Source organism: Cetorhinus maximus, chromosome 1 (genome assembly GCF_964194155.1).
Source record: "Cetorhinus maximus chromosome 1, sCetMax3.hap1.1, whole genome shotgun sequence".
Taxonomy (NCBI): Eukaryota; Metazoa; Chordata; class Chondrichthyes; order Lamniformes; family Cetorhinidae; genus Cetorhinus; species Cetorhinus maximus.
In genome coordinates, this window is record NC_135879.1 from 68,325,927 (window position 1) to 68,450,773 (window position 124,847).

The 124,847-nt window shown below is 42.7% G+C and overlaps 2 protein-coding genes across 6 annotated transcripts; one reads left to right on the plus strand and one right to left on the minus strand.

The window, feature by feature from the left end:
• Window positions 1-20,123: 20,123 nt before the first annotated feature.
• lyar (Ly1 antibody reactive homolog (mouse)) lies at window positions 20,124-49,968 on the minus strand. 3 transcript variants are annotated; one of them, XM_078542011.1, is made up of 10 exons: window positions 47,270-47,434; window positions 46,250-46,331; window positions 43,742-43,908; window positions 41,108-41,222; window positions 38,736-38,843; window positions 37,475-37,558; window positions 34,176-34,569; window positions 29,913-29,990; window positions 22,198-22,283; window positions 20,124-21,944 (listed from the first exon to the last, which is right to left on the minus strand). In XM_078542011.1, exons 3-10 carry the CDS (start codon window positions 43,861-43,863, stop codon window positions 21,807-21,809), a joined length of 1,125 nt encoding a protein of 374 aa, XP_078398137.1. In that variant the 5' UTR covers window positions 43,864-43,908; window positions 46,250-46,331; window positions 47,270-47,434; the 3' UTR covers window positions 20,124-21,806. The 3 variants fall into 3 exon arrangements, with proteins under 3 accessions (XP_078398137.1, XP_078398118.1, XP_078398127.1); XM_078541992.1 differs by lacking the exons at window positions 46,250-46,331; window positions 47,270-47,434 and adding an exon at window positions 49,816-49,968; XM_078542001.1 differs by lacking the exons at window positions 46,250-46,331; window positions 47,270-47,434 and adding an exon at window positions 45,109-45,322.
• zbtb49 (zinc finger and BTB domain containing 49) lies at window positions 49,948-74,914 on the plus strand. Of its 3 annotated transcripts, none has more exons than XM_078541972.1 (8): window positions 49,948-50,089; window positions 54,743-54,911; window positions 55,736-56,916; window positions 66,727-66,773; window positions 67,718-67,791; window positions 69,054-69,136; window positions 72,182-72,343; window positions 74,076-74,914. In XM_078541972.1, exons 2-8 carry the CDS (start codon window positions 54,754-54,756, stop codon window positions 74,765-74,767), a joined length of 2,397 nt encoding a protein of 798 aa, XP_078398098.1. In that variant the 5' UTR covers window positions 49,948-50,089; window positions 54,743-54,753; the 3' UTR covers window positions 74,768-74,914. The 3 variants fall into 3 exon arrangements, with proteins under 3 accessions (XP_078398098.1, XP_078398090.1, XP_078398106.1); XM_078541964.1 differs by lacking the exon at window positions 49,948-50,089 and adding an exon at window positions 50,148-50,279; XM_078541980.1 differs by lacking the exon at window positions 49,948-50,089 and adding an exon at window positions 52,060-53,565.
• Window positions 74,915-124,847: the final 49,933 nt, after the last annotated feature.

The following is a 124,847-nucleotide window of genomic DNA, read 5'->3' on the forward strand; positions in this document are numbered from 1 at the left end:
TAACAAAATGAAGTACCTCACACTTCTCTGTGTTGAAATTAATTTGTCAATTAAATGCCATTCTGCAAGTTTATTAATGTATTAGTGTCTTCCTGTAATTTATTGCAATCCTCAACATGGACAATCCTCCTTAATTTTGTGTCATTCCATGCAAATTTATAAATGTTGTTTCTGTTTTCAAAGTCTAAATTGTTAATATAAATTGTGACCGCCAGTGGTCTCAGCACTGATCCTTGTGGTACTCCATTTTACACCTTCTGCTACTCAGATTGGCTACATTTTATGTTTACTTTCTGGCTTGGATCTGTACGCATAACCTATTGTGCGCTACCTTGTTGAAGGCCTATTGAGAATCCAAGATCAATTACATCTATTAAATTACTCTTGTATACTCTCTGTTAACTCCTCAAAGATTCCAGTGAAGTTAGTCAAGCAAGACTTTTGAAATCTGTGTTGACTATCCATTTTAATAAGTTGGGGTTCTAGGTGTTTTTTCTATTTGCTCCTTTAGTAGTGATTCCTACCACAGATGTGAAGCTGGCTGGTCTATAGTTCCTTGGACGTGTTCCATCTCCCTTCTTAAAATATAGATATGTTAGCTATCTGCCAGTCCTCTGGTTCTAAACAGTTTTCTAGAAAATTATTAAATGTGCGTAAAATTGCCTCTGCTAGCTCTTCTTTAGATTCTTTAAAAGACGCCATTGGAATCTGGCCAACTCATGGGTTTTGGCCTCCGAGTTTGATTAGCTTATTTAATATTTCTCCTCTATTTTAAATGCAGTTCTATCATTTCTAATCTTACCTTCGATGTCATTCCCACCTGATCCATCTCCTTGCTAGGTACTGAGGCAATGTAATTATTTAATATTTCAGCCATTTTTCTGTTGTTGCCTATGATTTTATCCTGTCCAACCCTTAGTGGCCCGATTCCCATCTTGATTTTACTTATGTGCCTGTAGAATGTTGTACTATTTTATGTTCCTTGATAATTTAGTTTCATAGTTCCTCTTTACCTTCCCAATTGTTTTTCAACTTCTGTCCTAATCTCTTCCTGTACTCTATTGTCTATGCTTTCCCCTTCTGCCCATGTAGTTGGTGTATGCGTTTCTCCTTACCCTCAATTTTTCCCTTATTTCTGGTCATGGTTAACTCTTAAAATTACACTGACTGTGCCTTTTCTGTGGCACCTGGGTCAAATCCAGTTTATACTGAAGTTACAAAAGTCTCATCATTACTGACTACATGAAATACATTTGGATAATCTCAATGTACTTCCTGGTGGCTGAAAACTCATGGTGCAAAACTATCAATTGCTCAGCATAAATTAAAATTATATTGGCAATATCACATAGAACAGGCAGAGGATAATAATGACGAGTGAAGCACATTTCATTCCAATACACTTCTTACCATAAGTTTAGTCAAACCATAAATATTTAGTATCAGTATTAATGCTCTTAAAATGTACCCTTTTCTGTCTTGTGGATGGGGAAAATGGCATCATGCAAGTTCACTTAAGTTGCACATCATATGACACTTATTGCCTGATAGAGGAAGAAGACAACTGTTGATGAAGAGTCCTCAGGCAGAATTGGTTGCCAAATATTCTTCATGTTAACCAAATTGCATTTTATAAGGCTGCCTTTTACAGGGCGGGGGTGTACTGCTCACCCCCCAGAAGAAAAGTCAGTCTGACTTTAAATAAGCCCATCCCCACAATGATAACATACTGTGGGTGACCAGAACAAGCTGAGGGTCAGACTTCTGCTCCTCAGTGGAAGGAAGTTCTGCCCTCGAGAGCTATCAACAAGTCTGATTGGCTGGCATCTCTAACAGTCTCAGCAGCACCAGAACTCAACTCTGCAAGCAGCCCCATGAAGATCAAAGATGGACACCGGACAACTTAGGTTAAGCCCTAGGCTTTTTGGATGGGGATGGATCAGGCACCCTAGGGGGGATGGGGGAAGGGATTTTGGAGGCCAGACAGGGAGGCACATTATGGGAGGGGAGGTGACCCCAATGCACACAGGGCACCACCACTCCCCCTCCCCCACAAAGATGTACACCACTTTCCTTCCCGCCTTTTCACCAACTTGGGTGAAGAAAAACAGCCTTCCCCATTCTCGTCTGCCTTCCACTGCCCAACGTATTGTGGTAGTCGAGGTGGACTGAGCGCCTGAAGTGGGCAATTATCAGCTACTTAAAGGGCCTCAAAACACCTAAAGGCAGGTGGACTAGTGTGCGTCTTACCCACCCACTGTATGATGGGGACTGGGTCAGGGGTGAGGAAGGTAGTGGACTATCCACCCTACACATTTTACATGTGCCCCCCGACCCTGCTGAAAACATGCCCACTGGATGGCTGTAAAATTCAGCCCATAATCTTCATTTCTGATTGCAGCTGAAGTCATCAAATATTCTTCTGGTAGGTTTGTTTATACGAGTGATTTTTTAAACTGGTAGAATGATGAACTATAATACAAGATAAATGCAGTCTTAGATAAATTGCCAAGTTACTTCCATCAGCACTAATGACATTCACTACTTCAAAATGACTTTCTGCTTTGGATAAGGATTTTAATCAATCATCAAAATATTTATTTACTGTTGTAAGTACTTTTAAATTACTTTACACAAGAAAGAAATTTTAATAATATCAAACTATTCTTTCATAATAGCCCTATCTTTTGATTAAGAACTGCGATTTTAATGAGTAAAGTAGATGCTATAATCTTTAAGTTTACTCCATATATGGTATTCCTGAAACTGTTAGCTGTCGGTTTAATTTTTATGATATTCCTCCTAACTCTCCTCCCCTTTCCCAAAGGTATTGACTTTTAATAAACGTGTATAGATTTAATCAGAGTTATCTAGCCATTTGATAGAAAATTATTAATAGATAGTTACTTAAGAAAACGAGTAACAGACGTAATTTAGTGCATTCTACAATCCAATGCTAAGGAGAATTATGAACTATAGCAATGACTAGAGTCTGAGATTAGGAATAAGTGAGGTTACTTTAAAAGTAATTCCTCATACAGCTGCTGAATTAACTGCTTTCAATAGCCAGTCTATCAAATAGCTCAAATCTACATTTGTTACTAACAATTTTCAGAGCTGAAACAAGCTCATCCTCCAAAACTAAAACCAAGTCAGTAAGATTCCGCCTAATGACTTTATTGTTCCAAAGCTTGTATTCAGTGGTCTCTTCCTAGCACTTGGCTCAACAGATGAAATCCATATCTTTTAGGTATCATCAGGTAGTTTACAGGGCGTTTTCCCCAACAAATCTCAATGTCAACCCTTTGTGCAATTTTACAGGGCACTGCTCCTACCATAATCAGCGTATATGACTCTGGTTAAATTTGTTTGTGGCATTTATTTAGCTTGTTATGAGCCATAATGGATTTAAGTAGTGAATTTAAGGACAATATATCCTGCAAAGCTATCATTTCATGTAGATTTTAAAGAAAAGCATGTTAATTTCACACATGCCAATTTAGAAAACTCAGTAAAGCAGATGTACAATAATCAATGCTCCTTGCCATCCATCACGTTATTGTGGATAACTTCATTGATATCATACCTCTGACTGAAAATTGCCTTATGGATGGCAACACTGTCACTTACTGAAGCCTCCCAGCATGGCTATAATTTTCACCAGCTGCACCATCTTTTCCCCCATCTCTGGCATTATCCATTTGGAGCATCTCACCTAGTTTTACTCCCTTATCTCTCCTCTAAAATCTTCATTCTGTAATACCTCCTACAACCCCAGTGGATTGCATCTCCGCAAGACATCCTACTTCACCTTCTGCACTTGAGCAACTTGCACCATTGATGATTTCAATCTCCATCTCAAATTAACTTGCCCACGTTTTTTCTCTGATTTCACTGTTCTGCTGTTCTCCCCAAATCTCCCTTCATATAAACTTTCCTACTCGTATTCACAACAATACTTTCAAACTTGTATTCTCCTGTGGTTTGTCTATTCAAGGTCTCGATCAGAGACAAGGTCAAGGCCACGGCCTTGTATCCCTCACCCACATCCACCATCCAATCCCCCTTCCTTTTGTCCATGACTTAACCGACGGCCACTGCCAGAATCACAGCTGACCCAAAATGGTCCAGAGGAACTCAGCGAGTTGCCTCAGGAGACCAGACAGACACTTGCAGCTCACCAGAATTATTCACAAGGCTCGAAAATCAATTTCAAATAAAATTTGGTGATCACATTTCTGGTACTCCCTGTGAGTGGGTCAACAATTTTTGGCCCAAAAATGAGCCTAAACGAACTTCTCTCCTAATCTCAATTTCACCAATGGTGTGGGCAGGCACTTCAGTGCCCTACATAATACACACAATATGCAATAAATCTAATCTATTGACAAAAAAGCGTTCAGATGGGTTTTAGCTAAGAATCATAAACATCAAGAAAAAGCATGCATTTTATTTTACTTTCATCAATTATTTTGACCTCATGGATGTATGTCCATGGATTTATTTAAATTATGGGTTCAGTTACACCATTTATCAGTATAAGAGGCTGCAGTGGGGAAAATGGCATAAACCCAGGAAGTTTGCTATCACCTTTGACTGAACCAGGAGTTGGTGGGTGCAGGCAATATACAAATTTTATATGGTTTCAGCAAGGGTATTGGTGGAGCAACGCAAAAAGTTCAAATAAATTATGGAGCAGTGTAAATAATAGCATACTCATGCCAAAATCTCTTGCAACCTTTATCTTACTGTGGATGGATCACTACAATGGTGCAAATCTCTAGGAAGCTCTGCATTTATCTGGAATTAACTATACCAATGTGTCTTTCTTCTAAACTAGTTAAGAATGGAAGGACAATAACATGCGTTAGGAGATAGTTTAAGCAAGTTATATTTGTATTTGTGGGTGATAAGAATGAGTTTTAGCTTTAATGTTTAAATCCATTTGTATTTCTGTATCTGTGTGTTAAGAAAAGATCAAATTGAGTTTCAGTTTCATTTTAAAAGGTGCCTACATTTCTAATGAGAGTTTTACAACTGTTGCTGAAAGTGTAAAATGGCCTGGAAAAGTCAATAACCAGAACACTGATTTATAAGTGGTTGTCAGTGCTAATACACAAAATACAGCAGTTGGAATCCAGGCAAGTGGACAGTTTTCAAAAGACCATCCAAAACCTGTAAAATGAGTGGAATGATATAGTTCATGGGTTATGTAGAAGAGTTGAAATGAACTATGAAACTCCACAAGGGGAACATAATTGACATTACACAAAAATAAGTGGAAAGACCTGTTTGAAATGGGATCTGGAGAAACAACAATATCATAAGAAGTTCAAAGATCAAACCAAGCAGGAGTAGAAAACCCTTTTGTGTGAACTTAAAAAGCATCTCAATAACATCCTTGAAACAGCAAAAAAAAGACTTCGACCAGAGAAGAAATGATATGTTAATGCACAAAAATGCCATTTTGACTTTGCTAAGTCGAAATGAGAATTTACCACATCTGAGTTCGAAAAATGAGCTTGAGGATGGAATTACACCTACAGCTAATGAAAAGGATGATTGGGCTAGAGACTTAAATGAAACATTCTTTGCTGAGTTAAAGACTGGGAATAAGAGGAAAGAAGAAACATAAGAGTTGAATTATGATACTATGATGTGCCTATTCCACTAATCCTGTTACATTTATTGACTATAAGTACATTTTTGTAATTGTACAATATGGTGTAATTGTGAAAGGAGATGAAAAAATTATTTGTATAGTATGTAATAAGCTATTGTTCTAGGTTTATGATGTTAGGTTGTGTGAGGTGGATGTAAGGCTATTGTAAAGAACCCTTCACTGTTGTGAAGCTTTCTTTCCTCCAAAGGGAAAGGTGTTAGGAAATAGAGATAGTTCAGTTAAGTTATATTTGTATTTGTGGGTGTTAGGAATGAGTTTTCACTTCAATGTTTAAGTTTGATTTGTATTTCTATATCTGTGTTAAAAAAAGGTCAAATTAAGTTTTAGTTTCACTTTAAAAGGTGCCTACATTTCTAATGAGAGTTCTACGACCGTTGCAGCTAAGAGTAGAGAAACTCGGCTGTTGTCTAGCAACAGGGATCCAGAGAGGCAGGTCCCTCCCACAGACACAAGAAACTAAAAACAGCAGTTTGATTTGTAAGCTGTTTGACTTCAGTTGGTTTTGAAAGTAGCTGCCAGGAGAGACTGGAACAAAGGGAACTGATAGCCAGTCCCAAGCTAAAGAAAATACCCAAAATCCAGGGGAGTGGAACAGAAGAAAGTCCCAAGCAGACCTTCTAGTCAAAGGAAGGACAGGAACTTGGAAAAGGTCCTGTTAAGTGAAGTTAAGAGTGAGGGGCAGAAAAAGGCTCTATGCTTCAAGCTTAAAGAGAAGCTTGTGAGAAGCCAAAAGATCCAAAGAGACAACTGAAGGTCTATAACTCTTTGCTTTTTTTATGGGCATGTGAAGCATTGGTGTACTGTTGACAGCTGAGCCTGTGAGAGAGTATGCATGGAAGGCAGCTTGAATGTATGGTGACCCAGGGAGAGGAACATTGGAAGGAGAGTTCAAAGCCCTGAAGGTGAACCTTTGCAGAAGGTGTCAAAGAGAAAGTCGGTTTGGGAGGAGATTCCAAGGCAAGGTCTTGGAGAATGGAAATTGGAAACCCTTGTATGAAAGATGGAGTGCAGTAGGGCTGGCTGGCTCACGGTGTGACAAGTCTCTGGGGGGAGTTGAGGAGAGATCCATAGCATTTGGTTGAGGTGGCATCTGTAACTTGGTTTCGGAGTGTGGTGTGCCTGACTACAGGTCACCAATTGGTTTACATGGACTGTGTACTTACTGGGCACATTAGAGTATGAGATACTTGTGCTACCCTTACAAATCCGTATATATCTGTAAAGGTATAGTGGTAGGTGAAGGAGTGTTGTAATATAGTTTATCTTTTCTTGTTTAAAAAATGTTTTATGCTTATGTTAAAAGTTCCTTAGCTGACTCCAATGACTCTGTCCAGTAGCCCCTCTCCACGTATCTAAGCAAACAAATTAAAAGTTAGGATCTATCAAGCTGGGTTTCACTCTGGGATCAGGCTTGTCCAGTGGTAACATCAAGCTGGGACCATAACATTACATACTTTCCATCTTGGGGTAAAACTCCTGCTTTTAAAAAAAAAGGGGCAAGTCAATAGTAATAGTCCTATCTAAATGATTTATGTTCATGCATCATCAAAACGTGCTGAATCTCAGGTTCACGCAGTCCAAGTGCAGTTAAGATTTCAAAATCAAAGTTTGACAAACACCGAGATGTCTCCACTTACCGTGCTCATATATTACGCAGTATTTCTGAGACACCACTCCCACACCCGCCCTTCTTTTTCAATTGCATAAACAGTTCATAGATTGGACACAATACAATGGATTCCTCTGTATCACAAGTATGTCGCTTTGATAAATTGGGGAAAATAACTTGTCTCTTTCAATTTTCTTCCCCTTCCCCTCTCGAAGTGCTTATTCATGCTGGTACTCAAATAATCCTCACTCAATTGCTCATTCCTCATGTGTTAACCTAATCAACAAATACGGGCTAATCAGAAATGCAGAGCAATATAAGCAAGGCTGATTCTGTCCTCACTTTTAGATGTAGGTACTGCCAAATAAGATTACTAGATAAAAAGCAGGCTCAATTTTGAAGTTTATAACTAGTAAATTTTTACCTGCCATTTCAAAACTGTAATTTATCTTCAATGTTGCTTTTAATAACTATTATCAGATCTCTCAGGAGCTCAGGGTTAGTCAGAAGATTCATTGTCTTATAATAATAGACCTGTTCGTGATTTGTAAGGGTTACATTAAGGCCAGTGATTTACAATGACTGAAATAAAGTCAAAATCAATTATTGTTAAATGGCATTCTATGGTTATTACTGGTGCTTTGAAGGCTGAGTCCATTATTCAGGGAAGACTGCAAGTGAACGGCTTATATCTCAGATAGCCTTGTGCTACTCAGGGATTTGATTGCCTGTAAATGGGACAGGGGTGTGGACACCTGCCTCATCAACCTGGACTAGGAGAAGGTCTTTGACAGAGTATCGCACACCCACATGATGGATGTGCTCTCAAAAATGGAGTTTGGAGAGGGAATCCGCAGTTGGATCCAAATGCTCTACACAAACATCATTAGTACAGTTTCAATCAATGGGTGGGAATCAAAGTTTTCCAATTAAATCTGAAGTCAAGCAGGGCAGCCCTCGCCCCCCCTGTCCTATTCGTGTTGACGCAGAATTCTTTGCTGAGTTCATCAGGAAGAATTCGGGCATAGAGGAATGACAATCCCAGGCAGTGGAGACATTCAGGTCAAAACTTCCCTGTACATGGACGATGTCACCATCTACTGCTCGGATCTGCTGTTGGTAGGAGCAAGTAGCTATGGTCAAACAAAAACTGGGCATGTAGGAACGATACTGCCTCTCCATTGAAGTTAAGAGCCTGGTCATCAGTTGTGAGGCACACTCAAGTATTGCTGTACGTGGCACAGGCCTGGTACATTCCTCTCTCCTGTGCTGTGATCACCTGCTTCATCTTCCGCTTTATCTGGACGTCAAAAATGGACCGTGTTCATAGAGACACACTGGACAAACCTCTACAGGGGGGAAAAAAAACATGCCCAACATCGCCCTCATCCTGATGATCACCTTTGTGTGTGGCTGCATCAGGCCGTGTATAGACCCTTGGTTCGCAAACACTAAGTGTCACTATGTGCTGAGGTTCTACCTGTCCCCGGTGTTGTGAAGGATGGGTCTGGCTATGCTGCCACAGAACGCTCCAAGTAGTTGGGCCGTATCATACCACCTGTCCCTCATGGAAAAGTTTATGCAAAAATACACCTTTGACCACAAGTCCATCAGGCAGTGGTCTGCATGCAACATCCTAGAGGCCCTGTGGTAAAAGGAGATGGTGGATCCTGTCGGATGGTTCCGTGAGCAGACTGTCAGTCATTTGGCAGAATGCCTCATTGCCAGAACTTTTAAACAAGCACCAAGACATAGCATGGCTGGTGATGAGGAAGGCCCTCCCTGTCAAATAGAAACATAGAAAATAGCAGGAGTAGGCCATTCGGCCCTTCGAGCCTGCTCCGCCATTCATTACGATCATGGCTGATCATCCAACTCAATAGCCTGCTCCCGCTTTCTCCCCATATCCTTTGATTCCTTTCGCCCCAAGAGCTATATATAACTCCTTCTTGAAAACATACAATGATTTGGCCTCAACTACTTCCTGTGGTAGCGAATTCCACAGGCTCACCACTCTCTGGGTGAAGAAATTTCTCCTCATCTGAGTCCTAAATGGTCAACCCCGTATCCTCAGACTGTGACCCCTGGTTCTGGACTCTCCCACCATCTGGAAGATCCTACCTGCATCTACCCTGTCTAGTCCTGTTAGAATTTTATATGTTTCTATGAGATCCCCCCCCTCATTCTTCTGAACTCCAGCGAATATAATCCTAACTGACTCAATCTCTCCTCATATGTCAGTCCCGCCATCCCAGGAATCAGTCTGGTAAACCTTCGCTGCACTCCCTCTATAGCAAGAACATCCTTCCTCAGATAAGGAGACCAAAACTGCACACAATATTCCAGGTGTGGTCTCACCACTCTCTGGGTGAAGAAATTTCTCCTCATCTCAGTCCTAAATGGTGTACCTCATACCCTCAGACTGTGACCCTGGTTCCACCTCCCCCCACCCCCTCCTCCACCGCTCCACCATCTGGAACATCCTTCCTGCAGCTACCCTGACTAGATCCTTCCTGCACGCCAGGAGTCTCACCCCCTCTGCATGTTGCCCTTGAGGTGGCTGTGGTGGGGAAGATATTGTTGTCCACCTCCTTGTGGAATGTGCCTTTGCAAAGAAGGTCTGGAGAGAGATGCAGTGGTTTTTGTCAAGGTTCATCCCAAGTTGCTCCATGGCGCAAGACTCTGTGCTCTATGGGCTGTTCCCAGGGACACACACCGAGAGAAACATCAACTGCAGCTGGAGGATCATCAACTCGATGAAAGACGCTCTTTGGTCTGCTCAAAACATGTTGGTCTTTCAATGCAAAGAGTTGTCCTTGACCGAGAGTTGCAGACTGGCACATTACAAGGTCCAGGATTATGTGCTGAGGGATGCACTAAAGCTTGGGGCAGCCGCTGCAGAGGTGCAATGGGAAAGGTCACTGTCTAAGACCTTTCAGCCAAAGTGCACCAGGGGGCTAGAAATTGTATAGACCCCTCGGGCTGTATTGTACATTGAATGTGTACAGTGAATATGATATGTACCACAATTGTATTGAAGCACCTCAGAGTGCATCATGATCTATGTAGAAAATTTGAACATCGTTATGCTGTGATGGCCATTTGAAATGTTTTGTAATACTCTTAGATATTTTATGAATATATTTTTGCAAAAAAATGCATTTGTGTGTGGTGGTGAGAAACCTGATTCTGGGTGTAAGGTAGACACACACACACACTCACTCTCTTACTCCCACTACCCACCACTCTCACCTCTCATTCAAAATCCTTGTTCTCTATAATGATGATAAAAACTTTCTCAAAGATATTTTCACTGCTTTCCTCCCTCAGCCTCTGTGCTGAACGACTTTGCAATCTCAGCAATTTCAACTTCAATTCATCATGTTCTCTCTCCTCCGGGTTCACTACCCTTTCATCCTCCAATAATCTCTTCCTCCAAAATGATTTACAAAATTGAGTGGCATGGACAGAGTAGATAGTCAGAAACTTTTTCCCAGGGTGGAAGAGTCAATTACAAGGGGACATAGATTTAAGGTGAGAGGAGAAAATTATAGAGATGTGCGGGGCAAGTTTTTTACGCAGAGGGTAGTGAGTGTCTGGAATTCACTGCCAGAGGAGGTGGTGGAAGCAGGTACGATAGTGGTGTTTAAGAGGCAGCTTGACAAATACATGAATAGGATGGGAATAAAGGGATACGAACCCCGGAAGCGCAAAATGTTTTAGTTGACGGGCAATATGATCAGCGCAGGCTTGGAGGGCCAAAGGGCCTGTTCCTGTGCTGTACTTTTCTTTGTTCTTTGTCCATATAAACTTCCCATTCCACATTCACAGCCATTCCCTTGACCTTACCATCTCATCACTTTCTTATATCACTCTCCACTCACATTCCCCTTTCATGCCCCGACCCAACCTCCTTCTGTACTTGACCATGAAGAAAACTATTGCCCGATTCATTTACAATTGCATTTTCAAAACCCCAATTAACCTTTGGCTCCCCATTTGCCACATATCGCAGCAACTGATTTGCTCAGCCGCATCCCCATCTCCACCTTTTGATGCCTCAGTTCCTAGTAAAACTAATATTTTCTCCCATGGCTGTTCCTCCTGGTACCATCCTCCACTCCCTTAAGACACAAAGTTGAAAGGATACAGTGGAGAATTCCCGTTTCCTCCAACTTCACCACCACCAATAAGTGTGAGGAGCTCATTGATTTCTTTATTTCTAATATCAAGACCATCTTATTAGCTGTCTCTCCCACTACCCTCCTTTCTACTAGCTCACCTGGCCAAATTTCTTCTAAAGCTTCCCCCTGTCCTAGCCTTGCATCTTTCCTTAGTTTCTCTCTCATCTCCCCATATGCCCGCTGAGCTTATCTTGTCCATGAGACCCACCTCCAGTTCTTTCAATCTTATTCCCACTAAACTGCTGACTGCCCAATTTTCCTTCCAGGCTCCATGTTAGCTGATATTGTTAACAGTTGTCCCTCTTCAGCTTTGTCCCTCTCTCTTTTAAATCTGCCACCATTGCCCTGCTGCCTTTAGCTCCTACCTCCCTTTCCTTACCAAAGTCCCTGAATATGTTGTCACCTCCCAAACCTGTGCCCATTTTTCCTAAAACTCCATGTTTGAATCTCTCTGATCAGGTTTCTATTCCTGTCACAGTACTGAAAAGGATCTTTAGTCACAAATTACATCCAATATGAAAGTTCAGAGGTCTACTAGGCTAATAAAGGAATGGGCAGGTTGTCTTATAAGGAAATATTGGACAGGTTAGGCTTGTATCCACTGGAGTTTAGAAGAGTAAGAGGCAACTTGATTGAAGCATACAAGATCATGAGGGGTCTTGACAGGGTGGTTGCAGAGAGGATGTTTCCTCTTGTGGGAAAATCTAAAACTAGGGGTCACTGTTTAAAAATAAGGGGTCGCCCATTTAAGACAGAGATGAGGAGAATTTTTTTCTCTCAGAGGGTAGTGAGTCTTTGGAACTCTCTTCCTCAAAAGGCGGGGGAAGCAGAGTCTTTGAATATTTTTAAGGCAGAGCTAGGTAGATTCTTGATTAACAAGGGGGTGAAAGGCTTTCGGGGGTAGGTAAAAATGTGGGGTTGAGGTTACAATCAGATAAGTCATGAGCTTATTGAATGGCGGAGCAGGCTCGAAGGGCCGAGTGGCCTACTGCTCCTAAATCGTATGATTGTGACAAAAGTAAACAATCCCCCATTTTCCTGTCTACAACCTTTGACATGGTTGGCCACACCATCATACTCCTCCAACCCCTCTCTACTGTCATCCAGCTGGGGCAGGTGAGGGAGCTGCATTGACCTGGTTTCATTCTTATCTATTTAATGGTAGCCAGAGTATCACCTGCAATGGCTTCCCTTCCCACTCACACACTATTAACTCTACCGTCTTCCAAGGATCCACCCTTGGCCCCCATGTATTTCTCATCTACATGCTGCCCTCGGTGACATCATCGAAAGCACAGTGTATATTGATGACATCCAGTTCTATCTTACCACCATCTCTCTTAACTCCTTCACTGTCTCTAAATTGTCAGATTGCTTATGTGACACCCAGTAAGTATGGGAGTTTACTCCAATTAAATATTGGGAAGACTAAAGCCATTGTTTTCGGTGTCCACTCCAAACTTCATTCTCTAGCTACCAATTCCTCCCATTCCCTGACACTTGTTTGAGGTTGAGCCAGATGGTTCACAAACTTGGTGTCATATTCGATGCCAAAGTGAGCTCCTGACCACATATTTGCACCATCACTAAGAATGCCTATTTTTACCTCCTTAACATTGCCAGACTTTGGTCCTGTCTCAGCTCATTAACTACTGAAATCCTCACTCATGCCATTGTTACCCCTAGACTTGATTATCCCATTGTATTCCTGGCTGATATCTCACATTCTACTGTTTAAACTTGAGGTCACCCCAAAACTTGTTGGTGTCTTAACTTGGACTAAGTCCGATTCGCCCATCATCCCTGTGCTCGCTGACTTACATTGGCGCCTGGGTCAAGCACCACCTTCATTTTAAGATTCTCATCCTTGTTTTCAAATCCATCCATGTCCTTGTTCCTCCCTATCTCTAACCTCCTCCAGCCCCACAACCCTCAGATATCTGCGCTCATCTAATTCTGGCCTTTTGAGCATCTCTGGTTTTAATTTTTCCACCATTGGTGGCCATGCCTGGGCCCTAAGCTCTGGAATTTCCTGTCCATCCCTCTCTAACTCTTGAAAACGGACTCGGGCTGTTTAGAAAAACCCATTAAAGACAATCATCTTAGAGAAATGTGAATGACCATATATTCTGCCCAATTCACAAAACACAATCACCTGTGTTTTCAACATCAAGCTAAAGGGGCGCCGATGACTGATGACATCCCAGACAGACCATAAATGAAGCTTGGCATAGACCTCTTCACACTCTTTGGAACTGACTATCATGTCACCATTGACTGTTATGGGCAGGATTTTCCAGCCCCAAACACCAATACCATCTGTGGTCCCACCAACAGTCAGTGGACTTTTGGCTGGGCCGCTGCAACCCTGCAGCGGGTCTGGCCACAGAACAGCCAGAAAATCCCGGCCTATGAGTTAGACAAGCTGACGTCACCGTCCACTAGTGAGATCACAGAATGCCTGAAAGCACGCTTGAGTTGTTATGGCATTCTTGACATTATGACGACCAAAAACAGCCCACAGTTTATGAGTGAAGAATTCAGGTACTTTGTAAATGATTGGGAAATTCAGCACTACATATCATCTCCACACTTCTCAAGTCAAATGGAAAGGCTGAGACAGCAGTGAAAACTACCAAAGGGATTATCAAAAAAATCAAGTACATCCAGCACAGATGTGTACAAGGCAATCTTAGAGAGAAGAAACACACCTACTGAAGGCATGGAAAGTAGTCCAGTTCAGCGACTGTCATGTCACAGCCAAAATACTCTTCCAATAGCTAAAATACTACTGAAGCCAGGAGCAGTAGGAGTTACTGACAAAATCAAAGTGAAATGGCAGAACACCAGATTTCACTTTGGTAAAGCTGCCAAATCATTGCTAGAGCTCAGAATTGGAAAGCTGGTCAGAATGCAAACATTTAACATTTTCAACAAAGGTCAGCCCACTTGGCAACTTTACACCGAAGTAGAGAAGTTTTCACTTCGATCGTACACGGTGAAAATGAATGATCAGATATTGTCGTAACCGCAGACATATATGTGGAATTGGAGAAGCTGGTCTTCACAGCAGACAGATGAGGAAGATGTGATTGCACAAGGAATTAAACGACCATCAGCCCCAGAGATCAACCATTCCCCAGCATGTCCTCTTGAATTTTAACACTATCCTCCTCATGGTTCATAATACTAGTTTCATATCATCTGCAAATTTTGAAACTGTGCCTTGTACACAAAGGCCTAGATCATTAATATATATCAGGAAGAGCAGAGGTCCTAACACCGATCCTTGGGGAACTCCACTATTAATCCTTCCTCCAGTGAGAAAAAATGTTCACCACTACTGTTTCCTGTCACTCTGCCAATTTTGTATCCATGTCGCTGCTATCCCTTTTGTTCCATGAGCTCTAACTTTGTTCATAAGTCTGTTGTGCTGCACTATATCAAATGTCTTTTGGAAGTCCATGAACACCACAGCAACGGCATTGCCCTCATCAACCCTATTACCTCACCAAAAATTCAAGTGAGTTAGTTAAACACGATTTTCACTTAACAAATTCACGTTGGCTTTCCTCAATTAACCCACAATTGCCCAAATTACTAATGTTGTCCTTAATTATTGTTTCTAAAATCTTCCCACCACCGAGGTTAAACTGACTGGCCTGTAATTGCTGGGCTTATCTTTAGGTCCTTTTTTGAACAAAGGTGTAACATTTGCAACTGTCCAGTCCTCTGCTAACACCCCTGAGCCTAAGGAAGAGTGGAAAATTACGGCCAGTGTCTGCAATTTCCACTCTCACTTCCTTCAGTATCCTTGATGCATCTTATCTGCTCCTGGTGCCTTATCAACTTATCACTCGCAGAAGAATGTAATTACAATTGTTCCCTATTTTCCAATCCTACCAGACTTAAAGACCACACTTGCCTCTTTCTGTGCAACACCATGGTAAATTGATGCATGTGTGCCTGCATTTTTCTGAGAGAATAAAATAACATTGGAAGAATTGCATAGCTGAAATTTATAGAACGTATATAGAATTGAAGAAAAAAATTACAAAACAAGTTCATAACTTGGCATGTGTGGCTAAATTTGTATAAGAGATCAGTTAATTTTCCACTTGATCCCTTGAGAAATTGTCTAATTTGAAACAGTTTCGGAAACTTCGATGAAACCACTGCTGTGAGGAATATAATTGTTTAAGTCATTTTGTTTGGAAAGGATAAGAGAAAAATAGAAAGTCAGAGGGTAAGGTAGTGAGGATAAGGAAGAGAGAAGAAAAAGAGGGCAAGAAAAGGAACTAAGGTGAGGGAGAAGAAAGGGAACATGAGAACAGGAGTAGACCATTCAGCCCCAGTATTAAATCATAGTGGAGCTGTATCTTAATTTCATTTACTCTACTTTATTTCACTTCATATTCCTATAGGGCAAGATGGAACTATGCAGATAAAAACTCCCTTTTATCCCTGCAGTACACCAAGGTCTGGTAGCACAGCTGGATGCAAAATTCAGCATTAAAAAAAGGTTCAGATTCAATTCTCCATACATGTGGAGAAACTGCACAGTGATCACCATACTGTTTTCTAATGTTCCTGCCTGTTTGGTGATGTTGAAGCTGGGACTTCAGTTTCATGCATCAAGACAGGTTAAATACCTCTAAAGGACTCCAGCTATTGTAGGTTAACTTTTCTCTGTCACTAAATTTTCTATCCAATTGCTCAGTTCTCAATTGATTGGACAACAGAAAAGCTCATGTAACAGTGGATGCTCCAAACCTAAAATATTAATCTCATTTATTTCTTCGACGCTGACAGATGTGGCACTGTTTAATAAAGAGCTTATTTCTCTTCTGCTACCTGGTTTTCAAAAGGGCAATTAAACTTTACAACACAGTTTTTCTGTGTCTTTGATTGGCCAGTTGAATAGCTAAGACCCCAGTTGGAATGTCAAATGAACAGTATAGAATTAATGGAGAAAATACAACAAGGATTTACAAGGATGATACCAGAACTGAGAGGGTACAACTAACAGGAGAGAATGAACAGGTAGCGGATCCTAAAAGACTGCGGTGACCCGATAGAGCTTTACAATTATGGAAGGGTCCCATTAGATAGTTAAGGAGAAGGTGTTTCCAATTGTGGGGGAGTCCTTAGCTAAGGGTCATAAACATTAGATAATAAGAAATCCATTAGGAATTCAAGAGAATTTTCTTTGATCAGAGAATGGCAAGAATATGAAACCGTCCTGGAGTGGTTGAGATGAACAGCATTGATGCAATTAAAGGGGCAGATAGACAAGGACATGGGGGAGAATGGGATATGATATGATGGGATGAAGTAAAGTGGGAGGAGCCTCATGTGAAGCAAAAGGATCGACGTATGTCTGCTGGGTTAAATGGCCTATTTCTGTGCTGTAAATTCTATGTAGTACTTCCTTTTAAAAATACATTTCCTCAATTTGACATTCAACGGCATTAAAATTACTGAATCCTCCACCATCAACATCCTGTGGGTTATCACTGACCAGCAACTTAACTGGGCCAGCTATATAAATACTGTGGCTGCACAAGCAGGTCAGAGGCTGGGAATTCTTCAGAGAGTATTTCTCCTCCTGATGTCCAAAGCCTGTCCACCATCTGCAAGGCACAAGTTAGGAGTGTAATGGAACACTTTCCACTTGACTAGATGAGTGCTGCTCCCATAACACAAGAAGCTCAACACCATCTAGGATAAAGCAGCCCACTTGATTGGCAACACATTCACCACCTTCAACATTCACTCCCTGCACCATTGGTACACAGCGACTGCAGTGGTTACCATCTACAAGATGCACTGCAGCAGCTCATTTGACAGCACCTTCCAAATCACAAGCTCTACCACCTAGAAGAACAAGGACACAAGCACGTGGGAACACAATCACTGGCAAGTTCACTTCTAAGTCACACACTACCCTGAATTTGAAGTATATTGCTGCTCCCTTACTGCCTCTGGGTTAAAATCCTGGAACTCCCTTCCTAACAGCATTGTGGGAGGACCTACACCACATGAACTGTAGCAGTTTAAGAAGGTGGCCCACCACCATCTTTTCAAGGGCAATTAAGGATGAGCAACAAAAGCTGGCCTTACCAGTGATGCTCACACCCAATGAACGAATTATAAAGTAAAAGTCATTTGGAAGAGCTTCTGCACTAGTTCAGATGCCAAACTATTTTCAAAAAAATACTCCAACCCAAATTTCACCACCACCGCCCCTCCCCCATCTCACCAAAGATACAATGGTTCAGATTTTGCATCATGAATAAGTGCTCACCGTTATTATGGAGCAAATTAGATAGCAGCTTTTCAAGTCTGCACATGCTTCTGAGTTTCCCTGCTTCATAGGCTGTGCTAAACTGTACCGTGGCATTAAAATCCATGTAAGGGGGTAAAGGGTGAGGGAGGGAAGGCGGGGATGGAGTTGCTGCATTAAGCCACTGGTTACACACTAGTGTAGGTTAAGGCTAATATATTCAGATGTAGATGAATTTTTAACACTATGCTAAGTCATAATTACTGCCAAATAACCTCACTGGCCCAGAAAATTTAATTGTACAAGTGCAGAATCAAATTAGTATTGGAGACTAAAAAGAAATGAAAATTTTTTCCAAATTAAAAGTTAATATTCCATCTCTTTGTCCTAACATTGTTTCCCTCTCTCTGTCTCTCTCTCTTTACATTACAATGATTTAAATCTAATTTACACTACCCGGTTTAGATTCTACAGGCCAAAATTTCAAACAGCTACAGAAGTGGGACCAGAGGCAGACAGGCCCATCATTTCCTGGCACCAGCCTGAATGCCTCTGGGCCATTGTTGAATATGCCAGATCAGGGTTGAGGGAATGGCTGCCTGCCTGCTGAAATTGAAACATGGCTGAGGGATGGAGGTGCCCTTGTAGCAGCAGATGATGGGGGCAGGGAGCTGCACTCCAGCCTACAATTTAACCCCATGCCCCAACCCAGCAATTGCAATTGGCAAAGGGCCACAGCTGTGGGCACTGGTCTCCTCCACAAGGCAAGTCTGGCTGTGCCTGGGCTCTTCAGAATGTTAAATTTTGAAAAAGTCTACAGAGGGCACTTCAAGGTGGAGGTGCCCTCTTTTTTCCTACCTGCGCCAGCAGCACCCATTGCTGAGCTTTCCAACTTAACTGGACAGCAAGGAAGCACACTGGTCACCAACTGAATGGCCAGGAAATGCACCCAATGTCAGGGTCCCAAATGCAAAACAAAAAGTCAGCCCTGTGTGTCTCAGTTAGGAATCTTCAATCTCACTGATTGAACAGCTATGCTGTTTGCTTGCCCTCTTCTCACACACCACAGATCCCCTCTAAAGGGTACCATGCTGGAAATGATCTTCAAATACCGCAAATTGCAGCCTGATGAACAGTAAGTGTCATTCCTTCACAAAATTCAGGCCAATTTATTTCAAATTAAAAGCAACAAGTCATTAAAATGTTCTGTGGAATGCAATTAAGTGGCTTGGTCTCAATGTTTCCTTTCATCTCTTCAAATCAATTAAGCACCATTGGTAAATCAAAAATATAAGCACAGGGTGCATTTTACTCACGATAGTGTTGTGAAGATGAAAGATATAGGATAAAATTATTCAAATTTAGGATTTGTTCATTTGTAGTGAAAGACAAAGTACAGACTTCTTTCAGGCAGCTTGATCAGATGTGTCAGGAATTTCTGCAGTGCAGCTCCCTCTCCACTGTCATAACTTCACCGGATGAGTGGTAGAAATGTTAATGTGCACAAACACCTTCTTAAGGCGATGGAGTAGGAGTGAAATTCCAAGAAAACTAATGCTCAGATTATTTCTATCCATAATACCAATGATGAATACCTATTTTCGTTGGTAATCAGGGAAACTATGTATAATGATGACTGGCTTTATTTTAGTTCAAACCCCCTTCCAGGATCTTACTAATGTCAGATAGAGTGAATATACTATTCTCCCTCTCCTGCTGCCTCCAAATGAAATGGTACGATGCCAATATTCAAATACCACACATATTTGGGATGTGATTTTCAACTGCTGATCACACTGTTTGAGATGTCCAATAGCTGAAAATTTCAGGGCAACAGTGGCAATTGAATGTCCCAGGCTCACTTGATGCTTGCAGCCTGTAAATGAGTGCACAGCAATCCTTCCCAGAAACAGGTAGGAGCTTGCTTGCATATGCAAATCTTGGCCCTTTGCAATTTTCAAGTTAAAATGGAACGCTTACCAGGCAGTCTCCACCCATTAGTAAAAGGCAGCAAGTACCCTAACCAACGGTTCTTAAATATACCATTGGAGATCACTCTAGAACATTTTTGGGGGAAATTTTATGGGGCCCAGAGTGTCTTCTGGTGTACCTCCCTTCAGCGAGTTATCTGCTAGCGCTCAAGTACTGGGTAGATCACTGATGACATTCAAATAATGTACAAGCCTGAAAATGGCTTGGGCCTTCCACTGAATCCCTCAGACAGGCACATGGCTGACTTTGTGCCCATTTTGGGCACATTCAAATCCCACTCCTACTCCACCTTGGTACTTTCCAATAAAAACAAATCTGGTGCAATGGTCACCAGTCCCATGTTGTTGACACATTTAGCAACCAGCAGGATCCTTCTGACAATCATGATTCATTTAATTATAGCATTGTTAATTTATTTAAGAGTACCCTAAATAGTTTCCTTAGTTTACTCTAAAATTCTGTTATTTTACATACAATAAACATGTTCTGTATTATTAGGTACAGGCTCCGAATGCTATAGAGCCAAGCCAGCATCTTACTAAGGTAAGATCTTTGTTTGTAACATAATATATATACACCATACCTTATAACAAGAAAATTTCTGTCAATATTTCACTGATTCATTGAAACTTAATATTCCTAATCCTGCAGCAAATGAGAACGTGACTCTCAAGCATTCATGAGTCAAAAAATGAAACAACCAATTAAACTACTCAAAAAACTTTTCACAGTCCTTTTCGGCTGCAAAACATCAGAATCCATTCACTGAGAAGTCCATCAATTATATCAAAATGTAGAAACTGAACAAAGCCACTCTGTTTTGTCCACCATTTTTCCTTTCTCCGAAACTCAAAAGGTCAGTTGCGAAAACACCTTGTGGAAGGCCAAAGCTGAGATGGCGGAGCTATATATAGGAGACCTAAATTAAAAAGTGACAACGGGAAAACAAGGAGCAGAAGAGGCTCTGGGATGGAATATATTGTAGCTCACGTGCTCAGCCTAATAATAGTGATGAACTGACTGAAGATAGACTCCAATTGGGAAATATCCTGTTCCAATATTCCGCTCCAGTGCTGCATGCTGCAGATTGAGGAAAGATTATACGGACAAGCACTCCTGTTCCGAGCTAGCTTTTGCAACGTGGCTGCTCAATTTTTAAAATATATTTTTGTCAGAAGGTACAGTTAATGGCTTTGCACCACCTTAAGCGACTGGCAACATAATGGTTAAGGTAATGGAGTTGTCACTATTTTTCTCCAATTGATTTGACACTTCATGACAAAAACATTAATTCAGTCCAAGTGGTGTTGAATCAAAGGTTGAATTGTTTCAACATATTGCAAAGTCTGACATTCAAATGTACTAGAGGCCAGAAGAGAGGCAATGCATCTGACCTTATTTTATTACATTATATGTAAAATAACTAAATAAAGTAACCTTTTTCAATATTGAACAGGGGAATACAAAATAAACTTTGAATGTGGGTATTATTTCTATTATAGATAAAAATTTCATTCTGTTCTGACATTACTATATCCATATCTTAAAATCACAGCTACTGTATACATATTTTTAAAGCCACAATAAACCCTTAACTGTTTTAGTGTGGAGAACATTGACATTAGTCAATAAAGGAAAAAGGTAAGAAAACATTTGGATTCTATGATAGGAAAAACAGAGATTGAAGCATTGTTCTGTAAATTGAGCGTAGATGGGTTCCACGGCTTTCTTGATTTGTATCTATCCTGCGATCACATCACAACTTCTAAATATTTAATTTAAATGTGAGTAATTTCATTTTAAATTCAAAGTTGTGAAAGAGTCAAATTCTTCCAGCACATGTGAAAATAGTTCATTTTATTAAATAATCGGGCACCTCTAAGCCATGGTGAAGTATTAGCTGTCACCCAACTCAATGCTGAAATTTCAGCTTTAGATATAAAAGCAATACATTCTGAAAGACAATTGTAGAGAAAGAGACAGAATAACCTCATTTTCTGTCTAGATGGTCCAGTCCTTTGTCACCTACAGTTCAACAGTCAAGTCATAATATTATTTTACAAGTTTCACTTTATCTTTCAGCACTTTAAATTTGGGGTTAGAGCTTATCTTCTTGTAAAAAACTGCCAGGAGTTCCACTTCAGATTTGTAGTTACTATCGCCATTCTCAGCGTAGTACTGGGATAGAACCTGCAAGAATTTGAATACATGTCAAGCAAGACTGTTACAAAGGGTAATTAGTATTATATTACATCCTGGGTAAAATAACTATCTAAATCAAATAACCTTTTTCAATATTCAGAGGAATACAAAATAAGCTTCGAATGCAGGAATTATTTCTATTATTGATAGAAGTTTCATTCTGTTTTGACAATATTACTATATCCATATCTTAACGTCACAGCTACCGTATACACATTTGCAAAGCCACAATAAACCTTACCTTTTTCCTTAATTTTTTAATAGAAATTTCCTGCTCTGGAGACTGCTGTAGAACAATCTTGATCATTCTTTTCCAGCTGAATTTTCCTTAAACAAATAGTTCATTAAGTATAAGATATAAACTTCAGAATTGGAAAATAAAGGCAAGTGGATTAAACAGAACTCACAATGCATTATCGTCCAGTTTTTGAACTCACTTGGTTCCAAATATACAACAGAACTCTAAGGTGAGTTAGTTATAAGCATTCAAAAAAGATCAACACTTTCTGTAAATATACAAATACACCATATTATATTTGCCAATAGCAAACAGTACTTCAAAGTATTGTTTTAAAAAATGGAGAATAAATATGGACCTTGTTTAACCCATAAAAGGAGGAATTTTTACATCCAGTCTCAGTGGTAGCACTCTTGAGTAAGTCAGCAGGTTGTGGGTTCAAGTCCCAACCCGAGACTTAAGTATATAATCCAAACTTCAATGCAGTACTCAGAGAGTGCTATACTCCGAGGTGTTATCTTTTGAGTCAGACAGTAAACCAATATCCCAATCTGGTGAACGTATTTGAAGAAGAGGAGTTCTCCCTAGTGTCCTGATCAATAGTTGGCTCTTAGCCAACATCATTAATACAGGTTATCTGGTCACTTAACTCTACTACTTGTGGGATCTTGCTTGTGCAATTTGGCTCCTGCGTTTGTTTATAATGTAGTAGTTAGCTACACTTCAGGAGCATGTAAAATGTTTTGGGAAGCACCGAGGTTGTGAAAGGTGCTATATAAATGGGATAGCTCATATCATTTTTCTAAATGTTGAGAAACTCGAAACAGTAAATGAGCAGAGAGATTTTGGGGTCCAACTAAGAAGATAGTGCATAAGTACAAAAAATAATGAAACAGATGAATGGAATGTTGGCCTTTATCTCAAAGGAACTAGAATACAATGAGGTGAAAGTTACCTTACTGCTGACCAGAGCTCTGGTTAGACCTCATCTGGAGCACTGAGTTCAGTTCATGGCACTGCATCACAGAAAAAGACTTGGCCTTGGAGGGGTACAGCATAAATTCACTAGAATGATACTGGCGCTAAAAGGAGGACAGGTTGTACTGACCAATATTCCTTTGTGTATAGGTAATTAAGTGATAATCCAACTGAAATGATTAAGATGATTAAAGGATTTGGTGGGGTCTGTAAAGATAAACTATTTCCTCCGATGGAAGAGTTCAGAACAAGGGACATAACCTTAAAATGAGAAGGTGGCTGTTCAGGAGTTACATTGAAAAACAAAGGTATTAAGGGACATGGAGTTAAGACACAGGGGAACTATAATCTAACTGAGTGTTGGAACAGTCTTGAGGGCTAAATGGCAAACTCCTGTTCCTATGTAAGTTCTCTCTTTTGATTATGGATATTGAATATCAAAGCTTATTGGAGAAAATGTCTCACTAGTTGCATGCTATTAATATAAAATAGGGACAATACTTTACCAGTTATACAATATTTTTGATGTAAACGATTGCAGGTATATTTTCAATACACAATTTTCTCATTGCATGTTAAGGGTTGAGTGCTGTATCCTAGTGATTACCACAAAAACACTGGACAGTACGATATAAAAAAACAAAGGTTGGTTAATTTAAGCATATAAAAAGCTGAGGCTAAAAAATTATACACAGCCTTGTTATTTTTTCCTCAATGCTAGTCGATTTCCAATTACATTGCTCATAAGGAGTAAAGGTCAATTTTAGCATTCAGGTGAAGCCAGGTTAGAAAGGAGAAAACTAGATTAGAGAATGATACCAATAATTATTTTATAAGTTTTTAATTTTGTCTTTTTTTTATATATTATAAAGTCCTATTCCACATTCATGATGGAAACTGCAAATTTAAAGTTATTATACTGTAATTGCGCTTAATTCTTCAGTCTGCATGTATCTCCTGTTAACGCCGTTATTATGCCTAATTCCAGTGGTGGCACTCATGAGTTTGACATATTAGATTTATTGTGCACAGTTAGGTTGTAAAGATTTTTTTCCTACAAAGTTGTTGGTAGAGACAGCAACAGTGTATCTGGGACAATAAGATCTAAAGATTGAGAATCAAAGTGAGAAAGGACAGAAGGGCAGTCTCCAATCAAGAATGAGAAATAAATGAAGGAAAGAAGGATTGATTGAGAGAGAAGAGAGACTGAAAGGAAAAAAGGAAGAAAAAGTTGTTAAAAATGAATTTTTAAAATCTCCGAAAACCATTCACAACTTTAAAGGATGAGATTCTGCACTTAATTGTTCACTTTCTTGGCACAAGACATTGATCAGCAATCATCAACAAAAATCACATTGTTAAAAGGTACATTTGTTAATTATAAAAACAAAAAGCTAAAAGCTACTGCGGATGCTGGAAATCCAAAACAAAACAAAAACAGAATTACCTGGAAAAACTCAGCAAGTCTGGCAGCATCGGCGGAGAAGAAATCAGTTAACGTTTCGAGCCCTCATGGCCCTTCGGCAGAACTGCAGCATAGTTTCAGCAAGGGAGAAATATAAATTGGTTTAAGGTTTGGGGGGGCGGGGGGAAACACATTGAGGGTGTGGTGTGAGCAGATAATCAAAGGATGTCACAGACAAAAGGGTCAAAGAGGTGTTGAAGGTGGTGGTCTTTGTCTGAGAAAAGTGCTAATTAAGAATGGAAAACAGGATATTCAAAGTACAGCTCTAGTGGGGGTGGGGTGGAAAGACTAAAGGTTTTAGTTTTAGATTTAAAAATAATGGAAATAGGTGGGGAAAGAAGAATCTATATAAATTATTGAAAAAAAAGCGGGTGGGGGGGGAAAAAGAAACGGGGTGGGGATGGGGGGAGGGGGAGTTTAAGATCTAAAGTTGTTGAATTCAATATTCAGCCCAGAGGGCTGTAAAGTGCCTAGTCGGAAGATGAGGTGCTGTTCCTCCAGTTTGCGTTGGGCTTCACTGGAACAATGCAGCAAGCCAAGGACAGACATGTTGGCAAGAGAACAGGGTGGAGTGTTAAAATGGCAAGCAACAGGGAGGTTTGGGTCTTTCTTGCGGACAGACCGCAGGTGTTCCGCAAAACGGTCGCCCAGTTTGCGTTTGGTCTCTCCAATGTAGAGGAGGCCACATTGGGAGCAACGAATGCAGTAGACTAAGTTAGGGGAAATGCAAGTGAAATGCTGCTTCACTTGAAAGGAGTGTTTGGGCCCTTGGACGGTGAGGAGAGAGGAAGTGAAGGGGCAGGTGTTGCATCTTCTGCGTGGGCATGGGGAGGTGCCATAAGTGGGGGTTGAGGAGTAGGGGGTGATGGAGGAGTGGACCAGGGTGTCCCGGAGGGAACGATCCCTACGGAATGCCATCAAGGGGGGTGAAGGGAAGATGTGTTTGGTGTTGGCATCATGCTGGAGTTGGCGGAAATGGCGGAGGATGATCCTTTGAATGCGGAGGCTGGTGGGGTGATAAGTGAGGACAAGGGGGACCCTATCATGTTTCTGGGAAGGAGGAGAAGGCGTGAGGGAGGATGCGCGGGATATGGGCCGGACACGGTTGAGGGCCCTGTCACCGACCGTGGATGGAAAACCTCGGTTAAGGAAGAAGGAGGACATGTCAGAGGAGCTGTTTTTGAAGGTAGCGTCATCAGAACAGATGCGACGGAGGTGAAGGAACTGAGAGAATGGGATGGAGTCTTTACAGGAAGCGGGGTGTGAGGAGCTGTAGTCGAGGTAGCTGTGGGAGTCGGTAGGCTTGTAATGGATATTGGTGGACAGTCTATCATCAGAAATTGAGACAGAGAGGTCAAGGAAGGGAAGAGAAGTGTCAGAGATGGACCATGTGAAGATGATGGAGGGGTGGAGATTGGAAGCAAAATTAATAAATTTTTCCAGGTCCCGACGAGAGCATGAAGCAGCACCGAAATAATCATCGATGTACCGGAGAAAGAGTTGTGGGAGGGGGCCGGAGTAGGACTGGAACAAGGAATGTTCCACATACCCCATAAAGAGACAGGCATAGCTGGGGCCCATGCGGGTACCCATAGCCACACCTTTTATTTGGAGGAAGTGAGAGGAGTTAAAGGAGAAATTGTTCAGTGTGAGAACAAGTTCAGCCAGACGGAGGAGAGTAGTGGTGGATGGGGATTGTTCGGGCCTCTGTTCAAGGAAGAAGCTAAGGGCCCTCAGACCATCCTGGTGGGGGATGGAGGTGTAGAGGGATTGGACATCCATGGTGAAGAGGAAGCGGTTGGGGCCAGGGAACTGGAAATTGTTGATGTGACATGAGGTGTCAGAGGAATCACGGATGTAGGTGGGAAGGGACTGGACAAGGGGAGAGAGAAGGGAGTCAAGATAACGAGAAATGAGTTCCGTGGGGCAGGAACAGGCTGACACGATCGGTCTGCCAGGACAGTTCTGTTTGTGGATTTTGGGTAGGAGGTAGAAGCGGGCCGTCCGAGGTTGGGCGACTATCAAGTTGGAAGCTGTGGGAGGAAGATCTCCAGAGGAGATGAGGTCAGTGGCAGTCCTGGAAACAATGGCTTGATGTTCCGTGGTGGGGTCATGGTCCAGGGAGAGGTTTTTGTTAATTACTAGATTTAACTTTGCAGTGAGTTTAATGGACAATTAAAGCAACTTCATGGAAACCAGGGGGAGGTAACAGCAGAGCAGTGCAAAAATTCAGCAACTGAAGAAAACATGAGAAATAGGAGCAGGAGAAGACCATACAGCCTGCCAAGTCTGCTCCACCATTCAATACGATTAAGGCTGATCTTGGGCTTCGACTGCACCTTCCTGCCTGCTTCCCTTATTCCTAGATTCTGAGATACCAAAAATCTGTCCACCTCAGCCTTAAATATACTCAATGATGGCAAATCTACAACCTGCTGGGGTAGAGAATTTCAAAGATTCACAACCATGTAAATTGAAAAAATTTCTCGTCTTAATCGTAAATGATCAGCCCCTTATCCTGAAACTGTGCCTCAATCTTCTAGATTCCCCAGTCAGGGAAATAACATCTCAGTATCCACCCTGTAAAGCCATTTAATAATCTTGAATGCTTCAATGAGATGGCCTCTCATTCTTCTAAACTCCAGAGAATAGAGACCCTCACAATGACTGGCTATTCACAGGGTATCTTTTCCTCACTACAAAGGTGCTGGACAACGTGTACATAAATGCCAGTGTGCACCATTCAGACACAATTATTTTTTTCAGAAAAATCTGGAAGGACAAGCTTTCTAAGTGGACATAAGATTTAGAAATGAAAAAGTTAACAGGAGATACATGCAGACTGAAGAATTTTAATATTAGGTTGTGGGGGTGGTGGGAGCAAAGTTGGAAGAGGAGGGACACAGGGTTAAGTTCCAAAATGAAGACACGGAGTTGTGTCAGTTTAACGTCCCTCATCCAAACCCCCCCTCTTATTGTTTCTTCCTCAAATCTGATTCCTCCTTCTCCTTGTGGGAAGTTTGTGTGTACACACTGGGATAACTTGATGAAGGGGTGTGAGGAGACACAGCGAGGTACAACACAATTTACTAAGCAGATGATCTTTTTCCATGGGCAAGGTGGAATTTAAAAAAGTGGCTCGGGAGGCAAGTTGCTAAGTGGGGTAAAGATGGGGGTCATTAGATGATGCTGTTTAGTGGTCGGAAGGGCTTCTGGCAAGTAGGGGATGATTGCAGCTGGGGATTGGTCGCAATTTGGGTTCGGGATAGGGAGAGATTGGCAGGGAGGATATGTTGCTCAATAAGGAATGTCTTTTATGCAGTTTCTCAATTTTAAAAGGCTTCTCTCTAAGAAGAGAGAAAATCACTACATTTTTACACTACTGCTGTTTATATAATTAATCACAGGACATTAGCAAGTGTGGATTTCAGCAGTGTCACGGACATGTAATCTAGAAGATTGAGGCACAGTTTCAGGATGAGGGGCCGATCATTTAGGATTGAGATGAGAAATATGTTGCAGATTTTAAGGGCATTTAAAAGGCACATGTCTGTTTTCAAACCTTTACATTGAGTTTAAAAGCCTTTTTCAAAATGGAAGTGTGGACAGACAACATGGCACCTTCTGCTGTTTATTCAAACCTGCTCAGACTCGTATCTCTAGAGCTGGCATAAAGAGTTATTAAACTCTTCCAAGGATGTCCATTGAATTCTAAAAGGTGTGAAAAACCCTTTTATTTCCAAGGGAACAGGAGACAGGAAGGGGCTTCAAAGGACTTCAACATAACTAACGTCTTTGTCTGGGGGACAGTGCTTCATTGAAGTTAACATAGCAGCCATTTTAAGTTTTGGAACCATATAAAGTCTGTGAGAGAACAGCCATTTTGCATGCAGAACCCCCAGGAAGAACTCTTAGAGACAACAGCATTGAGTGTCCTTGGCCATGAGAAGACAAAGGCGAAGGTATTAACAAATCAACCACTTTTCTGCTGAGAGTGTCCAGGGAACTTACAAGTACAGTAACTGCAGAATTAGTGAGGAATAGGAGACCTTTTCTCTCTCCCAAAAACCTGCTGAGTCCACCTGAAAAAGACAAACCTCTGAATGGCCATCATAGCTGCTAAACCAAACCAAGTTTCAACCCCTTCACTTCAGAAAAGAATTCAAGCAACTGGCCCGCAACAATATCCCACAGAGGCTGATTTTAAATCTCATCTTTAAGCATATTTTTATCTTTACCTACTTTTAATCTTTGTATCTGCATTTTAGTTAATAACTTTATCACTTTTACCTAAGTAATTTTCAGCAGTAGTTTTTGTAATAAACTCGCCTTCATCTTGTTCAGCAGAACTTGTCTGCTGGGTTATTTTTAAATTGAACCACTCAAATTAAAAGGGGGGTACATATAAACTCTTAGCTCATGGGCCACTTTAAGGAAACATCTTTTACTTGGTCATGACAATTGGGGTCCCATGTCCAGGATTTGTACCCATTGCAAAATGAGCCAAAGCCAAATTTGTACTATAAGCCTGGATTTAATCCGTTGTGAAAAGAGTCAAATTTTGAACTGCAAAGAAATTGGAAGTAGAAGGGAAACACCAAATTGTTTAAAACCAAACCAGAAGCTACAGCAACAAGCTTTGTTTGATGTGAAGTCAGGAGAAGATGCATTGTGTGCTAGCTAAATAGGGGCATAATACTGGACTGCAGGCAGCACAGTGACACAATATCATGAGAGGTTGTGACCGGAGCAACATGCCATTCAGATTAATTATGTTTCTTGTAGCACTGTGCATTAGCACATATTGAGGTGACTGCTTTTCAGAGCTAATTTCGAGTGGACAAATAATTGCTCAGTGGATCAGAAGAAACACCCCAGTGCCAGTGACAGAGGTTGGTGTGGGGGCTGGATGTGGAGGATACAGAGGAGAATAGCTTAACCTTTTAATGCAACAGGGAGATTTCAGGCTGAAGGCTTTAATTTTACATTGCCCGAAGAAATTAACAAATTGCCAATAAAACAAAGCCAAAGAGCAGGTTAAGCAGAAATGCGAGTAGAGCGCTGGAAATTTTTGAGAGTTTGCCACTAAGCCGCCGAGCAGCCAAATTGTGTAATTATAACACGACACATATATAAAGAAAAATTCTAAATGTTGATATCGGAAATAATGTGGAAGAAAGTTTCTCACGGGATAAGAAGCCTGAACAGGAAGTCATGTAATGTAGACAGAAAGTCTAGTAAGTAGTAAGATTTTTAATGTACTAGAGATAAATACCTTGCTTTTTCTCATTATCTTCTTCCACTTCCTTGGTTTCTGGAATTTCAACTTTCTGTTGTTTAGGGTTGGGTTCATCTGTTTGATGTGCAAGAAGAGTATCAATCAATCAATCTTTTTTGCATAGGAAGACAATGGTTAGCCAGGATTAAGATGCATACTTACCCACGAAGCTACATAGATCAATACTAATAGTTAAAGTTAGCAAGACTGGAGAGGAAAAGACCCTCTACACCATTTGCTTGTATCCAATTCAAAATAAACAGTTCCTTTTTCTTTCCCAAAAGGGAAAAAAAATGCCTATTAGTATAATTTGGCATTGTAATAAAATACACAATATTGCATAGATTTCCAACCTTCAAAACACAGGCGTACATCAATCCCAGCTACAGCTTCCTCTGAAACTCTACTCTAGTTCATGTGCAGCAGTGGGAAATGATCAGGGGAGAGTTTGTTTGCCTGCAAGGTCCCTCCAGCAGAGAACTATGCATGGAGAGGACAGGTGCTTGCTAATTATCATCAGTACAACCTTAGAGTGGAGATATTATCTAAAATAGACACATTGACCAGAATCTTCCAGACTTACAAAAACCTTAGGTGTTGGACCATTTCCGGATCCTGACTCTGCTGGCGTCTCCAATTCGAGCACCATTTTATAGGAGGCAACCAATTAACAGGCCACCTCTGTGTTCGTTAACCAATTAGGGACGGTGGGAGGGTTCTAGAACTGAGAGCTGGAAGTCAAGTGGCTCATTTTAACGGTGCCCGGCAGCCTATAAAGTGTGGCTGCAGGCAGAGTGTCCCTATCGACTGTGGACAGTGAGAGAAAGAAGCAGAACAGAGAGCTGGTGTACAAGGATATCCAAGGTTTATGACTCCGCCTTGGAGATAATGCTGCAGATGGTGAGGGCCTACAAGCATATCTTGCTCCCCGAGACAGCGGGAAGGAAGCCAGCCACTGTAGCAAAGCAGGCATGGCTGGTGGTGGTGCAGGATCCATTTCCTGAAACAATTCAATGACCTATCGAGGTCTGGGAAAGTGAGTAGCATGAAATCCAGAGGCGGCACACTTGAAGGATTGAAAAGCGCAGCAACCCTCTGCACTGCAAAGCTTCAGTGCAAACAAGTCCCACTAATAATGAGGCTTGTGTGCACAGGTCCCCTCCGTGACCAACAGAAGCATTCCTACCATGGCCACTCATGGAAGATGCAAGAATGGCACCAGAACATTAATGGTTTGAGAAGCTTTACATGGTGCACTATAGATGCAGATGTGAGCCCTTTCATTCATGGCATCTTGTTCTTCACTTTGCAGGAGAAAAGAGCACACAACACCTGGCAGAGGAGGCACATCCACCCTTAGTCCTAATGCAGGTGGAAGAGGCAGCCCTGGAGATTGGCAATGTCTCAACAGGGCATGGGGTGCGTCAGAGAGGGGTGAAAGCCTGATGTTTGAAACCATGCTACAGGCTTGGAACAGCTAGCTCATTTTACTTTTGTATCCATATTTTCTCAATTGAAAAGTAGCTTGAAGTGTGAAGTAGCCACTGAGGGATGCAAGCTTCACTAACTGACATCTTCTCTAAACCACAGGGCCAATGCTGGAGAAAGAGCAAGAGGCGGCAGTGCTGGTCTCAGAGGACGAGCAGCGCATTGAAGATGCACTATCACAGGTGTCAAGCATTCCCTCTACCAGCGCAGATACACACACATAGGTCATGTGTCGAACAGTTGGTACATGGCGAGGAGTATGTCACGTCACATGTGAGCAGCAGCAGGTAATAGTGGAAGATGTGGATAGTCTCCAAAGGATGGAGAACTGCAGCAGCCATGCTCAGCTCGCCGGAGATGTTGAGCCTTGGGGATCATGCACAAACCAGGTATTTGTGGACTAGCAAGAGGAGATAGGTGGATACCTGGCAGAGTTCCTGGAAGCTGTGTATGCCCTTTGGCGGAAAATTGAGGAATCATACATGTCACAAGTGCCGCCATCTTTCAGTTATATGAGTGCATGAGTACCTCCATTGAAAGAGCCGCCAGCTTTATGGAGACTCAAATACACCCACCCAACGAGCAGATGCAGGAACAACACAGTGGCATCCACAATATGACTGCAATGCTCAGCAGCACTGTTCATTCCATAGCATTGATGGCCCAGAGGTAAATGGATGTGCAGCCACGCACTTTCCCATTCCTGGTTAGTAGGCACATGCAGCTGTATTCTGAAAGGCTAGAGGCAGGCCTCCTGGTAATGAGGGGGCATCCTCAGATCACTCCTGGTAAGCTGTTAGCTCCTCTGACAGAGAAACACACTGAGACCTGCCCCCATGGCCAAGGCTGCCCCTGCACAGATACAGGTGGGGCAGTCAGTGGAAGGGTCTTACCCAGAGGGTGACAGCCACAGGCATCTCCTTTGCCAGAGCAGGAAAAAGGGCAGTTTGCATCCACTTTGGCCTCAGCCACAGGGGGAGCACAACGCAAAAGCACACAGAAAAGAATAGAGAAATTTCAGTAGCACCACTATGAGACAACTGGGTGAATTTCTTTATGGCTCTTAAATTCATAAACTTCATTTGAACAAAGCCAGTTATGTGGGCAACCTGATGCATGTCATGTGTTTCATGGTGGTCCATTGTATACATACGCATACTCAGCAATGGCCTGGACGGCACGGAATGTTGTGGGGCAAAGTCCTGGCGTGGGAGGGTTGATGGGTAGGTAAAACATCTATGGAGGAGAAATGCCTGTGGTCAAGGATTGATGAAAGCACTTACTTCTGGTCTCACACGGGCCACACTGATACCATTGCAATACACCCACCCAACGAGCAGATGCAGCAATAGCCCCTTCTCAAGTGAATCTTGCAGAGATGAGAGTGATGGCTTACCTGCTGGCATGAACAGTTGAAGAATGTGAAACTGCCTCAGGAAGTATACATCATGGTAGTCGCCAGGGCAATTTGCATACAGCCGGATGAATCTCGGTGGTTGCATATGAACTGCGCCCTCAAGGGAGTTGAAGCCCTTCTTTTGACAAATGTCCCTGGCTGCTCTGATCACGCTTTAATGATCACGTGGGTGCACAGTCTCCCATCCTCTGCACCTGATGGAATCCTGACATTGAGGCAAATCCTACAACCCCCTGGCCACACTGTGGCAAATGCTGTGCAGCCAGATGCCCTCACACATAGGGCATCTGTTAACTGTGTGGTGCAACTATGGGCAGCTGATTATAAAATTATTCACTTGTCTGCAAACAAGGCCTGGAACAAGCGTACACATAAAAATTTAGCCGGACTGTCACTTTTTCTGGCCATATGTCCATGACCACTTGCGCAAGAGGTACAGCCATCAATGACAGTGTTGCTCCAATGGGGTCGAGAAAGTCGATCCTTTTCTAAATTTACCCTCTTCTGACTCCTACCCCTCGGTCACTGCCTCTGCTGCACTCTCCTGCATGTAGCTGGATGTGTTGCTCGCCCTGTCGCCGCTCCACCATGGTCTGAGCACTGAATAAGTGGACCCCATGTCCAGGCGCATCCTTCAACACACAAGAGGTGTGCAGATCAGATGCACTTGCAGTTTATGCTGGTGCAATGCCACCCAAAGTGAGAACCACTGACACTTGGTATATTACCTATCTCAGAATGATGATTCCACAATGTCAGCTCTCGAGTTATGCAAGGGATCATTCTTGCTGCCTTCTCCCTTTATACTGCTGACCTTACTGAATGTCAACGTCAATAGGCAGTCGATTGCCACTGTTGTGCAGCCATCTCAGCAAAGTTGCCGAGCTGCTGACAGTGTGGACCCTGTGAGCCATTTGTAAAATCTCACTCAAGTGCAAAATACCTTAACTGGCTACCTGCCACTACTGGAAAAAGCACACAGAAGTTGGAGCACGTCAGGGAACTGACCCAACACTCTGCATTCTAACTTTTCATGCTCCCTCCTCCTCCAAAGGGTTGGAAAAATTGGCCCTGAATTTTCATGGGGTTTTCCCCAGTATCCTGCTTCAGTCTGGATGGGACTTTTGGTGAGATGGTGTAAATAGCAGTTTACAGTTTTCAAAGGCACCTCTCTGGGATTTTTCCTAAAACCACTGAAGAACTCCAGCAGAAATTCAACTGACTTTTCTAAATGCCAAAAGACACTGATTACAAATTGAAATTGAAAGGGTTTCCACCATGCAAGTAATGCTGATAATAGATCATCTGGGTTTCTCCAAGTATTTCAATGAAGAACCAAAACACTAACTACCCACCTTCGCTGGATGTTTTCTGTTTACGCTTCTTGCTCTTTTTGCCATGTAAATTTTCACTGTCTTGTTGCTCATAGCCCTTTGCTTGATTGCCATTTTCCTCTACTGCATGGGCTTCATCTTTATGCTGCTTTTTAAGTTTTTTCTTCCTTTTCCCTTCCAGATGACTTGTTTTGGAATCTGGTTCACACTTTAAAGAATTTTCACCATCCTTTGAGTTCAAGTGTTTCTTCTCTTTTTTGGATTTTTTTTGCTTTTTTTCTTTTCTTTCCAGTTTTTTTATTTCCTTCTCTTCATTTTCTACTACCGGTGCCTGATCCTGGTTTGCTTCTACTGATTCTGATGGGTCTACACCACTCTGAATGTGTTTCTGCTTTGGTTGCTGGTTGTTTTTATCCTTAGCAAAACAAATTTAATGTATTTATATATTATACCACAAGATTAATGTACATTATAGAATTATAAAAATTATACAGCTAAACATAGGTTTTACATTTTCTGTGCCATATGCATATTCCTACTGCATTGCAAAGTAAACTTCTTGATCTTCTCTGCAGCATAGCAACAGTAGACCATTTTTCTATTGATCTTACTTTTAAAAATTTCTAATAACCCAGAATCCGTAACCCTTTGTGGGAGCAAATACCAGATTTCCACTATCCTTTGTGTGAACAAACTGTTTCCTGATCTCACTCATAAACGACCCAGCTGTAATATTACCATTCTGCTCTCTTGTTCTAGTGTTAACAGCTCCAACTTCTCTCGTCTCTCATACGTCCATACAAATTAGGAGTAGGCCATTCGACCCCTTGGGCCTGCTCTGCCATTCAATAAGATCATGGCTGATCTGATTGTGGCCCCAACTCCACTGTCCTTCCGACCCCAATAACCTTTGGCTCCCTTGTCAATCAAGGATCTAATTCCGCCTTAAAAATATTCAATGACCCTGCCTCCACCACTCTCTAGGGAAGAGAGCTCCACAGACTCACGACCCTGAGAGAAAAAATGTTTTTCCTCATCTCTATCTTAAATGGGTGACCCCTTATTTTTAAACCATGTCCCCTTGTTCCGGTCTCTTCCACAAGGGAAAACATCCTTCCAGCATCCACCTGGTCAAGTCCCCTCAGGATCTTGTATGTTTCAATAAGATCGCCTCTCATTCTTCTAAACTCTAGTCCAACCTTTCCTCATAGGATAACCCCACCTCAGCACAGGAATCAGTTGAGTGGGACTTCTCTGAACTGCTTCTAATGTTTGTCCTTGTGAGTAAAGCCTTTCATCTTTGGTACTATTTAATGAATCTCCTATGTAACTTTTCGATGGCCTTGATAACCTAACACAAGGTACTCAAATTTGATTTATTTTCCTTTAACTGTGGCCTAACCAATGCTTTGCAAAGGTTTTGCATTACCTCTTTGCTTTTGTACTCTGTGCCCAATTAATAAAAGCTAGGATTCCAAATGCTTCTTAAAAATTATTTTGTGTTTTTTCTATTTTTCCTGTTTATCCAAACATTTAAGTCCCTCTGCCCTTCAACTGCTTTTAAAGTTTACTGTATTATGTTCTCAAATTGTTTCTCCCAGATTCTTATCTTTTCAACGAGGAGCTATCCACCTGGACTAACCTGCCTATATCCTTCTGAAGATTATTTTAGTCCTCTTATCAGTTAACCATGCTCCCTATTTGTGTGACCTCTGCAATATTTGATATTATGCTTCCTGTACCCAATTCTAGGTTATTTATTTACATTAAGAGCATTAATCCCAGCACAGAGTCTCTCAAACTGGCTCTGCTCCACACAGGTTGAAATGGTTAGAGTCACAAAAGATAAACTGCTTGATTTTGACCACAATCCCCCATCTCTAATGTTCTTTGACCTCTCAGTCATCTTAGTCATTGATGATCATTCTTGCCACCTCCAACATCTGCCCTCTGTAGTTCACCTGAGGTAATGCCATCTACAAGTTCCACTCTAAAGGGTGCTAAATTGCTGTCAACGTCTTCATAGAATCATAGAAACTTACAGCACAGAAAGCAGGCCATTCAGTTGACCTGTCATGCCCATGCTGGCTCTTTGAAAAAGTAATCATGCTCAGTCCCATGCCCTCCTTTTTGTCTGTAAGCCTGTAAAGTTTCTCATCCTCAAGTGCATCCCCAACTCCCGTTGAAAATTATTCCCTGGAATCAGCTTCCAGCATCTTTTCAGCTGCAGCATTCCAAATCCTGATAACTCAGTGAAAAAAACCTCATCCCCCGTCTAGATCTTTTGCCAATTATTTTAAATCTACAATCTCTGATTATTGACCCATTTGCCAAAGTGAATAGATTTTCTAGCAAAACTTAATCATCTTGAAAACCTCTATTAGATCCCTTCTTAACCTGATATTTACCAAGGAGAACAGTCCTAACTTTCCCAACCTCTTCAACTGGTCACTGGTAACATCCTGGGAAACCTCCTCGGTCCCCTTCTTATCTTTTGAGAAGGTGGTGCCCAGGATTGTCCACAACACTTCAGCTGAGGCCTAAGCAATGATTTATAAAGTTCTAGAGTGACCTCTTTGCTTCTATGGCTCTATTTATAAATCCAATGAAGCCATGTGATTTTTTTTTAAAAAAAACACTTAATCCACTGGCCCTGCCCCCAGTAAGGACTTGTGTAACTATGGACACATGAAAGTCTCTCTGTTCTTCTGCATTTTTGAAATGGAACTATTTATAGGAGATTGTATATTTATAGTATACTGTCAATACCTCCCTGCCTCATGTCTTCTCCTCCATTATTCTCTCAGTTAACTTCAGGTCTACCCCAGAGATCCATCCATGACACTGTCCTTTTCACTAATCATGAGCATTATCTAAAAGACTGCTAACAGTCCAATACAGCAAGCTGCTAAAGTGCGAGTGGAAATAGCAGAAGGGCTTTGCCATAATCTTCCAATCTTCCCTAGGTACTATAGAGGTGCCAGGAGATTTCCGGAAAGAGTGTAACTACAAGCCAGTCACTTTAGTGATGGGAAAGGTTTTAGAAACAAGATGGTAGACAGTGATGTTCCCCAAGTGTCTGTGATAGGGCCACTGCTTATGTACGTTTGTATTTTATTCAAAGTGATGGTCACATTCAATAGCTATCTCGGAGTCACTGCAACTCCGATGATATCCCAGATGAAAATATGTTGATTCTGCAATGGTGCCGATCCTGGAATTTGCCAACAGATGGGAAAATCAAAGGTTGTAGCACATTCTACTTCTATCTAATTTCAATTGCAGGTGATCTGTTTTAGTTCGAATGTGTTGTGACTTACATTGTTGATAGCAGCAGCAAAGATCTCCCACACCTGGCCCTGTAGAGCCTCATTATAAATATTCAAACTGTTTTTCATCCAGTTCTGCAACACAATGAAAAAAATCTAAGTAAAATCTAAATTTTACACAGATGAAAATATGTTGTTTCTGAAACCCATCATTCCAATTAAATCAAGGCTTCAAAAACTTTAATTTTTAGAAATAAGCTTCTCAAGGGCAACTTGAAAAGCAATGATTTGAAGAATTCAATTTTGGACCTTCAGGAGTTATTAAACTGTTCACAATAACAGCAAATAATGCTGGCCACACACACACACGGTCAACATCTGTAAAAAGAAACCTGATCATGTTTCAGGTATGTACCTTTTATCAGAACCGCGAGGGCTGTAGACTTCTAGGTAGGTATATCTAACATTTTTTTGTTTTATTTCAGTGTTTCAGCATTTGAAGTTTTTCTTTTCATTTTAGTGATAAGTTGTTTGTGCATCAATCTATAAAACTGCGTAATAAGTCACAGATGTTTTAAAATGTACACTTACAGAATTTGGCAATGACAAACATTTGTAGATTGCCTATATTTGAAAAAAAACACACACGTACACATGTATATATATTAAAACTAGAACATCTGGTCCACCTAGACGTCGTTTTGCTATAGATGCAGAACAGTCTTAAAATGTTGAGCAGTTGTGAACTACAGTCTGAAACTGACAAGCACAATTCAATCTGTAAAGCTCTCTGATGAAATAGTGTAACAATGTAAGCACTGTATTAAAAAAAACTATATTATTGACATTGTAAGCAATACAATGGGACATCTCTAAGTAACTAGTTACAATTTTACCCATTAAGGGACTTCCATTCTTCGCATACATTTGTATTAACAACTTCCAATTTAACCTTATTTCAAGTTATCACAATGAAGGACAGTAGTTTAAGCAAGCAATCAGAATTCATAATGTACATTCACATTTGTTCAGCGAGTAATATTGTGGATATAGAATAGTTAGGTATGGTAAATGATGGTGTATATGATCAGCTCACTCTGGGCAGTCTTGTTTAAATTTTGTGCTTTATGGAATTAGTGTTTTACTAAACATTGAAAAATTCCATAGGAGGCCCTTTCTGTCTTATAAACTGTAAAAATCTACACAATACAAGAGCTACGCAATTGCACAGTCTGATAAAAATGCATCTTGGGCAATTTATAACAATATTAAAAATCAGGTTTCCATTAAACAAGTTAAAAAATACACAAACCTGAAATTTGGCTTTTTTTCGTGGTATGTTGTCATACGAATCCATTTGCTTCAGAATTTCACGCACTTTGGGACTAACATTTGATTCATTCATAGCTTCATGAATTTTCTATATACAGGTAAAAGATTAAATTTAATATCTGTAGCTGTACCCCAATAACACACACTGCCTTAATTAACCTTTACGCGCAATGCACCTGACCCACTATTACAATCAACAGTAACAAATACAAAGTGCAGTAAACTATCCATGGTAGTAAAATGTAACCCTAAGTTTCCTTTATACTACTGGGACTAGCTTGGTAACTGCATCTAAAGTAGTGGGAACAGGCAAAAAATTGTGTCACTTAATACTCACACAGAGTGGAGATCTGAATATTCACACGTAACACGCACATATGACCCCACTCTGGGGGCCCACAAAATTATTTTTGAAAAGTTTCACACTAGTTGCAGTTATGTTGCAATCGCCTCAAAGTACATGGTTCTAGACTGTCTCCTTGAAAAGTGGTCTCATATGGCTGGACAAAATTGCAAGAATTGCAACTTCAGTTGGAACTTTACTTTTGGCTTCTTCAATAACAGAAAAACTCATGCAAACTACAGATTCTGTGTCAGAACTAGAGTAGGCAAGAGTCTGGAATAGTAATTATATGCTTCATATCACAGTGATGCTGTATTCTGTCTTTCCTGGATCATGGTTCAAAACATTTTACAGATCCCAATTTCAATGACACCACATTAGGAAAGCATCATTCACGCCAGCATACTCATCAACTGTAGTTCTAAAGGACTAAACATTATTACTGTGCAGCTAAATAATGACTAACAGAGTATCTACAGTCATATTTAACTAATTCCAATTTTCAGATCAGTCAGAGCAACACACAATGCAACAGGTAGTACCATTGTTCTCCATGGTGCATTAACCATCCATACTATAGGTATCATTATGAAATGATCCATTGCAAGAAAAAATTTTGACCACAACCATGATCAGTTGCAATGAGAAGTGTAACAGTAGAATAAAAAGGAAAAACTACAAATAAAATACATCTACAAAAAGCTGGAAACACATAACATGGTGTAAGACAAGCTACAAGATTTGTGTATACAGCCTTCATCAGGCAGAAAGCCAAGAGTTAAAGAACTACAGCTGCAAAAACTACACAAAGAGAACTAATTGATGCACTTCCTCACAGGTTAGGAGTGAAACAAAAAGACAAAATGCTGGAGACACTCAGCAAGCACTTGTAAAGATAGGAAGAATGCCAATATTTCTGGCACAGTTCTTCAGATTGGACATTAATGTGTTAAATGACCTATAAACCAATCAGTAGAAAACAACAGACATAAAGGCTTGAGATGGATACACAGAGATTTGGCATAAACAGAGATAGAGGCTTCTAATCAGGATGCTTGTATCTGTTCTTTTTCTGTGTGTAATTGATGGATCCATCATGTTTTGCTAAGCTTTTCTGTTTCAATTTAGCTCCAGCCCTTTTAATGTCCCTCCCTCCTTTCCTTTGTTGTACATAGACATCTAGTGCCTTCTCACCCCACTCCCCGACCCACCATTTACATATTTTTTGTGTGTTTGCATTATTTCAGATACATCAAACGTGGAATTTATTTCACACAGGATAATCCAAATGGACTTACCTTCCAAAGTGTCACAGGCAGTTAAAAAATCAGACCGCAGTGAAACCGGTACAGCAAATAGCAATTAAGATGGAACTTGTTTGTATTTCTCCTTTCCCAATCCCATAATTCCCCAAAGCATTTCATAGTCAGTTAATCACTCACTTTTGAAATGCAGTTACTAACGTAATACAGGTAACATAGCAGTCAATTAGCGTACAGCAAAGTCAGCAGAGAAATAAATGACTAAATAATCTGTTAGAGTGATGATGGTGAAAGGGTAAATGAGAGTCAGAAGAACTCCACTGCCCTATTTCAAACAAAATTACATACACTGTACAAACTCAAAATATAATAATTGGTTGTTTCTCTTTAAGGAGGCCAACTAATCTGCTGTGTTGCCCAACATTTTCTGTTCATATTTCTAAAGTCGTATGTCTACATTTGAGCAGAATACTGCACAAGAAGTTCTTAAATATGTGCTAATTCCTTTCCTGAAATCCCAAATAATTCACTTAGGACTTGTTTGGTCATGTTTGATCTTATTCACTTACGTAATAAAAAGTATCCAACAGCTTATGTAGAAATTTCCACAGGACAACCATTAACAATGGCAAGGTTCAATTAGAAAGCTGAACAGCCCACTAAGTGGAAAAACTTTTAAAACTGAAACGAACTACTATAACATCTTGAAGCACACTTAGAGTAACATACAAACTAAGATTTACTTACTTGTATCCACTGTTGTTGTTTCACATCTCCCTTTTTGACCTTGGCTTCAAATCCTTTACCACCATACTTCTCATCTTCACTAATGCATTTAATGTGTGCTTTGTAATCCTCTCCCCTATAAACAATAGCAGACCTCTATTAGGAGGAAATGTAAACTAATACCTCATCTAGCAGAGAACTTAGATCACGGAGGAGTAAGTTTCTGTTGTGTATTTGAGTGAAGCGAACAGCCCACAGCAAAACCCTAACATGCATTCTTCAAAACTGTAGCTGCTGAAGGTTTAATTTCAGCTCTACATGTTGTGATAGAATATTGAACTATATGCAGTGCTATCAAATGAATCATTTCACAAATTTCATGGGACAACAGGAGTACCAGTGTAAGTAATCAATTAAAACTGAGAGTCAGAAAAGTAATGGGACTGCAATAGACCCTCTCTAATGATGAAGATCAGAGTAAAACAAACTTGATTTGTTACATACAAAATGTGAGAATTAAGCAAAATTTGATATTAGCTTTTTATCTTACACATTTAAATGTTGGAGGCCACTGTATTACATATGTTTCAAAAAGTAATTTTGCTAAATTTTCAAAGCTATTTGTCCCTAAAGATAACTCAAACTTCAGGCAAAGAAGCTATTTTAGCACACAAGGTGGTGAATAGCTCCATGAGAACCCACTGAACTACTGCACCAATGAGAGTTCGTAATCTCATTTGTGCTGTAACAGAGTGCAATTAAGAGGCAACCAGGTGTTTCCTCAGAGAAGAAGGGATAAACAGAGAGAGTGTTTTCTACAGCACCCTCATGTGCTTAGTGATCAATAACTTGGGCAGAAACCTGGAAGCAGATAGTTTAGTCTCTGTACTGGATATTTGATGAATGAGGCAGGGAAAGAAGTAAATTAAAAGAAATACGAAAAAATATTAAGTTCAGATAGAATACAATATATTGCTGAAAAAGAGAGGCATGTCTAAGCTTTTCATCTTGCACTCAGAACACTTGCCAGAATACCAATATAAAAAAAGGGGGAAAACAACAATTTATACTGTATGTGAAGAGAGTGCTGATTAGTTGGCAAGTGGAGCAAGTTGCCATGGGGAATGCGCCACTGGTGGTAACTGACATTTATTGCCAAGCATTGTTTGCAATTTAAACCAGACTGATAAGGCAGGGCAATGCCAAGCCCTGAGCAATTAGTCAGTGAATGGCTGTCACTTATTTTGTTTAGCTGAAACAGGTGCAATGTATGTACATGTTCTGTCTGCAAAGAACTGGGCCCTGTGTATTAATATATGTAGCTTCCAGTACACACAAATGCGCCACATTGCGAGCCCAACTGACAATCTCAAATTGATTGTCAGCGTAATTCTTAGCACATTGAGGATTATTTAGCAAATGTTATTCAATCGCAGAATCACATCTAATGTTGGACACTGTTTTGAGTTTTGCAAGCACAGGCTGGTTGGGTACGGTCTGTACTCTGCCCATTCTAAACAGCAGCGTGGAACAGCTAGCTTCACCTGTTGCTCAAATTTTTGAGATACCTTGCCCTTCCAGGGTAATCTGAGCTATACATGAGAGATGATCTGATCAGGGTAACCATTATCAAAGGCATCCTGCGGGATAATGGCTACCCTGATCAGATAATTTCACGCTGTATATCGCGCAAACTCATGAACGGGCCTAAAGCCGTCACTTTCAGTCCTGAAAAGTGCCCAGTCTACCTCAGATTACCCTGGAAGGGCAAAGTATCTCAAAACAATTTGAACAACAAGTGAAGCTAGCTGTTTCACGCTGCTACGACGCAGTAGCAACATAAGTGGTATTCGCCACTAACAAGATGCTGCCATCAAGCCAAAAAGATGTTCTGCCTATCATACAAATGAGTAATGTGGTATATGAATTTCGGTGCCAGTGTGATGCTAGGTATGTAGGCCGTACATCCCAAAGACTGGGGAATCATATCAAGCAGCATGTCCCAGCCGCTGTTCACAACAGGCAGAGTACAGACTGCACCCAACCAGCCCGTGTTGCTAAACTCAAAACACAGTGTCCAACATTAGATGCGATTCTGCGATTAAGGATTATTTAGCAAATGTTGTCCAATGTGTTAAGAATTATGCTGACAACCAATTTAAGATTGCCAATCGAGCTCGTAATGTGGCACATTTACGTGTACTGGAAGCTACATATATTAATACACAGGGCCCTGTTATTTGCAGACAGAAAGAACATGTACATACATTATGCCTGTTCCAGCTAAACAAAATAAGTGACAGCCATTCGCTGACTCATTCCTCAGCGCAATGCCGTGGCCAATTAAGGTCAAGATGCCTGGTTTAAATTTCAAACATTGCTTTGCAGTTAACTGCCATTCACCATCAGTGGTGCATTTTCCATGGCAACTTGCTCCGCTTGCCAACCAATCAACATTCTCTTCACATACAGTAAAAATTGTTGTTTCCACCCTTACATTGGTATTCTTACGTGCGTCCTAATGAGTGATAGAAGAAAAGCTAAGACATGTCTCTTTTTTCATCAATACTCAAGTTCTGTACTACCAAATGACTATTTGAATACAATATACCTGTAAAAGCCAAAACTTTGTACACCCCCATGCCACATGCTTACCAAAAGTCCTTGCCGCAATCAATACATGACAAACACAGACAGTTCCGGCAGATCTTAATATGTTTTTCCACTAGGGCTTTCTTGACAGACGCTCCACATTCGTTACAGCTGAAAACCACCATTTTGTCTTATTCTAGGCACCTTCTCACACGCTACAATAAAAATGCCTGCATCAGGAATAAATATATAAATTTCTGTGAAATAGAAGACTAATCAGTTCAAACTTAGGCTTTACTTGTGCAGATTTTATCTTATTTTTGCAGCAGGCTTTATGATATCATTAGCAAATATTCCTATTTCTGGAAAAACTCAGCAAGTCTGGCAGCATCGGCGGAGAAGAAATCAGTTAACGTTTCGAGCCCTCATGGCCCTTCGGCAGAACTGCAGCATAGTTTCAGCAAGGGAGAAATATAAATTGGTTTAAGGTAGGGGGGGGGGGGGGGGGGGAGAGAGACACATTGAGGGTGTGGTGTGAGCAGATAATCAAAGGATGTCACAGACAAAAGGGTCAAAGAGGTGTTGAAGGTGGCGGTCTTTGTCTGAGAAAAGTGCTAATTAAGAATGCAAGACAGGATATTCAAAGTACAGCTCTAGTGGGGGTGGGGTGGAAAGACTAAAGGTTTTAGTTTTAGATTTAAAAATAATGGAAATAGGTGGGGAAAGAAGAATCTATATAAATTATTGAAAAAAAAGCGGGTGGGGGGGGGAAAAAAGAAACGGGGTGGGGATGGGGGGAGGGGGAGTTTAAGATCTAAAGTTGTTGAATTCAATATTCAGCCCAGAGGGCTGTAAAGTGTCGGCAGCCCTCTGGGCTGAATATTGAATTCAACAACTTTAGATCTTAAACTCCCCCTCCCCCCATCCCCACCCCGTTTCTTTTTCCCCCCCACCCGCTTTTTTTTCAATAATTTATATAGATTCTTCTTTCCCCACCTATTTCCATTATTTTTAAATCTAAAACTAAAACCTTTAGTCTTTCCACCCCACCCCCACTAGAGCTGTACTTTGAATATCCTGTTTTCCATTCTTAATTAGCACTTTTCTCAGACAAAGACCACCACCTTCAACACCTCTTTGACCCTTTTGTCTGTGACATCCTTTGATTATCTGCTCACACCACACCCTCAATGTGTCTCTTCCACCCCCCCCCCCCCCCCAAACCTTAAACCAATTTATATTTCTCCCTTGCTGAAACTATGCTGCAGTTCTGCCGAAGGGCCATGAGGGCTCGAAACGTTAACTGATTTCTTCTCCGCCGATGCTGCCAGACTTGCTGAGTTTTTCCAGGTAATTCTGTTTTTGTTTTGTTTTGGATTTCCAGCATCCGCAGTAGCTTTTAGCTTTTTGTTTTTATTCCTATTTCTGACCTTATGACACAAGGAAGATCATTGATGAAGCAGTTGAAGATGAATGGGCCTAGGGCACTACGCTGGGGAACTCCTGCAGTGATGTCCTGGAGCTGACATGATGGCCTCCAAGGACAAGGACATTACATCACAGAACAAAATGAAGGCGTCTTGTTTTACAACTCTGCATTCTAGACCTTAATGTTAGGGTCAACTGAAGTTCAGGCTGTCAACCCTGACAAGTAAATGAAGAGGTTGCATTCAATGGATAAGGTTTTACTTGTGGAAAAAATGGAGCTGAAACACAGAATTTAAATCTTTGCATATTTAAGAAAAAGAGCCGACTGGAGGAGAAAGTTGATGTTATCCAGTTATAAGAATCATTAAGTTTAGACTTTCCAACACCTAAACCCTGTTTGGAGCAATTCAATGATTTTTAAATTGATTCCAACTTATTTGGTATACTATAATGTCTGAGAAAGTTGACGTCAAGGTTAGTATTTGAGCATGAGTTAGACTGAGACAATCAGTGCCAAGTAATAGAAATAAAAACAGAAAATGTTGGAAATGCTCAGCATCTGTGGAAAAAGAAACACTTTCAGACCAATGACTTTTCATTAGAACTGGTAAAAATTTGAAATGTAACAGGTTTTGAGCAAGAGGTGGATGGGACAAAGACAAAAGAAGGTCTGTGATAAGGTGGAAGACAGGAGAGATTGAATGACCGAAGAGTTAGCCTTACAGGATTGAAGGGAATGGTGATTGGGCAAGACATGGAACAAAAGATGTGCCTGGAGAAGGCGTGCTCTCCTGTCTCCCACCCTAACACAGATCTTCCTTTGTCCTTGTCCCGCCCACTCCTTGATCAAAACCTATTACACCTCTAACTTTTCCCAGTTCTGATGAAAGTTGTCAACCTTAAAAGTTAATTCTGTTTCTCTCGCCACAGATGCTACCTGACCTGTTGAGTACTTCCAGCATTTTCTGTTTTAATTTCAGATGCTGCTATTCCAACTAATAGAAACTTGGGTCTATTAGAATACATTGGGGGATACTTATAAAAATTTGACCAAGAATATCTTGATCGAGAGTCACTTAGTAGAGTAAACAAAACATGAGAAGGGAAGCATCAAAATATGTTAAGCACGATAATAAAACTTACTTTCAGCAGAACAGCAAGAATTCTTAAGGAGTAAGTAGAGAGGGAATTCCAGAGCTTAGGTCCTAGACATCAGATGGAATGACTGCCAATAGGGAAGCAAAGAAAATTCAGGATACAAAAGAAGGTCTGTGATAAGGTGGAAGACAGGAGAGATTGAATGGTAGAGCACAGAGATTTTGAAGGGTTGTTCGGCTGGACCAGGAGAGAGACAGGAAGAGGTGAAGTTACGTAGAGATTTCAACATCAAGGACTTGCTGGACCAGGAGCCAACGTAAATCAAAGAGCTCAGGAATGATGGGCGAACAGGACTTGGTGCGAGTTAGGATCTGGACAGCTGAGTTTTGGATGAGTTCAACTTTAGAGAGAGTAAAGCATGGGAGGCTAGTCAGGAGTGCACTGGAATAGACAAGTCTAGAGTTAACAAAGGCATGGATGATGGTTTCGGCAGCAGATGAGCAAAGGCAAGAGCAGCTATGGGCAACGTTATGTGGGTGAAAGTTGGTGGTATCAGTAATGAAGAAAAAGAGGTCCGAAACTCAGCTCATGGTTGAATAACATACCAAATTTGCAAGAGTTTAGCCTCAGAGAGGAATGGAGTCTGTGGCAAGGACCAAAGATGATGGTTTTGGTCTTCCCAATATTCAATTGTTAAGGAGGTTGGCAGTGAATAACATCAGGTAATGCCAGGACACAGGAGTGGAAGTTAAAAAGTTACTGACAATGAAGCTATAAGGGCTTTTGTTGAGGGACAGAGGATGAGAGTAGAATTACTTGAAGCTAACTTCAAACACGATTGGGTGGGTGTTGAGAGATGAGAAACCAAGATGAGGAGCTGCATCAAATGCAGGAATATGAGAGACTAAAATTGGTATTAAAAATTATGCTGCCTCAGGCAGAGGTTGTGGGTTCAAGTCAATGTTCGGAGATTCGAGCACACAATTCAGTAGATATTCCAGTGCAGTAAACAGGGAGTTATCGGAGGTGCCATTTTTCAGAGGAAATGTTAAATCGAAGTCCTACCTAAAAAACCCCAAAGTACTATTTCGAAGAGGAGCGCTATCACTGGTATCCTGCCAATTTTTATAATCTTCTGCACATATCAGCTGCCAGATTTGCTAGATTACCACAGCTTCAAAAATAACAAAAACACAAAATGCTGGAAAAGCTCAGCAGGTCTAACAACATCTGTGGAGAGAAAGACAGAGTTAATGTTTCGAGTCAATATGAGTCTTCTTCAGAGCTAAAGAGAAGTAAAAATGTGATGAAATTTATATTGTTGGTGGGGGGGAGAAGCAGGTAAAGCTGGATAGAAGGCCAGCGATAGGTGGAGGCAAAGGAGAGATTGACAAAGATGTCATAAACAAAAGATCAAAGGGGTGTTAATGGTGGTGGTACAGGTTAAAGGTGGTGCTGATGGTGGCATTAAGGTCAGAAAGCAGAATGTGATCATAGCAGGACAAGGGTAAGCACTCTGGAAAAAACAACATGAACTAGCGACAAATGGCCCGAGTGGGATGGGGGGGCGGGGACAGTGGTGGGGAAAAATATTGAAAATAGGATAAAAGGTGGGGATAAAACAATGAATAAAAATGAAAATAAATAAAAACAAAAGGATAAAAAAAAATGAATATTGAAAAAAAGGGGATAAAAAAGGGATGAGGACGGAGAAAAGTTCATGGTCTGAAGTTGTTGAACTCAAATGTTACGTCCAGAAAGCTGTAAAGTGCCTAATCGGAAGATGAGGTGCTGTTCCTCCAGTTTGCGTTGAGCTTCACTGGAACATTGCAGCAGGCCAAGGACGGACATGTGGGCATGAGAGCAGGGTGGTGTGTTAACATGGCAAGCGACAGGAAGGTTTGGGTCATGCTTGCAGACAGACCGAAGGAGTTCCGCAAAGCGGTCACCCAGTCTGTGTTTGGTCTCTCCAATGTAGAGGAGACCGCACTGGGAGCATCGAATGTAGCAGACTAAATTGAAGGAGGCGCAAGTAAAGCGCTGCTGCACCTGAAAGGAGAGCTTGGGCCCTTGGATGGTGAGGAGGGAGGAGGTAAAGGGGCAGGTGTTGCACCTTCTGCGATTGCATGGGAAGATGCCATGGGATGCGGCTGATGTGTTGGGGGTGATGGAGGAGCGGACCAGGGTGTCCCAGGGGGAATGGTCCCTACGGAATGCCGACAAGGGGCGGGGGGTGAAGTGAAGATGTGTTTGGTGGTGGCATCATGCTGGAGTTGGCGGAAATGGCAGAGGATGATCCTTTGAATGCAGAGGTGGTGGTGGGGTGAAAAATGAGGACAAGGGGGACCCTATCATGGTTCTGGGAGGTAGAGAAAGGTGTGAGGACAGAGGTGCAGGAGATGGGTTGGACACAGTTGAGGACCCTGTCAACCATAGTGGGTGGGAAACCTCAGTTAAGAAAGAAGGAAGACATGTCAGAAGTGCCGTTTTGGAAAGTGGCATCATCGGAACTGATGCGACGGAGGCAAAGGAACTGAGAGAATGGGATGGAGTCCTTACAGGAAGCAGGGTGTGAGGAGCTGTAGTCAAGGTAGATGTGGGAATCAGTGGGCTTGTAATGAATATTAGTGGACAATCTATCACCATAAATGGGGACAGAGAGGTCAAGGAAGGGAAGTGTCAGAGATGGACCATGTGGAGGTGATGGAGGGGTGGAAATTGGAAGCAAAATTGATAAATTTTCCCTGGTCCAGACAAGAGCATGAAGTAGCACCGAAACAATCATCGATGTACCAAAAAAGAGAGTTGTGGGAGGGGGCCTGAGTAGGACCGGAACAAGGAATGTTCCACATACCCCATAAAGGGACAGGCATAACTGGGACCCATAGCCGCACCTTTTATTTGGAGGGAGTGAGACAAGTTTAAGGAGAAATTGTTCAGTGAGAGAACAAGTTCAGCCAGACAGAGGAGAATGAGAGTTGCTTTTAAGCTTCAAAAATATTTCAATGGCTGTAAAGCACTTTGTATTGTCCTAAAGTTGTGAAAGATGCTATATAATAGCAGATCTTTCTTTAGAAATTACAATTATAAATAAAAGGTTCCTCCAGAAAAGCTTCCTCTAGAAGGCTGTGGAGGCCAGGTCATTGAGTGTATTTAAGACCGAGACAGATAGGTTCTTGACTGGTATGGGGACAAAGGTTACGGGGAGAAGGCGGCAGAATGGGATTGAGAAACTTATCAGCCATGATTGAATGGCGGAGCAGACTCGATGGCCTAATTTCTGCTCCTATGTCCTATAGGTAAGTTTATAAAGAAAGCAAGCATGTGGGATGGAGTGAAAGGAAAAATAACAGAATAAAACTTGGCAACTAAAGCGGAGGGAACATGCTGGAGCACACACTCCAATGTAGAACTGAAACACTCCTCGTTCCGTCCGGGGGGGGGGGGAAGAAAACGACATACAAATCTTGTTTAATTTAGACCAAAGCAACAGGGAACAGTCAACTCCTATAATCAACATTACAAAAGTAGGCGACATTCTCAAACTACATGAATTACAAGTTATCGTTCAACTCTGCTCGGGGCTCCAGGTCCCCTTGATGAGCACTTACAACAGTCACAGACGATTTCCTGAGGGGCGCCAGGCGCTCTTACACCTCCTCACAACCCCAACACGCCAGAACTTAACACGTGCGGCACCGGAACAAGGTGCAACCCTCTGATCCTCCGCATTCCTCCTGGTCCCGGTGCCGAGGTTCCGGGTGGCCGGGCCCTTTTGGGAGAGTGCTGAGTGCGAAAGGAGAAAGAGAGAGAGAGAGAGATGCCCGAGCGCGAGGGGCAGGACAGGCCAGGCGAGAAGAGCAAGCGGACTCCGTAAACAATTAGGTGAAGAACCTTGCCCGGGAATGGAACGTGGCCTGGTCCGGGGCTGCTTCCAATTGTTTGTTGCGGTTGCTGTGAGCTGTTACCGCCCAGTCCTAAACTGCAATATGCTTCTCTTTGAACGGGCGAGGAGGCAGCTCCTTTTGCTGTGACCTAGCGACCAGGAAAAGCCTTCGGAGGCGCCACAGCATCAGTTCTGTCCGATTTGTTGCTTCCCCCCCCTCGACTCTTCCCCCGGGCGCTTGCGTGTGTCCCCCCTCCCCCCAATCATCCAGCCGCTTTGTGCTCTTCCCCGCGGCTGCATTTTAGGCCCCGAGTCCCCTTTTAGTAACTGTTGTCCTGGAAACCGAACCGGAAAGCCTCTCCTAGGGCTTGGCAGGGAGAAAGGGTAGAGTAGGACTGAGGGTGCGAATCTATTGCAGAGTGAAAACCTATTCAGAAGGGAAGTTTGACTGCAGAATTGAATACATTTTTATTTATTTAAAACAATTTTAAATGTACAATGATGGTTAAATGTTTCAATTTTCGCTATCTTCATTCACTTTGTGGAATTTATCCTCATTTTGAAGTGTTTCGCGTATTCAATTAGAAGTTGTATGTTTTGCTGTTGGATTTGAATAAGAGTGTTATTTAAGGGATTTGTTTTTTTATTGTTGAGAATTGCAATATACCAAACAGGCTGCCAGTTACAGACACAAGTGACTGACATAATGCCTATCTACATCAGTCCCTTCCACCGAATTACTTCACACTTCTGACCAACAAGCCTGGATCTATTCCATCTACCAACGCCAACAATATTAAATATTATTTTAATCTATTAACCAGAACTTTTTGTCATCCAGCAAAGTATGAAATGTCCTAAAACAGAAAATGCTGGAAGTACTCAGCAGGCCAGGCAGCATCTATATATATATATATATAAAAAAACTACTGCGGATGCTGGAAATCCAAAACAAAAACAGAATTACCTGGAAAAACTCAGCAGGTCTGGCAGCATCGGCGAAGAAGAAAAGAGTTGACGTTTCAAGTCCTCATGACCCTTAAGCATAGAAATGCTTAAGCATAGAGTATAGAAATATTGAGTATAGCATATTTCACCCCTCTCCTAACTATACTCCGTTCTGCTGAAGGGTCATGAGGACTCGAAACGTCAGCTCTTTTCTTCTCCGCCGATGCTGCCAGACCTGCTGAGTTTTTCCAGGTAATTCTGTTTTTGTTTAGCATCTATATATATATATATATATATGAGAGAGAGAGAGAGAGAGAGAGAGAAACAGAGTTAATGTTTCAGATTGATGACCTTTCACTCAAACTGGGAAAAGTTAGAAACGTTTAAGGTTTTAAGCAAGTGAAAGGGTGGGTAAAATAACAGAGATAAGAACTGGGATAACCTGGAATGCAGGAGTGATTAAATGACAAAAGGGATGATATTGCAAGGCTGAAGGGAGTGGTAATGAGACAAGTAAAGAAACAAAAGATGTGTCTAGTGGAGCTGTGAATGGCCTATCACAGGTTGTGGAAGGCCTCAAAATAACTATCAGATACTGTACTCCCCTTCTCCAGAGCTACAACGTGGTCAAAGCTGTGGAATAGGGGCAGGCTGCCAGAGCCAACCACCTCCACAGGCTGCACCTGAACCAGTATGACATTTCCATTTCCCACACCAGCTTCCTTTGTAAGCTCCGTGGGAGATTTTGAAGCTTCATTTTACATAGCGCCTCAACGGTAGAGAGAAAGTATTAACCTCGCCTATCTGAGATGGATTTCAAGATCTGATCTCCACATGCTTATTATTTTGAAAATATTTTGTGTTTTTTTCTTTTGTAATTTTTAATTTTGGAGCCTTCAATAATGTGGTATTCCTTGCAGAATTCCACTAATGTATTCAATCAGCAGCATTGCTGCTTTTCTTCTGACAACGTTTTTAAGCGATTAGAGGTGTGTGGAATGTAATTTGAAGTTAGAAAAAATGTTAATACCATTACATTTAGTTTAATTTCGGTATTACCTTATAAAATTATGTACAATATGAATAATACTCTCTTTATAATATTTAGTTGGAAAACTTTTAATGATGTTACTAAACATCTAGCACTATATTTAAATGTGGAATAATTTAGACTGTACTTTCTTAATAATGAGGAGTATAGAATTATGTCAATAATTGTAAGAGCTTGACATTAATATTCTTCAAGATAGTAGTATTTAAGCAAGTTCTGAATAAATTTTCCCTGCTGGATTTACCCACAATTTCAGTGTTGCATTTCTTCCTGAGCTGAGATACAAAACTTCATGTCCAATGCAGGAGCATGGCTGCCTACATTCACCTCAAATATCACTCACCATCATCCTTACTTTATATGCACTGCCACTAAAACCAAATATTCACATCTTTACTATCTTGGCTTTTTCAGCAACTTCTTTATCAGCTTCCTGAGCTCCACCCTCTATAAACTTCAGTTTGTCCTGAAAAGTACTGTCTACCCACCATCCTTCATAAATTCCTACATGTCTACTGCCCAAGTACTTATCAACCTTTATTGGCTGCCTGTTCACCTGGGTGTCGACTTCAAAATCCTCATCTGGAAAAGCCCTCCTTCAGCCCTTCTCATTCCCTCTGGCCTGTTGTGTGTTCTATCCCTTTGCTCTACCATTGATGACAGACTTTCAACATGCCCAACGTGCAGTAACTTTCTTTTCCTAATCCTTCCTGCTTTGAACATTTCTTCACACCTTCCAAGGTCTCCTTAAAACCAGCCTCTTCAGTTATGCCTTGAAACATCTAATCCTGTCCAACATTCAACTTTAGGGTGCTGCATTCCACAGGCAACATTTTGCACTTTTCTCTGCCTGAGACATCTCACCTCAACCATTTTGTTTTACAGACAGCTGACTTTTAAAAGTTTTGTTTTCCTTCCAAAACTGTAGGAGATCACAGAAATGTTTGCTATTTTCAGTGAAAACTATAAATTGGGGATCATTGCTTTATTTGTTTAATTTTCAATAAAATTGGACAGCTGAGGAAAGAACAAACCATACAACAAATTATAGTGCTGTTAGTCCCAACTTTTCCACATGGTACCAATATGTTATGTACTAGTTGCAGACTTTAACCAAAAAACATAAGAAATAGGAGCAGGAGTAGACCATGCTGCCTCTATTTTTTGCTCCGCCATTCAGTATGATTACAGCTGATCTTTGGCCTCAAGTCCACTTTCCCACCTGCTCCCCAAATGCCTTGATTCCCTGAGAGACCAAAAATCTCTATGTAAGACCATAAAAAAAAGCATCTTTGGTGTTTTAAGCCCCATTGTGCTTGTTGTGTGGTGCCTGCTTTCCTGTTAACTGACCGGAAGCCTCTGAATTTATTGTCAATGCCTCTGCAATGAACTACAGAGATTGTGAATTGCTGATTGGGAAAATGTAAAATTAGCCAAAAAAAATTAATTCGGAGCCACCAACTGGCAAATTACAAGGTAAATTCAGTTTTCCTTTCCTAGCTATCAGAACCTGCTCAATGGTTTTGTACTTTCACAGCTGATTCTCTTTGTAATGTATATTTAGCATCCAAACTGAGCATCCAATTAAATGAGTTTGACCTTCTAAAGTTTATGCAGAGTAAAAGACTTTCCAGCTGGTAATCCTCAAACCGCATATTTTTTTTCAGGAATGTGAAGGATGCTGTGCGATGGAGGGAAAAGATATTGATCCGCTATGTATAACCAGTTTTATTGTACAATTCTGGAAAGCGTTTGAAAAAAATAATTATGGATGAATCTTTATTTACTTGAAGAGATATTGGGTATAGTGTATGTTTGTCAAATAGATAATTGTTTGAAATGATGTTGAAGGTTGGAACAAATGTCTTTAGAAAAATAGACAATAAATCATTGAACCAAAAGTGACTTTTCTCTCTCTATTTAAATAGGTCTGTGGTTAGTTGAGTTTTAACCCAAGCTGACTAAGATGAAAGTAGGATGACATTTATTATTCTAAATTAAAACAATTGACTTAAAGCTCAAAAGCTACCAGGTTTCACTGCAGTTCAACATAATTTATTTCCTACAAGAAAATGACTAACTCTTATCAGCACATTTTAGGCTAGATTTTGTTTTAGAAATATTGGAGCTGTCAGGATTTTCTTCATGTTCACCCAACCCTCCCCCTTTTCATTATCTTCAGTCCCATTTAGTAATAGTGCCAGTCTCAATGGCCCTTTTTAGAGATAAAATCGTTCCATTACTGCAGAGGAAATTATATCTTTGAACTTACTACAACAACTTACATTTGCATAATGCATTTAATGCACTAAAATGTCCTAACCACTGTTTCCTACACACCAGAAGGATGAAAGCATTGCATACACATGCTGTAAATGACATGTCAGTTAAGTTTTTCTTTTGAAACATGCACACCGAATTACACTTTAACTAATGCAAATTGTATAAATAATATTGGCTGGCGGTTTTGATTTTAATTGTCAAAAAAGTTTCAAAATCTCTTGTGTTATTTGTAAGCTATGAGTGGCTTTCTGTGTGAACTGAGTTTGATTCATCCTGCCATATGAATACAACCACATCCCCTCCAGTTGGTTGGTTCTGTGCCATTTTAATACATAGCATGTCAAGTAGGATTTTTTTTCCTCTGTTCTAGGTTGCTAAAGAATGGCAGCTGAAGCCCTAGGAAACCACTGCTGCCATCTTTTACAGCAGCTTCATGAACAACGAATCCAAGGCTTCCTATGTGACTGCATGCTGGTGGTGAAGGGCGTCTGCTTTAAGGCCCATAAGAATGTGCTGGCTGCATTCAGCCAGTATTTTAGGTGGGTATGAACTATTTGTGATATTTATTTTAAAATTCTTTACTGGAATTAAACTCGCTCTAAAAGCCATCTGTTTTCTGCCAACCTTTGCTTTATGAACAAAATCGCCAAATAGCGTTGTTCACATGCATATAAAATATTACAAGTCTTACACGTAGCAAGTGTCACACGAGCTCCCATCTAGAAGGATAAGGGCAGCAGATACATGGGAGTATCACCACCTGGTAGTTCCCCTCCAAGCCACTCACTGCCCTGACTTGGAAATATACCGCTGTTCCTTCACTGTCACTGGGTCAAAATCCTGGAACTCCCTCCCTAACAGCACCATGGGTCTACCTACACCACAGGGACTGCAGTGGCTCACCACCACCTTTTCTAGGGCAATTAGGGCTGGGCAATAAATGCTGGCCTAGCCAGTGAAGCCCACATCCCCTAAACGAATAAAAAAAACCTTGACGTTCGATTATTTTTTTTAAAAATGTAACACCAGTGTTAAGTCATCTCCAAAGACATTTGGGGAAGAGAGTATTGTTAGCCATATGTTTTGTTGGCCAGCTGGAATTATGAGTGGACAGAAATATTTCTTGCTGAAAGCTCTGCCTTGGATGCCTTTAGTGCATTTTTAAATTACCTTGTTGCAATAACATTTATGGAGTGAACTAAAACATCAAATTTCACATTTTCACTTTTGCAACTCATGCTGTGGCAACTTAGGATCTAATTCTTCATCTGCATTCTTTTTTAATAAAAGCATTTAAGTAGTAAAGTGTTGCCATTTTCTTTTCAGCTTGAAGTAATCTTGTGTTATATCTGTAATCTTTCAGGACCTTATTTCAGAATTCTTCAGGCCAGAGCCGTGACGTCTTCCATTTGGATATTAAAAATGTTGGTGGCATTGGCCAGATTCTGGATTTTATGTATACGTCACACCTTGATCTTAGCCATGAAAATGTCCAGGCCGTGTTGGACATTGCTCAGTGTTTGCAAGTACCAAATGTGCTCAGTCTGTGTTATACTTTCCTAAAGGCTTCAGCAAATGTTATAAGTGAAAGCAGCAACTTGTCAGCCACGAGCACCATTTCACTGCATGGGGCCTTGACAGCTGATACAGAGGACATGCTAGAAAATAATGATGGCACTGAGATAAACCATGATTGCTCGTTTGGGATGCAGAGTCATGTTCATAAAGCACAGGAGCTGGGCCTTTTATTTAGACCGCTGCCGGATATTTCTCAAGCTGAAATATCATCCACTTTGCAGAGCCAAACGCCTGGACTTCCAGACAGGAATTCTTCAGATTATCCAATGAGACAAAATGCTCAACCTCCTTCTAAATTGTACAACTGTTATGGTAAAGAAATGTTCAAACAAAACCTGTCCCCTTTTTTCAGTAATAATCAAGGGGAGCAAAGAAGAGCAGATCTCGATAATGGTTTAAATGCGGCACTAACCACAAAGGATGTATCTTCCCTTGAGCATTCTGAATGCAACAGTGCTAGTCAAGAGCCCTCCTCATCAGGCATGACTATGCATACAGAAGAAAGGTGGTCCTTTGGTCAGAATGCAGGGAACATGGAACCTCAACCAATTAGACAGTTGCCTCATGTGAAAAAGAAAATCCCTCTGAAGAAGTATGATTACTTGTGGCCTAAGAAACTGCTTGAGTCACCTGTGTTATCTAAAGTGAATGAAACAACCGAAGCCGAGAAAATAAATGAACTCAATTCAAGCAAGCTGCCTAAAGAGAATCTGAGACAAGGCAATTGTGCTGGGGAAAAAGATCAGGAACAAATAAAACTAACTGACTCACCTTTAAGAGGCAGTGATCTTGTACCGGTTGACCATGGAGCAACTGGAGACTCGGAGGAAATTCTTGACCAGTCTGTAAATAACTCAAATGTTCAGTCCCAATTTTGTCAGTCACAGAAGCAATATTGTTGCGAACTATGTGGTAAAACGTTTAAACACCCAAGCAATCTAGAGCTACACAGACGTTCTCATACAGGTATAGTAAGTTGGAAAAACACAATTTTGGATTTTATCTGAGATTTGAAATAATGAATCACAGTACGTCATGGTAGGCTTTTTGTTGTGCACTTTCAAAGCTGAAGAACCAAGGAAAAAAAATTACAAACAACAAAGAGTCACTGCTGTCTACATTTCCCAAACTCTGAAGAGCATAGTCAAGGGTGCATTTGACTGTGTGACAACTACTTGCCCAAAGTTAACACTCTAATCAAGATAATAGTCTTAGCTTGTAGCATTTTTTTTGAGTCAGGCAGCTCTAGAGGAGCTCTTGGGTCATTTTGAAGACTTGGCTGTCCTTGGTGTTCTGTAATTCACAACATCAGAATATCCTGTCGTAAGAGAGACCTGTGCTAGTAGGAAAAGTGTGATGCTTTCAACCAAAGGTTTTCAGCTAAAGCAGTTGCATTGCACAGCCTGGGTCCAGGACATCCACTCACATTGCACAAAAATTATTTTTTCTGTTTTCCTCTTCCATGTGCCCCCAGGTTCAGCTCCACTCTTTAACTCAATTCAACAAAATTACTCTTTTTTATGTCTCACTCACCAGTTTAATTGCCAGTGGACCATGCTCCACAATGTGCCTTGCTATTCCCTGGTCAATGTTCCTCGCTGTACACCATTTCTGCCACTCCTTTCAATGCGCCACTTGTACATGCTCTCTTCTGCACATGCAATGGCTGTGACTGCCTGTTCAATGTTAGACATTGATAGCCGACACCAGGACTGGTTCAGCTGGTGAAGTGGGGAACACTGCTCTAATGGGAACTTGAATGCAGTTGGGGGGTAAAGGAGCTGTGCTTTGAGGCCATGAAACCAAATTTGGCAACCCATTTATAAGGCATCATTACAAAAGCGAAATATTGCAGATGCTGGAAATCTGAAATAAAAACAGAAAATGCTAGAAATACTCAGCAGGTCAGGCATCATCTGTGAAGAGAGAAACAGAGTTTCAAGCCGATGACTCTATTCTGATAAAAGGTTACCAACCTGAAATGCTAACTCTCTTTCTCTCTGCACGGATGCTGCTTGACCAAGAATACATTATTGATAGGCGCGATAAGTGGCTCAGTTTGCGTGGCCATATATAGGTCCGGATCTTCGGAGCAGTGGCAATGATAGTTGGATTGCTGTTACGCTGTAAAATTGCCCAGAACCGACCCGACCCTGCTGCGCAGTTCTTCTGGTGCCTTCCAAGTCAGATTGTCAAAGAAATGCGCAACATGACAACCCCAGGAATCTCCGTCAGAGCAGAGTAGGGTCAGGGAAAGACAGGACATGCCCCCTTTTGATGGCACTAGCTGCCATGTGGTAAGTTTAAATGTCCAATCTGAATGTTAGTAAATGGTTGAGTGAGTGAGTGAATGGGTAGGCAGGTGAAGTGGATGGATGAGTGAGTAAGAAAGTGGGCGGCCTGGTAAGTAAGTGGGCAGGCGGGTGAGGTGGTAGATAGGTTAGGGGTAGGTCAGTTCAGGGCGTAGTCAGGTGATCAGGAGAGGTACTCTGGTTGGCAGATAGCCAGGCCTGGTGGGGTGTTCAGAGTAGTTGGGTCTGGGGGGTAGCTGGGTTTTCGCGAGAGGGGGTGGGTGGGGACAGTCCGATCAGGTCAGATTGAGGGGTAATCAGGTGAGGTGGTCAGTGGGGTAGTTGGGTTGGTGGGATAGTTGGTTTGGGGGGTGGGGGGGGTAGTTGGGGCAGCTGTAGTTGAGGGTTCAAGGGGGTTAGTCAGGGGGGGGTTCAGGGTGGGTCAGTTGTGTAGTTACCCAGATTTTAATCTGCCTAACATTTCCTGGGTAACTATTCGGGTAAGTACATCAGAGTAACTCAAGAGTTGGAGACATTTGCAGGGGGTCCTGGGGAGCAAAGGAATTGCCCATCGGAGGTTTAAACCTCCTAGGCACTTCCTACCTAGGCCCCCACATCAGGACTTCCACAAGGTCCCAGTGTACATCTTCAGTCGTATGTCCAATCTCCGACCTGGACACTGGAAGATTTGGCCCAAACTCTTGTATGACTTGTGGACAACTTGGGCAATTTGCATTAATATTTATTGTATTTACTAATGAGGGAAGTGAACTGTGAGGATATAGTTTTCCCCACCCTCTGGTCAGTCTTTGTGACTTGCTTTTAGTTGAGTAGATACTATATGTCTTGTCAGTAGCATGGTTTCAGGTTTGCAGTAAACCAAAGGGACCAGATAGTGAACAATTTCTCTTGCATTGTTTTACTCTAGGCAATTTTCAATCCACATCAACCTGTTTCTGTCTGGCCCTAAAATAGTGGGTATCAGGCATGACTATGCATACAGAAGAAAGGTGGTCCTTTGGTCAGAATGCAGGGAACATGGAACCTCAACCAATTAGACAGTTGCCTCATGTGAAAAAGAAAATCCCTCTGAAGAAGTATGATTACTTGTGGCCTAAGAAACAGGCAACAGTTGAGGGAAAGCCTCGGGTTGTGCTTTATTCAATTCATTGCAGTATATCCCTTCGGCACTATTTTGGGTCCAGGTAGATTGTGAACAGACTGATCTTCATTTCCTGTTAACCAAAGGGAACCAATCAAATTTTTGACTTGGGGATCTGTGACTCAGTGGGAAATTTAAAGTCAATCTAATTAAAAGGCCAAGAAATAGAAAGCAGACCGTTGAAAACACAACTATATCCTCCATACATTATCTCAAAATATCCACCATTCAATAAAGATATGGAAATGGGGAATATTTAATTGGATCATTGTTCTACAGCTAGCTCCTTGCTCTAGAGGTATGATACTCATTTTGTGAATAAGCCATGTGAAGTCCCAGATTCAAATACCAATTTGTATGCCAGCTTGGCCTAACTCTTACCTCTGGATCAGGAAGTAGTGAGTTCAAACCTACACCAGGATTGGAGCCCATAATCTAGGATGCCAATCAGTACTGTGGGGATACTGCAATGTCAGATATGCCATGAAAAAGTAAAGACAGTAGGAGTAATATCCTGGAAGGATGAGAACAAATGGCCCAATGACCTAGTTTAGGGTGGAGATGTTGACCTATGTTTCAGAAGCACAACTGCGATTAAACAAGAACAAATTTACTTTGGTAAATGTATTTTTGGTTGACATTTACAGCAATTCAACTCACACTTGTGATCTGATGGAAGATTATTTCATCAACATTAAGATTAAAAATCACTCGTAAGGTATATGTGCATTAGAGGTATATTATCCCCTTCTCATTGAGGTTTTATAGGCTCTCAAAGCTACTCACAAAAGTAGAACAGCCTCTTCTGGTTCGAAGGAATGTTGTTATTTTCTCATAATGCAGAGTAGAACTGTAACATTTAGTGCTAGTGTTTGTTCATAGAGGAATGTGTGCTTTGGGAATCATCAGCAGGCTGCAGGCTATGATCTACTCAAAGGAGCCTGTCTGAAACTACCAGAGAAACTCAGGTGTTAAGAACTTGCTGTCTAAAATTTAACATGGAGGTTATTGCCTCAAAATTACTCCAAGGTGTCTTGTTTGTATAAATATAACGGCCCAGAACTTCCAGTCTTCAGATGGTTGGAGACCGGAGGTACCCTGGAAAATGCACTACAGGACCACTCAGAAATCCCAATGCAAGGACTCTGCGGGAATTGCCAGGGAAGTTTCAACTTCCAATGGGCAATTCCCCTGCGTCCGGGACCCTCTAAAAACATTTCCCTCTCTGGGTTAGAGTCGGAGACTTCATAGGATTCTGATTCAGTTACCTGGATAATTACCCAGGAGATATTAGACAGTAAAAAACCACGTCTAACTCCTGGGTAACTATACAACTTACTTCCCTTGACTTTCCCTTGCCCCCCCACTGACCCTTCAACTCTTTTTCCTCCCCCCTGCTGCTCCGACCCCACCTCCAACTGACCATACCCATTTACCTTACTCGCACTCATTCACTAACATACTGAAATGTCCAAGAGCTTTTCACAATGTTAGTGAATGAAGAATTATAGAAGTACGGCAGCTGGTGCCATAAAAAGGGGCGTGGCTTGGCTCCTTCTGACGGAACTGCACTATGAAGGTATGCTGTGCATTTCTGAAGAGGACTGGTTTGGGAATCTGAGGCAGAAATGCACAGCTCCATCTTCGTGCAAAAAAGAGGAGTGGAGTGGCAATCCAACAGTGATTATCACTCCTCGGAAGATTTGGCTGATGTTTGGGCTGTCTTTATTCTGTTTTGGGGCCTTTTTATGTTGGCAGTGCCTGTTGGTGCTATCCTTTATCTGTTACAGTGTCAAGTGGCATCCACAATGGAAGTTTACAAGTTGTGAGATTGTTGCTAAAATTTATAAAGAAATAATTTGCATTTGATTATCAATAACTTCTATAACATATATGTATATTATATTTCTTGTGTTTGTTTGGTGCTCCAGACCTGTCATCCATGTTAAGGAATTGGCAAATTTTCTTCATCAGTGGATAGGTGTTTGTCTCTTTCTTACTGGTTATTTTCTACTTTCATTTCTCATCAACCACATTGTGCAAAATCATTCAAATTTCTCCCCTTATGCTCATATTCCAGCAAAAAATTCTGATGTGATAATTTCTCTATTCATTCTATTATCCTAAACATAACATCAATAATATGAAAGAAAGAAGTTGCATTCATTTAGCACCTTGCACAAACTTTCTCTTTCTCTCTCTCTCTCTCCACCTGCCATTGGTATATGTTGGAGGGATGTACAAGTTGATACCATGTTATACACACACCTTCCTTGGCCATCAAGTCCTGGCATGGGACTTGAACCTGGGGTTTCTCAGAGGCAGGGGCACTACCTACTGTGCCACAAGACCTCGTCCCTCCACAAGCTCAGGCATCCCAAAGCCCTTCACAACCATAACTTATTTTTGAAATGTAATTATTGCATTTACAACATGATTAAATACAAATGCAACAGTTTAGAAAATGTACTCATTCGGCTAAAAATTAATTTGCGCAGCACTGCTTCAAAGCAGTACTAACTCTGTTAATATTCCTCAGCAGCAGAAAGCTCCAGGGTGCCTTTAACTGCCTGGGTTTCTTCAATGATACCAATGGGAAACCCACTCAGGCTGTGCAGGTAATGGCCGGCAGCATTGACTTTTTTTATTTATTTACAGGATGTGGGCATTACTGGCTAGGCCAGCATTTATTGTCCATCCCTAATTGCCATAGAGTAGGTGCTGGTGAGCTGCCTTCTTGAACCGCTGCAATCCATGTGGTGTAGGTACACCCATAGTGCTATTAGGGAAGGGGGGAGTTCCAGCATTTTGACCCAGCGACAGTGCAGAAACGGCGATATGTTTCCAAGTCAGGATGGTGAGTGGCTGTTGTGGAGTTGATCTTCCAGATAATGTTTTTTTTTAGTGTAGACACATTTAATTTTATTTACAAGACAGCAGCAGCAATTACATGTGTACATCAAACTCCATAACTAAAGGAGAACTCCCTACTAGAGGTTCCATGCGCTGCTAACACATGGGTTTACCCAAATCATGTGATCTTACAACACAGGATTATTCTTAAAGCTGGAGTCCTACATTTCCCAAAACTATAATTACAGTGGCTTGGAGGGGAACTTACAGGTGATGTTCCCATGTGTCTGCTGTCCTTATCCTTCTAGATGATAGCAGTCATTGGAAGGTGCTGTCTAAGGACCCATGGCGAGTTCCTGCAGTGCATCTTGTAAGGGTACACTGCTGCCACTATGCGTTGGTGGTGGAGGGAGTGAATATTTGTGGATGGGTTGCCAATCAAGCGGGCTGCTTTGTCCTGGACAGTGTCAACCTTCTTGTGCCATTGAAGCTGCACTCAGCAAGTGGGGAGTATTCCATCACACTCCTGAACTGTGCCTTGTAGGTGGTGGACAGGCTTCGCGGAGTCAGGAGGTGAGTTACTCACCACAGGATTCCTAGCCTCTAACCTGCTCTTGTAGCCAAAATGTTTATATGGTTGATCCAGTTCAGTCTCTGGTCAATGGTATCACCCCAGGATGTTGATAGTGGGGGATTCAGCGATGGTAATGCCATTGAATATCAAGGGGCGATGGTTGGATTCTCTCTTGTTGGAGATGGTCATTGCCTGGCACTTGTGTGGCATGAATGTTACTTGCCACTTGTCAGCCCAAACCTGGATATTGTCTAGGACTTGCTGCATTTGGACATGGACTGCTTCAGTATCGAGGAGTTGCAAATGGTGCTGAACATTGTGCAATCGTCAGCGAACATCACCACTTCTGACCTTATGATGGAAGGAAGGTCAGTGATGAAGTAGCTGAAGATGGTTGGGCCTAGGAAACTACCCTGAGGAACTCCAATGATGTCCTGAGATGATTGGCCTTCAACAATCACAACCATCTCCCTTGCTGATAGGTATGACTCCAACCACTGGCAAGCTTTCCCCCTGATTCCCATTGACTCCAGTTTTGCTAGGGCTCCTTGATGCCATACTTGGTCAAATGCTGCCTTGATGTTCCAGGGCAGTCACTGTCACCTCACCCCGGGAGTTCAGCTCTTTTATCCATGTTTGAACCAAGGTTGTAATGAGGTCAAGAGCTGAGTGGCCCTGGTGGAACCCAAACTGAGTGTCAGTGAGCAGGTTGCTGCTAAGCAAGTGCCGCTTGATAGCTTTGCTGATGACCCCTTCCATCCCTTTATTGATGATTGAGAGTAGACTGATAGGGTGGTAATTGGTCAGGTTGTCCTGCTTTTTGTTTACAGGACATACCTGGGCAATTTTCCACATTGCCAGTGCTGTAGCTGTACTGGAACAGCGTGGCAAGTTCTGGAGTACAAGCCAATACTGTTGCTGGAATATTGTCAGGGCCCATAGCCTTTGCAGTGTCCAGTGCCTTCAGCTATTTCTTGATATCACGTGGAGTGAGTTGAATTGGCTGAAGACTGGCATCTATGATGCTGGGGACCTCCGGAGGAGGCCGAGATGGATCATCCACTCGACACTTCTGGCTGAAGATTGTAGCAGTTAAGTGCTCCAGCCTTATCTTGGTGTGCTGAGCTCCCCCATCATTGAAAGTGAGGATATTTGTGTAGCCTTCTCCTCCATTTGGTTGTTTAATTGTCCACCACCATTCACGACTGGATGTGGCAAGACTGCAGATCTTAGATCTGCTCCATTGGTTGTGGAATCGCTTAGCTCTGTCTCTTGCATGTTGCTTAAGCTGTTTGGCACGCAAGTAGTCCTGAGTTGTAGCTTCACAAAGTTGACACCTCATTTTAGGTATGCCTAGTGCTGGTCCTGGTATGCCCTCCTGCACTCATTGAACCAGGGCTGATCACCTGGCTTGGTGGTAATGGTAGAGTGGGGGATATGCTGGGCCATGAGGTTACAGATTTTGGTTGAGTACAATTCTGCTGCTGCTGTTGGCCCACAGCGCCTCATGGATGCCCAGTCTTGAGCTGCTAGATCTGTTCGAAACCTATCCCATTTAGCACAGTGGTAGTGCCACACAACACGATGGAGGGTATCCTTAATGTGAAGGCAGAACTTCATCTCCACAACGACTGTGCAGTAGTCACTCATACTGATACTGTCATAGACAGATGCATCTGTGGCAGGCAGGTTGGTGAGGATGAGGTCAAGTATGTTTTTCCCTCTTGTGCAAACCCAGTCTAGCAGTTGTGTCCTTTAGGACTCTGCCAACTCAGTCTGTGGTGGTGCTACTGAGCCACTCTTGGTGATGGACATTGAAGTCCCCAATCCAGAGTACATTCTGTGCCCTTGCCACCCTCAGTGCTTCCTCCAAGTGGTATTCAACATGGAGGAGTACTGATTCTTCAGCTGAGGGAGGGGCAGTACATGGTAATCAGCAGGAGGTTTCGTTGCCCATGTTTGACCTGATGCCATGAGGCTTCATGGGGTCCGGAGTCGATGTTAGGGCTGCCAGGGCAAATCCCTCCCAACTGTATACCACTGTGTCGCCACCTCTGCTGGGTTTGTCCCGCTGGTAGGACAGGACATACGCAGAGATGGTGATGGTGGTATCTGGGACATTGTCTGTAAGGTATGATTCCGTGAGGATGACTATATCAGGCTGTTGCTTGACTAGTCTGTGAGACAGCTCTCCCAATTTTGGCACAAGCCCGAGATGTTAGTAAGGAGGACTTTGCAGGGTCGACAGAGCAGACTTTGCCATTTTCATTTCTGGTGTCTAGGTCGATGCCAGGTGGTCCATCCAGTTTCATTCCTTATTGACTTGCTTTTAGTGGTTTGATAGAACTGAGTGGTTTGCTAGGCCATTTCAGAGGGCATTTGAGAGTCGGCCACATTGCTGCGGATTTGGAGTCACATATAGGACAGACCAGCTATGGACGGCAGATTTCCTTCCCTAAAGGACATTGATGAACAATTGGCGATGGTTTTGTGGTTTTAATTCCAGATTTTTATTGAATTCAAATCCATGGTGGGATTCAAACCCGTGTCCCTGGAGTATTACCTTGGGTATCTGGGTTACTAGTCCTCTGACAAAACCATTACGCCACTGCCTCCCGTAAAAGAGTCCTGGGTAATCTATGTAGTTTGTGTAGCAGCACAACCTGAACCAGTTTTTAGCTCATTATATTTAATTATCCCATCTCCAACAACTGTTCTCCCTATCCTTTGGATGCATCCTGCTAGGCTTCCTGATTATTCCTGATCTCAGAATGCACCCTCATCCTAATACTTCACTGCTCAGCTGAAGCCCAATATTCTGAGCAAAAAATTGCAATTCTCGGGTGCTACTATACATCCATGTCACAATCACAAGATGTGCACAAAGAGTACTATTCTGTTAAGAAGGAGATGTAAAGAGGGCAGCAAACTGTAACTCACAGAAGCCATCATGTGGCTTTTGGACCATATTTACCATCCTCTTTCAGACTTCAGTCCCTTATGATCCCTCTGTAACCTGGCTACCTTCCACTGGCCCCTGCCCCCTCTCAAGTCTGGTAATTGATTTGAAGTCCTGCTAAAGCTGCTGTCACTTCCGATGTAGGCCTCATCTGAACACCATCCCCGCTTTCTAGAAGTACATCTCCCACCCTGAACCCTGGGCTTTCTGTTATCCTTGCATCAGTGCTACTCCTTAATTTAGCTCCTTGAATTAGTCACAATTTTTGTTATTAAGAGATAAGAATATAATTTAAGTCATATGTTTTTATATCATGGAGTAAATGTGAGCCAAAGTGATTGTTCAAAGAAGTTCTAAGTTGTTTTCAGGAATGTAATCGGTCACATTTTAATGAATGGAAACTTTTTTTGAGTTTGATTTTCAGTCGATGTGGAATTTGATTCAGTGAGGAATGCTTCATGTACTTTGGTTAAGTCAATCTACCACAAATAAAGCTTTTATACTTACATGGAATGGACAGGTTGAAATGGAGGGATAATGAATACAAATAATAATGAGGGGATAGATTATTTTTAATCTGTTCAATATTGTAAAATATTTTTGAGCAATGCCACAAGAAGAGCACAAATGTTATAATTTGGTAGAAATATGATCCCCATTATTTATACACTCAGTCACTTCACTCTGCATGGAAAGATAAAAAGGAGTAGAATTTAGTCTAAAGCCACTTTTTACCTTTGGGGATGCCACATGTGGCGGCAATTGTTGTGATTAAGCAACTCACAAATCAGTGATTCCTGATTTAAGACCTATTTATAGATTCTATCTTTCCTAAATGTTGCTGGTAATCAGTACACATGTACAAAAGAAGGATGACCAATGTGCATTGTGAATAATTGTCTAACTTCCTAATTATGTATTTCATTATATTTAACAGGAGAGAAACCATTTGAGTGCAACATCTGTGGGAAGCACTTTTCACAGGTAAGAAAGTAATTTGAAAGTATTATCAAAAGTATTCTAAATGTATTTTTTTGCTGTCTTTTTTTTAAACAAAGTTTAAGGATCAATATTTTAGTACCTTGCCTGTGTGGTGCTGGATTGTTACAAATCTGATTCTGGCGTAGATATCTGCTCGGATTCTATGGTATCATTTGTTTCTTGCCGTGGTCTGTGCATCTTACTTTTGTGGCAGTGATCTCACCGCCCTCTATCCACTTGCACAATAGCATAACCCAGTGACTTAACAAATTGTGTAGTCATGTGATCCAGACCACATTTTTCATACATGTATACTTTCACACACCGTAGGTAGAGCAAGTCAACACTAAATGAGGAAAGGCTTTATCCAAACTGTTAAACTTCTTTGTAACATAGTAATAAACATACAGAGCCATAGTTATGATCACTTACTTATTATTTGTAGTCAATAAGGAAACAACATCACAGGTCATTAGGATTTAATTACCTACAGTCTAGGACCTTTTTCTTCACTTGCAGATAGAAACTACACTTTAAAGCACAGGAATTAAAGTGACTTTTTTCCCTTCGTATCATTTCTATGAAAATTTGCCATAAGGTCCTGAACTGTAACAAGGATTTGTGTGTATATGGGAGTGTCTGCTCAGTGTGCTACTGTCAGGTAGCTCATGCAATGTGTCACAGATAGTAACATTACTAACAGGAAAATGGTTCCAGCACGAATACTGCCTTCAGTGTGGGAAGAGCAAGTCATGCAATTGGTATGAGAGATATCAAAAACATCTTAAAGAAGCATTGCTTTACTCTTGGTGATGTGTGGGGGATACTTCAAATCAAAGAATGATAATGATCGCATATGGTGGGGGAATTGACTGTTTGAGATTGTATATCACTTTGTGTTGTGGGTTTCAATATGTTAACCTGAATTTTTATTTAATTTTTGCCAGGCGGGAAATCTGCAAACTCATTTACGGCGACACTCTGGTGAAAAGCCATACATCTGTGAGATCTGTGGCAAAAGGTAATGGTAGCAACCTTTTCTAAAAACATATTATTGATAGTTATTTACTGCTGTGTAAACTGCTTATAGCAGCACTAATACATGAGACCTGTTCCGACCACTTACTCTGGTCATGGGACATTAATGGACACGTTGGGCTGAATTTTCCTACAGCTTTGGGAATCCATGACAGGACCATTTCTGGGTCCGATCCCCATGGGGTCAGGGATGCGTGGCTCATTTTATGGAAGGCATTTGCCGTTCAGTTTGTGATGGCAGACAGGTTCTGGAAGTGGAAGCACAGAACATCAGGGCCCAATGCAATGGAGTTCAGAGGCTCCCACTCTGAGACCAGTGGGATCGCTGCTGACAGCTGGACTGATGGATCGACAGGGAGGCACTGCAGCCCCATCAGTGTTAGTAGAGCAAATGTAAAATGTATATGTCTGTTGGAGTCAACCATCTCCACAGTTTCAACCTGCAATGGCAAGGCTGCAATATATGCAAGACAGCAGCTTTGTCATTTGTGCCGGCAAACTCTTCAAAAGCCTCAAATGTAACAAGGCTGTGACCTCTCAGTGCAGAGCTGTCTTCTCTCACCTGTTGGGGAGGCCCATGCAGTGCTTGCAATATTTCAAGTGTGCCCAAAAATAGGGACTAATTGCCCTTTTAAGTGCCTTAATTGACTACCCGCCTCTGTCATACATTCAGCCCACTGTGTCTCTATGGATCAGTCTGGGGTAAGTCGGCAGATTGCCAAGACATGGGGAAAACCTGAAGGGTTATGTCAAGTTAGGAAGGCCTAGAGAGCCAAGTCGGGTTGAAGATGACCAGAGAAGCAGAGAGCCCTAAGTTTAGTAAAGTCAGGAATACATGGATGGATATTTTTCAAAGTTTAACAAGCAATAGGGCTATGTTTTATTTGTAATGTGGAGCATACCATTAATTTGAAAAGTGACTGTCACTTGCAGAGTATCAGCGGAGAGGAAAACCAACCACAACATTTTTAGATCTATATGTGAGATTTAAAAATATAGTAATATTTCTGTGCTATGGGCAGAAGTGAGATGATCAGATTCAAAAGAATGCACAGCTACTATGAATGTCTAGTAATTTTACAGTCTGGTGTTAGCTATTTGCATGAACTTTTTTTGGGAGGGTGGAAGAGAGTCTCTAGCATAGGAGAGTGTACATTAGTTTGAAAGTTGTAATGAGGACATTTTTTAAAAAAAAGATAAAACAAATTTTGTTTTTCATGTCTAAAGTCTTGTCCTTCATTTCAGGTTTGCCGCCTCTGGTGATGTACAACGTCATATTGTTATTCACACAGGCCAGAAACCTCATCTGTGTGACATTTGTGGTCGAGGTTTGTGTTTGAAATATTTCATTTCTGTTCATCTGTAAACTGATGATGAATAAATTCTGACCTTTTACATTAAGATCCATCATGGAAGGCGAGGATAGGGTAAATCCGAGTTCATTATTCCAATTTAAAAGCTTCCGTAATGTTCATGAAAATGCACCATCAATGAGATGTATTTTGATTTATACCATTTAACACATTACAACATACAATGTTATATATCGTACAACTATCTTACAACATGCAATATATGTTAATCATCCCCTCATTGTCCAAGGAAATTCACAAATCCATCTTGATAACAGCACACTGCTGAATTCCATGTCCAGCTTATGATGTAAAATATTACTTTTCGTAGTGTTTCAGAAAGTTTTCTTCTTACAATAATTATAATCGAAAGTTGTGTCTGCAAAAGGAAATTTTTCATTGCCATTCACATGAAGTTACAGGCTCAGTTTTTAAGTCTGTTCAGATTTCAGCTTCTGAACCTCACTGTCCTCCATGTTTGTAGTTTCTTCATTATATAAATCTAGAAAGACAGTCCCAGTCAATCCCATAGTTGAACCATTTCCTCCTCCTTAAGCTATAGATTTCATTTCTTAAGCTCTATTTCCTGACTTAAACATTATAAATTTTCCTTTTGAGCCAAGTTCAAAATGGCTTCTGTTTCTGCCAACAACTCGTTCCTTCATTGGTCAAAATCCTCCTTAGCCACTTTAAATATATCAGTCAATTTTTTTTTCCAAGCAGAAAAGTTTGATATTCTTGTTTGGTCTGATCCTTAAATAATTTGTAATTCTACAAGTTTTTCCTGATTCCATTCCAAACAAACTTTATTTGATTTGATTTTTGAACAGTATCAAACTGCTTCTGCATTTTGGACCTTCGGTTTTTTTTTCTGAAGACTGAATCTTCCATGCAATTCATAAACTATTATTCTGATCACTTTGGGTTTTTTAATGGTCTTTTGAACTCCGTCCAGTTGCCCGGATTTCTGCAGCTCTATTCTGTGTCTCAATACTGACAGGCATTGTTAACTCAATATTGGATGTTGTTAACCTTTCAGGGTCACTTTGAGGTCTCAGTCCTTTCTGTGAAGAATTTGGATTTGAAAATGTAGGCACTTTTGCTGCCTCTGTACTGTCCATTACTGTGGATACATCAGTATTTTTTCTTGAATCACAAATTGGTGAAGAGTGTTTACTTACAGGAACCATTCCTGAACTATGTGCCATATTGTGGAATAACTCCATTGCCTGATTATCATTCCTCAATATAAAATCCACATGATTAATAGGTAACTTAGAAACTCTACCAACAATAACAGATTTCTTTACCAGAGCACAATTTAATTTCACTCTACACAATGGGATAGGCACGCACTTCCCATCAATACCCTTTCCCAATCCATTTTTATTCAGCAAACTTTCTGAAGGAAGGTCTAAATCTTCTGCTGGCAATAAGCATTGAGCTGAACCCATATCCATAAGGGGAACAATCTTTCTAGCTTCTTCCTTGGACAAAAAAGGAGTGATTCCCCATCAAATAGAAATCCTTCATGATCTATCACGACTCTTTTTACGTCTGCAGTAAAAACATTAAAAGCGATTGGTTTCCCACAAGCTTCACCCTTTGCAGCTTTCTTTGGATAAATGCTAGTCACTTTTACCATTGCTACTGGTTTACTTTTTAATTTCCAACAATTTGTCTTGAAACTTTATGACGGTGAGAACATGTCAGTCTCTTTGACTTACCCCTGTCTTCTACACTATCCTTTTAACCACCTTGGGGAGAAGCTGCACTTTTCTTTCTAAACTAGTGTTTAACATCTAATTCTTAACTAGATATTTGTAACACAATATATTTGAGCCCACTATTATTATCTATAAGATTTTAATGTATTTAACTAAAAAAAAAAATGGGAAAGCAAGTCCTCAATTTCTGTCTTCGAGCATCTCTTTATCATGGCATCTTTTGCTCTTCAACGCTTTTCAAGTCTCAGTTTCTCACTTGGTCAGCTGCTTGTAGGGCAATAGTGTGAATTGATACTTAGTTAAAATGTGCTCTTGCATGTCCATTTCTGATGGTGTCAATCTTTTCTACTCTGCCAAATTGACGTCCTGTTACGAATAGACTGTTTTGTTCTGAAGATACGTGTACCTGGAAACCATGCTGGGGCTCTTATAATTCACCTGACCTTGGATCCTTCAAATCTATAAGATTATTTTAATTGATCTTGAGAGCTGGGTTACAGCTCCAATTGTAGAAGTGAAAGGCCAAAGATCTTCACGTGCCCAGACTTCACTTGGCACTTATTTTCAATCAACTGCCGAACATGCTATTTGGAAAGCTGATGACTGGAATCAGGCTGATGAATTCAGTTAATTTTTGTGCCTCTCTTTTTCTGCTCGCATTTTCTTGCGGTTCCAAGGACAGCAGAAGACCATTCTACAACTCAATAGTGTAAACAGGAGCGTCAAGTTTGTCAGCAAACAAATATGTGGAGCACAAAAGTGGCCTGAATGGCATTTGTTTTTTTTTAACTCTTTCACTGGGGACACGCCTGGCCTCTCCCCTTCCTGCCATCCTGACTAATACAAACAGAAACTGGTTTTGTGGAAGATCACAGGTGTAAATCTGCTCTCCTAGTGCAGCGTATTGATGCATCATGCAGATGACTTCATACCCTTACGTTGGATGGGGAGAAAAAGTACAAGGCTTCATGCTTGGGAGTGTTTTCAGTAAGAATTTAGAAAAGCATAATTACTTGAACTATGGAAAAAACATAATTCCTGCAATAACAAAAATAAATTTTGATCTTGTAACTTGTCTTGTGTCAGAAGTACTGGTGATGATGAAGATAATTGAGGTGATAAACAAAGAGTAGACCACAAGCAGCTTATGTATAATTTTTCCTATAACATATTGATATTATGCTAACATGCTAGTGCTGCTTGTTACTAACAAACTAATCAGTCTGTGAATACTTGTGTTGCAGTATGCAGCAATGTGATTTTTTAAATTTTAACTTGTTAAAAATTTGCTTAGGTTTCAGTAACTTCAGTAATTTGAAGGAACACAAAAAGACGCACAGTGCAGATAAACTGTTTACTTGTGACCAGTGTGGAAAGTCTTTTAACATGCAGAGGAAGCTTGTCAAACACAGAATCCGTCATACAGGAGAGCGACCATATAATTGTTTAACATGCGGTAGGTTCATTGTTAAAACATCTAGAAATGCTTGTGCTCTTAACATTTTCCTTTGTTTAAAGTATTTACTGGTTTACTGATCACTTAGCAAGCTTTATTAGACAGTAATTGAACCACAAAGATTGGGCTTGAACTCTGTTGGCGCTGAGTAGTGTGCTTATTGTCACAAAAAGTGTTAAGCAGTACAAATGAGAGTACTGTGAGTGGATAGAGATGGGGGTGTCTTAATGTACTGCTTAGTTAGATTGTGATGTGATGCTCAGAGGAGTTCCCAGAACTTAAAATAGTGAATTTCTGACTTGGTGAGTTTATGGATTGTTTTTATAATGTATTTTTTCAACAGGTATGGAATTTTTAGTTCAGAAATATAAATATAGGCTCTCAGTACCAAAATCATGAACATGATTACAAACATTAAGTCTCTTTTTAGCTTAAATGCTTTATTTTTCTTAATATTTATATTAACTTTTCATATTGTGAAGTCTTTGGTGCTTTTCTGAGGATGATATGTGCTCTGATACTTATAGAAATTTATTTGCCTGAAATCTTATCTGTGTATAATTATTTGAACCCAAGGCTACCAGGCTAGCATTTCATAATGTGTTTGAGGAATGCCTAATTCTCCAACAAACTAAAGGGAATAAAACAGAATTTTTCAAGAGTAATTCAATTGAGGGAATATAATAACTAAGCATTTTTCTTTTTAATCCCTTTCTTTTAAAAAAGATTGGCTTTTGCTGAGATGTTGTTCTGTACGTGTTAAACACCTTTTGGTATTTCAGCCAAGTGGTCGTTCTTTCTTATATGATCTGCAGCAGTGTGTATCAGCAGATCCCCTCTGAATCATCCACCTTTAAATAAATACCCGTACCCATAGACAAATACACACTTTCAGAAAGAGTCAATGGACATCAATGGCAGGAACCCTAGCTAATTTTCCTGAACCCTCCATTTCTAGACCAGGAGTTGTCAAACTCATTTGTAATGCCTTAGTACCACTTCAAACAAGACGAGAGATTAAGCCTTGGACCATCTTAAACAGTGTGAGTTAGCACTATACTTGGTGATGTGCTTATCCATTAAGCTATTGAACTCCCGCGTTTCACTGTTAACATGAGCAGTGTCTCTCTAATACCATTTATCAACATATAAAAGTATCAATTAGTGCCCTTGTTTAAACAGTGTATTGGCTTTTCTTGTCAAATAAGACCACAGATTTTTTTTAATCAGTAAAATCCCAGTTTCTTCTACATGAAAGCTCTGTGCCAGTGGGGGAGGAAAATCAACTTTAATGGCAGGCACAGTCTCAGTTGCTGTTAACTAATTAGAACAACTCATCAACATAAAAATGACCATAATGTGTAGCAGGCTGTTAATAAAATGGCTTCATGAACAGTTGTATAATGTACTAATATCGATGTAATATAATCAGGAATAGAAATGCTCAAAGTATTTAATAGAATCAATGGCGTGAGGAAAAACAGATAATTTCAAAGCATATAATCTTTGTACAAATGGATTTTTCTATTAGATAATCAATAAAGGATACTTAGTGTCATTTTCTTTTTATTTGTGTTTTAGTGGTAGATCCAATCGGGTTTATATTTATGTCGTGTTAATTTACATCACAGAGTAAGCGGTGGCAGTTTTAGAGACAGTTTTCCTTGGTGTTAAGTTATATGAACAACATATACTTGCCAAACATACTAACAACCTTTATTTTCACTTGCAGGGAAACGATTTGCAGGTTCTGGTGACTTGCGTCGCCATGTCCGAACCCACACTGGTGAAAGGCCATATAACTGCGAGACATGTGGCAAGTGTTTCACACGTTCTGCTGTTCTACACAGACACAAACGAATGCACTGCAGGTACAACGGAGATCATGAAGTAAGAAATGAGGAGATTGACAGCTCTGAGGAAAATTATCAACAGCCTGGAGAGCAAAGATCACCAGACTCTGAGCCGCTTAGCCAGGCTATGCAAGTTGCACTGTTGCCTGTCTCTCCAATAGACAAGCTTCGTGGTGATCCAGAACAGCCTTCTGTTAGGGTGACTGAGACATCAGCAACTATGCACGAAAGTTCTCAATCTGAGTACAATGCTTTGGTTCAACAACAAGTGGATGATCATCAAAACAAGATGGTGTTGAGTTCTGCCAAAACCCACAAGCCTCAAGGCTCCCATCATCCCCATACTCACACTGTTGACAGTAGTCCAAGGCCTGAAGAGTCCCTGTCATCCCAGAACCCCTCAACTGTGCGATCATCAGTGACAAGTCTGGACATTCACATTAATGTGCCCTTTGGAAATCACACACCTAGTGTTTCATATAGAACTAATGAAGGACCATTTCTCTCTAGCCTGACGCTGTGGGGACTAGCTATGAAAACATTACAGAATGATAATGAATTAGATCAATGACATTGTTTTGATTCAACTAATATAATTGACAATTAGAATGCACTCCAATTTTATTTTTGACATAATTGCTGACACGAGGGAGAAAAAAGTCTTGTGAAATGTATTTTTATAAGTTTTAATAAATGAAATCTTAGATATTTAAGAGAATCTGATCAGTGTACAATATGTGATGGTGCATATTGTTTTTTATAAACAAAATTAACTTTGTCTTAAACCTAAATGCCTCAGCACCTTGTTGCAATGTAAAAAAGCAAGTTCATTACAAAGACTTGATAGACTTTTACCAATCGCTTACTCTCCGTCCTGCCTGATTCTTTGATTCCTTACAATCCACAAACCATGAGTTAAAGTAAGCTATGCAGGTGGAAATGTCAGGCACTGTGAATGCTTCAACAAAAAAAAATTCCATAAGGTAGTTTTCCCTTACTGTATCAACAACACCAGCTCTCTTTGGGTCACTGTTATTTGCCGTCAGGATCAGTTAAGTGTTTAAAATAAATATTGCACAAAAACTGGTCCTTATTTGTAAAGGCTTTTAAGAATTACTTCGTTAATGTTATGTAATTATTGCTTCTCAGCAATACACAGTGCCAAAATCTTTTTTTCCAATTGCAGGTGCGAGTACATGAACTTGTGTACATATTCTGCATATAGACACACACATGCTGTGTCCCACTTTAGACCTGCTATATTTGTGGACAGCAAAATCCAAAAATAGCATCCTTAATCATCTCAAAATAGTTAATGCTATCTTAAGAAAAAACTCTCCTCAAGATAAGGCTGAATAAGAAGGATAAGTAGTTAAAGCAGTAGACCTTGTATTCCTCCAGAGATCTAGAATATATAGCCTGAACAGTTGCGAATAATTCTACAGAAATTATACCAAAGATTTGTAGCAAACTGGCCGGACTACCTTTGGAAAACCATGTTATGTTTTGTCCATCATAGCATAAAAAATATTCCCTTGTATTAAAAAGATCACAAAAAAAACAACAGGACTGACCCCAGAGGTGATCAATATGAGAAAATATAGAGAAACTTAAGCTTTACTGTCCAGAAAGAAGATAATTCAAAAGAAACCTCCTTGAAATTTGTACAATATTGTGGTGCTATTTTATTTCTCAATGTTTGTCTCTTTTCCTCTATCGACATCTGTCACATGCTAATTCTTATCTCTCTCATACTTTTACTCAAATTTTTATACTGTCTGGATTTTTAATCTTTCCATAAGCCTGCTTTACCATTTACGCCCTCCTACTTCTCTACTTCTTGTTATGTCTGTATTCATTTTGTGCATTTCCTTCTCAAAATTTACCTAAAAGGACAGACGAATAGGAGCACACCAATGAGAACAAATGGGAGTGTGGGGGATGGGGGGAGCACTCAGGATAGTGTGGAGGAGAATTGAGGTCTGGTCTTAGACACCGCATTGGACTTCATACCAGGCAGATGGTTGAAATGTTGATGGTGAGGTAGATCTGAAGCTGCGTGCTGACAGTTTACTCCTAGATCCAGGAAACATTGCAACATGTCCAGATGAAAGAGAAAGTGGGCTTGCGTGGGAGTTTATGGGTTCTGAGGATGAAAATGGAACGTGGGCCAAGGAAGGAATATGGATAATGATCCAGAGCTTTAGGACAAGAGTGGGGATGAAGCATAGCAGGATCTGAGGCCCAACAAAATAAGAAAGGTAATGTTGGGAGAATCTCGAGGTTTCTCCCATTGTACCATGAGTAGATTGACAGAAACCTCATTTATGTGTGTAATTCCCTGGTCTATTTACAATTATGATTATGCAGTCCTGAACATTTGAATTTTTCAGATACTTTGATAGTACACATACTGTACAGCATGTCAGGTTTTGTGGGATTTGTTTGTTCTTCATGCCTAAACAATCAACTAGAATCATAAAATTGCTTTAAATACAAACATTTTGAGTAGAGTTTCAGGCAGTTCATTTCAACTTAACCAGCTCTTTGGAATGATTATGAGCTAATTCTAACCAACAGTTCCGTGATTTTATCTCTTTGGTTAATTAAAGAAATGGTTTTGTGATGGCTGCAGATCATATAATTCAGGATATGCTTTATTCCTTCAAGCACTAATTGACTTTGATTCATTGTTGTTCATTATAGTTTTAAGATGGAAGTGTAATAATTAGCTATGAAGTGGGATTGTTAATATATCACAAGCAATAGAAAATATGTAGTTGGCTAAATGCAACAGTGACCCCTGCACCCCCGCACCCCCACACCCGCTCCCCCCAAAACAAGTGAGGGAATCGCGATGAGAGGTTAATCTGCATCTGTTGCTTGCAATGCAGGCAGAATGTTAACCTCATGCTGTCTGCTCATGATAGCAGTGTGCAGCCAGTGCTAATCTCACTATTGAGTGGCTGCACACCTCAATAGGCAGGCCAAGTTTGTGTGGGGCTCACCTCAGTTAAAGCTAACCTGTACTACTTAAAGCCAGCCACAATGCACTTCTTAAAGGGGAGGTGCAGTGTGGCTGGAGCAGGTGGTGGGAGCCATTCGACAACTGATTCTGACCTGGGAAAGAGACATGAATGGCACAACAGACAGCTGGCTCCAAGATTTTGCAACACTGCACTGGAGGCCCTGGTTCAGAGGTGCAGAGGAGGAGAGATTTGCTTATCCACAGTGGGGTGTTTGGTGGGGGCGAGGTTGGGGGGGTGGTTGCGGGGGTTTGGGGAGAGTCGGGAGTTGAGGTAACCCTCCAGCCATACTCTCAGTAGATAGTGGAACCAGAACCTGAGCCCTGAGGACCTGAAAGCAGTGTTACAAGTTCAAAGATCTCACACTTGTGATTGGTGTCATTGTATGCATCTATAAATATCATATCCCATACCAACTGCCCCACAGCCTCATCACTCACCTCGATCAACCAGGACTCATACATAACACTCAACTTTACCTCATCCTCACACACTTTAGTATTGCTGCAAGTACATATCAATATTCCAAAATTGGCACACAACAAACTATTTAAACATGGTAGCCACAACACCCAAGCATATTGTACAATCCTGACATTTCCATCTCTTGAAGGATAAGATGCTGCATAACTGGTGGAATCAAGTGCTAACCGATGGATCAGTGCCACAATGAGAAAATGACAGAATCATGATACCTGATCCCCCTTCTCACATCTCATAAGCACTGCCTCCGCCGATCCCACAATATTTTCTGACTTAGAACCATAGAAATATTATGGTGCAGAAAGAGGCCATTCAGCCCATCAAGTCTGCACCGGCTAAAAAGAGAAAAAAGAAACTAGCCGCTCACTTTCCAACACCTGGGGCAGAATTTTATGGCTGACGTGCGGGTGGCAGAGTGTCCCGACGTCAGCGCGCAGCATCGCGATATTTAGCTAGGTGGAGCACGACGCACACCCGACATTAATTAAAGGCCTTGTTAAGGCCCTTAAGTTGGCGATTGAAGCCGATTTTAAGGAGCCCGTGCAATCTTCGGCTCGGCGCATGGGCCCAACGAGCAAGCAGGTAACTGATTTTTTAACAAATCTCATCCACGGGCGGGATATGTGGGCTCAAGGGGTGGTTCATGTTCTTTCTGAAGTATTTAATGCAGAAAGTGTTTTAAACTTGCCTGTGTGATTGGTAGCAGTTCAGATCGATTTCCAACTGCTTTCTCTGTACTTTGAAGCTTCAGCTCACCAGTCTGCAGACAGTAACATTTAGCCTGGGTATGGGTTGTGACATCTCCACTGTAGGCAGCTCCTCTGAGGAGGAAGAGAGGGATAGAATAAGGAGGTGGCCAGGAATGGACAATCAGCCTCCAGGGGAGCCACCTTTGGGAGGCCAGGTGCAGGCACAACGGGCACAGGGTCAAGAGGTTGTCCAAGGTGGAGGGGCCGCAGAAGACGCCTCTATCCCGCTGCCAGGGTATACAGGCAGCGAAGCAGCTACCTCAATATGACTGAAGTGCAGTGCCGAAGGAGGCTCCGACTGTCAAGGGAAACAATTATATCTGTCAGATGCTTGGCACTGAGATCTCCGCAAACTGTGTGGGTGGACACCTCATGCCAGTGGCTCTGAAGGTCACAGTTGCCCTCCACTTCTATGCATCCGGCTCCTTCCAGGGCTCGGTGGGTGATCTTTGCGGTGTCTCCCAATCAGCTGTACACACTTGTGTCAAGCAGGTTACAGACACTCTGTTCAGACGGGCATTGACCTTCATCCACTACCGCTGCGACCAGGCAAGCCAGACACAGCGAGCCAGAGGCTTCGCGGCCATTGCTGGCTTCCCCCGTGTCCAGGGTGCTATAGACTGCCCACATGTGGCCATCAAGGCGCCAGCAGGTGAGCCCGGTGCCTTCGTCAACAGGAAGGGCTTCCACTCCATGAACGTGCAGATAGTGTGTGACCACAGGATGCAGATCCTGCAAGTTTGTTCAAGGTACCCAGGCAGCTCCCACGACGCCTACATCCTCAGGCACTCCCAGGTGCCGGGGCTCTTCAGTACTCCAGCTCGGCTGGATGGTTGGCTGCTGGGTGACAAGGGCTATCCCCTCAAAAGGTGACTCATGATGTCTCTCTGCCATCCAAGAACAGAAGCTGAGGAGCGCTACAATAGGAGCCACGGCACCACAAGGGCTGTGGTGAAGAGAACCATCGATCTTCTCAAGATGTGCTTCCGTTGCCTGGACCGCTCAGGGGGTGCACTCCAGTACCCCCCAGATCGCATCTCTGTGATAGTGGTAGCATGCTGCGCTCTGCACAATCTTTTGCAAAGGGGGGATGCAGTTGACGATGAAGACCTTGACGCAGTGGATGAGGCTGCACATGGTGAATCCAGCAGTGGCTCAGAAGATGAGGAAGCACAGGGCGATGATGAGGGGCAGCACACCGACCCACAACTATACTACGGAGGCAGGGACACCCGGGACACTTTAATCCAATGAACCTTCAGCTAGCTCCACACACATGGATCTGCAGGACCAGCATTGTCTGGCGCTTCCACACATGGCACTTAGGTGCTACATCTTCCACCTCATCAGCTGCAACTAAGGGCTTAGTACAGAAACATCAATGTCCACTCAAACACTCATGAGATGTCTGTGAAACATACAAATGCAGCACAAAGGAAACACCCTCAGCCATGGTCAGAAAAGTGGACTTTATTCCCACCAAAATAAAACACAAACGTCGCTTAGACGTACATAATTATATTTTCCCTAATCTAGGGCCAACACAAAATCACCAGTGACAAACCCGTGGAGTGCCTAATGTGCCTTATGCTTACGTTTGCAGGTGCTACGTCTTGGTGCCGCCCCATTGCTCGGAGTGGCTTGTGAGGCAGCCTGCTGACTCTGCTGTCCTGTTGGCCTTGATGACCTTGGCGGGCGTCCTCTGGCCCGAGGAGCCTGTGCTGGCCTCGCCTGGGAGGGAGCGGCCAGTTCCAGAACTGGCGCCTCCCCAGTTGTCGCAGCCTCAACGGATGCAACGGTCACTGGCAGAGGGGTGGAGGAGCTGCTGCCATCATCTGGAGTGCCCTGAGAGGAGCTTGCAGCGATGACAGGCAGCTGCTGCGCCGACATGAGGTCACATTGGACCTCCCTGCTCACCGCAGATGGATGGGCACCAAGCGGCGACACTTGGTGCCCAGAACATCTCCTACATTGCGAATAACCACTTGTGGCCATTAGCGCTGTGGGGACTTGCAGGTCAGAGCGTAACCCAATCAGAAAATTCTCAATCCGATTGAAGCCCCTCTCCATGAGAGTCGCCAATCTCGCAATGGAGGAAGCCTGAAGCTCTGTCCTGAGGTTCATGCCTTCACTGACACTCTGCCTGGATTCCTCCATCACAGAGACCAAGTGGAGCACACCTCATGCAACCCTGCCAGATGCTCCTGCGCACCCGGCCGCTTGTCCTGCAGCTGCTGCATGGCTGACATCTCCAGAGGCACATCATCATGGCCCAACTCAGCATGTGCCTGGTCGCCTGCAGTCCTCTGGCTGCTGGTGCCATTGGCACTCTCTGTCCGTGCTATCTCCTCCAGCGATTGTGAAGTGCCCTCTCCACTGTGCCCCGGGACACTAGCTGACGTTATATTCCCCACCGAAGTGTTTGTCGCTGTGCTGGTGCCTGGCTCGCTGAAAGGATGTGATGCAAGTTGCACGTCTTGGCCCTCAGGTGTGGAGAGGGGACTCCGGCCGTGTTGGGGGCGGCCATGCGGTGGTGATGCTGAAATTAACAACAAGGACAGTGCATCAGTTAACGTTCAGTCGGTAACATCATTCATCCCTTTCACCCCCAGCCTCATAATGCGCTCACCCTTCAAGAACCTAAGGAGACGAACATTGGTGGGGTGGTAAATAGTCAAGAGGAGGCCCAAACATTACACACGCATACAGACAGGCTGGTCAGATGGCATAAGGAATGCCACATGGAATGTTATGTGGATAAGTGTGAGGTTAAGCACTTGGGCAAGACAAGCAAGGTATGGGAACACATGGGTAATGGTAGGACTGTGGGAAGTCACGACGATTATAGGGACGTTGCAGGGCAGACCCGTTAAGGTAGCAGAACAGGAACATAAGGTGTTTAACAAGGTCAAAGCCAGACTTGCCTTTATTAGCCGAGGAATAGAATGTAGGAAAAGGGAGGTCGTGTTGCAAGTGCAGAAAACGATGTCGAGGCCACAGCTACACTTCTACGTTCAGTTGTGACCTGCGCTTCATGGAAGGGATGGCATTGGAGTGGAGAGAGTGCAGAGGTTCCTGACCAGGATGCATGCTGGCCTGGAGAGTTGGAGTTATGAGGAAGCATTGCAAACACTTGCGACGTTTGCCGTGGAGCACAGGAGATTGACAGGTCACATTATTGACCTTCATACCGTTATGAGGGGCATAGACCGGGTGGGCAGAAGGCAACATTTCCCCTTGGCGCAGGGATGACTAATGTGGTGGCATTTATTTAAGTTGAGTGCCATGAGGTTGACAGGTGAGGTGCTGAGGACCTTTTGGACAGAGTAATGTGGGGCGCACTGGCTGAAAGGGTGGTAGAGGTACAAACCCTCCTAAGATGCATTAAGTCTTTGGATGTGCAGCAGCGATGCCATGGCATGTTAGGCCATGGGGATAGTGGTCAGAAATGGGATAAGGCGTCTCTGGAAGGTGTTAGAGATGCGCATCCTCAAGGGGCCGAGGAACCTTTATGTATGACCCACACGTCTGATTGTATCGGTCTGTGAATGAGCAGTGTTGCTGCATTAATGATTGCAGCAATCATCAGTGCTTTGGATGGTGGGGAGACAAAGTGGATGGCACTGTGGCCCTCAAATCCCTGGCTGCTGCACCCCAGCCTCACCGACACCTGCCGACCTGGCCACTTGCCTCCTCCCTAGCTCCGTGGCCTGCTCCTCATAGATGGTGAGGCGCTGGAGCAGGGTTTGCCCACCACCAGTCTGCAAACGCTCCCGCATATTGCTCTCAGTTTTTGCCTGCAGAACAGAGAAGACCATTTATTGGGGCTGATTGCTCATGTACTCTACACACGCACGCCGCACCCCAACCACAGTAACCCATCTGAGGCCTCCAGCGGCTCCTGTCCACACTACTGGTGATCAGTCACCAGAAGATAGTACGGCTGATCTCAACCCTCTCCCCCAACGGCCACCTTGGACACATTTGGCGTCCATCACTTTGAATAACACACGGGTCTTAGCGCCCATGGCAAGAAGGCGCAACTAGGTGTGGCGCCGAGGCCAGCAGATGGCTCTTGGCCACGACACCTTGAGGCTCCCCTTGCACCATCTCATCACCATCAATAAGACTTGTGTTGGAGTTCTGAGTATGTGTCTAGTGGCCTCCCCTGCATGTTGCCCCCAGACTACTCAAATGCGACAAACACCAACATATGCTGCGGGGAGAATCCATCTTCTCCTCAACCACTAAGGCTGATGGAAGCATGGTCACTATCTGTTTGCCCACCCAGCGTGCGCCAAATGCCCAATGCAGTAACGACACTAAGACGTGGTGGGGGGGGGGGCCTCAAAGGCTAAGGCTACCTGCTGGGTCAAATGGCCAAGACCGATATGGTACTCACCCTTCCAGAGCGCACCAAATCATTGAAGCGCTTGTAGTGCTGCGTTCCGGTGCGCCACACAGCATCATGAGAGCTAACGGCCTCCGCCACCTCCTGCCAGGCCTGCCTGGTGACGTGGGGGGCCCTCCTCCTCCCATCCTCTGGATACAAAATATCCCGACGGTTGGACACCTCTTGGAGGAGGACAGCAAGGTATGCATCTGAGAAGCGAGGGGCACAGTGGCCCCCTGCTGGCCTACCCTGCAGCCTGCCCCCCTCCTCCTCCTCTGCCCTCACATCTTCTGCTGCCTGATGACTGGCCATGACAGCCTAAAGGAGGCTGCCTGGCCATTCTTTATACAGACTGCCGGTTCCCCATTAGAACCGGCGGTCTGAACACACCCGCCGCCAATTTAATTTTCCCGATGAACGCGGGATTCGGAACTCTGCTGGGCGGACTTTAATTGGCCCGCCCGTGCAAAATGGCGGCGCAGCCCGTTTCGGCGGCGAGGATCGGCTGCCCGCCCACAGCTGAGTCGGTCAGGCCCGCCCGCCCATCAAGCACAAAATTAAACCCCTGGTCTGTAGCCTTGCAGGTTACAGCACTTCAGATGCAGATCCAGATACTTTTTAAATGAGTTGAGCAGTGAATTCCAGAGGCCCACCATCCTCTGCATATGGATAAGCATGGTAAGTAATGAAAAATGGGTTGAGAAAATGAAGCCATCTTTTAAAATTATGACAGTTAATTTTTTTATAATGATGGAGGGGTCATGAAAGTGTAATATTATTGTAGGTTTATGGGTGTGAGTGTGGATGGTTCTGCTTGTGTGACTGATTTAAATAAATTTGAGCCAGATAGGTTGCAAATTTGAAATTATCAAAAGAGTTCGGTGTAAAGCAGACTTTTGACATGGAGACTGACAAACGGAGATGAGGGTTCGACAGATAAGGTATGAATGAAATTTGCATTTTTAGATAAGTGAAGGGGTTGTTTGATTTTAAAAGGGATGGTAGGATGTTTACAACTAACAAAATAAATAGGTCAAGGTTATGTATATTTTTCCAGGAGGAAAGAGGCCACATTGGCAACAGGAAAGATTTTTATATTATGGAAAAAGTAAATTTTACACATTAAAGAGAAACATATATGAAGAAGGATGGAAGGTAATGTGGGAGGTGGCTGTGTAAAATTGTGAAAGGTATACCATATGACAGACTTGGAGGAAGCCCCTAGCCGTTTTTGCAGAAGTCTGCTGTGTTGAGTAACTAAAGTTGTGTTAAAAAGCCTTTGGAATTCCACTGTCGAGTGGGTGCTTGTGGTAACCTTGCTGGATTGATTATTTGAATTTCAAATCTATTTTTGACTGTTGCCTTAAAGTAAGTGTGTAGTTGGGAGTCAGGTTAATTAGGAATTTTGGGATTTGTTATAATACCAAGTAACTGTAATCTTATGTATTTGAATTCTTTTGTTAACAAATGTTTTAATTTAATTTTTAAAATCATTAAAGGCATTAGTGGACTCATTACTTCTGAATTCAGTGTACAAGTCTTCTCATAATAAATACAAATTGCAAAACCATTGTGATAGCGTGGCCAAATTTCCATTGTGGATTTGGTCTGCCTGGCACCTATCACCTGCCACATCATAACATTCTGTAGTCAACAGCTATCCTCTTCATTATCAACTACATGGCCAATTTTTGTGTCATCTGCAAATTTCCCAATCATGCCTCCCACATTTAAGTCTAAATCATTAATATATACAACAAACAGCAAGAGCCTAACACGGAGCCCTGTGGAATGCACTGGAAACTGTTTCCCATTTGCAAAAGTTCATTGACTATTACCCTTTGTTTCCTGTCACTGAGCCAATTTTGGATCTAACCTGCCACCTTCCCCTGTATCCCATGGGATCTCACTTTCCTGACCAGTCTGCCATGTGGGACTTTGTTAAATGCCTTACTGAAATTCATGTAGACAACACCCATTGTGCTACCCTCATCAATCCTTCTTATTACTTCCTCAAAAAATTCTATTAAGTTAGTAAGACGCGATCTTTCCCAAACAAAACCATGCTGACTATCCCTGATCAATTGTTGTCTTCTAAGTGATAGTTTATCCTGTCTCTCAGAATTGTTTCCAATAATTTGCCCACCACCAAAGTCAGACTGACCAGCCTATAACTTTCTGGCCTCTCCCTTGCACTCTTTTTAAATAATGATACAATGTTCGCAGACCTCCAATCCTCAGGGACATCGCCTGTATCTAGTGAGGATCGGAAAATGATCCTCAGAGCATCCACTATTTCCTCCCTGGCTTCCTTCAACAGCCTGGGTTACAATCCATCTGGCCCTGGTGATTTATCCACCTTCAAGGATGCCAGTTCCTCCAATACATCCTCTCTCACTATGTTTATTACAAGTTACAGATGGTGTAAACGTGAGCTTCTTCACCCAACCACCACCCCCACCCCCCCTTCATTACAACTCAGCCCTTGTCCTTCTAGCCTTTCAGATACCCAAGAACTGCAACCTAGCCAGTCGCTGGTGGAAGACCAAGAGGGCAGTGATGATGAAGAAACACCATCACTCGATCTCACACTTGCAGCCACTAGCTCAGACACTGACAGTGCCCATACTTCAGAGGATAGCTTAAAGGCAAGAAATACGTGTGATGAGACACAAAGCACAAGTGGCTTGCAGCCAGGGCAAGGGACAAAGGAAGAGCGGGTGCCAACTTCTTGGGAGGGGGCAGGATGAGGTTATACATGAGCTCTGCTGTAGAGGGAGCATTTCAATAGGGCAGACTACAGAAGAAAACTGAGGGATATGCCCAGTGAAATGCTTGATGCATTGGTAGGCTTACCAGAAAGCAATGTCAAAGAGCATGAGTGAGTCTGGCACCAACTTTGTACAGGGTTTTGTGCAGAGCTTGGAATTCACTCTTTCCAACACTAAAGAGGTGGCAACTCCAATAGCATATTTGTGGACCCAACCATGATGCATCATCTGATGGTCGCTATCTCAGCTTCCATTGCAGCATAAGCAAAAGCCGCCCAATGCCTGAATGCTGCAGAAGAATCTCAGGCTAATATCATTCAAGGTCAATTTGCTGCCATACAAGCTGCAGATAGCAGCGCTGAAAGGAACTTACAGGGTCTCACAGCAGTCCATCAATGTGTCCTCCAATACTTCCAGTAGGAACGCTGAGGCACTGCCCCAGGGGAGTGGCAGTGTCTCAGTGAAGCATGAACCTGCTATCCTCTCTCAGGATGACAGCATTTGTGCAACATGCCACCAGGTATTCTGCAGCCAACCTATGCCACTAAGTAACCAATATTACTAAAGTTTACAAATAACATTGAACTCAGAAATGTAGTACACAATGGGAAGGCTCGAAACAGGCTTTAGGAGGACATAACAGACTGGTGAAATGGACAGGCATGTGGTTGATGAAGTTTAATGCAGAGAAGGGTAAAGTGATTTATTTGTTAGGAAGAATGAAGAGAGGCAATATAAACTAAATTATAGAATTTTGAAGGTGGTGCAGGAACAGAGAAAATTGGGGATGTACATTAACAAACTTTTGAAGGTGGCATGATAACCTGAGAGGCCTGTTAAAAAGCATATAGAATACTTCCCTTTATTAATGGAGGCAGAGATGCAAGGAAATTATACTAAATCTTTACAAAACATTAATTAGGCTTCAGCTGAAGTACAATAAACTCCCACCATTTGCAACCTCCTGTTTCGTGTATTCACTTACCCACACTTTGTACTTTGTACACCACATTGCCCACCACATGAGCAATGTTCGCTTATCTGCATTTTCTTCTCCCTCTCTCTTTCCCCGGGAGACGGCAGCCATGACAGAACGGAGACAAGAGTGGTTGCAGCTGAAGTGCAGCCCGAATGAAGGGATTAACCCGGAAATGTCCTATTCTCTCGGTCCAGAGCTGAAATAATGGCACTGTTCAGTTTTGAAATCTTCACCGATGTACTGCTCAGAGGCTCCACTGTCTGTCATATGCAGATACTGCCCCACAATTTGCTGTAGAGTAACTGCCCAAACCAATGCTGCCCTCGCATGGCTGGAACTCATCTAATTGAGTCCAATTAAAAAGCATGTTCATCGTTCACAATTTCGCCATTTGTAAGGTTTCACAGGAACGCAACCCCCGTGAACAGCGGGACTTTACCGTAATATGATGAATTCTGGGCAGCAAACTTTAGGAAGGATGTCAAGGCTTCAGGGACTGTGCAAGAGGTGTTAAAATAGTACCCGAGATGAGGGAGTTCAGTTACATGGAGTGACTGGAGAAGCTGGAGATGTTCTCCTTAGAGCATGAATGGTTAAGAGGAGATTTGTTAGAGATATTCAAATCATGACAGGCTTTGATAACATAAATAAGGAGAAATTGCTTTCAATGACAGGAGGGTTGGTAATATCCAGAAAGCACATATTTAAAGGCGATAGGCAAAAGAATCAGAAGAGACACGAGGAAACATTTGTTTTTGCTGCGAGTTGTGATCTGGAATACATTATCAGAAAGGGTGGTGGTCGTGGATTCAATAGTAACTTTCAAAAGCAATTAGATAAATACTTGAAAGGAAAACACTATCAGGGCTTTGGAGAAGAGCAGGGCAGTGGGTGACTCCATCAAAGAGCTGGCACAGGTGTAATGGGCCAAATGCACTCCTTTTGTGATATATTATTCTATGTTTCTATAATCTATGATTATTGGTTTGAAAGTAGTAGTTAGGTACACTTGCAGAAAATAGTGGAGATGCATTGGTTCTATACAGGAACACCTATATGTGTTTTCATGTCTTTTATTATCATCCAGCTTAGAAAATGATGCATATTTTGGGTTTTCAACATATCACAAAAGTAAATTGGCCACATTTTACAATGTACCACACAGCAAATCCCTCAGAGGTTTAAATCCCTTTGGTAGCATACTTATTAATATACCCACTTACCTACCTTTGAGTGGTCATTAATCCATTTATTCTAAACACTTTAGCATCATTAAAGTAGTGTACAAAGGATGTGTTAACAAGCACGAGAGGAGATGAAATGTGAATCTTCATATTGTGAATTGTTGATTACTGCAAAGCTGAATGTATACCACAAGGTGGCAGTGGTTTTCAGCTGATTATAGTATATCAATCGCCAATAACAAATTCTAGTCCACATGATACTATCTTTCACTCAAAAACCACCAAACTTGGTCTCTTTGCAATGGGCTGGTGGAGAGGTGGATGTGACCTGGGGAATGGTGGTATGGTGCAGTGGGGAACATTTCCAAACCTCTGAACTCCCCATCCTCAGGACAGATGCTGAATCTTAATTAGACTATCATTTGCAACGTCCAGGTCACTTGACACACCACAATCAAACTCAAGTCTATGTATAATCTGGGCTCCACTCTGCATTCAGCTGTGCAATAAATCTGGCATCAAATGTTGGGCTATCCCTCTGAAGACAAAAAGGGACAATCATAAAAGCAAATGCAGGGTGAACTTGAAGGTACGTTCATCACCTATAACAACAGCTTCATATTTTAAGGAATGTTATCAGTGTTGGCATTGTGAAAGTAAAAGGGAATGGAAGTTATAAGAACTTCAAACTCTCAGATTTACTTGTCCATTTCACCATTACCTGCCATCTTTCAGATATTTCAGCTCTACAGTTCTCAAACCAGGAAATTCCTTGGATGGTTGCAGGTTTTCCTGCAATAGCGATGGGCTGTCATCTGATAAAAGAGCCTTTTCTTGTAGAGACATAGGCAAGCATTGTTACTGATAATAGTATTGAGGAACTGTCTAAAATCAACTTACTCTTCTCCATATACATTAATAAGGAGTGATAAGGGATCATCTCAGTCCCAGGACACATCTGCAGGAGTTCCTCAGTCCTAGGTTCAACTATCTTGAGCCACTTCATCAATGACCTTCCCTCCATCATAAGGTCACTCACTGATGATTGCACAATGTTCAGTACCTTATGCAACTCCTCAGATACAAAGCAATCCATGTCCATATGCAGCTAAACCTGGGCAATATTCAGTGGCAAGTAACACAAATGCCAGGCAATGACCATCTCCAACAAGATAGAATCTAACCATCTCCCCTTGATATTCAATGCATTACCATTGCTGAATCTCCATTGACCAGAAACTGAACTGGACCAGCCATATGAATACTAGGCTACAAGAACAGGTCACAGATTGAGAATTCTGAGGCGAGTAACTTACCTCATGACTCCCCAGAGCATGTCCACCATCTACAAGGCACAAGTCAGGAGTGTGGTGGAATACTCCCCATTTGCCAGGATGAGTATGGCTCCAGCAACACTCAAGGTGCTCATTACCATCCAGGACAAAGCAGTCCGCTTGATTGGCACTGCATCCACCAGCTTAAACATTCATTCCCTCCACCACTGTCCTACCATGGCAGCTGTGTGTACTATATACAAGATGTACTGCACAACTTGCCAAAGCTCCTTCAGCAGCACCTTCCAAATCTGTGGCCTCTACCATCTAGAAGGACAAGGGCAGCAGATACATGGGAACACCACCACCTGGAAGTTCCCTTGCAAGTCATTCATCATCCTGACTTGGAAGTATATCACCTTCACTGTCTCTGGATCAAAATCCTGGAACTCCCTTCCTGACAGCACTGTGGGTGTACCTACACCACATGGACTACAGTGGTTCAAGAAGGCAGCTCACCACCACCTTCTCAAGGACAACTAGGGGTAGACAATAAATGCTGGCTTAGCCAGCGACGCCCACATCCCATGAAATAATTTTTTTAAAGTTATGGTCAAATAGCGGTTCCTGCTTAATGTTTCTTTTTGAATTAGATCCTTTCAAGCACCTGTGTGGAATCAGCACATGTAGATTGTGTTGTGAGAGTTATTCCTAAATAGGCAGAAGACTACACAATTACATTATCTAATTTGACTACATTCTGGATACAATACATTAGGAGTTCATAAACAGCTTTCTGGGCGCGATATTCCACACTTACTTTCTCCCTCCTGCATTATATCCATGTCCTGTGAACAGCACTGCCAGAGTTCATGGCCTCAGCCATCTCTTGCCATATTCTGTACGCTAAAACCTTAAGTGTCTTCCATCCATGCCGGTGATTGTCTTCCCCATCAAAGCAGGGTACCCGTGTAAGACCATAAGACGTAGGAGCAAAAGTAGGTCATTTGGCCCATCGAGTCTGTTCTGCCATTCAATGAGATCATGGCTGATCTGATAACCCTCAACTCCACTTTCCTGCCTTCTCCCCATAACCCTTAATTCCCTTACTGATTAAAAATCTGGCTATCTCAGCCTTGAATATACTTAACGACCCAGCTTCTACAGCCCCCTGCGGTAAAGAATTCCACAGGTTGACTACCCTCTGAGAGAAGAAATTCCTCCTCATCTCTGTTTTAAATGGTGCCCCCTTACTCTGAGATTATGCTCTCTGATCCTAGACTCTCCCACAAGAGGAAACAACCTCTCAGCATCTACCCTGTCAAGCCCCCTAAGAATCTTATATGTTTCACTAAGGTAGCCTCTCATTCTTCTAAACTCCAATGAGTATAGGCCCAACCTACTCAACCTCTCCTCATAAGAAAATCCCTCCATACCCGGGATCAACCTAGTGAACCTTCTCTGGACTGCCTCCAATGCCAGTATATCTTTCCTTAGATAAGGGGACCAAACCTTTTCACAGTATTCTAGGTGTGGTCTAACTAGTGCCTTGTATAGTTTTAGCAAGACTTCCCTATTTTTGTACTCCATTCCCTTTGAAAAAAAGGCCAACATTCCATTTGCCTTTCATATTACTTGTTGAACCTGTATGTTAGCTTTTCGGGATTCATGCACAAGGACTCCCAAATCCCTCTGTGCTGCAGCTTTCTGCAGTCTTTCTCCATTTAAATAATATTCAGCTCCTCAATTCTTCCTGCCAAAGTGCATAACCTCATTTATTTTTGGCCACTCACTTAACCTCTGCAGACTCCTTGTGTCATCCTCACCACTTGCCTTCTCACCTATTTTTGTATCATCTGCAAATTTGGTGATAGTACATTCACTTCCCACATCCAAGTCATTAATATATATTGTAAATAATTGAGGCTCCAGCACTGATCCCTGTGGCATTCCACTAGTTAGAGGTTGCCATCCTGAAAATGCCCCTCTTATCCCAACTCTCTATCTTCTATTAGTTAGCCAATCCTCTATCCATGTTAATATACTACCCCACAACACCATGGGCTATTATCTTATTAAGTAGTCTTACGTGCGGTACCTTATCAAACACCTTTAGGAAATCCAAATATATTGCATCTACTGGTTCCCCTTTATCTATCCTGCTTGTTGCCTCCTCAAAGAATTGTAACAAATTTGTCAGACATGATTTCCCCTTCATGAAGCCATGCTGACTCTGCTTGATTAGATTATGTAATTCTAAATGTTCTGCTATAACGTCCTTTATAATAGACTCTAACATTTTCCCAATGACAGATGTTAAGCTAACTGTATTTGCAGAATATGTTTAATCAAAATTAGTTATTTCTCTCTGGCATTTTTTATTTTCATTTCAGGCACAAATAGTTTTCTAATCTGCTCCAGGATTTTTTTGTATACTTTGTTCTCTCTTTAGTATTTGTCTACCAGCTTTCATGCAGAACTGAACAGCTACAACCCCTTTATGCTGTCTCAGTCTTTTAAAGCCTGTGGAAATTTTCTAATTTCCTCATCCTTATCTCTGCATCAACCCACACAACTGTTCCCCATGTTAAAATTAAACCTAATGGGAAATCAGGGCACTAATCTGTGAGGGATGGGAGGAGACATTTCCAGTGCACCAGCTGCCTTTGCCTTCCAATCACCAACAAAAGCCCCAGGAAAATTAGCCTTAATATTAGTTTGGTATGTGGACAGTAAAATGGTCAGCTGAGTAGGTTATGAGTTAACTTTTGCGAGGTGAGGCTCCCAGCATCAGAGTTTCAATCAAAGGGAGCATAGATTGGAGAATTGAGGAATTGAGGATGGAAGTCAGCGTGTCTGATTTGCAGTGCTCCCAATTTTCAAGTCATTAAACATAATCAGTGAAACATCAGGAGCATTAAGCACCTTGTATCACAAAATTTACCCTTGTGTTTTCATGTGTAGTGTGTAGAGTGACAACAATGCAGAACTAATTAAATGTTTTTGCTTTGTAAGCAATAACTGTAATTTCATTAAATCACCTGTATTCTTGTTCAGTCACCAGGTTGCAAGCTGAACAGGAGCTCCAATACAGCAATGCCACCTGTTCAATTTTGTTATTTTCACTTCGATGTGAGATTAGGAATGCCAAATAATTGTCAGACTTGTGTTGTACATGCCATTTAGGAACTGCACTATTGCTGTCAGAATTGATTTATTTGTGATTCACAACAACCATCAAAAGATACAGACCTGTCCATGAACTTGACTTGCAATCAAGCGTTCAAGATTCACGTGAGTGTAATTTAGAGGAAGCTGCTCACACAGCAGCCTTAAACTGCAGCACAATAACATGCACGGAGCACAGCAGTTGACAGTCAAGTTGTGGAGACAGGTCCCAATGGTCACTGTCACTCAAATCTATTCTGTGTCAGTCATATGGATCCTCTCAGTTCTGCAACTAATAAGAGTATGTGGACTGTTGGTGGAAGGACACATAACTTTGGCAGGAGACTAGTGGAACACCCAGGAAAAAGAGTGGCCAGCCACTTGTGCAAGGTCTCTGCTGTTTCTGAGACTTTCCTGATTGCCTTGTAAGATGTGAAACTTTATAGCTAAGAGTCTCTAATGAGGATCTTTATCAAGAATATTCTGGATGTCCAAATAAATAACATCCAACCACTACTTTAGCCTCTTCTTCAAAAATTTCAGTCATGACGCTCGTCCAACATCAACGCGCTTTATTTCACGCACGGGCGTGTCAGGTGCGCGCCCACACGCCAAGGGTAAAATTCTGCCCAAGGTGTTCTGTCACTCTATCCTTCATTATAGACTCATAGTTTCACAACAACTAATATTAGACTAATTGAACTAACTGGTTTCCCTCCCTCAACTTCTTATATTCCAAAGTGACATGCCCAGTTTTCTAATCTATAGGAACAATCCCCAAATCAAGACAGATTTGGAAGATTGTAGTTAGGGCAGCAGCAATGTTCTCACCTACTTCTTTTGAACCCGGGGATGGAAACCATCTGGTTCTGGGGATACAGCAATCTTTAGTGCTATTATTTTCATTATTGTTAATTCACTTAAGCTAATTTTGGTGAGACCCCATCCCAAATTCAATAATAGTTTCCTTGGGATGTCTGGCATGCTGACCTCTTCCTCTAATGTAAATAATGATGCAAAGTAATGGGACAACAAGTCCCTCATTTTCACTGACAATAGCACTTAGCAGTTTAAGGGGCCCAAGCTGCTCCTGACCACCCTCTTTTTTCCTAATAATATTTTTTTGTTGATTTTGAAGCTTGTAAGCTTCTTTTCATATTCCTTTTGTGTAGTTCTTACTATCTGTTTTGCCACTCTTTGCTGTCTTTTATATCTTTCTCATATGCCAGCATGTATGCTATTTTTTGCATTATCTCTGTATGCCTGTTTTAGTTTTATGCCTGGTCATCCATGTTTTTTTTGAGCACTTGTCCCTTCGGGATATATACTATTTATATATCATATTAAATATATTGTAAATTCTTGCACTCAGTACCACAATCTTTATATAAAGTTTTGCACTAACTACCTCAAAAGTTGTTTGAAGGTTTTCAATTAGAGCAGTAACATTGAGTAAGACAATTTTACACCACATAAAACTTGCTCTGAAAAGAACGGTTGTTACCTCAAAAGAATCCCTTAGAAGAACTATTAGACCTCAGCATTTCAGGCGGCGTACTGTGCCCATCATCTGGAGGAATGACTGGAATAGGTGAGAGGTAGTTATATATAGTGGAGCATGGTAATATAGGCTGGATTTTACTGCTGATTGGTTTGTAATAGGTCAGTGCATGTTAACCTTCTTGCTGCTGAATGGTCAGCACATGTTAACATTCTTGATGCTGATTAGTCAACTGTATACAATGGATGGTGATGTGTTTTTTGAATAACGGTAACCAGATGTCACTGATGAGTAGGCCGCTGTCTTGGGGGTTGGTGTGGACTTGGTCGATCTCTATAGCCTCCTTACGTACCCTGTATGCCAGAATGCGATAGATGAGATAAGTCTAGAGTTGGATGAACTGAAAAATAAATTTATTCATGATATTTCCAGTGGTGACCCCAAGAAATATTCAGTTCTAAACCAAAAAACATGACTCAGGAATATACATGTTTATATGTACCTAGAGGCACAATAACACTTTTATGTCTTGAGTCTATGGGTTGAATTTTCTCCCCGTCGGGGGGGAAGTTGATGGGCGGGCACATGCGGGCGCGCTTCCGCTCGGCGCCCCCAATCGGAGGTGCGGCGCCATTTTATGTGAGCGGGCCAATTAAGGCCCGCCCAGTGTGATGTCCGCAGGGATTGGGCTATGCGCTCCATGTGCGGGCGGGATGGGGTGGGGGGGGAGGTGGAATGCCTAAAATCGAGAGTGCGCTCTTTCACGCATGCGCACGAAAGAGCGCACTCATCTCCCTGAGGCAAAGTGCTGCCTCAGGGGGATCGCCTCTATTTTCAAAAATATTAAAAATAGAAAAAAAAAATCCTTACATGTCCCCTCATGTGACAATGTCACATGAGTTGGGACATGTTCATAATTTCCAAAAAAACTTTATTAAAATGTTTAAAACCCTCCATGAAACCTCATCCCGCTTGTGGATGAGGTTTCATGTTTTTTCTACTTCCCTCCAGGGCTCCTGGCTTGCCCGACAACCTTAAGGTTGGCCGGGCAGGTCCACTAATTACTTTAATTGCTTTGTCAATGGCCTCAATTGACAGGTCGGTGGGCGCGCAGCTGATTTTGCTGTGCCCCCGCCTTCCTGAAAATTTAAATGGGGTGCGGTGATGACGGGAATTCCACCCGACATCACCGCACATCATTTTACCCGTCAGCGAACGGGCCCCGCCCCTGCTCGCCAACGGTAAAATCCAGCCCTATGAGTTCCCTAGTCGAGTAAACTCGAATTGCACACTTTCATATACACTTGTTAGTTGATGCTCGCTATCAAAAATGGAGAGAAACTGACATAAGAACAAACTGTGATTATTTATTGCAACAGAAGGCAGAGCACTAAATCCTTGCGTGCTCCCACAACCACCTCCAGCTCTAGACAGTTAACCAGTAGCCTGCGCTGTACGTTGATTGGTCAGTACTGTCACATGGTTAGTGCACTTGCATTCTCTTAAAGGTACATGGTGCTCCACTTTACTACATCACTCCCGCTTTACTTGAAAAAATACAGTTGACAAACTTAATAACATGTGAACTATTTACACTAATAACCATTTACAAATCAAGTCTCTCAGGAGGCTTTCTCAGGCGCGTTGAGCATTGCAGTTCAACAACCTCCTTTTCAGGGGACATTTGTCCACTAAGTTCCACAGTAGATGATTTCACCATCTTCCGGATGTGGTCACTTCTCCTGCCCCTCCCCAACAAGCTGAAACAGATAAAGGGCAACAAGAACAAAGCAATACAGAAAGAAAAACAATTTTTTGTTTTTCTTTTCAAGGATTGTCAATAATTGTTCTTTTTCTTCCTTTGTGTCCTTTTCTTGATAGCACTGATCTGTATCTCGGTCCTCTCTTTAATTTCACTACTGGCTGGAATAAACTCAGGTGCGAACTGAACATGAGTGAGCTCAATAGTTTGGTTTTCTGACAGCTCTTCTGAGAGCTCAGGGCCTTATAGTTATAAAACTTCAGGCTTTTACATGGCTGTTGCTTCAGCTCTTTCAACTCTTTCCTATTCTCATTAATAGTTTCCTGGAGAATCTCATATCATTGCCCCTTCTCAGCTAATTCATTCCTTAACTCTGCCAGAGACAGGCTTAACTCTTCCTATTCTTCTGCATATCTTTTCAGTGATGCAAATTGGGACCTGATTGAACTGTGTAGCGCACAAAAGTCCTTTAATAGGTTTTCCTTTTCTTTTTGAAGGATGTTGCCTTCAGCTTGAACTCTGTCCTGGTCTAACACGCCTACAGGCTTCTCCCGTTGAGTCTTCATGCACTCATTTTTTTCTGCAGAAATGCTTCTGGTTTCCAATTGGGAGCTTAGCGGGCCCTCAAGGTTTATCTCTCCCAGCCAGTTCTTTCTGAGGAGACCCGGTCCCCTGCCTAACATTACAAATAGGGGTCATTTTGTAGACTGTTCCTCCTACTGCACCTTGGCTTGACATATCCCTTTTGGTCTTATTTCTTCACTCATGTGTGTTCTCAATTTAGTGTCCGAAACTTCCAATCTTATGGAATGGATTCCTTTATTCAAGTATCTGAATGTATGTTCTCCAATAGCGGACATCAATGTTCCAGTATCAACTTCCACCTTGACGGGTTGTCCATTGACTATAATGACTACTTGGCTCAGTCCTACCCACTTTCAGGTTATATAATGAATGGATGTCTGATTCTATTTCTTCTGGTTCTTCCACGAGGCATGTCACGATTTCTCCCTTTGTCTTTGAAATATTGTCTCAGCCTATCTCTGCAGTGCCGCATTATGTGACCATAGCGGTGGCAGAAAAAGCATTCGACTTGATTGAACTGTCAATCGCCCACTGGATGCCTGGATGCCTTTCTCTCATTCAGTTTGTGGGTTTTCACTGTGGTACTGCTGTTTTTTGCTGATCCGTACATCATGGGTGTTTCCCGCCTTTCTATGGGGTTGGATTGTTTTCGCACCTTTTGTTGCCGGTCTACCCTACCAGATGGATGGCACCATTTTGTGCATCTCTCATAGCTTCCAAATTTCTAACAGCACTGTCCATGGCTGTGGCTAATTCTAATGTCTTATTGAAGTCTAGATTAGCTTCAGCCGGCAGATGTCTTTGAATAGTATCATCTCCAATCCCGGATATCTGTCGGTCTCTCAACATATCCCTAATGGACGTTCCGAGTTCACAATGCTCAGTTAATGCTTTTAAAACGGCCACATAGTCAGCTATTGTCTCCCTTGGAAGCCTGTTCCCTGAATAGAACTTGAAGCGCTGCATAGTAACTGAGGGCTTTGGTCTCAGATGTTTTTGTACAATTTTTATTAACTCGTAGAAAGTCTTGGAGTTGGGGGTTTAGGTGACGTGAGGCTGCAGATCAGCCCGTACATTTTGGCCCCGCATGTGGACAAAAGAATCGCCCTCTTCTTTTCCTCCCCCACGATGTAATTAATGATAAAAAAGTATGCTAGGCATTCGTCATACTGAGATCAGTCGTCTGAAATGGGGACGAATGGATTGACACACCTGAACTGTGGCATCGTGAAGGTCTGCAAGGGGACTGCACTTCCGATGTCTTCCCAGTTAATGACAAACTCAGGTGTTTGGCTTACTGCAGCTTTCTTGACTGCCATCGATCGATTCATTTTTTTGCCTTCTGCAGAGTTGCACTCTCTCTGGGTCTCTTATATAATTTTCTATCCATAGCCATTTTTCTTGCATGTACATCTTTAAATGTATCGCCGCTTTAAGAGCAGTCACCATTTCTTTTAACTCCGTCTCTGCAACTGTCGGCTTTACTGTGTTGGGTTTCGCGCTCTTTTTGAGTTTTGGTGGGATCCCCGTGATCACGATTTTACAGGGTTTTTTTCTCAAATTTAAAACTGCAACACTGCTTTCTGCTCTGATTGCCGCCTATTTGATAGCATAAGTACAGATTCTCTTTCCAATGTTTTGCTCACCTGTCTTGTGGGTTCTCACTCAGGGGTCTTGCAATTTTGCTATATTAATCCTCGTCACTGGTTTTATGTCTTGAGTCTATGAGTTCACTAGTCGAGTAAACTCGAATTGCACGCCTTCCTGTACACTTGTTAGTTGATGCTCGCTATCAGTAATGGAGAGAGACCAACATAAGAACAAACTGTGATTGTTTATTGCAACAGAAGGCAGAGCACTAAATCCTTGTGTGCTCCCACAACCACCCCCAGCTTTAGACTTACTAAACCAGTAGCCCGCACTGTACATTGATTGGTCAGTACTGTCACAAGGTTAGTCCACTTGCATTCTCTTAAAGATATGTGGTACTCCAGTTTACCACAAACACATTTAAAACAGTAGAAAATGCATTGATTAAAATGCTTCCAACCATCAAAGATAAGACTACAGAAGTTTAATTTTTTTTCACACTATGTGAACAGAATGAAGGGTGGTGCTGACAATAAAAACAAACATCACAGGGGCATTTTTTTAAGGCAGACTTTCAAACAAAAGCAATCAAAGACAAGACTATCAAAGTTTAAACTATGTTGTTATTTGACGACCCCACCTAAGGTATTGGTTTACTCCTCTGCACCCAGTTTAAACGCTTATTTAAGCCCTCCTGCTCTTCTTACTTGCCTTTACCGGTTAATTTTCTTGCACTTTAAGGTTGAATATTATCAACCCTGATGTGGCTAAGGTTGTGCTTTTAGTGCTCCACTTGCACTCTAATCTCTCTGTCCTTTGTCTCCTGCACTGATACAACAAAGCTCAATGTAAACTCGAAGAACAGCAGCTCATTTTTTCAAAAGCAAAACACTGCGGATGCTGGAAATCTGAAATAAAAACAGAAAATGCTGGAAAAATTCAGCAGGTCTGACAGCATCTGTGGAGAGAGTAACAGAGTTAATGTTTCAAGTCTGTCTGAAGAAGGGTCACACGGACTCGAAACATTAACTCTGCTTCTCTCTCCACAGATGCTGTCAGACCTGCTGAGGTTTTCCAGCATTTTCTGTTTTTACCTCAGTTTTAAAATTATATACACTTTGCAGACTTATGGACTCAACATTGAGTTCAACAATTTTGGTTCATCACCATCACTTCTGTTTTTTTGGACAACAGCTGTTGGTATTGATTCTGCTATACCCATTTTCACCTCTTCTAGACCAATCTTATGTGGTCCACTTGTCCCATTACCAACTCGTTTCGTCTCACACCTTCATTTTGTCACTTAATCTCTTTCGCTTTCTACCCTATCGGAGACATTCTCTTCTGTGCATTCTGCTCCTTACCCCTTTTCCTGCCTCTGTACTTGTTTAAACCTGTTACATTTCTAATTTTTTCCAGTCCTGTTGAAAGGTAATTAACCTGAAACGTTGGGCTGGATTTTACGGCCCCCTGGAAGCGGGTTGGCAGGTGGTGCGGCCGTAAAAAACCATGGGCAGCGTGCCCACCATCAACTCACCCACCCTGCCGCAGTTCTTCCAGCAGCGCGGAAAGTGTAAGGAGGCCTTCCCGTGGTCAATTATGGCCCTTACGTGGTCAATTAGTGGGATTTAACAAAGCGTCTGGCAGCTTTCACTCCATGGGCTGGTGACAGGCAAGGACAGGGTGCCTCCTTAATAGGCCAGGCCATTATGGACCAGGCCCCCCACTCCCTCCATGTCTTTCCCCCTCCCTGGTTCCCCTCACCCCAGCCTGTCTACCCCAGCTCCCTACCCTACTCGCCTCCCCTTTCTGGGCCTGCCAGCTTGGCCCTGGCGAGACCCCCAGACTTACCTCTGGTTCCAGCTCCAGTGCAGCACACCTCCTGCAGGCCTCACTCAAGGACCGTCAGTGACCACCATTTTCAGTAGTGCTGACGGTACTAGCGAGCTGCCAGCCTTTGAGGTTGGACTTCCTGTTGCTGAGGGGTGTGGCCAGTCCAGTCGGCCGTTAAATGACTTTGGGGTGAACCCCCCCCAATCAGAAGTAGGCTCACCCCTGGACTTTATGCAAGGGGCAGGACCACTACTCTAGCCCATTAACTCAGTTTCACACTCCACAGATGCTGTTTAAGCTTCTGAATACATCCAGCATTTTACGTTTTTACTTCCCACTTAATTTTTTTCTAATTGGAGTGGAACTTCCAGGTGGTGGTGTTCCCATTTATTTGCTGCCCCTGTCCTTCTAGGTGGCAGTGGTGGTGGGTTTGGAAGGTGTTATCTAAGGAATCTTGGTGAATTCCTGTAGTGCATCTTGTAGATGGTACACACTGCTGCTACTGTGCGTGGTGGTGGAGGGGGGTGAATGTTTGTGGATGTGGTGCCAATCAAGCGGGCTGCTTTGTCCTAGATAGTGTCCAGCTTCTTCAGTGTTGTAGGAGCTGCAATCATTCCATCACACTTCTGACTTCTTGTAGATGGCTTTGAGGAGTCAGGAGGTGAGTTAGTCGTCGCATGAATCTGACCTGCTCTTGTAGCCACAGTATTTATATGGCTAGTCCAGTTCAGTTTCTGGTCAATGGTAACCCCCAGGATGTTCATAGTGGGAGATTCAGTGATGGTAATGCCATTGAACATCAAGGGGTGATGGTTGGATGCTCTCTTGTTGGAGATGATCATTGCCTGACACTTGTGTGGCGAAAATGTTATTTGCCACTTGTCAACACAAGCCTGGATATTATCCAGGTCTTTCTGCATTTGAACATGGACTGCTTCAGTATCTGTGGAGCTGTAAATGGTACTGAACATTGTGCAATCATCAGCGAACGTCCCCACTTCTGACCTTATGTTGAAAGGAAGGTCATTGATGAAGCAGCTGAAGATGGTTGGGCCTAGGACACTACCCTTTTCTAATTGGGTTTCAACATTTTGATGCAGTTGCTCTCTGTTTGGTTATTTTGGCCTAATTGAATTTCCATGGAGTGGCTGTGATTAGTTTCTGTTTCTAATTTAACCAGCTCACCAAGCTATTCTATGTATTTTGTTTGCTCAATCTGCTCCTGTGTTTGGCTGCCATCTACAACTCGGTCACAACCAAAGTTTCCATTTTCATATATACCTCCCTCTGGTCGGCAAGCATCACTCTATTAATACTGTTATTTCCAAACCTTTAACTTGTGACCACCCTGAACATGCCAATGTTAATGGATTCTCTCCATGATTATCATCACAACAAAGGAAGTCCAGTTACAATAATTCTGCTTATGATTCATGCACAATTGTTTTTTTGTAACAACAAGCTTTGTTACGTTGATTATTAATAACCCACTATGTTATATTGAATGACAAGATGACATACAAATAATACATTACAACCTAATACAGCCCACATACACACTAACCAAGATTGCTGATTACAATCCAGTCCCTCAAATCAGCATTGCAAAGTTCGCTCTACTCCAAACTCCACCTGTACCTCAAAACCACCCTGGCAGCCAAAGCTAACCCAGTAATCCAAATCAGTCCAGCAGTAACAGCCTCCTCAGTACCTCAGAATGACCCAGCAGCCAAACTAACCCCATTTAGAGCCTATTCAGGCACTTCAAACCACCACGGCTCTTGTAACGTCCAGATAATCTCAAAAAGCCGTAAGAGCTCAACACTCCAGCTCCTAAATCCAGGCTGGTGCTTCAAACCACACCAACAGCTGAAACTACCCCACCTCACCCTAAATATCTCAGCACTGGTGATCACCCTAAACCACTCCAACACCTAAAAACACCAAGCATGTCAAATGCATAGCAAACAGCATAAGCAGCAAGTGATAGACAGAGCTAAGCAATCCCACAACCGATGGATCAGATCTAAGCTCTGCAGTCCTGCCACATCCAGTTGTGAATGGTGGTGGACAATTAAACAACTCACTGGAGGAGGAGGCTCCACAAATATCCCCATCCTCAATTATGGAGGAGACCAGCACAGTAGCACAAAAGATAAGGCTGAAGCATTAGCAACAATCTTCAGCCAGAAGTGCCGAGTGGATGATCCATCTCGGCCTCCTCTAGATGTCCCCAGCATCACAGATGCCAGTCTTCAGCCAATTGGATTCACTCCACGTGATATCAAGAAACATCTGAAGGCACTGGTACTGCAAAGGCTATGGGCCCTGACAATATTCCAGCAATAGTACTGAAGACTTGTGCTCCAGAACTTGCCGCGCGCCCTAGCCAAGCTGTTCCAGTACAGCTACAACACTGGCATCTACCCGGCTATGGGGAAAATTGTCCAGGTATGTCCTGTACACAAAAAGCAGGACAAGTCCAACTCGGCCAATTACCGCCCCATCAGTCTACTCTCGATCATCAGTAAAGTAATGGAAGGGGTCATCAATAGTGCTATCAAGCTGCACTTGCTTAGCAATAACCTGCTCACTGATGCCCAGTTTGGTTCCACCAGGGCCACTCAGCTCCTGACCTCATTATAGCCTTGGTTCAAACATGGACAAAAGAGCTGAACTCCCCATCGGGGTGAGGTGAGAGTGACTGCCTTGACATCAAGGCAGCATTTGACCGAGTGTGGCATCGAGGAATCCTAGCAAAACTGGAGTCAATGGGAATCAGGGGGAAAACTCTCCACTGGTTGGAGTCATACCTGGCATAAAGGAAGATGGTTGTGGTTGTTGGAGGTCAGTCATCTCAGCTCCAGGACATCACTGCAGGAGTTTCTCAGGGTAGTGTCCTAGGCCCAACCATCTTCAGCTGCTTCATCAATGACCTTCCTTTCAACATAAGGTCAGAAGTGGGGACGTTCGCTGATGATTGCACAATGTTCAGTACCATTTACAGCTCCGCAGATACTGAAGCAGTCCATGTTCAAATACAGAAAGACCTGGATAATATCCAGGCTTGTGTTGACTAGTGGCAAATAACATTTTCGCCACACAAGTGTCAGGCAATGATCATCTCCAACAAGAGAGCATCCAACCATCACCCCTTGATGTTCAATGGCATTACCATCACTGAATCTCCCACTATGAACATCCTGGGGGTTACCATTGACCAGAAACTGAACTGGACTAGCCATATAAATACTGTGGCTACAAGAGCAGGTCAGATTCATGCGACGACTAGTTATTAGGAATGTAGTGGTAGTTGGGGACAGTATAGTCAGGGGGATGGACGCAGTTCTCTGCAACCAAGGTTGGGAGTCCAGACAGCTGTGTAGTCTGCCTGGCTCCAAGGTTCGGGACACCTGCTCTGAGCTGGAAAGAAGCTTGTGGTGGGAGGGAGACGATCCAGTGATGGTGGTCTATGTAGGTACCAATGTCATAGGCAGAACCAGGAAAGAGGTTCTGCTGAGGGAATATGAACATCTAGGGGGCTAAATTAAAAAGCAAAACATTAAAGGTAATAATCTCTGGATTACTCCCTGAACCATGAGCAAATTGGCTCATCTACAAAAAGCCATCTACAAGAAGTCAGGAGTGTGATGGAATGATTGCAGCTCCTACAACACTGAAGAAGCTGGACACTATCTAGGACAAAGCAGCCCGCTTGATTGGCACCACATCCACAAACATTCACTCCCTCCACCACCACGCACAGTAGCAGCAGTGTGTACCATCTACAAGATGCACTACAGGAATTCACCAAGACTCCTTAGATAACACCTTCCAAACCCACCACCACTGCCACCTAGAAGGACAGGGGCAGCAAATAAATGGGAACACCACCACCTGGAAGTTCCCCTCCAAGTCACTCACCATCCTGACTTGGAAATATATCGCCGTTCCTTCACTGTTGCTGGGTCAATATCCTGGAACTCCCTAACAGCACTGTGGGTGTACCTACACCACATGGACTGCAGCGGTTCAAGAAGGCAGCTCACCACCACCTTCTCAAGGGCAACTAGGGATGGGCAATAAATGCTGGCCCAGCCAGCGAAGCCCACATCCCATGAATGAATAAAAAAAACTCGTGAGATAAGGAAAATCTTTTTTATGCAGCAAGTGGTTAGGATCTGAAGAGCACTGCCAGAGGGGGGAGTAGAGGCAGATTCAATCATGGCTTTCAAAAGGGAATTGGATAAGCACCTGTCTGGGAAATATTTGCAGGGATGGGGAAAGGGCAAGGGAGTGGAATTAGCTGAGACAGCCAGCATAGACATGATGGGCCAAATGGCCTCCTACTGCACTGAAACCATCCTATGATTCCATATGATCAATGTTACTTTAGATGAGGATACAAAGACAACAGGATACATTTTAATAGCAGAAATTAGATGCCAACAAGAATTAAAGGATTAGACCTATGTAAGCCTTTTTATTCTAGTTGCAAGGCTGAGGTCATTTGAATAAATTAACTTATGAAGATGGTGGCTCCAGCATCATTGGTTTCAAGATCTATGAAATGTTCCTTTGTCGCTTTCAAGTTGGAAACAATTCAGTGATTTATGGCTGCTAGATTTTTTAAAATTATAGACCTGGGTGAGTCTTTAAAACCACTAGATTATCGTCTCTTCAATTATTCTGAAATTTTAGACAGGCATTTATGAAAGAACGATTGTAACCAATGATCAAGAACTATAATGTTGTCTGAGATAATGCAGGAAATAATGTCAGAGCCCTTATTCCAGAGTGAAAGTGTGGTACTCTCTAATCTCACTTTCTGTTCCACCCATTCATTTTTGGAGCTTTGGGCTAAAGAGTATTTGTATCGACATTTATTACTTACCAATTAAATTAAGAAAGACCAGGGCCCTATTTTCCTTCCTTCACTAATTTGAGTGAAAAAGTAAGTATGACTAAAAAGCACTGAGGGACTATTTTCAGTTGTTAACACAGCTTTAAGAATTTCTACTCCGTAAAAGGCTCAAAAAACATGAGAAAATGACCTGTAGTGGCTTGTTATTGTTAAACCTTTGCAGCAATTAGCTATGATATTACCTCAGGAAGTGGATCTGTTGCAACAAAGTCAGCTAGCTGACCATAGCATGGTGAGCCTTAGGCTCATCAGGGATTTTGTGATTGAATTGTGTCTGGTTCAAACATATTAGGTCAGCCAACGATATATTGTGCATTACCCATGTCAGTGAAGGGTGCCACTGATCTTAATTTGATGTCACAGGGAGCTTCCAGACAAACCCCAGCAATCAACCACTTTGGGCGGAATCATCCCAGATTTGCACGAAGTGTGGTAGCGGGCGGGTAAAACACCTGCTGACCATGATGGTGGTTTTTCACACTGTATCATCCCAAGCTTGTCACATTATTTATGCATTCCTGGGAAACACATTGTTTCCACGGTGGGCGGACTCTCATTCACCCACCCACCCACCATCGCCTTACCGCTTCATCACACCAGGCGTCATATTTAAAGTCCAGCCGGGCGCACACATCTTAGGGCTTCCAGCCCACGACTCCTGCAGGGAAGATGTCCACATAAGGCACAAAGACTGCAGCCCCCAGGTTCTGCGTCACTGTGACACCTTTTGGAAGCCGCGGAGTCCATCCAGGATGTCCTCTACCCCTGCTCTGGTTGCAGGATGGGCAGAGGTGTGACCAACCAGACTTAGGTGGCGGTGGCAGCAGTGGTCAGTGCCAACACCCTTCAAAAGAGGACACCCAGTGCCGCAAGAGGATAAATGATCTCCTCCATACCGCCAGGGTAAGTCACTCTTCTCATCACTCTCAACCATCACACACTCACAAACCCATCACACATCCGCAGGGATCTCACTCATTGCCAGCTCATGGGACATTACCATTCACTCTCTTACACTCACCATCATTGTCCTCATCCCGCCCATGGGACCACTCACCAAGCACACAGGCCAGGCATACTTATCATCTGGCCTGGCAGGCATCCTGCTTATACTTTCTCCATCTCTATTCACGCTGGCAACAACAACAGGGAGAGGTCACAGACCAGTGAAGGAATGCCTAAAAGCAAGGTCCTCACAGACCTTGAAAACAGAGCCAGCCAGCTGGCCGGAGAGGATCTGGACCGGTCCTGCGCTGACGGTGAGGTTGGCGCTGCTCTACCAAGTGAGGATCCAGCAGTGCAACATCCATCAGACAGCCATGCTGAATGATGAGTCCTGTTTCACAGGCCACTGCCATGCACTAATTATCTCTCCTTGCTTTCACAGGCACATCTGGGAAACCAGCCGACGGAGTCCATGACCCAGTGGCTCCAGTCAAGCCCTGAAGAAACTTCTGAAGAGGAATCTGGAGGCAGCTTCCTTGAAGTCCCGTCACAGTGCTCACCCACAGCCTCCACCAGCGCAGGGACACGCACTTTGGTGGGACTGAGTTTTAGAATAGCCCCAGGACAACAATCTGGTGAGCACATCGCACTGTCTGATCCACAGCAGGTGGCGGCAGGGACTTCCCAGGCGTCCGCCACTGGGAGCACTGCTGGAGGCCAGAAATTTGCTGAGTCCGAGTCAGATGAAAAGCTTCTGGATTCAGTCATGTCACAGATGCTGGAGCTGCAAAGGCAAGCTCGGGAACATCAGGAAAGGATGACTGCGGCACTCCTCAGATTGCAAGCACAATGGAGGAGTCCGTCTGCCTTCACTCTGAGGTGCTAGTGCCTACATGCCAATGCATCGAAGTCAACACTGGCAGGATGGTAGCCACCATGGAGACCTTGGTCCAGGACATCGCTCCTGCACTGCTGCGCGGACTTAATTCCATCGCTGATGTCATAGTTGGCTTCCAACAGTGTGTACGCGAGGGGGGTGCCAGGCAGCTCAATCTCACTCCAGTTACCCCACTTCCTCAAGGAGTAGGCCAGGGGCCTTCGGGCATCCATTGGGAGGAGGATTAGCAGGAGCACATCCCAGGGCCATCCATCCAGGCCCATCTGAATCTGCTCTTCCTGTGACCTCAGCAGCTCCAGCTTTACAGGCCGAGGAGGGTGTCACTGCCATACAGCAGGACCCCAAAAGCAGGCCGGGGCCCTCCAAGTCTCGGCCCTCTGGAGGACGCCCACCAAGATTATCACAGACAGGGCGTTGCAGTCAGCAGGCTGCCTCCACCTCTGCTGTGGATGTCCGGGGAGCACCAAGACGTGGCGGCAGGGTTAGGAAAGTTAAGAAGAATTAGTTGCACAGCCTGGACACGGGTATTAATCACTTGAATACACTGTTCACTATCTCAATAAACACCCAAGAATGTCTCTCTGCCTATGACCCCTTGTTCTGATGAGCAGTGTTCATGTCACTCAGATGTGAAACCTTTCTGTACAAGATAAAGGCAGGTATCTCAGTCCAGGGCCTCTTCCCTGTGCTCTGTGCAGCCTCCAGATCAAAGTGATGGTCCGGCCTCACACTCACCGTACACATTACTGATGTCTGCACCTCCACAGTGCTTGTTATTGCTGCCAGAATGTCATGGGCAAGCATCACAGAGTTCCATCATTCTCTCTGTGTGCTCTCAGCACCTTTAAGGCAGGGCTGGCCCCCAACCCTTCAGCATCTGTGACCAGTGATGCTCTGCTCCTGAAGGGCTCAGGTGCTGAAGGTGGACAAAGGATCAGGTGTTTCTAAAGTTTCATGGCTACATCTCTATGATATGACCCTGGTCAGAGAGTGCAAGTGAGTTGCTTGGCCAGACAGGAGTCGGACATTCTCAGAGGCTATGTGAAGATTTATGGAGTATCCTCACTGCATGTCGTCATCATCCTCCTGCAATTGAGCTACTATTAGGGCCTGCACTGCATCTCAATGACAGGAGCATTTTCACAGAGTCTAACATTCAGATACAATGTGAGGATCAATGGGGTCACCTCACTGCATGTCGTCACCATCCTCCACAAATCTAGCAGCCATGAGGGCCACCTGAGCGCGCCCGCCTCGTCTGGCCAGTGCGAGGGCCTCATCCCCGTTATCATCGCCTTTGACGACCTCTTCACCCTCCCTCCTCATCGGCATCCTCCTTATGGAGGAGACCTCCAGCTCCTCCATCTCCTCCTCAGCCAGCTCCTCTCCCCGTTGCAGTGCCAGGTTGTAAAGGGTGCAGCAGACGTTGACAATGCAGGACTCCCTCTATGGACTATATTGCAGGGCTCCACCAGGCCAGTCCAGGCACTGGAATCTCAACTTCTGGAGCATCCCGATGGTTTGCTTCACCAAGGTGTGAGTTGCAGCATGAGCCTCATTATACCTGCTCTTTGCTGCAGTCTGAGGCCGCTGCACAGGTGCCATCAGCCACAGCCTCTGTCCTTGTCCCTGAGGAGCCAACCCTGCAGACTCTATGGACCCTGGAATACGTCAGGGATCTGTGACCGACTGAGGATGTAGGAGTCGTGCACACTCGCTGGAAACCGTGCACATACCTGCAGGATGCGTTTCTGGTGGTCACATACCAGCTGCACATTCAGCGAGTGGAACCCCTTGCAGTTGATGTTGTTCACTGTGTGTTGTGACAGAGGTCTGAGCACCATGTGAGTGTAGTCGATCGCACCCTGAACCTGTGGGAAACCTGAGATCCAGGCGAATCCAATCGCTCTTGCATCCTGGCTGCCTTGGTCCCGGGTGAAATGCACAAAGTTGTGTGCCCTCGTGAAGATGGCATCCGCGATCCCATGGATGCATTTGTGGGTGGAGGCTTGTGATGTCCCACAGAGGTCACCTGTGGAGCGCTGAAAGGAGCCACTGACATAGAAATTGAGCACCCAGGTCACTTTCACAGCCACTGACAGTGGATGCCCTCCATGTCCCCGTGGCATCAAATCTTCAGTAGCTGGCAGTTGTGACCGACCAGCTCCCTAGACATGCTCAGTCTTCAGCGATACTAGCTCTCGGTCATCTGTAGGAGTGAAAGGCAGCACCTATAGACCTTGGTTGTCACTGGGCACTGACCAGCGATGGCTCGCTGTGGCTCTTGGGTGGCGTGCGCAGAAGCCCCAGCCGCCCCTTCTTCCTGAGGTTGCTGCTACTGCCTCTGTGCAGCCAGGAGCCTCAGTCACTTGCTTCTCCATCGTCTCTCTCTGTAGGCCATCAGGGATACAGATAGTTCACCAGGCTCCATGATCCTGATGTACTCCTCCTGTAGGATGAAAGAGAGTCACATGGTTAGTATGGGTTTACTAAGAGCCTGTCCTGGTTAAGAGTGACAGTCCCTTAACATTTCCTGGAGAGTGCTGGCCACCAGCTGGATGGCCAGAGATTAGTGCGCTGCATGGCTGCCTAAAACCTCGCCCACCTGATTGGCAGCAGCTTTGCCCATTGGACTGCATGCTGTGTTCTCAGCTCAGGCACAGGCGTTCTCCAAACCCGCACTGCAAGGCTGCACTATTGGCTTGAACCATGGGGGAGACTGGTTCAAACCGGGATGCTGACATTGCAAAGGGCTATGAACGCCTCCAGCAGTGACTACTCCATGGCCAGCTTTAGTGAGGAGATTGTACAATGCATGCAGTCATCCCAACTGTTCTGCAGCCCACTAAAACGCTCATGGGTTCTCAGTCTGTGCCGGGGGAGTGAAAAGCTTTGGAGCACTTGGTGGCACTTTGATGCCTCTGCATTGCTTGAGTGGGCAAAGAAGCTAGAAGCCCGACTCCAAGCATGTCAATGTGGCTGCACCTGTCTCAGTGGCAGAGGAATGGTAACTTTATACAGGTTTACCTAGTGCCTGGCCACTTCCCTCACCCACCCTACCTCCACCCCAAATGCTTGTGTGCTAAATTCAATGGCAGTGCTGCCATTGACCACCTCCCCCCCACCACAAGTCGCCTCGACCGCAAGGCAGCCCTTGCCCAACACCCCCCAACAAGTTGCCTCAACGGCAGTTCTGCCCTTAACACCCCACTCGCCCAACAATCCTCATGCTTGAAGTCCAACAGGCGACCCTGGTGAGTGCTGCACAGTGTTACTGTGTACTCACCTCTGGGTTCCCCTCAAAGTGCAGCCCACCGAGTGCACGCCTTTATGTGCTGCTGTGAAACACATCGACGTGCTTTCCCGCTGATGTGGACGGAAAATCCAGCGGCGGGGGGGACGATTCCGGCGGGCTGATGATATGCATATATATTACAATGAGATTCCTGACGTCCAATGGCAGGAAACGCAGCCTGCCATCGGTGGGCTGAGCAGACAATCGCAAACTGGTTTCACGATTCAATCGCACAATATTGTCCGCTCACGCCACTGAACATGCCCAATGCCGTCAGGCACAGAAAATCCCGGCCTTTGTCTTTTGCTCAACTGATATTTTTTTCTGCTTGGTAAAGGGACAGTAGTACACAAGATACATTCAAAGTGAATTTATTCTATTACATCTTGAACTCCTGTGACATACCCACAAACTGACAAATTCCCTCACTTACCTTTAAAAACTAACTTTTACTACTTGATTGCTCATGTACATGCCCATATTTATATTAAGATTGGTTGCCTTGGCAGCTGTAAGCCAATTCGTTTAGGTGTGTAAGCCACCAGTAGGTGTTGGTTTAAGTCCAATTTATCTGCAGAGTTGGAAAAAGACAGGACCACCAGTCAGAGACCAATCTGTTCCGGGCTGCCAGGAGAAATCAGGTCAAGTTGAGGTTGCAACAGTTAAGTGGAGATATTAAGATCTACCAAGGCTTCTGCCTCATAGCCTGTAAAATGAATTGTTACAAAATTCTTGTTGGTCTACTTCAACAAAGCTTTGCACGTTCCCTAACAAGATATGCACCCCTTTATTTGGTGACTGTCAAACATGGCTACTACAACAACAACTTTTATTTAAATAGCATCTTCAACATAATAAAATGTTCCAAGGCGCTTCACAGGCTTTATAAAACAATATGTGACACCAAGCCACATAAAGATATATTAGGTCTGATATCCAAAAGCTTGGTCAAAAAGGTAGATTTTAAGGAGCATCTTAAAGGAGGAAAGTGAGGTCGAGAGGCAGAGAGGAGTAAGGAGGGAATTCCAGAGCTTAGAGACTTGGCAGTTGAAGACACGACCACCAACGGTGGAGTGATTAAAACTGCGGATGCTCAGGAGGCCAGAATTAGATAAACAGAGTGTTGGGGCACCGGGAGAGATTACAGAGATAGGAGGGATGAAGCATGGGCTGATTTAAAAACAATGATGGGAATTTTATAATCAAGGCATTGCTTGACCAGGAACCAATGTAGGTCAGCAAGCACAGGGGCAGTAGGTGAACAGGACTTTCTGTGACTTAAGACATAGGCAGCAGAGTTTTGGATGACCTCAAGTTTATGGAGGGCAGGATATGGAAGAGCAGCCAGGAGTGCATTGGAATAATCAAGTCTAGAGGTAACAATGGCATGAATGAGGGTTTCAGCAGCAGATTAGCTGAGACAGGGGTGAAGCTGGGCAATGTTACAGAGATGGAAATAGGCAATCTTAGTGATGGTGAGAATATGTAGTCAGTCGCTCATTTCGGGGTCAAATACGACACCAAGGTTGTGAACAGAATGGCTTAGCCTCAGACTGTTGCCAAGAAGAAGGAAGGAGTCAGTAGCTAGGGAATGGAATTTGGAGTAGGATCTGAAAACCATGGATTCAGTCTTCCCAAATGGAAGAAATTTCTGCTCATCTAGAACTTGATGATGGAGGAGCATCCTAATAGTTTAGCAATGTGGAGAAGTGGAGAGAAGTGGTGGTGAGGTAGAGCTGGGTGTCATCAACGTACATGTGAAAACTCATGCTGTGCTTTCAGATGATGTCAGCATCATCTGAAGGGGCAGCATCGAGAAGAGAAATAGATGGGGGCCATGAGTAGATCCTTGGGGAACACCAGAGATAATGGCGTGGCAGCAGGAAGAGAAGCCACTACAGGTGCTCTCTAGCCATGATTTGATATATAAGAATAGAACCAGTGAGTGCAGTGGCTGGATGACAGTGGAGAGGCGTTGGAGAAGGGTGGTTTGGTTAACCGTGTCAAAGGCACAGACAGGTCGAGAAGGATGAGGAAGGACAGTTTACCTTTGTCACAGTCACATAGGATTTCATTTGTGACTTTTATCAGAACAGTTTCGATAGTGTAACGAGGAGAAACCTGATTGGAGGGATTCAAATATAGAATTCTGGGAAAGGTGGGGACAGATTTGGGAGTCAACACACACTGAAGCACTATGGAGAGGAAATGGAGGTTGGAGATGGGACGGTGGCTTGCAAGGATAGTGAGGTTAAGGGTTGTTTTTTTGAGAGGGGTAACGACAGCAGATTTTAAAGAGGGAGGGACAACATCTGAATATAGAGAACCGTTATTAATATTGGCTAACCTGCAGATCAGGAGTAGAAAGTGAATGGTCAGCAGTTTAGTGGAAATAGGATTGAGGGAACAGGAAGTGGCTTTCATGGACTAGATGAACTCAGAGAGGGCATGAGGGGAAAAAGGAAAGAAACTGAAGGAAGATGTGAGTTCAGGACTAGGACAAGGGGGATCTTTAGAGGAAGCTTTGCCCAATAGGCTAGTGGAAGGGAGGGAAGTGACAGAGGGAGCTGACCAGATAGTCTGAATCTTAGTGACAAGGAAATCCATGAGCTCCTTGCACGTTTTATGAGTGTAGAAGAGACAGGGGAATGATGTTTATGAAGATGTTTTGCAGTACAAAAAAGAAGCCAGGGTTGTCTTTGCATTCCTGGATGACCCTGGAATTGTGATCTGTTTTAATAGACAAGAGCAGGACCTGATAGTTTTTTATGTGGCCCATTCAGACCTGGCAGTGAATGACTAAACCGATTACTCGCCATATTGTTTTAAGTCTGTGTCCCTTGGACTTATATGAGCAGAGATGAGGCCCATACCAGGGGAACAACCAGGGTAAGAGAGAGTAATTGTTTTATTGGGGACTAAGGCATTAAAGGTAGAGGTGAGGAGGTAGGTGAGCAAATCAGTAGCTGAATTGTGGCAAATAGAGGAGCAGTTGGGATTTTGAAAGGGCAGTTGTAAGTGAATTGGGGATCACTTTTTCCAGGGGCAGATACATATGGAAGTAGAGTTGGGGCATGGAAGGGAGGTGAGGTGCAGAGCAATACAAGGAAGTGATCAGAGATAACTTTATATATGATTGATATGATGGAACTAGCAAGGCAATGTGAGATGGCATGGTCAAGAGGCTGGCCAAGAATATGGGTGGAAGAATTTACATGGAGGGAAAGATTTAGGGAGGATAAGAAGGCAGTGAACTCAGATGAGAGAGATCATGACTAATAGTAATTGAAGGTTTTGAGCAACGGAGCAAATATTCATTAAAAATGAAGGGCCCAACATTTCTGGAGTTCTGCTCCACCAACACAAGTGCAGTGGAGCGAAACCCCCCATGGAGCGAAACCCCCCATTCTCCCCAAGCCAGATGGAGACCCGATCACAAATCTTGGGGATGGGGCCATTTTCATGGACTAGCATACTATTGGTGCATGCAATTGTGCAATGATGGCACCCACCATAGTATGATGCTGTAAGTCAGAGTGGCCCACAGAGAGTCTGCCTGTGATTCCCCAAAGTCCAATGGTGCTAAAGAAAATAGGTTACTTTTTGTAGCTATTGGGGTAATAATTTGCCTGGACATTTTTCAGACTCAGGATAGGCCCTTAAAAAGAAATTCAAACTTTGACTGAATCGATCACAAGGGCTGGAATTTTACGACCCCTTTGCAGTGGGGACAGAGCCATAAAATGCAGTGAGCCATTGTAAAGTCCATTGACTTTGGCGGGACTGTAAAATCCCACTGTCATAAAAAATTCCAGCCAAGATTTCAGATCTTGAATCTTTTACTGTAGCAAGGGAACTGAAAGCAACGTTGATTAAACACTATCTCAGTAGGCAACTTATACTCTAAACTACAGACAAGATCTCCCAATTAACATTTAAAAGTGATGAAAATTGCCCTCCACTGATCTACTCTGTCCCTTAAGTAGACACTTCATTCCCCAAGAACCAGTCCAAAGATATTCTCAGCACGTTTTCCCTTTTCTAGCCAGGTAACTTCAGCTATCCAAACTGACTTTCACGGTGAGGGACAAATTAGAGATCCTTCCCTGTAGCCAAAGCTGGGTGAATCTTTCAGCTTCATTTAAACCTTCACAAACTTGGTCTCTTCAGTCTGAGCACGAGCTCCTACCCGCATCCTGTGTGGTGAACAATAAAGATTGCTGCCTTTATCTCTCTGCTCTCTTTTGGCTTCTGTCAGACTGACCCTGTCTGTGAGATTCACTAATATTTTAGGGAAACCTTTAACTCAATCCTACAATAACCCAAGGCTCCTTAGGCAGCATCTTCCAAACCCATGACTGCTACCACCTAGAAGGACAAGGGCAGCAGACACGTGGGAACACCACCACCTGGAAGTTCCCCTCCAAATCACACACCACCCTGACTTGAAAATACATCGCCGTTCCTTCACTGTCGCTGGCTCAAAATCCTGGAACTCCCTTTCTAACAGCACTGTGGGTGTACCTACAGCACAGGGACTGCAGCAGTTCAACAAGGCAGCTCACCACCACCTTCTCAAGGGCAGCTAGGAATGAGCAATAAATGCTGGCCCAGCTGGCAAAGCCCACATCCCATGAATGAATTAAAAAAAACTTCCTATGGACTTCCTAGGGGTTGACTTAGCAAGAATGACTAAACAGGTTAGGCCTTTATTCATTAGAGTTTAGAAGAATGAGGGGTGATCTTATTGAAACGTACAAGATTCTGACGGGGCTTGACAGGGTAGATGTTGAGAAGATGTTTCCACTAGTGGGGGAATCTCAAACTATGGGGCATAGTTACAGAATGAGGGGACACTCATTTAAAACTGAGATGCAAAGGAATTTCTTCTCTCGGAGTTTACTGAAAGTCTGGAATTCTCTACCCCAGAGAGTTGTGGAGGCTAGATCACTGAAAGTATTTAAAGGGGAAGTAGATAGATTTTTGAATTATCGGAGAGTTGAGGGCTATGAGGAACTGGCACAAAAGAGAAGCTGAGGCCTGGGGCAGATCAGCCATGATCTTATCGAATGGCGGGGCAGGCTTAAGGGGCCGAATGGCCTACTCCTGGTCCTATTTCTTATGCTCTTATGACTCTTCCCATCTCAAAGTTCAACTCATGACAATATGAAGCACACGGGCCTTGTATCCGGGTAGAATTAGCTATCCTCCAAACCCCAAACTTCATTCTATCTTGGAATTCAATAGACAGTTTAATGTATAGCTGTTTACAAAACCTGACATTCCTAACACCTTCCTGGGACTTGAAGACTAACAGTCTATCCACCATCAGCACAGTTGCCCTGGTCATTGTTTGCATGTGTAAGTAGCTCGCAACTTCTTCCCAGTAAGACAATCTGAGCCCCCCTTTAACATTTAACAACCAAGCCACCCAGGTTTGCTGTCAGGCAGAGTTCAGAACAGGTCACATGACCCCTTCATTCTTCTATTTTACCCTTAATTAAAGAGGCAGTCCCAAAACATAATCTTACGACTTTATATTTGTAACAATATCGATCCTCCCTGATATTATTTAAAGGGAGCTGACACCTCAGATAAAAAGGTCCACCTTGTCTCCATTCAACTGTTGCCAAAGGACTCTCAGAATTGGAAAGCAAAATGAAGCTGCACTGGCAGCCTCTGGTTTTCAGCTACTATTTTAGATGTATTGGTGGAGGAGGTCAATAGGAGGAGGGAAAATGTCTAGACAAGCTGCTTGGCAGAAGTGGCAGAGGTTAACAGCAAGAGTATCATGCCATTGACTTGGATGCAATGCTGTAAGATGTTTGATGCCTCAACAAGGGTTGCTAACGTAAGACTCCTAACTCAGATCTTGCAAGGCTCACAACTTTACCCTTCACTAGCTGTAGCTTCAGCCCCCTCGCTGTTACCTCTTTTAATTCTAAACACTCTCTTATGTTGCGGCTGGTGCCGGACGAGGTCCCCAATTTGTTAATTTCCCGGATGAGATTCCCAATTTGTTATGACCGGGACGGAATGCCAATTTTGTTACGACCCCAGGTGAGGAGGAATGAGCTGGTTCCCCTCTTTATTTAAGCCCCTCAGTCAGTCGCAACAAGGTTGTTTTAAAAATTCTTTCCTAGTCCAAATGTATTTACTTTTTATAAGGAGCCAAATTAACCAGGCTTTCTTCAAAGAAAGAGTAAGTTTATAAGTTGCTAAAACCTGAGGAAAAATAATAAAATGATGTAACACACAGATCAGAAATGAGAAGTTAAGAGTTCAAATAAAAGTTTAAAAATATACAAATCAGTGTTTGGCTTGTCCGTGTGGCATGGATGGTGATACGTTGCAGCTGTTAAGTTGGGTGATTTCAGTAGAGCTGACTTTAGTAGATTTGTAGCCTGTTGGAGACACTTGTTGGCTTGTCCCAGGGAAAGAATCTGATCTTGTAGTGTAGCTGAAGAGGCTGTCCTCTTTCTTTTTTGCTTGTGGTTTCTGCTAAAACCTTGCCTCCAGCAAGAGAAAGGAGAGAGCAAGTTGCCTGCTTGTCTTTGCAGGGGTGACTGATTGGTTTTTCTTCTTGTTCCTCTTCTTGTCCCTGTCATTCACAAACATTGGTTTGCAACCAGCTTTTTAACCCATTTTTCTTATATATTTCCAGGTGGGGAAATAGTCATGTCTTAAGCCCAGAGTCCGTTTATCTTTCATCTCAAACCATTTTACACATTCTGAGATATAAATCAACAGGACATGGATATTTGGATGACTGCTGAGATGTGGGAATCAGTCTCTATTGTCTCCACAAACACAAGAGATTAAAAATCCAGTCTTCTGCATTTTCACTATCTTCTTTTTAAGTGTCTCTGTTTGAAGTAGGCCATGGCACCTCCTCAGGTGCAACATTCCATGTTCTCAGGACAAGTCTGTCAGTAAAATCCACATAGGAATTTTCCAGAAAGTGGTCACTTTACATTGTCAACCATCTTTTGACCAGTCTTTTCTTGCTTTTCTTTTAAAAACACAGGTCTTTCTTTAAAAAATTCAATATGCCCGTAGGTAATTCGTAGCTGTAGTCCACGGCGTGACACTTACAATCACTGCAGCACATTGCCTTACCTCCTTCTGCTTTTAATACCACAGTCTTCACCTGCTACTCTCCTTACTCTTACTTCCTTCAACCTCTCACCTCCTGCTACCCTTCACACCCTAGCCCCAGTATTCTAAAATGACATGCACATATGAAGAGCAGCACGTTAAACCATCATTAACAATTCCCTTTCTTTCTTGCAACTTCTGCCCTCCCTCCTACCTCTGCAGTCTCTCCCTGTAGCCATGCAGTAGCCAAGCTTCCAAGCTTATAGGGAGCTTGCAATGCCAGGAGTAGAGCAAGTGCCTAGTAACATCCTCTCCCCAGTTGAGATCGACGTCATGGAGACTGTGGGGGTGGGTCATGTCAGAGATATGGCGAGTGGCAAATCTGTGGATACATGCTTCAGGATTCTCAGCAATCTTATACCTTGTTGCTTCTCACCAAAATCTACCCTCAGAAACTACACAGAACAAAGAGCAGCTGCCCTCAACAGCTCATCCAACTCATCCCTCTCTTCTGTGTGTGTCATAGTGTCATAGAGTTTACAGCAGGGAAAGAGGCCCTTTGGCCCATCATGTTCACACCGGCCATCAAGCCCTTATCTACTCTAATCTCATTTTCCAGCACTTGGCAGATAGCCTAGTACCATTGTACCTACCCCGTACCCTACCCTCTCTTTCAGGCGAAGCAAATATAGAACACCCAGAGGTTGAGGAACTGGAAGAGGGCAGCACTATTGAAGACACAGCATCACTCAACCTTATTCTAGCACTGGGAGTCTCACCAAGCACTAATATGTAGGAGAATGGGCAGGGCAGCCCAGAAAGTCGATCGCTAAAAGAAGAGCTCGCAGCCTAGTCGTGTTGCGTACAGCACAGATGAAAACCTTGACTGCACAAGCCTATGTAAAAAGACCAATGGTTATTCATCAAGGCCTTTTAATTGCACAGGAGTAATTGCAAGCAAATTTGCACATAATGATTCAGAGCAAAAAGGAGTGCAGCTCTAACATGTTTGAGGTTGTCCACCATGGGATTGAGACCATGCCATCAACTGTAAAGTGAGTGGTCAGCTCTATGAGCATGTAATAAGACCCACACTGATGGAACCTCTGGTGACAACTCTGACACCTTTGCTAGGAGCTCAGACTGTTGGCATTGTGGTTCTGAGCTCCAGCATCTCCTCAGGCTTCAAGTTCATGAAGGTGAGCATTTCTGTTTCCTCAACCTCAGTCTGTTATTTTTCTCTCCAGTCTTTTTGTTCAGTTCAGTTCTGTGATGGCTACCAAGCAAAGTGTGGCCATTTATTTTCTCTATCAACTCTGCTGCTTATTTTCAGCTTTTAGTTCAGATTGCCAGAGTATTTATTGTTTCTTTTTAAAACTTATTGAATTAGGATACATTACATACCTTTGCACACATGTACAAACAGAATTTGTTTGAAAAAAGCTTAAATGTAAATAGCTGATGAGAGGTTGGATCCTAATCCAGTCCAGTTCTGAAGAAGAGTTACATTGGACTCAAAACGTTAACTCTGTTTCTCTCTCTACAGATGCTGCTAGACCTGCTAACATGGCTTGTCAAGCCCCTCAATACTTCCAGTTTCAAGCACTTCTTGTTTTTGTTTTGGATCCTAATGTTGACTATACTTTGACTTCCTTCTAGGGAGCAGTAACAATTAATCTTTGCTGACCCAAGTGTCATATGAACAATAGGAGGGGAAAGGATGAAAGGTTGTGGGCGCCCATGAGGAGATGCTCAGAGACTGCGATTCTCTTAGTCTCTTGACTGTCATCAGAGAACAGCCTTTCACCTCATCCCTTTGGACTGGATTTGAAACCAGGTCACGGAGATGAAAGGCTTGTTTTTAATCCACCCTGACACCTTATTCCCTGAGGAAATGCTTTTGAGAATAGTAGGAGAGTTGTGTGTTCTTGCTCACTATATGTACAGGGCTGCAGGGTGTTCAAATACAGCTGGCATTGGAATGTTGTGAATGTTCAGAGGTTATGAAAAGGTTTTGATCTTAGTTCACAATCTGCTCTGGTCCTGAGTGCCTGTGCAATGTTCAGGGCAATACTGTAGGAATTCCTGAATTTCGACCACCATTGTTACAGGTTGAGCTGTTTAAGGTGCGCTCCTCAATCTCAAGTATGGGGCCTTGATTTCCTTTGCTTTTGCAGCCAGATACAGATGAGTAAGGGAGCAGGTCATTGGTGATCTAGTACTGCTTGATGGAATTGTTGACGATTCTGTCTGTCACTTTGTTGATGATTGGGAGAAGGCTGATGGGACTGTAATAGGCTGTACTGGATTGGATTTGTTCTGCCTTTTGTGGGAAGGACATACTTCGGCTGTTTACCACATTGTCGAGTAGATGACAGTGTTGTAGCTGTACTTCAACAGCTTGGCTAGAGGTGCAGATCATTCTGGAGCACAAGCCTTCAGAATTACAGCAGAGATGTTGAGGCCCCATAGCTTTTGTTGTGTCTTGGTGTTATATGAGGTGAATCAAATTGGCTGAAGACTGGTATCTGTGATGGTTGGGATCTCAGAAAGAGCATCCGTTAAGCACTTCTGGCTGAAGATGATTGACAGGCTTTAGCCTTGTCTTTTGCCCTCACGTGCTGGACTCTGTTATCATTGAGGATGGAAGTGTGCATGGAGCCTCCTCTTCCTGTTAGATGTTTAATTGTCCACTACCATTTGCAACTGGATGTGGCTGGACTGCAGAGCTCTGACCTGATCCATTGGTCATGGAATCACTTAACTCTGCCTATAACAAACTGCTTTCATTCTGTACCATGTATGTGTTGTAGTTTCACCAGGTTGGCACTGGTGCTGCTCATGGCATCCTCTTTCTACACTTCTTATTGAACCAGGGTTAGTCATCTGCATTGATGGTCATTCAAGAGTGAGGGATATGCAAGGGCATGGGGTTACAGATTTTGGTGCATCCAATTCTGCTGCTGCTGCTGAAGGCCCACTAAGCCTCATGTATGCTCAGTTTTGAGCACACAGATGGTGCTGCATGACTCATTGGGGGGTTCTCATCAGTTTGAAGAAAACATTTGGTCTCCACTCATATCGTGCAATACCTCCATGAACAGATGTAATTGTAACAGGTAGATTGGTGAAGACATGGTCAAGTTGGCTCATCCCTTGTGTTGACTCTCTCACTATTTGTTGCAAAATCAGTCTGACAGCTATGTCCTTCAGTACTTGGCCAACCCAATTGTTGGTGGGACTACTGAATCATTCGTAGTGATGGGTATTGAAGATTCCACCCAGAGTATATACTGTACCCTTGCCTCCTACCCTCAGTGGTTCCTCCAAGTGGTGTTCATCATGGAAGAGGGTTGGTAATTAGTGGGTTATTTCCTTGCCCAAATTTGACCTGAAGCCATGAGACTTCACAGGGTCTGGAGTTGACGTTGAGGACTTCTATGGCTACTTCCATCCAGCTGTATACTTCTGTACCCCCATCTCTGGTGGGTCTGTCCTGCCCGCAGGACAGGATAGATCCAGGGATGGAGATGAAGGAGCATGGGGTGTTGGATGATCGGTATGATTCTGAGAGTATGTTTATTCCAAGCTGGACTAGTCTATGGGACAGCACTCCCAATGTTGGCACTGGTGATACTGAGGAAGACTTTACAAAGTTCATTGGGCTGGATGTGCCTATATCATGCAATGATTTGAAGCCAGGATCGCAGTTAAAGGTCCAATCGGTTTTATTCTTTTTATTCTTTGTGGCAATTTAATACAACTGAGAGGCTTGCTAGGCCACTTCAGAAGGCAGTAAAGAGTCAACTACATTGGCTTATGAACCCTTTTTGATAAGATCCAGGACTATAATGACTGCAATGCTAAGTAAACTTAGGTTAGAGGCACTCTTAGCTGCAGTGTGGTTAATATATTACAGGATTTTTCACCACAGACACTTACTGTTATTTTCCATTAATTAGTTCATTAGTTCGTTAACTGAAAGGGATAGAATAGTGATAACTAGTGACTACTGAAGATTCGTGACTTTAACTTGCACGTGCATCCTCTTTAATAAAGTTATTGCTAAACAGTTCTGCATACAATATTTATTTTAAGTAATAAAGTCAATTTTGATAAAGGGTCATATCTAAAATGTTAATCTGCCTTTCTTTCTCTTTTAAATACTGGTCAACTTGTGTAAATCCAGCATTTTCTATTTTTATTTCTGCATCGAATAACATTACAAAGAAATGAGCATCTGCATTGGGACAGGAGAAATTCTGCAGAAAGTATGGTTTTGTACAGTTGTCTGATTGTGCTCTAGAATATTCAGCATTAAAAAATAGCAATTATTAGGAAAGAAAATTTAATCAGATTGTTAAAAGGGCATTTCTGGGATCGCTGCAGATCCCAAATGGTTAAATGATATTTCATCATCATTGCTGCTAAGGAAATATACAATGTAAAGGGATAAAAGCCAATTGAAATAGACTGTTTTCTTAGTAATATATCAAATATTGTTTCAATTGATAGAAATTATGTGATACTGTTAAACTTTGTTGACAAAAAGAGAGTTTATTTTGTGAGCAGAACAATGTAAGGGACTAAGTTGGAGGATAGCCCTGAAAGCAGGCACTGACATTGTGATGCACAATTAACTTAGGAACGTAGGAACAAAGGAACAGGAGAAGGCCAATCAGCCCATCGATCCTGCTCTGCCATATACCTTTTACCCACACTATCCCCATAACCCTTTACATGATCAGAAATCTATCAATCTCTAACTTAAACATACTCAATGACTGAGCTTCCACTGCCCTCTGGGGTAGAGAATTCCAAAGATTCACAACCCTCTGAGTAAAGAAATTTCTCCTCATCTCAGTCCTAAGTGGCTTCCCCCTTATTTTGAAATTGTGTCTCCTGGTTCTAGACTCCCTAGTCAAGCTAAACATCTTACCTGCATCCACCCTGTATATTCCTTTAAGTATTTTGTAGGTTTCAATGAGATCACCTCTCATTCTTCGGAACTCTAGAGAATACAGGCCCTGTTTCCCAATCTCTCTTCATAAGGCAGTCCTGCCATCCCCAAAACAAGTCTGGTGAACCTTCGTTGCACTCCCTCTATGGCAATAATATCCTTTCTGAGGTAAGGGGACCAAAACTGCACACAGGCGCAGTCTAACCAAGCAATTGAAACAAGACTTCACTACTCTAATACTCAAATCCTCTTGCGCTAAAGGCTAACATTCCATTAGCCTTCCTAATTGCCTGCTGTACCTGCATGTTAGCTTTCAGTGGCTTATGGACAAGGACACTGAGGTCCCTTTGTACGTCTACACTTTTAATCTCTTACCATTTAGGAAATACTCTGAACACCTGTTTCTTCTACCAAAGTGGATAACCTCACACTTTTCCACATTATATTCCATTTGCCATGTTCTTACCCACTCACTTAGTCTGTCCAAATCCTGCTGTAGCCGCTTTACATCTTCCTCAAACACATTCCCACTTGGCTTTGTATCATCCGCGAACTTGGAAATATTACATTTGGTCCCCACATCCAAATCATTGATAGATATTGTGAACAGCTGGGGCTCAAGTACTGACCCTTGCGGTACCCCACTAGTCACAGTCTGCCAACACGAGAATGACCTGTTTATTCCTACTCTCTGTTTTCTGCCTGTTAGCCAATCCTTAATCAATGCCAGTATATTGCCTCCTATCCCATGTGCTTTAATTTTGCTAATCAACCTCCTGTGGGGGACTTTATCAAAAGCCTTCTGAAAATCCAAGTATACTACATCCATCAACTTTCCTTTATCAATTTTGTTAGTAACATCCTCGAAAAACTCCAACAAGTTCGACAAACATGATTTCCCATTCGCAAATCCATGCTGACTATGCCCAATCAGATCATGATTATCCAAATAACCATTTATCACATTCTTTATAATCGATTCTAGCATTTTCCCTGTTACTAATGTAAAGCTAACAGGTCTGTCGTTCCCTGTTTCCTCTCTCCCCCCTCCTTAAATAGTGGGGTGACATTTGCCATCTTCCAATCCTCAGGAACCATTTCAGAATCTACAACATTTCGGAAAATGATCACCAATGCATTCACTATCCCTATAGCAACCACTTTCAACACTCTGTGATGCAGAATATCAGGTCCTGGGAACTTATCAACTTTCAGTCCCATTAACTTCTCCAATACAACCTTCTTACTTATACTAATTTCCTTCAACTCCTCATTCTCCCTAATCCCTTGGATCTCTAAATCTGGGAGATTTCCTGTATCTTCCTCAGTGAAAACAGACACTAAGTAATCATTTAGCTTCTCTGCCATTTCTCTATTCCTCATTATGAATTCTCCTGACTCTGCCTACAATGGGCCCACATTTGTCTTAGCCAAATGCTTCCTTTTTACATAACTATAGAAGCATTTACAGTCCGTTTTTATGTTTTTTGCTCGATTGCATTCATATTCTATTCTCCCTTTCTTTACCAGTTTCTTGGGTCTTCCTTTGCTGTATTCTAAAAACCTCCCAATCCTCAAGTTTACTACTGCTTCTAGCAACTTTATAAGCCTTTTTAAAAAATCTTATACAATCCTTAACTTACTTTGTCAGTCACGGTTGACTGATTTTTTGGGGGTTTTTACACCTTGAAGGGATGTATAGGTGCTGTAAGCTATGTAAGTTCTTTTAAGACTCCATTGCCTATGTACAGTCATACCTTTTAATGTATTTTCCCAATCCACCTCAGCCAATTTTCCCCTCATGCCTTCATAATTTCATTTATTCAACTTTAACACCCTTGCTTCAGAGTGAATTACCTCACTTTCAAACATAAAGTAAAATTCTATCATATTGTGGTCACTTATTCCTAAAGGATCTTTTACAACAAGATTATTAATTAGCCCTTTTTCATTACATAATACTAGATCTAAAATAGCCTGTCCTCCAGTCGGCTCCTCAACATACTGCTCTAGAAAACCATCCTTAACACACTCCAGAAACTAGTCTTCCACAGCATTAGTGCTCAGTTGGTTTACCCAGTCTATATGCAGATTGAAGTCACCCATGATTACTGTATTTCCCATGCTACATGCTTCTCTCATCTCCTGATTAATACCATGCCCACATTACCACTACTGTTTGGTGGCCTATAAACATTATCAACCAATGCCTGCTGCACTTTGCTGTTTCTTAACTCCGCCCAAACAGATTGCACACATTGTTCTTCCGATCTGAGATCCTCCCTTACTGACGCACTGATCCCATCCCTTATTATCAGCATAACTCCACCTCCTTTCCATTCTTGTCTGTCCTTCCTAAACATCGAATATTCTTGAATATTCAGTTCCCAGTCTTGGCCACCATGCAGCCATGTTTCCATAATGGCAATTATATCATACCCATTTACCTCTATCTGTGCCTTTAGATCATCTACCTTATTGCGAATGCTGCACGCATTCAGGTAGAGTGCCCTTAACTTTGTCTTTTTGACATCATTCTGCATCCGAAGCACACTCAATGCTCTGCTTTGTTTCTCCTGCCTTCTAATCTCACTACTACTTCCTGTTACCAACTTTACTTCCTTCCAATTTGGGCCACCTCTCAAGTTCCCAACCGCCTGACAAGCTAGTTTAAACCCACCCCAACGGCACTAGCAAATCTCCCTGAGAGTAAATCAGTTCCAGTCCTGTTAAGATATAACCCGTCCAGCTTGTACAGGCCCTATCTGCTCCAGAACCGGACCCAATGCTTCAGAAATCTGATGCCCTCCCTGCTACACCAGTTCTCCAGCCATGTATTTAATCGATCAATCCTACTATTCCTATGCTTACTAGCATGTGGCACTGGGAGTAATCCTGAAATTACTGCTCTTGAGGTCCTGCTTTTTGATTTCCTTCTTAACTTCCTGAAATCTGTTTTTAGGACCTCATCCCTCTTCCCACCTATGTCATTGGTACCAATGTGGTCCACTACTTCTGGCTGATCCTCCCAACCCCGAAGGACGTCATGCAGCCACTTCATGACATCCTTGACCCTGGCACCAGGGAGGTAACACATCTACCTGGAGTCACCTTTACTGCCGCAGAAACGCCTGTCTGATCCCTTGATTATGGAATCACCTATCACTATTGCCCTGCCATTCTTCTTCCTCCCTCCAGGTATTGCTGAGCCACCTGTGGTGCCACAGGTTTGG

Excerpts from the sequence above, each read along its gene's own strand:
- lyar (XM_078541992.1), bottom strand. The coding sequence starts at position 43,863 with ATGGTGGTTTTCAGCTGTAACGAATGTGGAGCGTCTGTCAAGAAAGCC. Across the intron at positions 29,991-34,175 it reads ACAGAAAACATCCAGCGAAG|ATGAACCCAACCCTAAACAA; the intron begins GTGGGTAGTTAG and ends CACATCAAACAG. Across the intron at positions 22,284-29,912 it reads AGATAATGAGAAAAAGCAAG|GAAAATTCAGCTGGAAAAGA; the intron begins GTATTTATCTCT and ends TATTTGTTTAAG.
- zbtb49 (XM_078541972.1), top strand. The coding sequence starts at position 54,754 with ATGGCAGCTGAAGCCCTAGGAAACCACTGCTGCCATCTTTTACAGCAG. Across the intron at positions 66,774-67,717 it reads GTGGGAAGCACTTTTCACAG|GCGGGAAATCTGCAAACTCA; the intron begins GTAAGAAAGTAA and ends AATTTTTGCCAG. Across the intron at positions 69,137-72,181 it reads GTGTGACATTTGTGGTCGAG|GTTTCAGTAACTTCAGTAAT; the intron begins GTTTGTGTTTGA and ends AAATTTGCTTAG.